This window comes from Lycorma delicatula, chromosome 10 (assembly GCF_047948215.1).
Source record: "Lycorma delicatula isolate Av1 chromosome 10, ASM4794821v1, whole genome shotgun sequence".
NCBI classification, from domain to species: domain Eukaryota; kingdom Metazoa; phylum Arthropoda; class Insecta; order Hemiptera; family Fulgoridae; genus Lycorma; species Lycorma delicatula.
This window is the reverse complement of record NC_134464.1, coordinates 27,645,549-27,789,727: the sequence shown is the minus strand read 5'-3', so window position 1 is coordinate 27,789,727 and position 144,179 is coordinate 27,645,549. Positions and strand designations below refer to the sequence as shown.

The 144,179-nt window shown below is 30.9% G+C and overlaps 3 protein-coding genes across 3 annotated transcripts; 1 reads left to right on the top strand and 2 right to left on the bottom strand.

Moving 5' to 3' along the window:
• Nucleotides 1-6,000: 6,000 nt before the first annotated feature.
• LOC142330827 (uncharacterized) lies at nucleotides 6,001-20,616 on the bottom strand. The gene is made up of 3 exons (XM_075376263.1): nucleotides 20,556-20,616; nucleotides 14,316-14,545; nucleotides 6,001-6,274 (listed from the first exon to the last, which is right to left on the bottom strand). Exons 1-3 carry the CDS (start codon nucleotides 20,571-20,573, stop codon nucleotides 6,007-6,009), a joined length of 516 nt encoding a protein of 171 aa, XP_075232378.1. The 5' UTR covers nucleotides 20,574-20,616; the 3' UTR covers nucleotides 6,001-6,006.
• Nucleotides 20,617-33,652: 13,036 nt separating this feature from the next.
• On the bottom strand, nucleotides 33,653-51,506 carry LOC142331695 (uncharacterized). The gene is made up of 3 exons (XM_075377727.1): nucleotides 51,432-51,506; nucleotides 41,561-41,825; nucleotides 33,653-34,068 (listed from the first exon to the last, which is right to left on the bottom strand). The coding sequence occupies exons 1-3, from the start codon at nucleotides 51,438-51,440 to the stop codon at nucleotides 33,653-33,655; spliced, it is 690 nt and encodes a 229-aa protein (XP_075233842.1). The 5' UTR covers nucleotides 51,441-51,506.
• Nucleotides 38,242-91,443, top strand: LOC142331724 (uncharacterized). The gene is made up of 3 exons (XM_075377771.1): nucleotides 38,242-38,310; nucleotides 76,388-76,594; nucleotides 91,266-91,443. The coding sequence occupies exons 2-3, from the start codon at nucleotides 76,435-76,437 to the stop codon at nucleotides 91,430-91,432; spliced, it is 327 nt and encodes a 108-aa protein (XP_075233886.1). The 5' UTR covers nucleotides 38,242-38,310; nucleotides 76,388-76,434; the 3' UTR covers nucleotides 91,433-91,443.
• The last annotated feature ends 52,736 nt before the right edge of the window (nucleotides 91,444-144,179 follow it).

The window sequence follows — 144,179 nt, the reverse complement described above, 5'->3', positions numbered from 1 at the left end:
TTTGATAGCTGTCACTTTTATCTTACTTTAAAAGGAAATTACGTGTAATTTTTTTTTGCAATTGTTAGTCTGTGGTCAGTTTAATACAGAATGCAAAAACGAACGTTTTCAACGTACTTTACTGTTTTATTTTTGTAAAGATAAGAATGTTGGTGAGGCTCAGAAAGATATATGTGAAATTTATGGTTTTGATCGCTTATAAAATGCACTGTCATAATCTGTTTAAAAATCCGTTCTGGAGATTTTTCACTCAAAGATGACCGACGTTCTCGTCAACCTACTGAAGTCAATGAAGACTAAATCAAAGCCATAATTAAATTGGATCGTCGTATAATGTGGGAGAGATTGAAGATTAAATGTATCACATGGTACGACTAAAAATCACATAAAATTTCTTGAAGTCATTAAAAAGCTGAATATTTGGGTTTCATATGAACTTTTTCTTTCTGTTTCCTGTTAAGCCTCCGGTAACTACCGTTTAGATAATTCTTCAGAGGATGAATGAGGATGATATGTATGAGTGTAAATGAAGTGTAGTCTTGTACATTTTCAGTTCGACCATTCCTGAGATGTGTGGTTAATTGAAACCCAACCACCAAAGAACACCGGTATCCACGATCTAGTATTCAAATCCATGTAAAAATAACTGGCTTTACTAGGACTTGAACGCTGGAACTCTCGACTTCCAAATCAGATGATTTGGGAAGACGCGTTCACCACTAGACCAACCCGGTGAGTGGGTTTCATATGAACTGAAAGAGATTAACTGAACACAAGGAACCAGCATTTGCGATTTGGATCTCAAACGCAATGAAGTTGACCTTTTTTTTGAAATGAATCATCATCGGTAATGAAAAATGGATCATCTTCTAAAACATCAATTGAAAACGATCGTAGTCCAAGCGTGATGAACCGGAGGCCGAATCGCATCAAAAAAAGATCATACTGTCAAGTTGGTGGGATTACAAAAGTGTTGCATATTTTTAGCTGCTTTCAAGGAACCAAACAATTAATTCAGATTTTTACTGTCAACGACTAATGAAACTGGAGGAGCAATCAAAGAAAAACGGCCAGATTTGGCAAATCGCAAAGGTGTCATATTCCACCAAGACGATGCAAGGCCTGACGAATTTTTGGTAACTCGAAGAAAATTATTGGAGCTTGGTCGGGAAGTGATATCTTATCCTCCATATAGCCAAGGATCTTGCACCATCGATTTATCGTTTATTTCAGCTTTGCAAAACTCTTTGAATGGTAAAACTTTTACTAATGATATTAACCTGAAATCTTACTTGGTTCAGCGTTTGGCTGACAAAATTTCTATTAGCCCGGAGTCATGAAGTTGCCAGGACGATCGCAAAAGGTTATCGGAGAAAATGAAAAATATATAATTGATTAAAGTTCATTCTTTATATAAAAAAATTAGTTGTACTTCACACTAAAAGACCGAAATTACTTTCTTATCTACCAATACTAGAAACATTTTTCTAGAAAAATTAAAAATATTTTAACGAAATTTGATTTTCTTAAATTTTCTCCCTCAATATTTTTTTGTAAACGTTTTTACGAAGATATCACAAAATATTCACTCGCAGTTGGGCAACAGTATCATACACCTTCCAGTATTTTAATAAATGCCTCACACAAACGTTGCTTTAATTTTCTAAAAACAACTTAAAATCTATGTTTTATTGTTTTTTTAATAAATCCTGAGCAATTTATTTATAATAAACCATTTTCCTTTTATAATTTAACCGTTTTTGGGGTAGAACTCTTAAATCGAGTTCCTTCGTTCTCTCCTGATTGACTATGGAAATTTCGTTTTCCTTTACAAGTATTAAAAGATTTTTAAAATTAGTTTTTAAACACAGAAATAAATAATTATTTATAGTAAGAAAATATTTTGAAACGTTATTAACTGTGTTGCTAATAACTAAATGATAATAATAGTAATTTAATAATTGCACCATTTAACTTAAATGAACCGAAGAGAAGTAATTTTGTACTCTAAATTACAGAAATGACAACTAGAAATAGAATCCGCGGTGAGAATATCCGCAATGTGAAACTTATATATGTTACATATCTACTATTAGCTATAAGCTATCATGGTATGCTAGCATGAGATACAGGTAGACCGTTAAAACAGATTTACTGAAATAAAAATGCAGTTTTTAAAAACAGCAAAAATAACCCTCTCGTTACTTTTTCAATCTCCTCTACAGTCAGAATTGGAACTACATCAAAATAAATATTTTTATTAGTCATGTTTCATATAGACCACAACGTTCTGATAATGTTACCGTAAAAAGATTTACAAATGTTCTACACATACATACACAAACAAGTTGATAGGATTTTAACGTACTTCTTCTTTGAAAAAACAATGTTTACTTCTACTTTACGCAAGATTTCGTTCGCGTCTCCTTTTATTTGTCATTTAATTTTAATTCTTTTTACTTTGAAAATGTCACTTCTTTTTGACATTTCTATTTTCTTTATACAAGATCAAAAGAATTTGTTTTTTACCATACCAATGGTACATGCAATTTTATTTTTTAATTATATTCAAACATTTTTTTCAGCAGGCTTTGTTCGGGTACATCTGATAATTATTCTTAATTTGTGAGCCATCATCTAACTGTCTCTTCCGTAGCCAAATCTTTTTTTTTTTTTTTTAAATATATATATATTATAGTATGTGTCATATAAAATTAAAAAAAGTTATCTTTGAAGGTACATCATAGGAATGACTGGATGGATAGAAAAAAGCTAATTTTATACCATATTAAAAGTTGTTTTTAGAAAATCTGTAATAATTATGGTAAATTACTCGTAAAAATTATCTTGAAACTCCTTCTTTTAACGCTAAGGCAAATTTTATGTTGTTTAATATTGTTAAGAGATTTTTTTTTTTTTTTTGTCTTCAGTCATTTAACTGGTTTGATGAAGCTCTCCAAGATTCTCTATCTAGTGCTAGTCATTTCGTTTCAGTATATCCACTACATCCTACATCACTAACAATTTGTTTTACATATTCCAAACGTTGCCTGCCTGCACAATTTTTCCCTTCTAACTGTCCTTTCAGTATTAAACCGACTATTTCAGGATGGGTGCCTTAATATGTGGCCTATAAGTCTGTCTCTTCTTTTAACTATATTTTTTCAAATACTTCTTTAATCATCGATTTACCACAACACCTCTTCATTTGTCATTTTATCCACCCGTCTGATTTTTAACATTCTCCTATAGCACCACATTTTAAAACCTTCTAATCTTTTCTTCTGAAGTACTCTGATCGTCCAAGTTTCACTTCCATATAAAGCTACGCTTCAAAGATATACTTCCAAAAATGTTTTCCTGACGTTTAAATTAATTTTTGATGTAAAAAAATTATATTTCTGATTGAAGGCTCGTTTCGTCTGTGCAATTGAAATTTTATATTGATCTTGCTTTGTCCGTCTTTGGTAATTCTACTTCCTAAATAACAAAATTCATTACCTCCGTAATCGTTTCTCTTCTTATTTTTACATTCAGTGGTCCATCTTCATTATTTCTATTACATTTCATTACTCCCGTTTTTTTCTTGTTTATTTTCATGCGGTAGTTCTTGCGTAGGATTTCATCCATGCCGTTCATTGTTTCTTCTAAATCTTTTTTACTCTCGGCTAGAATTCCTATATCATCACGAAATCGTAGCATCTCTGTCTTTTCACTTTGTACTGTTACTCCGGATCTAAATTGTTCTTTAACATCATTAACTGCTAGTTCTATGTAAAGATTAATAAGTAACGGGGATAGGGAACATCCTTGTCGGAAGCCCTTTTTTATTACGGATTCTTTCTTATGTTCTTCTTATGAGATTTTATATCCATTTATAAAATATTCTTTAAAAAAATATTTTATACCGATTTCAACATATAATGTGTATTAATATCTCTCTACATTAATTATATTTTTATGTAGTTGTGTATTATAAAACAAAAGCAAAATATCTGGAAAAGTATTGCGTGATTTTCCTGGGTATTAATAATAAACTTGAAAAAAAGCAAATATTGCATCGTTTATGTTTCATTACGTATGATTTTGTTAAATGTTCTTGCCTACTGTAACTAAATAACGTTCATGAATTTAAATGTATTAACAACTACAAAAACCTTTACAACGAAAAGCTTCAAAATTCTGAAAATTGTTAGCTGTTTCTTGAGGTGTGATTTTTTAACACAGTTCTAACCCTAAAATACAAATATAATTTTAGATAAATCGTTCATAAAAGTAATATAAATCGTACGAAAGAATGAATCGTTCGAGAAGTATAAATTGTTCGAATGAATGAATCGTTCGTGCGCTGCGCGCAGCTTCCCGGCGCACCACGTAGTCCATTTTGCGCCAATAGCAGTTAAAATCTAAATGTGAGCACATACAACAAACAAAAAAAGCCCACGAATGAACCTTTTTTATATGAAAGAAATTAAAAGTTACAACCAAAAAAAAAAAAAATTTTTTTTGAGTTGGGGAATAAATTTTAAGAAATATTTTTCTAAAAATATTCATATCTAGGTTAAACTTAACAGATTTGCTTAAGTAAAATTTTCTATAAACCAAATACCTCTTTCGATAAAGGCTAAAAAAATAAAAATAAAATCTTTCAAAGATTTTCTTTATTTTAGGTCCCCGGGGTGGATAATTAAAAAAAATCTGAAATGGACAACACATGACTTCCTTGTACGTTTATTAAGTAACATATACATTTTTTTTTTTAATGAAAAGTACATAAAATTTTGTTTCATCAATAACTCGTTAAACCCCATTTGTCTTTCCCTTACTTCCTTTCAACATTCCTCTTTCCCCGCTTTCCCCTTTCCCCTTTCCATTTATTTCCCCTGTTTTCTATTTTTTTTTCCATTTTTCCCTTCTTCCCTTTTTATCTTCTTCTCTTTTACCTTTTTCGATTTTTCCTATTTCTGATTTTTCCTTTTCTCCCTTTTTCCCTGCGCGTAAATCGGTCTAGTAGTTCTTATATACGGACACATATATCGGAAACATTGAAATTGAATCGAAAAATACTTAATACAGCGTGTGTTGCTTTTACGTCCAACAGATAGCGCTGTTTTTAAAAAAGAGCATTTCTTTACCTGTTACAGGTCTGCCATCTTAGGTATATAAATAATAGGTTTATAAAAACACGCGCGTATTTGAATGCAACGTTGTGTCAAACTTTCTAAGCAATCGGTGAAAAACTTTCGGAGATTTAAGATTTTGAACAAACGAACATTTACATTTTTATTTATATAGATGAAATATTCATTTTACATCGTTATTATGGTAATACGGTTGATCTCTGCTGTACGTTCCTTTACGTAACTGTTAAACAGTACATATCTTTAACAGTTTTTTTTTATTTTTTTTTTATGAAGTTGTTTTGATGTAGTGCATACTAATAGAACATTGGATTTGCATTATCTGGAAAATATTAAAAACTTGTTGTACTTTTTTTTATGAATAAGTTAAAACTCCCATGTAATTTAAGAAATGCATTATTTTTCTTAATTTATTTTGTTACTGACCTTGCACGTCGGTCACTGTCCAAAACATACAATTTATTTACAATTACGTATCACATTTCGAGATTTTCTTAAAATTTAATGAAATAAGCTTCTCGATTATAGCCGGACCATACAATACGTATAAATTAGATGAAATATTTTATGTCACATTACTTTGGCAAGAGTTAAGTAAAATAATAAAACTGATGGAAATAATGAATTAAAAATAATTTGTGTAATGTAGTACTTTTCCTGATGTTTCGTTACGTTGTGTCATAAATTCTGAAAAGTTATTTTCACTTGTATCAATCTTACAGACAGAGTTAATTTATGTATGCTATTAGTAAGGATATTTTTTACTATTATTAAAAATCACATAAAAAATTACAAATATGGATATATTTCAATAAAACAAATTTAAATACTTAAATTACATAATTATTTTTTAACTGGGGTTACATCACTGGTTTTTCCCATTATAAGAACTTTCAAATGATTCGCCTTTCGGTGCCGAAATTTTTTCTGTGTTCCTGCTAAATATAAATGGTTGTGAATCGTAAGATCCAACGAATCCTGGCCAGTGAACTTCAGATCCAGCTTGTACATCTAAATACCTTGGATCGAACTCGTAAAGATGTTGGTGATGATAAGCTGGGTAACCTACAAATGGAGATTGTATCACTGGTTGATTGAAATGTACTGGATATATTGGTCTGTGATGTCCTAACCTGTTAAAATAAATTTTAATTTTATAAATTTTAACTTTTTCATCTACATATATATATTTCTCATATATACAGAGTGTTTCTAAAATGGTGGTCTAGGTATACTTTTTCGGATTCTGCTTGTAAAACTAAACAAAAAATATCATTAGGAAAAATGGAAATTCTGCTTCGTTCTCTCCCTATCGGCCACTTTGTTATTTTTATATAAAAATTTATATCTCAAGTTCGGATATATGAATCACATTAATATTTGTTAAGCGTCTTGGTAAAACGTTTCAAAATCAGCAGAAAATCAGGATTTAAATACTCGTACCTTCGCAAATTCCAAAATGGCGGTGATTTTTATTTTTCAATCCGTTATATCTCCATAAATATTAGTTTTATCAAAATTTATATTATTTGATAAAATTTTAAGCCTTTTATTTTTAACAAAATGACGTTTTATTTTTTAAAATCGGTTAACAAGTAGCCGAACGTGGCAGAAAATTGATGTTGTATTATTGTGTCATAATTATTATATCTATTATGGTGAGAAAATTATTACTTAATTTGATACTAATTTACATTAAAATACTAGAATTAACAATAAATAAAATAATTAATATTTTATGGAATTGAAGGTAAAGTATAGGACATGAAAACAGACACAAAATTACAACATCAATTTTTTGCCATAACTCGGCTATTTTGAACTTTTATGAAAGTACACCCAACCCATGGAAACAGATTTAATTTTTGCATTCAAAGTCAGTGACGTTAAAGTCTTCACCGACACAGTGCATTTGAGAAGTTAATAAGCAAACCGTAATCTGTAGGGTTTAGAGCTAATAACAGATGTAAACGATATGTACGCACTTGTAAGAGTTTCCTTAAAATCCTCCAAACAGAACTCACTGGAATTGCTAATTCGCGGCTAGCCTTCTTAACGGATTTCCTAGGACTACGCACAAAAGACATTCTTAAACGTTCAAAACTGTCTTCGCACATACTCGGTCGCCTTTATAAATACAGACAGTGTTTCAAATTGTTTATACCATCTACGAATGTTATTGCTAATCGGGGGGATCACAACGAAACGCACGTTGAATGATAATTACTGATTCACAGTTTAGAAATTTCAAAACACAGAACGCTTTCTGCTGGGAGATCGCCATCTTTGCTACTAGCGCTTTCAAGCGGAAGGTACAGGAAACTGTTTATAAGTTTGCGCACACCTAAAACTGATAAAGTTACTCTTTCATTTCACGTAAAATTAATCAATGTATGTGAAACTTAAGAAATAACTTTAAAATCCCGATATTCATTTTGAAACACGCGAATTATTAGGTTTGTTATTTATACTGATAATTTCTTGAATGAAGACAGCTAGTTTGTATAGGAAATAACAAGATTTTTATGTTGTGAATCTATCTTTCCAACCTTCTGGACAATAAAAGATATATTCACTAAAAACATCATAATTTTCATCTTGAAAATTGGCCAAGTTTTAATATTTATATGCATAAATCGAGTTGTCCAATTACGTTTAAAATATGACTCATAACAGCAATGAAATACGTTGCATAAATGAGTCAGTTGGTTGCTTGTTTGAGATATACTTTAATTATACATATTATATCATGTAAGAATTATAATCGACCTACCGAACACAAATCATTATCTCTAATGTATACAGTGTACTATTAATATTCGTTAACTTAAAACTATAGTTTAATTTGTATTAATAATAATACCAATATTGTTTGGGAAGCCTTACAAATGAATGCGATGTCCCTATCCTTTGGTATTCAATTTATTTTATCCACCAATCCATCAATTATCGGTAGTTTATCTTACAAATAAGAACATGAAATCCTTGAAATGTCATATATTTTATATTAAAAATTTTTATTTAAATTATATTTTAACATCCTTCTTAGCTTATTATAAATTATATTTAAATAATTATATTATTAACAATAGAATTATAGAATCGTCACAAAAGTAAATACGGTTCAGCGAAATAATAAATAACAATAGATCAAGTTAATGACGTTAGGTCATATTATTTAAATTATATATTTATTTTTAGTTATTCTTATTGTATTATTATTTTTTTATTTTTAATTTGTAATTACTTAAATGATAATTTCCAATATCATTAAATTAGTTTCTTTTTTTCAGTTAGCTTTAATATGATAAAAATATGCCAGGTTGGGTGTTAACGTGAAATTAAAAAAAATTAAATAAATAAATAAAATTGAATATAGGATGAAAATTTATGATAATAAGAATAATTTTAAAATTACATCATCAGATATTTCTATATATATATATATATATATATATATATATATATATATATATATCCAGTACATATAATAATAAATTACACTTTATGTGGGCTTAAAAGAAAATGTTTAACTCATAACAGTATATTGTGCATGTTTATTGTTTATTATTTTTTTGCAGGTAATTTTTTTCTAACCTGTTAAAATTATGTCATTTTTATTAATGAGATATAAAGCTTCACAGGAAATTTTCACGGGATGGAGAAAATTTCTATTATCGATTTTTTAATTATGAAAAATAATACCTACATTTGAAATTTATTTTTTCGAAAAATTACATTTTTTATGTAAAATTAATTTTTGAATTTATTTATACGAAAATTATAAATAAAATCATATTTTTCATTTTATTTTCTTTTTGGAAAATTTTGGAAATATTTTTCCAAAGAAATCAGTATGGCCTGATACAACCTTTTAAAATAAAATAATGAAGCTTCTACTGGTTATTAGAAAGCAGCAAAATAAGGTTTGGAATTCCTGCCGAAATTCGGATTATTTTGGAAGTTGGACAGCGGCCGTTCTTATGAGGAATATTTGTCGATTGTATTGTTAGATATAAATCAAGAGTGTTTGAACTGCTACATTAAAATTATTGTACGTAAAATCTAGAAATCTAGCATAACTCAAAAACAATTACTGTGGAATGTTGAAATTTTGGATTTAGGACTGTTGTTACATCTAGTTGTGCACCTCCCTTTTGATTGGAATCGAACGCACCAAAAGTCTCCAAAAAAGCCCAAAATAAATAAAAAAATAGAATTTTAAAAACTACAATAGAGCGGCCCATTTTTTTGTTACAATCAACGCAGTGAACAACATTATTGATTTAAAATGCGCATAATTTTTTTTAAATGGTGGTTTTTATTTAAATAAATGTATTTAGATTACTTTGGAAAATTTATTTTTTAATTATTATAAATAGTAAATAATTTTATTAATATATTTGATTTTTATTGTATAATTTAAAAATGGATTTAAAGTTTAAAAAAAAAATGTAATGCTATGAATTTCGTTAGTTGAATTTTGTTTTTGGAAAGTTTCGGTAAATAAATAGGTCTATTGTTAATGATTTACATACCAAAATTATAATTATATGATTGTATACATATTTAATTATGTATGTAAAATCTATGAATTCAACCAAAAATTTCTTCTATTTTCATTTTTTTTTCATTTTGCTAAATCTATGAAGTAAGAATCATTTATATAAGTAAATTAATTTTATCATTTGTACCTTTATGCGACAACTAATTTTATAATAAATAAAAAGTTAATTATGATTATTAACAAAGCTTTTGGCATTTTAACTACTACACGTTTCAAAATGATCTTTAACGAAATTACTTATTCAAAAAAAGCATTGTTATTTTGTTTGTGTTCATTTATGGTGAAAAGATTAGAATCATTCGACTAAATTATCATTCATCCTATTTGGGATAACAGATTAAAAATAATGAGAATGTTTAAATGCCCCGGCACGAATATGTTTTACATATTACCTAGTTAATCTTGTCCTAATTTTCTTTTCACGCTTAGTATGGAGAAAATTAAAACTAAATTCTTTCATTAAAATTAAATCTTACAGTGATTACGCAAGAAAAAATTAAATACGATTCGTGTAACACCAAGTGTCTAACAAAGAAACAGACAGAATTTCAGGACACGTTTTAAGAGAAAAAGAAAAAAATAGTTCATAAAAAGATGGGTCCAGAAGCCCTTTGTTTTTGAATTTTAGTTTGCAAAATAATTAGGCCACAATTTCTATCCCAAAGTAATATAAAGTCATACTGGGATTCTTAGAAATTAAATTAATGGGTAACATTTTATTTTATCATATGGTTTCTGACCTGAAAAAATGAGTAAATATTTCTAGAACTGTATTTTTAGAATTTTTTTTTTAGAAAATTACTGTTAAACACAAAACGTTTTTGCGTAAAACTACATTTTTTTAGGTTTGATATACAAACCCACCGGGTTGGTCTAGTGGTTAACGCGTCTTCCCAAATCAGCTGATTTGGAAGTCGAGAGTTACAGCGTTCAAGTCCTAGTAAAGCCAGATAATTTTACACGGATTTGAATACTAGATCGTGGATACCGGTGTTCTTTGGTGGTTGGGTTTCAATTAACCACACATCTCAGTTATGGTCGAACTGAGAATGTACAAGACTACACTTCATTCACACTCATACATATCATCCTCATTCATCCTCTGAAGAATTATCTTAACGGTAGTTACCGGAGGCTAAACAGGAAAAAGAAAGAAAGGTTTGATATACAATAAATTGCCAGTAAACAAAGTATTATACTATCTTTCTGTTTGAATAAAAAGTGTATTTTTTTCTCCGAATAGTTTACCTTGGAACATGTTATATCATTTATTTATTTGCGGTTGTTTTTTCTTCATTCTTTCTGATATCTCTTTCTTTCATTCTTCAGAAAATTTAGCTCTATTGTTCTTGTGTTTTGGCGCTTCTTGGAACCTTTTTTTTCATTTTTTAATATTATCTTAAAAAAAATTATTTTTCTCTTATAATTTCTTCAGTTATCTTCAGTCCTTCCTTGGTCTTCTTAGACTTGTGTGAACCATTTGCCTTTAGTTTTTTTTACTTCGGAAGAAATCAAAAATTTTTTAGTCAATCTACTGTTATTCGTTTTAAATAAAAGTACGGAGGTCGCCTTTTAAGTTTTTACAAACGACCACTAGATGACGCTATTAAAATATGACGTTGCTATTGTGAAATTTGACTTTTTTATTGTTACAATAGTGGCAGCTCAGAAATAGGCCGAGTAGTTTGTTTAGAAAGAGCGTTTAAAAAAATAAACAGTTTTGTGAAAAGGTAAAAATTTCACGTTAAGGTTTTCGTTGGACGATTTTTTAAGATTTTTGTAAGGATCAACTCAACAACAATGCCTTTAATCGCTTTATTCAGTATTTGGTAATAAATCACCATGAAACAGATTAAGTACGAAGTGTGTGAGAAAAGTAATGAGATTGGTAACACTGCGAACGATCTGGCAACGTTGTGTCTACCGGTATGTGTTAGACCGGTTTGTTCATCCCTTCCACATGCTCAGTACGAGTTTCAACTCCGTTCAGCCAACACATTATTTTTTACAGCGCCATCAGTGAAGTTGTATTTTTCTTGTGTGATACGAAAATGGAGCATCGGAATTTAGAGCAACGTTGTGCAATCAAGTTTTGTGTTAAACTTGGGGAATCCGCGAGTGTGACCTTTCAAAAGTTGAAACAGGACTACGGGGAACATTGCTTATCAAGAGCACAAGTTTTCCGCTGGTACAAATCATTTTTGGAAGGCCGAGAACACGTTGAAGATCAACCTCGCTCGGGGAGACCTTCAACTTCAAAATCTGACGAAAACGTTGAGCGTGTGAGGAGGGTTCTTGTGAGATCAGACCCTCGTTTAACAATAAGAATGATGAGTGAACAGTTAAATTTAAACACTTTCACCGTACATCATATTTTTACAGACGATTTGGACATGCGAAAGGTTTGTGCGAAATTGGTGCCGAAAAACTGCACAACGGAACAGAAGGGACAATTGAAGAAACGTGTGCGTTAATCTTCTTGAGAGGACTGACAATGACCAAGAATTCTTTAATCGAGTGATCACAGGTGATGAATTCTGGATATTTGAGTACGATTCTGAAACAAAGCGGCAAAGCGAAGAGTGACACACTCCGTCATCTTCTCGGCCGAAATAATGTCGAATAAGCAAATCAAAGATCAAAACCGTGCTGATTTGCTTTTGTGACAGTAGGTGTATCGTGCATAAAGAATTTTTTCCTCCAGGACAAACTGTCAACCAAGTGTTTTACAAAGGTGTCCTTGAAAGGTTCAGGAAAAGAGTGATTCGCGTGAGATCAGACATTGCATACAAGTGGATGCTTTTTCATGACAATGCCCCGTGTCACACGGCCATTTCCATCAGGGAATATTTGTTCTCAAAACGCATCCTACGGTTTCTCAATCCCCCTATTCACCTGATTTGAGTCTTTGTGAACTTTTTTCCTTTTCCCGAAATTGAAACATCTCTTAAAAGGACGTCATTTTGGAACTCTGGAGAACATTCAAAAGACTGTGACCGACCAGTTAAAAGACCTATTAGTGAAACCTATTAGTGACCTATTAGTGAAATTCTTCAAACCTCGTACAATTGTACGAGGTTTGAAGAATTTCACGTGATCGTGCTTTCTTCAGCGATGAATTTCGTGAAGGTCGATAAAAATCGGTTGTTATTCCAAAAAACATCGATGCTGTGTTCAACGTAACTGAAGAAGATCTACATGTGACTTACCGTGAGATAGAGGCATCCTTAAGCATATCGAAAATTACAGTAAATTCGATTTTGCATAAACATTTAACTGTGAAAAAGATCTGTTCCCGAAGGATATCACATAATTTCACCGAAGCTCTAAAACAGGCTCATGTCAACTCGTGTAAGGAAATACTCAAAATATTTGACCGAGGAAATGCAAAATTCTATACAAGATCGTAATAGAAGTCGAAACTTGGATATATTTGTACGAGCCGGAAAGTAAGCAACAATCAACTGAGTGTTGGTGTTCCAAGGTGTACCGAATCCAACAAAAATGGTTCGTTCGCGAAGCACTTCCAAGAAAATTATCGCTTGTCTCTTCTGTTATGCTGGACCACTGCTTCAGAGGATTGAATAAAGGTTAATGCCGAATGATATACAGCAATTTTTCCACCATAAGTCATCAATAAAGTCAGGAAGACAACCGAAAATGTCGCATTAGTTTTCGTCATGAAAATGCCAGCTCTCGTTCAGCACGTCAAACAGTTGATTATTTGGCGGGAAAAAAAATTGAATTAATGTCTCATTGCCTGTACTCTTCTGATTTATCGCCTTCCGACTTCTTTTTGTTCCCTTATGTCAAGCAAGAAATGCGTGGTCAGCGATTTTCAAGAAGCTGTTGAATCCTTCCAAAGCAATATTTTTGAGGTACCAACTTCAGACTGGAAAAATTGTTTTGAGAACTGGTACGAACGCATGCAAGTGTGCATAAATCTAAAAAGCTAATATTTTTAAAAACAATAAAACTATTTATTCGAAAAATCTTTCTTCTTTCATTGTTTTTGTAAAAACTTTAAAGGCGGCCCTCGTAAAACCCATCTTCTTCTTTTCTTTATAGTTACTATTCGTTTTTCAATTTTAGTATAAAATTATATTTAAGAATTAATTTTACCCGATTATTTTGAAATTTAAAACCTAAAATGTTTCTTATAATTTTCCTTTCTTTTTTTTCTAGATTTTCTAGTAGACATTTGTTGCACAGTCTTAGGGTATAGAGTTCTTCCGGCTGTATCACAGTATTATAGTGTCGAAATTCCATGGTAAGGACTGTTATATCTGTTTTTCGTAAGCTGGAATGCTAATTCCATTTTATTAGGTCTAAATGTTAACGCTTTTTTATTTAAAGAATTCTAACTGATCCATTCACCCAGATATTTGAAATTATCCGCTTTCTCTATTTTTTAAAATTATTTATACTAAGGAAATTCGGGCAGTTTTTATCATTAATCAAAATTTTCTTTTCTCAAACGCGATATTAGTGTATTTATTGTACGTAAAATAAGTTTTTATTTTTTATTCATTCTTTTAAATAGCTAATTTAAAGTTATTGTATTTTTTTATATTTTTGTTTGTTTATTTATTTATTTATTTACTTACCCGGAAATTAAATAGCCGATGTAATTTCCAGCATAATAACTTCCCGTGTGTAATCCTTGTAGGAACGAATTTAGCAGCGATCGGCCCCCACCTTGTACTACTACATGATTTAGCGATCTTCCGTCAGCCTTCTCGTCTTGATTTTCTATATTATCAATTAGATTTTGTTGTTGAGCCGTTACTTTAAATCCAATGGAAATAAAACATAATATTGTCACTAAAATGATGTTCTGTAACATAGAAATAAGTGTAGTATTATTAATGGATTGATTATATAAATTTATAATTTTATTACAGACAAAAGAATATTCTCATAACGATTTGCGTCGTCTTAACTACAGTCATGGTTGCATCTGTAATATCACAACAGTTAAGGTCCAGGAATCGGTTGAAAAATGTGACATAAATATCGACAACGACTTTTTTTACTGTATTTATCTTTGTATTAATCATTTAACACCTGACATCCTTTGCAGAATTTAATAGTATGATAATCGTTTTTAAAATCTATATTATTATATAAAGAGGGTTTTTGTTTGTTCGGGATAAACAAAAATACTACTCGATCAATCACAACCGAATTTTTACCTGTATTTGTTGTCATAACTGAGATAATTTTATATATATTTCATATCGAAAAAAAAAATATCTATACGTCGTCGTAGTAGAAATTTGCCGGTTGAAGCACAAACTTTAATGAATTTAATTAATGACTGTGTGAACTAGGTTTGAACTGAATAATTCGCATCAATTGAATGACTAATATTACAGAAATAATTGAATTAAATTTACGTTAAATAAAATAATATTAAATAAATTTAAAACATTTCTGTTTAACAATAATGGGCTTCCTGTGCGGGGGACAGTGTGTAAGACTAGAGCAGTAGGGTATGCGAGCACTTTATAGGAAGCTAGACCGATCATCACCATCAGCTGGTAACAAATGGTGCGCTGTTTTAGGAGGTGCAATGGGGTGCTCTTATAAAATCTCTGCAAACATTCGTGCGATTTTCAAAATTCAAACGTGTGGTTATTTGTTAGTAAGTTGAAGGTTAAATTTTTCATTCATCAGGTATACTCTCGATTTAACAGATCACGGTTATTCGGAAATATATATATATATATATAAAGTGTGTTTGTTTGTTATCGTATCACGCGATGATTATTTTCAAATTTACAGGATATTTGTTGTTATCCCAGGGAAGATTTTAAGCCATCGACTGAGGCTCTCCCTCAGGCCCCAGCTCCCCAGCCAAGGCCCCAGCTCCCTTGAAGGTTATTATATTCAAAATATTCATTTTTTTTTTTGCCACCAAGGAGGGTGAAGTTGTGAATTAAAGATATTCATTAAGGAAGAAACAGATTAATCATTTTTCTTCGTTATTATATTTCTGCCACCACGGCAAAGAAATAAGTTATGAATTTTTTGCCGTCAAAGGGGTGTGTATTTTACTTATCATAATTACTATTGTTCTATTTTTATAATCTACTTTCTTTTTCAGGTTTCTATAAGCCAGAATACTATAATTATTATTTATCAGTATTATTCTCACAACCATGAGAATAATACAGTGCGGGGGTCCAGGGGGTGGATCCTTCTGGATAGATGGGAATGGCAACCGACGCAAGCTCTGCGGTGCCCAGGGCACCGATCTCCCTGACAAATTGGGAATGGCAAGTGAAGCGAGCTCTGCGGCTATAGGGTAGGCTTCTTGGCCCCGAGGAGCCTCTTAACTGGCTCCGGGTTTAGCCTGGGCTATTCTGAGCTCCTAGGCTTCAGGTTCTGGTTAGACGGACCGGCTAGTTGTTTATATATTTTAAGTTTATTATTCTGTTAACATTTTTTTTTTAAATTACTTCTTCCAGGGTAATTAACAGAATTTTTAAATTAGGGCATGAATAATAATAGGGTTTAATTGATATAAAAATAAGAAGGTGTTAATTTTTATTCAGATCCAATTATTTTTTTAAAGTTTTCACAAATTTTTGAAAATTTAAAAATATCTTCGAATGATTTTTTTAATGTTATTTCTATAAAAACAGCTTTAAAAAAATTCCGCTCTGCATCTAAGGTAGATACAATTTCCATTTGAAATTAACTGAGTTACGATTTGCATTTTAAATATACTATATTATATTTTTTTCTTCTCTTTTTGAAAAGTACAAATTAGTAATTATGTAAAAATGAAGATTTATGTATAATATATTTAGTTTTACGTAGCAATGATACATTAATATGCTCCTCCAACCGTCATGCCAGATTTATAGCGTTTTTATACATAACTCCAGCTGTGCTGCATAATGTTGTTGGTGATACATTCCTTGAGATGACTTATGTTTCGTATATTTTCCCGATACACCATGTCCTTCATAAAGAATGTCTTATTTTTCCTATTTATGGTAATTTATGGGGTTACTTGTTCTTCTTCAGTAGTGAAGGACACACATCGAAATGTGTTTTCATAACAATGGTAGTTATGTAGAACATATTTTATAAATTAAAACGGTTTCATAAAAATATTTTTATTTTTCTGTATATGGAAATTTATGGGACACTGTATAATAAGTTTCAAGTTGGTAAGTGAAAGCGTCGTATGTAAATTTGAATGAGTTTCGTAAAATACATTATTATTGTTACGTATATTTTGTTTGAATGAAATCTTTAAAATTTATTTGTTTGACATAAAATTACAACATAACTACGATGTGTCAAGTTGTCATTTTCCTTTAATGGAATTAGTTTATAAAATAGGTATTATTAAAAGACGTTTTATATTCAATTAAAAAACAAAAATAGACAAAGCATATTTTAATGAAAATTTTAATTTAATTAATTCTTTAAGAAATAAAGTCGTTAAAGATTATATTTATTTAAAAATAACTATTACATTATATTTATGCAAAAATAAAATTAAGATTTTTTTTATCTTAATTTAAAAATTTTTCGTTTAAAATAAAAAATTCTTTCAAAACCTTATCATTTTCCATTTTGTAGTTAAAAATATAAAAAAAAGTAATCATGCTTGTTAAATTCTGCTACAGTATTTTTTTGTAGTTTGTTTTTAATTTCCTGGTTGTTGTAATTTCGGGATGGGATTATTTTGTAGACAACAAAAGTAGCTTATATTGCCCGTATGTTTGTAATTCTTGATTTTTGAGATCTCCCTTAAATAAAAATATTATAATTGTTAAAAATTTATGCTAGGCTTACTAGAAAAAAAGAAGTGGTTTTTCGTTTTATTCGATACAGAATCGAATATACTATTGTATGACATGATAATATGCATTAAAAAATGGTGGTAATATACAGAATTACAAATGACAATTTCAAATTATTCATCACAGGAACTAACTGTGTATTGAACAACATTACTCCTAGAGAAAGTAACTTTGGCTAGGATCGTTTTTGCCTGTGATATTTTTCATGAATCATAAGCATATTAAAAAGTTGGGGTAAGTTAAAATTTGAGTTGTATTAAACTTGTGAGCGACAAATTGATAAAAATCCTTTTTGTTTTTGTTAAATAATGCATTACATTGCATTATTCGCGTAAACAGTCTCTTATCAATTGAAAATAGTTATGAATAAACACAAAATTGATATAACCACAAATAGTTTTCAACCTTTATCACTAAGGTTGAGAGTAATTTTTGAATTGAAAATATATATATATATACATAAAATTTTAATTATGGCAACCCTAAATAACTTTTCAACCGTAAAACATAGAAACCTGAATTTACCAGATGTCTTACCTTGAAACGATATATATTTATTCTCTATAACTCAGACCACTACACTCTAAACTCTCAGGGAGCAACCCAATTGGAGGGAGAAACTCATCTAGTTTAATGAAAGCGGTAGGGTAATCACAATCCATTTTATAGGGCATTGGAAATATAAATATTTTGGCATAAAAACTGTGGGCTACTTCAACTAAAGGGGCAGCCACTTATAATTTTTAATGGTATTTTTAAAGTGATCTTTCAATACCTCTCTCTCTCTCTCTTTTCTGTTTAGCGTCCGGAACCTTCGTAAGGTATTACTTCAGAGGATGGAAAGAGCATGATATGTACTAATATAAATGAAGTGGTCTCTTGTGTAGTCTCAGGTCGACCATTACTGAGATATGTGGTTAATTAAAACCCAACCACCAAAGAACACCGATATCCACGATCTAGTATTCAAATCCGTGTAAAAATAACTGACTTTACTAGGACTTGAAAGCCGGAAATTTTGACTTCTAAATCAGCTGATTTGGGAAGACGCGTTCACCACTAGCCAACCCGGTGGGTGTTCCATTTATCTGCTTAAGTTGATTCGCAGACGAGATATTAGATGAGTTAAAATCCTCACCGGATATTTGTGCATCTACTTGTGATGAGAAAATCGGTGTATAGTGTTCTGTTTTGTGGTAATCGAATAGCGAGCCAATATTTCTTAATTGAATTGTCAATATAGAAGTATACTGTAAAATTTTAGTAGAATTCTTCTCTCAGTTAACAGATCGTAAAAAAAGAGTTCGGCTTTTTCCTAGAAGATGGGAAGCAACGTTTCACAAATCAAACGATTTACTAGCACGCGTTCATTTTGGCTTTTATAGAAGAAGGAATTGTTAGCAGAAGTCGGTAACCTCCGCATTCTCCAGATTTGTTTAGTTGCGATTCTTTCTGCTGGGGTTTTTTGAATTATAGAGATAATGAATCAAATTCACATAATATTGATGACAAGAAATCGATGATATTGAAAACAACGTATAACATTAGATAACTCAATATGATCAAGCGAGTACAAAAGTACATCGATGCGTAGGGCGATTATTTCTAACATCTTTTGGAAAAGATATGGTAAATACGTAACATGTTGTTAATATAAATACGAAATTTAATTTAATTTACGTATTAATGTGTTCATTTCATTCATAAAATGTAAATGTCTAAACTGTGTTTAATCTATATCGGTTGGTTTCAAATTCCTTACCGGGTATAACCCATTCAAGTGAAAAACTGACCGTCCCAGTAAAGGTTAGGTTAGGTTAGTGAAATTATCCCTATTGACGAACTAACTACCTCATCAGTAAACAGTTTGATATTTAAATATAATTTTTTTTTTTTTTTTCAATCATTTGACTGGTTTGATACAGCTCTCCAAGATTCCCTATTTGGTGCCAGTCGTTTCATCTTGGTATACTCCTTACATCCTCTACATCCCTAAAAAAAATATTTTATATATTTCAAACGTTGCCTGCCTGCACGATTTTTCCCGCCTACCTGTCCCTCCAATATCAAAGCGACTATTCCAGGGTGCCTTAGGATGTGGCCTATAAATTTATCTTTTTTTTACTATATCTTTCCAAATGCTTCTTCCTTCATCTATTTGCCGCAGTTCCTCTTCATTTGTCATTTTATCCACCCACCTGATTTTTAACATTCTCCTGTTGTTATACAACAGATTTCAAAAGCTTCTAATCTTTTTCTCAGGTACTCCGATCGTCCAAGTTTCACTTCCATATAAAGCTACGCTCCAGAGATGTACTTTCAAAAATACTTTCCTGAGGTTTAAATTAATTTTTGATTTAAGCAAATTATATTTCTGATTGAAAGCTCTTTTTACCTGTGCTATTCAGCATTTTATATAACTCCTGATTTGTTCATCTTTAGTAATTCTACTTCCCAAATAACAAACCTACCTCCATAGTCTACCTCTACAGTCTTTTCTCGTCTTTTATATTCAGTGGTCCATTTACTTTATTTCTACTACATTTCATTACTTTCGTTTTGTTCTTGTTTATTTAAATATAATATAGAAAAAAATATTTATATTAACATTTTTAACAATGGTATTATTATAATAAATGTATAATTAAATAACACTGGGATTCTTGTACTAATCATTTCACATGAGCTCGAGGACAGCCAGTTATCATGAAAATAATTTTAATTATTTGCATCAAACATAAGTAATAGTATTTAGGTCTACTCGTTCAGTTTTAATTCAATGCATTGTTTTGTATTTCAAATCCTATTGAATATTGATTATTGAGTATTGCATGAGATTATTTTTATTTTATCCCTACATGACCTTCCTATCAATTCATTGTAATAAATCTGCGTAGGAATCCTAATAATGTATTCATTTCGCATAATTTCAATTATACATTCCAAAAAATTAACGCATAACAAATATGAAAAATAAAATTAAAAATGTTTTAAAAAACGCTTACATATTAATCTTCTTACCTGTAAGTTTAATTTCATGATGTTATTTCCGTAGTAAAGCTTTTATGAGCTGTTAAAGAAGTAATTAATATTTATCTTAATTGTCTCCGTATTTATATTTGTGTCCTACCACCTTATCGTATTAAATTCTATTTCTGTTAAATTATGTGCTTATATTCATAATAGTTTAATAGTATTTTCTATGTAAATTTCCGATAAATATTGCATTAATTTCAATACTTCTTGAACAATATTAATTTGTTTATTTTGTAATTATTTTTAGCTATTTATAGTATATTATTTATATAACTTTCTAATATAGTGCAATTATAACTCAATGGTTTTCCCGTAAGATGTAAATAAAATTCCAGTTTGTCAGTAAACCATTTTTGTTTAGTCGGTAAATTTCAGATTACAATACCATATCTTTTACATCATTACTAAAATAGGAATTATCTATGCTATAAGCATCGTAGGAATTTTTAAATTGAAGAATTGATATTGCTCTAAAATGTATCCTTTCGGATTTTTTGTATTTCTCAACGTTTTTAGGTCCTCCGATCTCTCTCTTTTTCTGTTTAGCCTCTGGAACCACGGGACGGTGTTACTTCAGAGGACAAATGAGGATGATATGTATGAATGTGAATGGAGTGTAGTTTTCTACAGTTCAGGTCGACCACTCCTGAGAGGTGTGGTTAATTGACCCAGCCACCAAAGAACACCAAAGATCCACGATCTAGATTCAAATCCGTATAAAAATAACTACATTTACTAGGATTTGAGCTCTCGACTTTGAAATCAGCTGATTTGCGATTACGAGTTAACCACTAGACCAGCCCACGTGGGCTTTTAGTCTAACCACCGAGTTGATCTAGTGGTCAACTCGTCATCGCAAATCAGCTGATTTCGAAGTTGAGAGTTCTAAGATTCAAATCCTAGTAAATGCAGTTACTTTTATACGTAAATACACACACATTTATGTGTATATATACGTATAAGTCTTTATATATATATTTCTATTAAATTACTTTTATTTGAAAGGTAACAGAAATTTAAACGAAAAAACTAAGTAAAGAAAAAATACGGAATTGCGTGATATGAATCGACTGATGAATTAAGTTTGAAAATAATAAGTTAGGACTGAAAAACAAGTAAATAAAATGTGACTTAAACAAAGATAATAATTGATCTAACTAAAGCGCGCGCGCATACCGTATTTAATTCGCGCTGGTGAGGCAGTACTAGCGGCGATCGTCGGTACTAACTAAACTAATGTAATTTTACAAATTACATAGAATAAATTTCGGTTGTATGGTCGGCAGACTAGTGTAGCCACAAGGCTTAACGCACCAGTTACCGAGTCAATCGGGTAATCGAGTTCGACACCTAGCCAGACCGAGTTACATTTTTTTACTTTAAATATTATTTTGTTATTTAATTCTACCGTTCTCCTGTGGCGTCACAACATAGCAGACTAAAACAGAAGTTTTTGGGGTAGGAGTACTATTTTGAATTTTTTTTGTTGCAAATATGGTTATCTTTAATTGTTAACAAATGTGCCTAAGAAAAATATGACCTTAATTAAACGAAATTTCGAGGGGAGTGTGTCCTTGCTCTACAGCCACATCCTCTTGACCTTTTAAGTTGAAAAAAATAATGGCATCAATGTCCCATATATAGAAGTAATGTGACCAAGTCTGGTCAAAATCGATTCAGTAATTTTGGAAATATAAGGTGATTTAAAGGCCAGCACCGAACACACGTAATACGAATATTCACATTCGAAAGTTTCCATCCGGTTTTTTGATTTTTTGGGTTCCTTAGATGTTAAAACGTCAAGATCCGATGAAAATCGCATATGCCCAAATTGTACCGATTACAGTACTTTCTGTTCTAAAACTATAACTCTTCTACAGCGCTATCTGGACGGGAAAACGAAAGAAATAAAGGATATGCCGTTTTTATTAGACGGAACAGTAATTGGTATAGTTCTTTATTCACTTGGTCTTCCTTCTCGTATGAATATAGTACAAATCCTTATCCGTGTAAAATATTTGATACAAGTGAATACCTCTATTTTTATATTCAGAACTGTTATATTTTAACTCAAATTAATTGTCCACTTTATGGGAAACGGTTCAATTATACCTCCATTTTTTATTATTAATATATCAATGAACCATTTAAAAAACCTTCCGACCAATTTATTTAAAATACAGTTAATTAAAATATTTTAATTATGAACCCGGGAAATACTAATTACGAATATAGAAGGTCTCGGGTTCGACTCTATTAGGCACGGCATCTTTTCATACGCTACCAATCTCCACCGGGCTATTGACCATAGCTGTGGATGCTCTCTTTTTCAAAACAAAAAAAGATTCTATATTGATTAATTTTTAAATATTACTAATTAAAGATTTTGTTCTAAAATTTATTATTTATACAATAATTACTTAATTGATTATAAAGAAACTGTTTAATAAATTAATTCTAAACATAATTGATAACTACTATAGTAGCCATTTTGTGTATTTTTTAATAACTTGAAAACTTAGTAATTTTCTTATAATACAAAACATGCAAATTTTTTTTACACGACTGCTCAAAATGGAGTATAATGTATTTAGGATGTGTGTATGTATGTTCCACCGTAGCATCTCAATGACTGAACCAATTTAGATGTATGAACCCACTTTGGAATTCTTACGTTACCGGGCGTGTTATAGGCTATATATATATATATATATATATATATATATATATATATATATGTTTAAATAAATTTAAAAAATTTGAAAAAAAAAGTTATACTATATACAAACTTGTCACCCGCTGGCTCTTTAATTATCGTATATTAAAAAGCAAAGTTTTTTTTTTGGCAGTCATGTTTTTTAATCTTTAATAATTATTTCATTTGGACAGTCGTGTAAAAAAATAGTGACTCAATTAAATTTTAGAAAACAATTTCGGATGGAGAGAAAAGGGTAATTTGTTTTGATAGGAAGTGAAATTTATTAAAATTTATTTTTTATGCAGATTTTTATTTTGTTCTTTCCCACAAAAAATTATAGTGCGTGGGTTTGTTTCTTTGTTTGATGTATGTGCTCATATTTTTATTTTAGCTGCTATTGGTCCAGAGCGAATCACGTGCTTCACCGGGTAGCTGCGCGCAGGACACGAACGTTTTATACTTCTAGAACAATTTATATTTCTTGATACGAACGATTTATCTAAAATTATATTTGTGTTTTAGGAATAAAAATGGAAACCATTGGGGTTAGAGCTGTATTAAAAAAATCATAACTCAGGAAACAGCTAAAAATGTTCAGGATTTTGAAGCTTTTCGTTGTATAAGTTTTTGTTGTTGTTAGTACGCTAAATTCATGAAAGTTATTTAGTTACAGTTAGCAAACAATTAAACAAAATCATGTGTAATGAAACATAAACTACATAGCATTTTTGTGGTGGGCCTTAGGCTCGCCTATTTTCTATTAAAAAAATTTTTGGTAATAATTTCATTGAAAAAGTTTTGAAACAATTCATACTTTCCTTCAACTCATACATTTTTATTTATTAAATATTCTTATTTGGCACGGATTTTAACCGTCAAGTGCCATTTTTCCCCATAGAGATATTAACAGATGGAAAATATTTTCATTCCTTTTTTCAAGAATAATTATAATATATTTACCAGCCTTCACTAAAAAAAAAAAATAATAATTTTTCTAACATTACTGCTCCAACACGTTGTTGTGAAATATATTTTAGTTTTATTTTTTCAAAATAAATTTTTTTTAGCATTCAATCACTATCGGATGGTAGAGGATAATAATATTACGGTCCTAAAAAAAAATTATTTTTCATGAATTTCAGTAAAGTTTCACACTATTTTTAAGATGATTTCCTTTTCTGAATGAAGTGTTATTAATGAAATTACTTCATTTATTACCTCAGAAAAAATATCATTTTTAATTTAATTTTTTTTGTTCGAATAATTCAAATAATTTTCATTTCTACTTCCTACTATAGATGTTAAAGGGATCAGGATAAGTGAAAGAATTGAATATTAAAAAAAAAATTACCTGTTCAAACAAATAAATCTACCCAAAAAAGTACTTCATTTTCTTTCACTACGCAAATTCACTTCACAGCTCTCTTCTTAACTCACCTAAGCTCTCTTTTTTCTTTCACAGCTCTCTCACTTAGTATTCTCCGGAAATTGGAGCATCGTTACTTAAAATATTTTTCATGAAATGTTTATCAATAATTTTGCGGTTTTGACAGGATTGTTGTTTATTTTACAAGAACTGATTTTCCACTGGTTATTAAATATAGACTCAAGTTTGCTTGAAGATATCTCCATCGCTCTACAGAATTGTTTATCTATAGATTTATCTACTTAAATTATAAATTGTATAATCCAAATCCGGATTGTGGAATTCTTTATAGTTAATGTAAAACCGAAACGTTTATGTCTTTACAGAAATTAAGTAGTGTATATATTTGAGAGTTACAGGTAAAAAAATGTGTGGAAATTCAGTAAATTAGGAAATATGAAAAAACTTAATATAGTCTTTACTTAATTTTCTTTACTTTATTATTTTAATCTTAAATGCATTTTACTTTTAATTGTCATATTCAAATTTACATACTGAATTAAAAATAAAATCATATCACTGAAATTGTTTAAACTGTTTAAGAGATTAAATAAATATATATTTCATTTTATTATTTTAATCTTAAATCCATTTTATTTTTTCAGTATGTAAATTTATTTATTTTTTTTGTCATCAGTCATTTGGCTGGTTTGATGCAGCTCTCCAAGATTCCCTATCTAGTGCTAGTCGTTTCATTTCGGTATACCCCCTACATCCTACATCCCTAACAATTTGTTTTACATATTCCAAACGTTGCCTGCCTACACAATTTTTTCATCCTACCTGTCCCTCCAATATTAAAGCGACTATTCCAGGGTGCCTTAGGATGTGGCCTATAAATTTATCTTTTTTTAACTATATTTTTCCAAATGCTTCTTTCTTCATCTATTTGCCGCAATTCCTCTTCATTTGTCATTTTATCCACCCATCTGATTTTTAACATTCTCCTGTTGTTATACAACAGATTTCAAAAGCTTCTAATCTTTTCTGCTCGGATACTCCGATCGTCCAAGTTTCAGTTCCATATATATGGAGCGACGCTCCAAAGATATACTTTCAAAAATGTTTTCCTGACGTTTAAATTAATTTTTGATGTAAACAAATTATATTTCTGACTTAAGGCTCGTTTCGCCTGTGCTATTCGGCATTTTATATTGCTCCTACTTCGTTCATCTTTAGTAATTCTACTTCCCAAATAACAAAATTCTTCTACCTTCATAATCTTTTCTCCTATTTTCACATTCAGTGATCCATCTTTGTTATTTCTACTACATTTTATTACTTTCGTTTTGTTCTTCATTAATCTCAGTTATCTTAGTTCTTGCGTAGGACGTCATCCATGCCATCCATGCCAAATTTGAATATGACAGATAAAAATAAAGTGGATTTAAGATTAAAATAATATAGTAAAATATATTTATTTAATATCTTAAACAGTTTAAACAATTTCAGTGATATGATTTTTATTTCTAATTTAATATATAAATTTGAATATGACAAATAAAAATAAAATGGATTTCAGATTAAATAATTAAGTAGAGTTTATTAAGCTTTCCATATTTTCTAATTTACTGGATTTCCACACACTTTTTTACCTATAACTCTCAAATATATGGACTATTTAATTCTGTAAAGGCAGAAAATTTCGATTGTAAATTGACTATAAAAGAATATCACAATTTATGGATAATAGATAATAGAATTTTGAATAATAAAAGCGATATGGATTTGTATTTGTTTTATGGGAAAAAATTTAGAAAAACGTGTTTAGAGCCTGGAGAGTAGGAGATAATAATGTTTTACAAAAGCAATAGAATTTTTAGCATAAAAACCGTTTGGTAGAAGTATAAAAAAGTGTTTAAAATTATAAGTACATTTTAAGTATTTTTTATCGTACAATTATACACGCGCGCACAGAGAGAGAAAAAAGTGAGACGGACGCACTGTTTTTTAATCGAACATTTATTTAATTTGTAATATTCAAGTGGATTAATATAAATTATAATTTAGCAAGGTAAAACGCAAAAATGATAAATACTTATTATTAATGGACGACTGGTAAACGCTTTATGATATAAGCATGTGTATACATAAATGAGCAAGAATAAAAGACACTTAAAGATAAGTGTAAAATGCATAGTTGGCTGGCATCAATGCTTGCTTTATTTGCCATCTTTTACTAATGTCAAGGTCACAACAAAAACACACAACTGTATGAATTAAAATCCTGGTTTTTAATTAATTGCTTTCTATTTCATTTTTATACGGTTCTGAGTATTTTTGTTTTATTTTTTCTTAATCATACTATACTTGTCTTGAATTTTCTTTGTCAATGATGTTGATAAATAAAGAAGGGTTGAGGTTAATGGTAAAAAATGACGGTTTATTTTGTTTTACTCCCCCGTGTTCTTTTCTATTAATCTAAACAATTTCATTTAATTACACTAGTCAACAAAAAAATAATTTCGTGAATCTGGAATCGTACAAGTTGATTTTAAGTCATTTTGTGGTGGTGAATTCAAACGGTTATCAATATTTGTGTAATACGTCACGTTTGTTTTTTAGATACGTACGATTTATTTACCAATAAATGCATAATCACTAAATTTTTATTTACACAAACACAGATAAATTGAAATACATTAATACAATTTTAAAATAACAGTTTCTAAAAGTCTCTATTACTGGTAATGTCTTTAAAATAACATGTCTTTTTTAAAGTTTAAATCATTGAAATTTTCTTACCTTTAATTTTTAAAATACGTTGACAAACCTTTTCTCTTGTATGATGTTTGATCAGTTTCTCTAAATAAAAACCAACAATACTCACCAATCTTGCTCGGTACCGATGCTTCACGTTCAAAATATCCTGATGGAAACGCTCTCCTTCCTCATTTCTGATAAATTTTCGGGGAAAAAGTCTAAGTAGGAGTTGTAGGAAATTAATTTTTAATGATATCCTCGATCCTAAACGTATTTAGTTTTCCAACAGTTTATTAACAAATAAACATAGTTTTCATATTTTCTTTTGCCTAAAAAAATCCACCAAAAACGTCTTTGAAGGACTTCCATGCAGCTATTTCACATTCGCTAAGTTTATCGATAAAAGTTAAATCCTTAAGCAGTTTCTTTATTTACGGACCGATAAATACATACCCTCCTTGTGCTTACCATGACACAATTTAGGAAAAATTATTTTTAAATGATTAAATCCTGATCAATTGTTGTCTAGTGACTTTACAAAATTTTTCATGAGTCCGAGTTTTATGTGAAATGGTGGCAGTATGATTTTACCACTCTCAATTCATGATAAATCACCGACCACAAAATTTTGTGTCACGTATTCCAAAGACAAAGAAAATAACAATATTTTGTAAACCCACCTTGTAAACCAAGAAGTAATGCAACCAATCTTCAGATCACTACAGATTTGTCACATATTTTATTGTTTCTAATATTGATGCCGTAGTTTTAAACGTTTTTTTTATGTCGACTGTTTGAGCTAATAGAATGAACGGCTATTTGTTAGTATTACATGATAAACTGCTTTCATGCTAACTTTAGAAGAGCCAATAAAAAGACGCCATTTTTCAGGAACACTCTGAGTTTGAAGCTCTTTCAACAGGCTATCGGCATTAGTACAAACGCACAATGAATTTTTCATAGTAAAATAAGTTGAAAGAGTTTTATTTTGTGTTCTAAACGTATTAATTTTTGTTTTTTCCCTTAAAAAGAATCCACTGTTGCCGTCTAGACACTAGAAGTTCAGCTTGCTGCCTTGATAACTTTAAATCGCAAATTAAACCATTAAGTTCATGTTGTTGAATTAAATGAGGATATTTCTCATCAGATACAGGAAGAAATTCTTCAATAACCTCTACATCATCTGCTTCATTTTCAAATTGTTCTTATAGCAAGGTCAGATTAGATGGTGGTACAGGTGTTGCTTTAGAGCTGAGGATACATCTGCATGTTCTATGAACTTTCTATTTTTGAATTAAAATCCACATATATTTTCATGTAAAAGTAGCAGTCGGTGAAGTGGTCCTTAATGTTCACGCCAAATGTTCACAGCAAATGGCATGGCTCGTCCTTTCCCCTTCAACAATTCAGTTAGAGATATGAGCATAATATGCAAATAACACGAGGCGCCCAGATTTTATTTTGAACCTCGAGTATACAAGCAAAATAAAACTTATTAGCTGTTTTATCAAATCAGAAATAATCTTTCTTTGAGATTTAGGCGTAAATTTACCAAAGACATAATAAAAATTGTCTGGATGATTTGAGCACCCACGAACTTTTTCAGAAGCCATGTTGTAGCAAATAAAAACGAGAAAAATCATTACTATAAAGAATTGATGAAAATGTAGGAAAACACTAATAACTTTGTGAAACAAAACCCACATTAGGGATAAGTGAAGCTAGTTGAATAAGATTTTAAGCTCTGTAGTAGGCAACCACAGATGTCTGTATGATGTCATCATACAGACATATTATGTGTCGACTTCTCGTGATACACTTTTTATTTTTTATTTTTCTGTTTAGCCTCCGGAACCACCGTAAGGTATTACTATAGAGAGGATGATATGTATGAGTATAAATGAAGTGTAGTTTTGTACAGTCTCAGGTCGACCATTCCTGAGATGTATGGTTAATGATACACTTCTCATAATGCAGTGTACATTTTTTTTCTTTCTTTATTAAGCATGTATGCATATTGTATAAAAGTAAAAATACAGAAACTATTCTTAATTGTCACCGGTAGTTGATCAAAATGAGTTATTATAAAAACCTTTTACATATTTACGATTTACGTAAAACCTTTACGTGATAAAATAATTTCAATATTATGTTTGAAATCAGCACCCAAATTACAGTGAAAACTTTGCGTATCATGATACAAATTTTGTATTGACTATTGTTATTAAAATCTCATTTCTTAATACAAAAATAAATATAAAGAAAAGTAGTCCTAGTCCTAATCTTTCCAATTTTCCTTGAAGTCTTTTTAATTTTAGTTGAATTTATATGTGAGTAAAACGCACAATAATGTTGTGAACTGTGAATAATAATGAAAAATTCTAATCCTTTATCATTGACATCATCCAATTTAGGAATTTTTTGATCAGCAGTTTTATTTTTATGGTTATTCTTTTAAGGAAATATGTAATTAGGAATGGTTACTTTTAAATGTTAAAAATTGATTTATAGAAATCAGGGAAAAAGGGATTTTTTTTTTGTAAAAAGATTTACAGGTTTTCTTCTAACGTTAACATTTTCATGAATAATGTAAAGATATGTAATTTATATGTGTTTTTTAATATTGTTTAAAACTCAATTTTTTCATGACTTTTTTCATGGCTCGTAAGATAAAACAAAGGCAATATTTTTAATTCCAGATGAATATTTTAGGTGTATATTGCCTTAAAAATTGCTAAAAGTATATGAAAAAAATATAATTCATAAAAATTTTCCAAAATTAGTTTTCAATTAGATAGAAATAGAATTTAATGACAAAAAACAAATCTATTAAAATAAATCATTTGACGTTCAATCGAGAGACGTCGCTAGCACCCCCTCTGGCAAGTAACTTGACAGAGAGGCAGCGAGGCTACCTCTATAATCTTTACAATAACGTTTTTCGACACATTTCTACATTCAAATTCGTTTTATTAAATTTATAAGAATGATTTTCGGTATATGAGTTGTATTTAAGAATACTGAATAAGAATCTTACCTTATGCGCAAACCAGTTTGTCGATTATCATTCTTGTTATTTTATTGGAGCGCATCAGAATCCCACAGTAACTACACTAAAATATTCAGACTTCAGAAGTGGTCTGACCGAGATCAGCTGATCCCGATCGGTCAAGAACGACTCAACCAATTTTCATCAAATTTTAACTTTTTTTTTTTTTTTGTCTTCAGTCATTTGACTGGTTTGATGCAGCTCTCCAAGATTCCTTATCTAGTGCTAGTCGTTTCATTTCAGTATATCCTCTACATCCTACATCCCTAACAATTTGTTTTACATATTCCAAACGTGGCCTGCCTACACAAATTTTTCCTTCTACCTGTCCTTCCAATATTAAAGCGACTATTCCAGGATGCCTTAGTATGTGGCCTATAAGTCTGTCTCTTCTTTTAACTATATTTTTCCAAATGCTTCTTTCTTCATCTATTTGTCGCAATACCTCTTCATTTGTCACTTTATCCACCCATCTGATTTTTAACATTCTCCTATAGCACCACATTTCAAAAGTTTCTAACCTTTTCTTCTCAGATACTCCGATTTATATGGAAGTTTCATTTCCATATAAAGCGACACTCCAAACATACACTTTCAAAAATCTTTTCCTGACATTTAAATTAATTTTTGATGTAAACAAGTTATATTTCTTACTGAAGGCTCGTTTAGCTTGTGCTATTCGGCATTTTATATCGCTCCTGCTTTCTCCATCTTCAGTAATTCTACTTCCCAAATAACAAAATTCTTCTACCTCCATAATCTTTTCTCCTCCTATTTTCACATTCAGTGGTCCATCTTTGTTATTTCTACTACATTTCATTACTTTTGTTTTGTTCTTGTTTATTTTCATGCGATAGTTCTTGCGTAGGACTTCATCTATGCCGTTCATTGTTTCTTCTAAATCCTTTTTACTCTCGGCTAGAATTACTTTATCATCAGCAAATCGTAGCATCTTTATCTTTTCACCTTGTACTGTTACTCCGAATCTAAATTGTTCTTTAACATCATTAACTGCTAGTTCCATGTAAAGATTAAAAAGTAACGGAGACAGGGAACACCCTTGTCGGACTCCCTTTCTTATTACGGCTTCTTTCTTATGTTCTTCAATTGTTATTGTTGCTGTTTGGTTCCTGTACATGTTAGCAATTGTTCTTCTATCTCTGTATTTGAACCCTAATTTTTTTAAAATGCTGAACATTTTATTCCAGTCTACGTTATCGAATGCCTTTTCTGGGTTTATAAACGCCAAGTATGTTGGTTTGTTTTTCTTTAATCTTCCTTCTACTATTAATCTGAGGCCTAAAATTGCTTCCCTTGTCCCTATACTTTTCCTGAAACCAAATTGGTCTTCTCCTAACACTTCCTCCACTCTCCTCTCAATTCTTCTGTATAGAATTCTAGTTAAGATTGTTAATTTTAACTTGCATATCTAAATTTCAATGAAACTGGTGTAGTAGTTAGTTTGGAGATTTTTGAGCCTCAAAATTTTATACATAGGCATATATATATAAATATTATATTATTACATCGCTTCAGTACCATTTTTAACTTCAAGAAGATTAAGGATCTTTATTAAAAATGCACTCACGGAAAAAATGCTTTTTATTCAGGTAATTTAGGTTGCTCGGCATCCTGTATATTGTAAATGGAGTTGGAGTGACCTGAAGTTAAAGAAAAGACAAATATTGGTTCAAGCGAGTATACACAAACTTTCATGCAATCTGAAGTTAGCAGAGGTGAGATAATTGATGTCATCTCGAAATAGATGCCGTATGTTAGAATTATTTGAATCTAATTTTCCCGCGTTTATAAGATACATTGTTAAATGAAAATATAAATATATACAAGAATTCTAAAGACATGCTATAATATCAAAACTTTACATGTCGAAGGAACCCAATTATTTCTAAATAAGATTATAACTTACTCAAAAATCTCTTTCGGTGGATCAGTAATTTTATATTAATAAATAGAAAAGAGGCCGGTTTACGGCACACCGCGAAAATATTACATGGTTTACACATGATTTTGCTAAATTTTTTTGGCCAGTCAGAACTAAATAACGTTCTTGAATTTAGCGTACTAACAATGACATAAACGTTTACAACGAAAGCTTCTAAATCTTAAACATTTTTAGCTGTTTCTTGAGTTTTGATTTTTTAATACAGCTCAAGAACGCAAATGTTTTCCTTTTTTTATCCCAAAACACAAATATAATTTTAGATAAATCATTCGTATCAAGAAGTATAAATCGTTCAAAGGTATAAAATGTTCGTGCACTGCGGCCAGCCGCCCGGCGCACCAATATTATTCCAATAGCAGCTAAAATAAAAATTTAAACATATACTGTACAAAAAACAAATGAACGCCGCCATCAACAAGCTAACAAACAAGCTTACCGCTAACATCATACGGCAAAAGGTGGTAGAACTTCGAGAATGGGGTGCGGATTAATGTCGATGTACCATCCAGGATGGAAGACCTACGTTTGAGTATAGATACTTGGAATAAAACCTCCAAGACTGAGGTATAGAAATCGACCTGAGGATGAAGGGATGGAGGACAGCTCCCTCTGTGAAGCCGTCGTTGGTCCGCGTTGCGTGGATCGGCGACGGTGATGAGGAACGGAGAGCCCCCTGAGCCCGATGGCACATCCCGGGACTGAGTATGCTTAATTGCGGGTCCGGCCCCAGGAGGGGAGGATCTGTGAGATTGGAGGTTTAATCGGTAAGGCGCAGGCTTATATACGCACTTCTAATAACATTTGGCGGAACCTGTTAGCACGCCCGACAATTCGTCCGTAAGTGGGCTCCTCCGACTCGAATTAATTGTTATTGCAGTTAATAATTTTAATATTGATTTTATAATTAATATTTACATTTTTTATTAAAAATCTAGTTTACCAACTTCAGTCAGCAATAATTATTTTATTTATTATATAAATTCCTTTTTTGGAGATAAAAATTTTTAATCACTTCAAAAAAAATTATAAGTCATCTTCCTTATCATACATATTTCTACTTATTCTAAATAAGATTAAAATCGATTGGTTAGAAGCCTGTTGAAACTTTGCTCAATTCAGATTCATTGTATTTAAAAAATAAAAAAGGAACTTTATGAAATAAAATACAAAATTATGGTAATTAAAATACTATTTAATTTTAAAATAAATAATTAATTACTATTTCAGTATTTATTTAGTATTTTTAATTTAATTCTTTGGTTTGTCTTTCTCGTCTCACAATGACATCATCAAAATGAAGTCCATAAGATGGTGTATCTAATATTCGTAGTTCAGTTGTTTTATCACTATTTGATTCATTTGATAATTCTTGAATTGATTTTATTTTTATTGTTCCAATATACTGTTTAGTTAATGATTTTTTCAATTCTAAATTAGGAAATGATGATGTTGATGAAGATGGTGGTGATTTCACTGAAGGTGATGTTTCTGATTGAGAAAACTGGAGTGAAGAAGGAAGCTGTGTGTTTGGTTTGTCGTTATTATTATTATTATCTGCTGTTGGATTTGTTAAAAATAAGTATGGTCCTGGAGAATTAGGCATTTCTATTAAATATGCATCATAGTTGTACGATTTCGTTCCGTTTAAGGCACTTGTTCCTGTAAGAAAAAAAATGTATTGTACATAGAAACACATTAATATATACTTTTTTATATATATATAAAACACATACACCGGAAAATGTTGGCCAAACTTAAAGGACAAATTTAGGACATCGACATAAACAAATATATTATGTGGATGAAGTGGATACCTATCTCACTTCATTTTTCTCCTGTACGCCATTTTGTTTTTTCAATAAAATTTTATATCTTACAAACAGATTGAAATAATAATTTTAATGAAATTAGGTGAATATTCACCCAAAAAAAATTTCGTATAAAAATAAATAAATTTGAAAATTTTGTTACTTTGAAAATTCTAAACTAGTGGCCATTTAAATTCTTTATTAATTAATAATATCGTAAATGTTTTGTTAAATTATATTTTAAATAAAATGTTAAACCCAACATTTAGATTTACCTAAATTTTCTTGTATTAACTAAATTATAACATATATTTTCTTGTATTTTGAATAAGATAACACTTTATTTATATAAATCAAAGCTGAAATATGTTTGAAAATATTAGTCAATCACAAAAATTATGTAGTCTTGACAATTTTTTGCCTGTTTTCAATTCCTTCAATTATTAATTAGAATAGGTCTAAAATTGTCACAACAAATTTTATAAAAATATCAAAATCTGTTCCTAAAATATGAACATCGGACCTGGAATTCCCTTAATAAAACATGATTAGTGGCAACCACTATTTTGGTATAACCGAAGAGTGTACTTTAATTATAAAAGTTATGGGTAGTTGCTTAAAAATAATTTTAAAAATGGTTTTTAATTTTTTTTTTTATAAAAAAAGGGGCCTCTTTTTCAGGATAACGAAATTTAGTGAGCGATAAAGTAACTATGCAGAGTTAAAGCATTTCAGTTAAAAATCATATATAAATATGATTAAAATAACGTAAAAATAGAGTGACTGACTGACAGTAACAGAAATATATAATTTGTAACTGACGGATTTCTTATTTACGTGTGGAAGAATCCGTAAAAAACATAAAACTAGTATGTCTAACAGATGGACATTTAAAGAAAAAGTACAAAAATATGTTATTTCAAGAAATGTAACGGAATATTGCTTATAAATCTAAAAATGTTTATGTATTTTTTTTAATATTATTTAAATAAAAAATAAAGAATTTAGGTAAAATTTATGAAACATTTCCAGTCGTTTTTAAATTAAGGCGTAACATAAATTTTAACTACGGTTTTACCCTAAAAGTTAGATAGAAATGCTTCAGTGGTTAATTGAAAAGTCGATAAAGAAAAAATTGTTTTCATTGAGAAAATTAAAAAACACATCAGAAACGTAAACAGATGCAGATCCTGAAAAACGTAAAAGATGACGTGTTGATCAGGGTGGAGAGAGATAAAGAACATTATAGTTAAAAACGAACGCTTTTATAATTTAAATTAAAATTAAGAATATTCAAACAAAAATTAATTCGAAATACTAAAATAATTTAAAAAGTAAATTTAAATATAAATATTAAATATAAATATAAATATAAATTTAAATAAAAAGTAATTTTTTTTGTGGCAAACACGATTTCTGAATTCCCAATAGTCACTTAGTTTATAAAGATAAATAATTACTCTTGGAATGCCAGATCTCATTAAGATACATTTTTATAATAAGTTAATAATTTTTTACAAATAAATTTTAAAAAAGCTGACAACTTAGTTGTAGGACTTTCCCGCCACGCGGCTTTTTTCTGATGCACGGCTTACACACACAGCTTAATTAAAAATATTTATCATTATATTTAAATATAACGTTTTTGTATATTTAATTCAATGATTCTAACTAAAGCGTGCGCGCATACAGTATTTCATTCACGGTTTGTGGCGGTACTAGCAGCCACTTTAAATACATTTTTACACTTTAAATGTTATTCATTTATTTAATTCTACCGTTCACCTGTGACGTCACAACATAACAGACGACTAAAGCTGCCAGCCCCCGTGGCGCTAATGGTAGCATCTTGGCTTTTTATCCGGAGATCCCGGGTTCGAATGCCGGTCAGGCATGGCATTTTAACACGCTACAAAAATTTAATTCATCTCATCCTCTGAAGTAATACTTAATGGTGGTACCGGAAGTAAAAAAAGACAACTAAAGCTACGCACTGGGTTGTTCTAGTTGTTAACTCGTCATCGCAAATCAGCTGATTTCGAAGTCGATAGTTCTAAGGTTCTAGTAAAGGCCTTTATACGGATTTGAATTCTAGATCATGGATACCGGTGTTCTTTGGTGGTTGGGTTTCAATTAACCACACATCTTAGGAATGGTCGATCTGAGATTGTACATGACTACAATTCATTTACATTCACGTCTATCATCCACTGTGGTTGGTGGTTTCAGAGGCTAAACAGAAAAAGAAGGAAGAAGACGAATACAGGCGCTTGTGGTGAGAGGAGATAATAATGAAGTAGTATACTTACTTAGGTACTAGTTTATTAGAGCATTTTTTGGAGTGGGTGTGCGATTTTACAAAAAAAAGGTTTTTTTGGAAAATTATTTTTTAGTTGTTAACAAATGTGCCTAAGAAAAATAAAACTTAAATTAGGCAAAATATTGAGATACTGAGGGTACCTTGCTCTACAGCCTCGCCCCCTTGACCTTTTAAGTTGAAAATTAAAGGCATCAATGCCCCATATATAGAAGCAATCTGACCAAGTTTCGTCAAAATCGGTCGGGTAGTTCTGGAGATATGAGGAGATTTAGGATGAGACACCTAACACCGAAAAACACACGTACTTACGAACATCCGAAACATTTCCATCCGGTTTTTTGGGGTTCCTTAGATGTGTAAACTTCAAGATCCGGTTAAAACCGCATATGCTCAAATCGGATCGATTTCAATACTTCCCTTTCTATAGATATTACTCTGCTATAGCGATTGGCGGGAAATTAAAAATTAAATCTTGGGATTGGGCCACCATATGATGTAAACTAAATTGCTTCATTTTAACTAATTGTTACTAATTGGTTTTAACTAAAGTTATTAAAATGGTTAATACATATTTATATAATTACTGAACCCTAACGCTTGCACACATGAATATAATATATATGAAATTTTAAGATGAAGTTATCTTCTCAAGAAAAAAATTAACCGTAAAAAATTATTTATAGCTGATAAAATATTTCAACGCAAAAAGTTCGTTATTGGATTCAAGATGTATGTATGTATATGAACACTTTTTTCTCGGATTTTGATTTTGGATTCGGATTAATCATTGTTAGATGATTACAAAAATACATGAACGGCCGCGATTGTTTGTCGGATTCTCTTCAAGATGGTTGCCAAAATTAAAATTTTGTGTTAATCATTACAGAGTAACGGTGTAAAATATCAAGTTGGTTCAACCGCATAAAACATTTGTGCGGTTACTATTTTGCATCAAATATATAAATATCAATTTCGTGAATCAAATGTAAGACCCAAAAATTGCGGAAAAATTAACTTTTTAATAATTGAAAAAAAATATCGCGTAAAACCGCCAAAACACGAGATAAATGAATTATATTAACTTAGGGTATGTAGCGTAAGTAAAATTTATGCATAATAACTTTGTTAGAAATGAATTAATAATTGAAAGAACAGTTTTAATAATAAAAATATTCATCAGGGAAAGTCGTATTAGACTTTTCATTGAAAAATAGTTGATGTATGAATTTATTATTAATTTAACAAGATGGGAAAAATTTATAGGATTATTTTTGTTATTTTCATATAATTTAAAATTAATTAATTAAAAAAATTATTGGGTAAAAGAAAAATAAACATAAATTGTTCAAGGTTATGCATTAATAAATTTTGTTTTCACGTTAACTATTTAATAAAAGATTTGATGGAATACTTAAAAATAAAATGAACATTTTGACACATTAATGTTTATTTCAATATGATAATTAAAATGCCAGCAGATATGTAACAAAATTGCTACTTGCACGTTGCGTTGGTTAATCAACATGTTTGTAGAGCGCTTTAGTAACTATGACAGAATGACTCATGTCATTGTGTTACAGTGGGCTAACTGTTTGCTCAGTTACGAAACACTACGGTGTACCGATTACACACGGAAATTCCCGATTACTGTCTACGTACCTGGAGGTAGACAGATACGTCGTATTTCCTTATTGCTCTGTGCGTGTTAAATGTTAAATAAATTAATCTGAATAACAATATGAAACGAGTTAAATAACGATCGGCTTTGTAAAGGTAATATATATATTTACTTCATTAATATACATTTAGAATTAGTAATGTATATTTTTTTTTTTATTTATAACTGCAAGAAAAAAATTTTTTTTTCATATAATTTCCATCTGTCATAAATAACAATTATTTTTTATACAATAAAACAAATAATTTTTATAGATTGTTCTTTATTCTTCTACTGATTTCTCTTTTGATTTTTTCTTAATTTTTGTATAACATGATTTTAATAGTATGTACTTTTAATAAACAGTTTTATACCGTTGGTCTAACATAATGCAGTAAATCATCATAACTCATCTGATACATATTTCTTGTGTATTATACATACAAAATAGAACCGGAATTTTAATATACATATGTACATATAATATTTCAATGTTGATGCACTATTTAAAAATTTTCATTAATTAAGAGTAAAAGGTAATAATTTAAATATTGAATATAATGCTATTATTATAATTTACACATAATTTATGATTCTAATAAATATTCATATCCGTATAAAACGATTTACTAGGATTTGAACATTTAGAACTTTCGAATTTTTTTCTCTGGTTATCTTAAGTCACAAGTCTATAGCAACACCCACTAACAATTATTACTGCAATTAAAAAAAAGTCCAAAATAAAAAAAAAAATTGGATTTTGGGCTTTTTTGGACATTTGAGTCAGTCAATAGCAATCGAAAGGGGAGATGCCCAACTAGATATTACAACAGTCATAAATATAAAATTTCAACATCTTACGACTAATCATTTTATTTTAATCGTTTTTGTATCACGTACGTGATACATACGTCTCGCCGAAACTAGTCAAAATGAATATTTCCGTTGAAATCTGAAAACCTCATTTTTCGCGATCACAATACTTTCTTTACTTCGTACAAGGAAATAATAACTGCCTTTACCAGGATTTGAACCTAAGAACTCTCGACTTCGAAATCATCTGATTTGCGATGACTAGCTCATTACTATGCTAACCGGGTGGGTTTTACAAACTCCATTTAAGTTATTACATGCAGACCGTGCGAAAATTTCGCAAATTGCTTTTAGTTTGTGTAAATTGAAGTTTGATGGGTTAAAGATTTTATAAAAATAAAAACAAAACAAGTAAACTGCAGTAATAATTTATTTCTAAACTGAGGAAAAGTAAGTAAAATAATTGAAATGTTGAAGTAAAAGAAATGTACAAAAAACATGAAAAGTACAGCTGCTACAAAACAGATGATTCTGGTTGTATCACAGCGACCGGACGGTAGGGCGTCGGTAACAATTGACAGCATCAATGGGCTAGTGAAACAAATTTGATTTTTAACTAGATTTTTGCACTTTCATAACTTTTTCACTAATTTTTCGTCTTATATCAGTTTGATGCTCGCCCGGACGGTTAATTCCTAATCCAAAAATACCACATTTATGAGGGTTTTTGTTGATGGCGTCTTATAAATGTTACACAACCAACGTCTTTCCTTAGCATATTATATATAGTGAGATACAAGTCTGTTGCCTCTATTTCGGTAGGTTAAGAGAAACGTAACTGAAGATGATTACGTGATAACCATGCAATCCCGTAGTATATGTTTGTATTGTATTTATGAAATGAGTTATTAAGTTTTAAACTTATTAGCAAAGATATAATGTGACTGGTATAATTGTGCAAATTTCGAAATACAAAAATGAATTCTGGAATTTTTGTAGCACTTGTAATCCCACCTTAACACTGGCTCATTGTATGTATATATTCTACCTTACTAAAAGGTATTTTTGTGTGTGTCTGTGTGCATGTACCCTCTTAGCTTAGCACCGAAATGTACCGATCATTAGCGGAAAATCCCGATTTGTTAGTACATGTCTCGTGGTGGACAGGTGTATACTTGTTATATTATTATATATCGGTATATCTCATATATATGGATACATATGATATATATATATATATATATATATATATTGATAATATTTTTTATTTATTTATGTGATTTTTTTTCTTTATAAAATAATGAACTACATAACTGTAAAACCAAAAACTAGGCACCGGAATGTACCGATCACTGGCGGAAAATCCCGATTCGTTAGTATCAATTTCTAATTTAACTTTAGTTACATCAATTTTCATCTTTCAAAAAAAAATATTTTTACAAACGAGGTAATCAATTTTGGTCACCTAATAATACCATTCCGAGACGCAATCCGCTATGGCAACCCGCCCGGAGGGTCTAGCTGCGGAGAGTGTAATACATATATATATTATGTTTTATATCGAAACTTCTGTATTTTATTCATATTTGGGAAAGAATATTCCGGAATTAAGTGTTAAAATATAGGCATTTATAAAAAAGTTATAAAAATATGATTCGGTACCGCTTTGTTTCCTGAATTTATGAAACGGTTTATGAAAAATTTAGGCTTGATTTCTATTTCATCGTAAATTGAAGCTATACTTAAGATCTTGGGACACAAATTATAAGGTTAAATTAATTGTTTGATATATATATATAGAAGATATATTCTATATATATATATTTATATATATATATATATATATATATATATCTTCTTATTTGAAAAATGTTCAAAAAATCGGTCCCAGAACTTGACCTCCATTCTATATCCGAAAAAGTTTTTGTATTCGCTAAAAAGGCTGGTCTTGAAAACTGCAGGTTTTATAAAGTTTTTAATTTATTATTAAATTAATCCTAAAAGAAAATAAAAATTTGATTAAAACGATTTAAGAAATTTTATTTTTATTTAAACACAACAGACAAATGTGTAGTAGGGAAATTGTTATACTTTTAATTCAATACATTTTTTTTTTTATATATTGAAAGAAGAAATTATATAAAATGGTCTGCTATTATTAATTTTTTTATTAAATGAAAATTTAATTTCTAAAATTTTGACTTTTTTTCAGTTTTCAGTAATCCAATTTTTTTCAAAATTAAATGCTCTATAAATCTTGTCGTGTTTTATTAGTTTACTGGCTGTACCAAAAAAAATAATTATTTTTTCAACTTTCTTTTTTGACTATATATATATACATACATACACATATACAGAAAAAGATAAGAGAGAGAGAGAGAGAGAGGTTGTGGGGGAAAGAGAAATCAGCAATTACTGACTAATATTGAAATGAATGAACAGAATTTCATTTGATGTAAATTAATTATTTTATCTGACATTAATAATTTTCATTATTATTATATAATTTATATAATAAATTTCATTATGTTATTTAATGTAAATCATAAATACCTGGAAGTTTTCCACTTATAGCGTTGGTAATAGCGGAAGCCAATTGTGAAATTAAAGGTGCGAATAAAGTGCCAATGATGGGGGCTAGAGCTGATCCGACAGTCGTTAAGAACGCATTTTGTCTAGCTTGTTGAATTCCTCTGTTACGGTATTCTTCCGTATCGTAATTTTCTGTAATTGGTGACAGTGATGAATATACATCCTGTGAAGGATGTGCCAAACACAAACAAATCGTACTAATAAATAGGTAAAACGATATCCTTAACTGAAATTAAACCGAACAAATTATTAGAATTAAAATATATTTATTATTTATTCTTTTATTAATAAATTAAATATAATAGTACTAAGTATATTTAAAAGTTAATTAAAATTGATTGAAATACTCAAAAATTTCATGTATGTACGAGTAGAACAATATTCATTTTCAGATTCTACTAATCGAAATGAAATATATATAAAATAACATAAAGAAATAGTGTTTTTCCTTTACTTTCCTTCTATTTACCATTTTTATTTTTTTGTAAGAAAAATATATATCTCAGGATCGGATAGAAAAATTATTATATTTGGTAGCACATATAATATTTGGTACCAACTTTAATAAATGAAAAAAAAACCCTTCCGACACGCCGGAAGGCGGAGGTAGATTTCACCGGTGCTAAGTAAGGTACAAAAAAGATTTCCACCTTAACGTTTAAGATAAACTTCAAATTTAGTCAATACGCCAATGGTTGCATGTGAAAAAAAGTTTCTCATGTTAGCATACGACAAGCTCCAACTTACAATTTCAGCAACATTTTGATCAACCCTTGCTGTAAGGGTTGCTCATATCAAAAATTGTTTCAGACAAAAGTTATAGATAATGTTTAGTGGACTAATAACCACTCTAAATCGATTAGATACTGTGCCTATTAAGGGAATTATGATATTTTGTCTTCAAAACCCCATTTTTTTCACCTCCTTGGCCATTGGTTGGTGATATCAAAAAACTCTACTTGGTACGTTTTAGGCCCTTATCCAAAGAATAGTAAGAAATTTAAACGAATTTAATATTTTACTTAATAAGAAACATCTAATAATTCCAGTAACATTTTTGGTCATCCCAAAATGTCATATAAAAAATTATTTCAGACAAAAGATTTTAGGTAATGTTTAGAAGACCACTTAAAAGTGATTCAATACTGTGCCTTTTAAAGAAGGTATGATTATTTTGTCTTCAAAACCCCATTTTTTTCACCCCCTGGGTCAATAGTTGGTGATATCAAAAAACTTTACATAAATACGTTTAGGCCGTAATCCAAAGAATAGTAGGAACTTTAAACGTATTCGATATTTTACTTAATGGGAAAGTTATAGCGATGTTTTGCTTTTTCGAAAAAGCTCTCCCATTTCCACGCCCATAATCCAATTTTGCCCAATAACGAACTCGATTGAGATGATTGGTCGTTATATTTTATGTATTCATTTGAAAGTGATTAGCAAAAAATTACGGCAGTTATCGTGTCTACAAGAAAGTGAAATACGTCAATTTAAAAATCATTATTCCATTTAGTACAGTGAGATTATTTTATAGTGCTCCTCATGATACTATAATTTCATTATGGACTATAATGCAGAGATACTCGCATTTGATTTGATTCATAGAATGTGGTTATGCACAACTGGTAATGTCTTAAAGCAAGTGTTGGAAATGGACACTTGTTTTCTGAAGATAGGTCCCAACCCTTCGCACCATATTTTTTGAGATAAAAAAAATATGGTGCGAAGAAAGAAATTAAAAAATTTATTCTTAATTTTATTAGTCCTGATGTCCTAATATGTGTGTCAAAAAATATGGTGCGGTTTGGACCTGCCTTCAGGAAAATGGTGGACATTTACAACACTTTAAATATTACCAGTTGTGCGTAACTACATTTCATGAATGTAGTTACATTTTTTTTATAACTACATACCATGAATCAAATGAAACGTGAATATCTCTGTATTGTAGTCTGTAGTGTAATTACGGTATATCAATATGTATACGATAAAATGATCTCACTATATAGCGGTAGTAAATAGCTTATCTGATTGGTGGTCATTATTTAGTAAAGTGGTAATATAGTACATTAACGCTCGATTGGTGATCATTGTAAGCTATTACTATTTGTAGAAGTGGTAAATATTATTATTATTACCACTAGTCAAATTTTATATACTCTTACAAAAATAAAAATTTAAATGTTTAATTTTTTTTATTTCGTACTAAAAACTAATAAATAATTTATTTTTAATTCTTTTTCAAACTTTTACTAAATCAAGAAACCAAATTAAAAATAATTACCATCAATTTCCTGTTTAAAAATATTTCTTAAATTTAATAATAACGCTTAACTTAAGTTTTTATTTTTTAATTGTAATTTATAGTGCAGATGGTTGACAAAAAAACGCTATCCATTTGAAAAACGTTGTTCCTTGGAAACGTTAAATGGGAGAAACTGCGTCTTGATATAAATAAGAAAAAAAAAATACGTGGTGATGATGTAAAAAGAATATTTATTATTAGTAGTGGCCCCTTACTGTTCTTCAGCATTAATGTTATACGTTTTAAAAACTCGGCTAAAACATAGTGGACCCGTGCTGATTCACAACATTATTAAAAAATATTATATATTTTTATATAATTATTTTTATATACCCAAAAACTTATTCCATTTATAAACGTCTCACTCCTAACCCCACCCCTTTTTGTTTTCTTTCTTTTCCAACTACATTTAAAATGGCGTGTCCATGACCTATTTCGAGTCCGTCAAGACGTTCTACTGGACGGATTGGACTGATTTTTTGTCATTTCGAACAGAATAATTAAGATCAGCCCAATCCATCCAGTAGAACGCCTATAAGACAGGAAGTAGATTTTCAGCCCATTTTTGCTTTTACGTGTAAAGATTCGGCAGCTGATTTCTGCTGGTACCTGTTTTTTTTAATGAAATTCGATTTAAATAAATGATTAATGATAATTTAATACATTATTGCCGAGTTGCTTAGCAAAAATTATCCGCAATTACCTTTAATTAAATATATTGTAATTAATTTATTTTAACGATTTTCAACTATATTTTTTAAGTGAATTAAACATCATTTGAAAGAAAATGATGTGAAGAATGTAAAAAAGAAAAAAAAATTGTTGCCAGCTCTCAATCAGCTGCAACCTCCAAGTTGCCAATTGTAAACGGGTATGTTATTGTTAATTATTTATACTCATCATGTTTTTCAAAAAATTTGTATAATAAATTGAAGTTTCTGTACTGGAAGTCGCGCTGCGTTCTTGTTTACAACATGTAGCAGGGCATGCATTTCTTCTCTCACGTTCACATTAATGAAGACTGAAAGTAATTAGTTCAAATAATAGTAATCACTTCTTGCGGCCATTTTTTTTACAGACAACCATGTGTTATCGTGTACAGAAAAAAATTCAACTTCAATTTAGTATATAATTTTTTTGAAAAACATGATCGTAAATAATTAACAATAACATACATATTTACACGTGGAAACTTGGAGCATTGCGACTGACTGAGAACTGCCAATCATTTTTTCATTTTCCACATCATTTTCTTTTAAATGACGTTAAATTCACTTTAAAAAATACAGTCGCAATTCGTTAGAATAAATTAATTACAATATATTTAATTAAAGGTAATTGCGGCAAATTTTTGCTAGGCAACTCGGCAAAAATGTAAATAAATTATCATCATTAATAAATCGAATTTCATTAAAAAAATAGATACCTGCAGAAATCAGCTGCCGGATTTTGTCAAAGCTATTACTTTATAAAGAAAAATTTTATAATCGGTCCAATTTGGGCATATGCGATTTTCACCAGATCTTGACGTTTTGATACCTAAGGAACCAAAAAAACCGGATGGAAATTTTCCGGATTTTAATGTTCGTATGTTTGTGTGTGTGTGTGTGAGCGCGCGCGCGCGTGTTCGGTCTTGCATTCCTTATAATTCCTGAGGTATTGGACCGTTTTTGACCAAACTTAATCAGATTACCTCTATATATGGGAAATTAAAACCATTACATTTTCAACTGAAGGACGTCAGGCTGTACAGGCCACCCTCAGTATCTCCAGATTTTACCTAATTAAGATCAAATTTTTCTTATACGCATTTGTTAAAAATTAAAAAATAATATTTGCAAAAAACCTTTTTTGCATAATCGCACCCCTACTCAAAAAAATTCTCTAAACAAACTTGTGACTAAGTGGGTATACTACATCTACAGTACTTTCTCTTACCACAAAGAGCACTAGTGTAGCACTGACTTGCAGCTTTTTTAGTCTTCTGATATGTTGTGATGTCACAGGTGGACGGTAGAATACTTATATTAATGAATAATATTTAAAGTGTAAAAAAATATTTCAATGTGGCCGATAATACCACACCCGCGCGAATGAAATACGGTATGCGCGCACGCTTTAATTAGAATCATTGAATTAAATAAAAAAATATTATATTTAAATAAAATGATAAATATTTTGAATTAAGTTGTGTTCGTAAGTTTTGCATTGGAAAAAAGCCGCGTGGCGGAAAATTTTACAACTGATTGTCACTTGTTTAATGCATAAGATTTTAACCTACGTTTTCAAACTAATTTTCTTGAACTTGCTCGCAAAAATACTGTAAATTTTATAATTATGTCACGCTTATATAAGTACGATATAAAAAAAGGTCAGAGATTTAACAATAGTAATAATGAGAAAATATATTTAGACAAAATCGTCTACGTGTATGATATTCTTTGTAAAAAAATCTATCACTTAAGTTATTACATGGCCATCAGAGAAATTCCCTTTCCCTTTAACAATTTTTTTTTTAAATAAAAGAACAAGAATCCATATCTGCCGATCTCCGTAGCAGAGTGTTCCAATTTCGAATCCCACTAAGACAGTGGTTCCCAAACTTTTTCGAGTCGCGGCGTCCTTTTTCAATTAAAATTTTTCCATGGTGCTCTACCCTAAGTAAAAGTACGATTACTCGTAAGTAAGAAATAAAAGTAAACTCGTGTGTCTTCATTATTTTTTTTTACTTTATTAAAATTAAATTAATAATTATAATTGTCTTGGTTGAATTAATTATGAAGCCTTTAAAATATTTCGTGGCGTCTCTGTGAAGAGGCCGCGGCTCACCATGACGCCGCAGGACACAGCTTGGGAATCACTGCACTGACGTTAAATTTTTCATACGCTAAAAAATTTCTATAAAATTTTCTACGCACGCACAAGAAGATTCAAAATTATGTTAATATTAATCAATCATAAATTAAAAAAAAAAATTATTTGGTAAAAAGTTAGGCTGGATTACAGTGTCCCGTAAGTTTCTTTACATAGAAAAATAAATATTTTATTAATGAAAACCATTTTTATTTATATAGTATGCTCTGCGCTTAAGCTCAGTTGGAATATTTTCGTAATGGCGTTATTGATTCATTCCTTGAGATGATTTATATTTTGTATTTTTTCCTGATACATCAGAGTCTTCATAAAAAAAAAAAAAAATGTTTATTTTGCCTACGTAAGGAAACTTATGGGACACTCTGTATAAAAGTTTACGTACGGTTAGAATTGAAACCTTCCTTTTTAAAAATTCATTAGAAAAGGATAAATACATTCGTTTAATTTTATTCAATGATTAGGTTAATTAATCAGGAATTCATCCGAATTAGTATTCTTCAAGCACCCATATTTTCTTAACTGCTAACCGAAAGGAAACCGGCATGAAAAAATTCGAGTTTTCTAAGATAATTTCTTCAATTATTTTCTTTAGTTCTTATCCATAAAAAATAAATAATAAAAAGCTCAAGAGAAAGGTCAAAACCCATAAATTTAAAATTTCGAAATTTTTTTTATAAAAAGTTATATAAATTTTTTCCAATTTTTTCTTTAATAATTAAAATTAATTTTTCCAAAACCGACGTAGTTTTTCCTACGTGGTCTAAGTGAACAATTCATATACAAATTATGTAAAATTGCTGAAACGCACAATTTATACTCTTTTGTTATAATATAAAAATTAATTTTAATTATGATAATAGATTATAACATTCTTCATTTATATAGATAAATAATTGAATTTTGCATTATGTAGTTTACATTTTTTTTATGTGTGTATTAAAATTTGAATAAACCTCTACTCGCTTCGCTTACTGAGGCAATTAAAATTAATTAATGTGAAAACTAATTCATAAATAATGAAACAGTTGTCTACGCGTATTTTTCTATAAACAATTAATTAGATGTTTATACAGATATTTATAAAATTCTTGTACTATTTCTACAAAACATTGTTGCGTTCCAAATCCTAATACTTTGTGTGTCTTACAAATAAGTAATAACAATCAATTGAAATTGTAATTAAAATATATATATATATTAATAAAATAAAATATTATTTTTATGCTTCAACAATATATATAGTAGAATAAAAATCACGTTTATAAAACAATACGAATACCTCTACTGTATTCTTCGATCAAACGTGTCTTAGTCAAGATAATATATCTTGCCAAGACACATTTGAAATATTTTCTCTAAGAAATTCGTTATTTCATTTATTACTTTAATGTATTTTTTGAATAATGTTGTAAATTAAACAATTCTCACTTATGTGCCAAGATAAAGTAATGAAACCCACATTTAAGAAAAAAGTCTGAACAGAAAATGTTATTACAAACCATGAAAATAAACATATTTTTTTCGTTTTGTTTTATTTATCAGATTTTTTTTCAAGATTGCATAATTAATTATTACTGAAAATTAATACTACTAATAATAATTACTGAAAAATAATGATTACTGCAATAATAAATCTCTAAGTACCGTTTTTTATATTTCCATTTCTAATAATATTTACACCCTAGCTATTTAAATGTTTTTATTAACTCGTTTGTTGATATTAATAACAACCGAAATTACTTTTCACTATAAGATGTGAACATAAGTTACAAATTATCAAGAAATTTACTACTTTACACAGTCTGGGTTGTCGAATAATGAAGAGAAATTGCTATTAAAATTATCTTTTTCTATGAGAAGCCGTGAGTAACTGAATATTAAGAAAAAAAATGTTCTTGGCATACAATCGTTTACCCTGCTCATAAATAAGAGATCTTTCAAAATTAGCGCAAAAAATTGACAGACTGTGATGGCGACTTGATTTTTGTTTAAATTTTTCAAGTCATTTGTTTTCAGTAATTTATGACAAATCATCATTGAACGCTACACGCATTAAGAATGTTTATAAATCATACAAATTTATTATCAGAATATGGAATCGACTACATTTACTTATCATGCACTTCGCGATATGTATGGTGTCCATAATAAGCTAAAAAAAAGTACAATTCATGGTTTGGTTAAAAATTCAAAGAAAATCTTCTCTTTGTGATGGTGAAACACCAGCACAAGATAATATTATTAATGCAAGTTCAAATGTTTGTGAAAATCAAAATTTATCAATTTCACATAGTTCAGTACTGGGCCTTTCATCAACAACAACACGGCAAATTTTGCGTGAAGATTGGTCTACTATACCCATATAAAATTCTACTAAGAAAAGTATTAAAACACGTTCTTTGCAACAACATTTGCTGAATGGACTATAGTGCTGCTCGAAGTTAATAAAAATTGTCATTAAAAAAATCATATTTTCTGATTAGGTTCATTTTTGGCTTGCTGACTTGTAAATAGGTAAAATTTCCGTATATGGGATGATTCGAATCCGGAAATGATTCAACAGCAAACAGTGTATGTGGAAAAAAAATCATTTTTTTGTGTGGATTATGAGCTGATTCCTTCATCACACCATTTTTTTCGAAAATGAGCAAGCAAATGCTGTTACGGTAAGTGGTAAAGCTACTGAGTTGTGATTCGTGGTTTTTTTGAAAAATTTTTATGAAATGAAATATGGTTTGAACAAACTGGTGAAACATGCCACACAGCTGCTGAAACAACTCAGTTATTGCGTCAGAAGTTTGATGATTCGATAATTTTATAAAATGGTAATGTCAGTTGGCCACAAAGATCATGTGATTTATCTGGGGTTATAAGTTACAGTTCTAACAAATTTTCGATGCGTTATTAGTAGAGTCTAAGCTGATTTGTGCGAAATAGTCGCGTAAAATTTTATTGATATACATGGCTATTTAAAGGTAAAGTCATGGTGGCCATATGAGTGATGATTTTCAAACGTAATATAATGTTAAAAGTTTGAAAAAAAATGTCGGTAGGTATTACACATACCTTTCGTTTTAATGCAATTTTATTTATGCGCTAAAAATGAAAGATCCTTTAGTTAAACATTGGACGATTTATATTAAAATTATTTTAGAAATAAACACACCTTATATCAGCCATACATAATTTAAATTGAAAAAATATTGTTTTGCTTTAATTTGTTCGCCTTATTTGTAGTTAAATTGAATTTTAGTCATTTTATGATCGAAAATTTTTGGGATTTCTGGAAAATGTTCGTTATAGTAAATAGTATACACAAATGTAATTAAGAGAAATGTTCAAATATTATTTTGATTTTTGTTCCGTTACTGTTGGTCCACTCGATAGGAGATAATGTAGATTGAAACTGTACCGTGAGAATTCTTTATATTAATTACTAAGCCCGTTTTTTAAACCACCTCCACTCTAATCCAACTTCCAGGGAAGTTTTTTTTGAAAATTTTCAAGTTTTCTTGGGTTATAAAGGCCATTTACTTCCCTGAAACAAATTAACAAGTTTCAAGGGTTCCTAAAAACATTTTTAAAATTGCTCAGCACTTTTATCTGTCGATTTTTCATGACGCTTTTTTAGAATATTTTTTCAAATAATATCAAATATTTTTCAAATATATTTTATGTAAAAAACAAAAAAAAAACTTATATAAATACTGAAAATTGAATGTATATTTTTACGAATCTTTCAAACGAAACTAAAACTGGATAGAAAATACTGATAACATTTTTTCTTATAGAGATAGACAGAACCCTAATCTGTGATTTCAAAAGATATTTTTAGATATAAATTTATACAAATTTTATAGACTTTAATTTCTATTACTATCAACTTAAAAATAAGACAAGTAACATAAACTACAGAATAAAAGAAACCCTATTTTACAGTGATGAAGGAGAGAACTCTTGTTTGAGTTTTATTAAAATCTTTACATAGATTTTAGGCCTTAAACAATTCATTTTTTTTTTGTGGGCGAAAAACGCCTGGGCGTCATCATCGCCCGGTAGTTATTATTAAAAGGGTTAAATAACTCCAAAATAATAAACCATATTAGGTGTAAACGTATTATTAATCATATAATAAAAATTTACTAAAACAAGCCAAGAAGGCAAAATAAAACCCAAAACTAATATCACAAAGTTGATAAAATATAAAAGATAAAATAATAGACTAAAGAAAGTATAAAAGCTTACCTAACTCCGATGGGTTGTGCAAAAATCCCCTCCCCGGATAGTAAAATTAAACACATAGAACTAAAAAAATCAAATCGAAAATAAAGGTTAAAATTATTAAAAAATAATGAATTAAACAATTCATAAGAGGAGAGAGAGAGATTTTTTAATAAATTGAAGCTCCTTCCAGTACATATCTTTGAAAAAATAATAGTAGTACTTCTGATAATCAAATTTATGAAAGGTTAAGATTTCATCTAATTGGACCAGTGGTTCTGAAAGGATCACAGCATAACAAACAATCGATTAGATTGCGGTATAAAAATTGAAAATATGAAGAAACCCATGTGTATATATTGCAAAAACTCAACAAAAAAAAATTAATTTTTAAACATAGATTATGAATTATTTCTATCATTTACTTACCGATAACATATTGTTTACTCTCCGCACTTCTACCTTCTCTTGACCACTGACGACGAATTATTGCTTTATATATTGATATTGGTCTATTTAAATATATGTTTCATTAATGAACTGCTATTTATAACAATACTATTATTATAAAACGATTTTAAATCACTTATATTATTACGGTTCATTAGCGTTAGAGCTTGATTAAAATAACACGGAATTTTGATTACATTAATGTAAATGTTACTAATACATTTTGTATGTTAACATGATTTAAAATTTACTAACATTTACGTATTATTCTATTAATTACAGTTATAATAAATAGCACTAATATTGTGATTTTAATTAGCATCCTAGTTTTAATTCCATTATAAATAAATTATCACGTATAATTTAAAATATGTAAAATTTTTGGTAGGTCCCACGTTGTATTTTGTTTTTAATTCTTATATTACAGATAATTTTCTCTCTCTCTCTCTCTCTCTCTCTATATATATATATATATATATATATATATTGTGTAAGATTTCAGTTAATATGTTTTCTAGTGGACATTTTTCGTTTTCGTTTTCATTTTACGTTTTTAGAGGATTTTCGAAGAATTTGGACGCTGCTGCGCCTCGGTCATGATTATATACATACTAGCTGGCCCATCTAGCGAGAACCTGGACCCTCAGAGCTCAGGTCAGGCTGGACGAATGCCGGAGCCAACTCAGGGGCTCCTTGGAGCCTTTCGTAAGTCAAGGAACCTACCCATGCACGCAGAGCACGCTTGGCTCGCCATTCCCAATTTGCCAGGGGGACCGGCGCCCTAGACATCCGCAGAGCTTGCTTCGGTCGCTATTCCCATTTACCCAAGGGGCTTCATCCCCTAGACCCTCCACACTGTACGTTATCCTCGTTGTTGCGAGAATAGTATTGATAAATAATAGTTATGGTATTCAGGCTTTATAGAAACCTGAAAAAGAAAAAAAAATTGTTAATCTCCGGAGCCTTCGTTAGGTATTGCTTTAGAGGATGAAATGAATGACAATTTTGCGTGTGAAGATGCCATATCTAACCGGGATTTGAACCCGAGATCTCCGAATTAAAGGCCAAGACGCTTCCACTCGCGCCACGGAAAAAAATTACAAAAGATAGAATAATAGTAATTGTGGTAACTACAGTACACACACCTTTGACGACGAAAAATTCATAACTTTTTTCTTTGCCATGAAAACAAAAATATAATATTGAAGTAAAAGGATTAATTAATTTTTTTCCTTGATGAATATCTTAAATTCACAACTTCACCCACCTTGGGGGCGAATAAATAATGAATATTTTTAATATTTTATCCTTCAAGGGAGCTAGGGCTCCGGTCGATGGTTTAAAATCTTCCCTAGGATAACATGAATGTACCTAATTTGAAAGTAATCGATCGGTTGATTCTCGCGTGATGCGATAACAAACAGACAGACAAAGTGTATATATATATTTTTTTTCCCGAACCGTGTTCTATTAGATCGAGAGTGTACTTGATGCGTGCAAAATTTAGCTATCAATCTACTAATAAATACCTCGTTTGAATTTTGAAAATTTGACGATTTTTTGAAGAGTAATTATAAATTGCACTTCCCAAGACAGCGCCCCAGGAGCACCCTGTTTGTTACCAGTTCATGGTGATGATCAGTCTAGTCTCCTACAAGGTGCTCCTCCCGTACCTCACTACTCTACCTCCCACGAAGTCACCAGGGGAAGTCCGTTTTTTCAAACGGCAATTTTTTAAATCTATTTAATATTATTTTATTTAACGTAAATTAAATTCTATTATTTCTGTAATATTATTGATTCGAATCATTCAGTTCAAACCCAGCTCATACAGTGATAAATGCTCACAGTTCCAGTTCATTATACCAATTCATTAAAGTTCGTGCTTCAACCGGAAAATTTCCACTACAACATAATTGCACTTATACTTTTTTCGAGATGAAACATACTTAAATCCTTCTCAAAAATGCCAAGAAACTTGGGTAAAAATTTGGTTGCAATTGATCGCGTAGTTTTTTTGTTTATCCCGAACAACAACTCTCTTCCTCTTTATATAATAATATAAATATATAAGTATATATAACATGTAATGGACACCATCTTTTCGTTTAAAAGTTAGAAAAATTCAAATTTTATTTAGAAACAGTACATTACTACACTATCAGAATAGTACTTATTTAATATAAATAAAAACAAAATACGTTACGGTGATGTGAAAAATTTGTAAAAATAGAATTTACATGGGAAAACCTGCAAACAGCTGCTTATTATGGTAACAGATCTACGAGTCTGTTTAATGGTAGTTTACCCACTTCTGAAACCAAATTGATGATCTGGTATAACCTCCTCTCGCTCTAAGGTTGGTCGAAGCCTTCGGAGAAACAGTTTTTTAAACAATTTCTTACTATCGGCAGAAGACTTATAGATATGTCGAAAGTACCATCATGAGGAAGTTTACCTGTCTCCGGGACCAGGGAGACCTTCCACTCAGATGGGAAAAATTTCTTCGGATGATCCCATTGAAAAGATGCGCACTGTACCGGATGGCCTTGTACGGAAGCAGTACTAACAACTTGTGAGTGATTAGATCAAAGCCTGGAGCCTTTTTTTAATCTCTTCCTTTCCTTGGTTACTCCTAGCACCTCCTGTGTTGAGAAAGACTTAATTAGTAGACTTAGAGAATTTTCATCAGGACCCTGTATGTCCAGCGGTAAAAAAAAACCTTGCTCAGATGTGAAGAAAATAGATCGACCTTTTGGAAGTCGCTCCTAGCCCACGTCCCAATCGAAACTTTCAAGAAGGTAATTAGGTGGAGCCCGCCAAAGACGTTCGGCGGCTTTCTATAAAGAATGCCTGCCACTATTCAAGGGGGAAAGCTCCTCAAGGTACTCCTTGAATGTTTCTTTGCTAATGGACTTCAGCGGTTCTTTTAGTCTAACCAACTGGTTTGGTCTAGTGGTGAACGCGTCTTCCCAAATCAACTGATTTGGAAGTCGAGAGTCCTTTTAGTTTATTTCTCAAAAAATTGATGAAAATAATCAATAAAAAAGTAGTGAAAGAAAATAATCTTTAGCAGAACAATATGTACCGATACGGAAAATTCTCAGTTAAAATGTTCAACCTTCTGTTATTGGATAAAAATGTAAAAAAAAACTTCTAAAACCAAATAAAATAGCATAAGTTACATTCTTAAATTACATCAGTTGTTCAAAAATGTCTGCCATCAAGCTGAAAACTGATTTCAACATGGCGAATTACAGATCAGATAGCATTTTCTAGCATACTTGGGTTGATTTTGGTTTCTTTAATATCCCAAGTGATCCTTTGTAAATGTTCATATATATATTTTTTATGATTTTTGTGTATGCGCTAACGCTTTCACATATCTCCATAAAAAGAAACCAAGGGTAATCTATCAAGGTGATATCAGGTGATCTAACTGGCAATAGTTGAGGCCCACCTTGACCAATCCAGTGGTTACGAAATGTTTCATTCAGATAATGAATAACATGACCATAAATTAAGGCTGGTGCACCATCGTATTGGAAATACATATTAGTTCTTCAACAAAGTGGAGCATATTCTAAAGGTATTGACAGCTCATTTTGAAGAAATTTTAAGTAACCATTACCCGTGAGTCTACCGTTGAAAAAGTGAAGTCTATCAGAACATTACCTATTGTCCCACACCAGACATTTAACAAAAAAATTGTGCTGGAACTTAGTTTCAGTGGTTTTATAAGGGTTGTCACGTTTCCAAATATGTTTGTTTCGCGTACTGTATCACATCCCATTTGTACTGAATCCCATTTGTTTAGTTGTTTGTATCCCATCTCGCGTAAATGTTGCTTCATTTGTAAATATCAGCAATGGAAGAATGTTTTTTTTTATAATAAACACTGGCAACTCAGCTGCACACTGTCACCTTCTTCAAGACATTGAACTGATTTAGAATGATATGGATAGAGACAATATTGTGCAATATCTGCCTTATACTATTCCGTGGAATCCCCAAACATGCAGATAATCTAAAAGTACTAGTAACTGGACTTTGCTCTATCATACATAAAATCTCTGGTTATTCACAGTTGTTTCTCGTAGAGATGTTCTTCTTTCCTGTAGGTGAATGTCTGCAAATACTAGCAAATTAGGAATGTTTCAATTGGGAAATCTCAGACTATATTTTTGAACGGCTCTTGTAGCATTGCCGTTATAAAAACCACAGAAGTAATAAATGTTTGCATATTCCTGATTTGTAAACTTAGACAGTCCTTTTAGTCTGAACCCACCGGCTTGGTCTAGTGGTGAACGTGTCTTCCCAAATCAGCTAATTTCGAAGTCGAGAGTTCTAAGATTCAAATCCTAGTAAAGGCAAGTTACTTTTATGCGGATTTGAAAACTAGTTTGTGGATACCAGTGTTCTTTGGTGGTTAGGTTTCAATTAACCACACACCTCAGGAATGGTCGACCTGAGACTGTTCAAGACTACACTTCATTTATATTCATACATATCATCCTTTGAAGTAATTCCATACGGGGGTTCCGCAGGCTAAACAGAAAAAGTAATTCCTTTTAGTCCGCATGCCGCTCTGTTGAAATAAGTCCTATCTTCAGGTCTCTTGAAACATTGCCACTTTCTCCTAAACCGTTATTTAGTATTAGTGTAATCCATCACATCCCTTGGATACTCCGTATCTTTCCTTCCTTCATATTTTTCCTTCGGTGTCGAATACTAGGCTCTTTCTTGCATTGAGATTAAATTACTGTGTTTTACATTCAACTGTACCACTAGCCAAATGACGATAAATCCGTGATATTTATTTTGAATTAATTACTTTTATTCATCTCTACTGACCGGATTAAAAACCTGTTTTGGTAGTATTGATTTATTTGTAACTTACTGTAAATCAAGTTTAAAAAAAAAAAGTTTTATAAAAGTGTAATAATTAGAATAAGTTTTCTTTAAAGATACTAAACTTTTTTTCAAATAGCGCTTACTGTAAGATATTATTGGACATTATAGTGACTCTGCATTTTATTAAAAGATATATTTGGTACAAAATTCATTTTTTTCATAAATTTGTTTATGAAATATAACTCTTCAAAGACAAGTTTTCCTTCGAATCAATATACCTTTTGTAAGTCTAAAGTGCATTTTCTACAGTTAACGTTTCTTCTTGTTATACGAGGTCGGTTCAGAAAATAACCTTACGTTTTTAATTACGCCCCAAGGGAGATATTTAGTGGCCTCTGGTTGGCAGCATTGTGTTCCGCATAACTCCATATGTACACACATATTCTTGGATTGTTGATATATCGTTTATTTTTCTTTTTAATTTTATTTGAGTGAAACTTATGAAAGTGCTAGTAGCAGTTTTAATAATGTGCGATTTTTGGGAGCAACGATACAATGTAAACATTTGTGTGGAACTGGGGAAAACTTTCAGAGAAATTTTCACCTTTTGAAACCTCGAAACCCTCGATCAGTAAGGCCTTTTCGACTTCAACTGATGACACCCATGTTCAGAAAATCAATGATCTAATGCATGCAAATCGCTGATTGAGTGTCAGAGAACTTGCAAAAGAGGTTAGCACATCAATCGGATCATATCATGACATCTTAACTGAAAAATTGAACATGCATCGAGTTGCAGCAAAGATTCCTTCTTCGTTTGATGATCGAACAGCATAAAGAACATCGAGTGGACGTTTGTCGGTAACTTCTTAAACAAGCCAATGACCATGACAAATTTATGGAAAGGATCATAGCGGGAGCGGGAGACTAAATATGGGTTTACGGACGACATTGAGACAAAAGTTCATTCATCACAATGGATTGGCAAAGGATCTCCACGCCCCAAGAAAGCATGTCAGTCTCGATCCAATGTCAAAGTGATGGTCTCTGTTTATTCGATTTTATTGGAATTGTGCATTTTGAATTGTTGCTTTAAGGTGAATAGTTTACCGTTCGTGCTATCAAAGCATTTTACAACAGTTACGTTAAAAAAATCCGCAAAAAGAGACAAGAGTTCTAGTCAGACAACTCATGGTTCTTTCACCACCTCCATGCACCCACACATTCAGCTTTTTCAATTCGTCAGTTTTGTGCCAAAAATTAGATGACTGTCTTCCCTACTCACCAGACCTTAATCTTTGCAATTTTTTCTTGTTTAAAAATTAAAATCACTGATAAATGGACGCCGTTTTGAGACTGTTGATGACATTAAAGCAAATTCGTCACGTTTCTTAAAGGCCATTTTAAATGAAGCTACCCAGGACTGCTTCGCAAAGTGGAAAGACCGCTGACATAGTTCGGTTATTTTCTGAACAGACCTTATGTTGGATTTAGTCCACAGACATTTATATTCGGATAATAAGGTTTATGTCCTTGTTTTAATAACTCTGTCGACAATGGGAGAAATTACTATACTGTTTACATAAAACTTTGACATTTATCTTATTAAGTTTTATGTATATAATTAATTTAATTTCTCCCTACCACTTTTTATAAGAGTTAAATATAAATTGATTTAAAGTCAAAATTAGTTTCGTAAATATTACCAAAAATATACTTGTAATTTTTGATAAGTGTTCAGTAATAAAAACTGTTTTTATGTTTTGTTTTTATTATTTTATAATAGGTTTTCGTTAATTACGATAATTTATTAAGACGGGTATCTGTTTATAAATTTTTACTTTAAAAAGAAAAATTGTATTAACTTTTTCTACTGACCAGATTAAAAACCTATATTGTTATTATCGATTTATTTAAATTACTGGCATACTATCGATACCTCGTATCAGTTATCGCCTTCTATTTCAAGAAATGAGATTGTAAATACTGTGTAGTGTATTTTCCTTGAATGCCGATTGATCAAGATCATTTTTTATTTTATTTTAAGAGAAGTGAACCTTATGTTAAATCTTATTATTTGGCTGCATATTGGTTTCTGCATTCTTCAACAGATTTATTTACAAACATTAAGTATCTTTACTAAACTGAGACATAAAGAACTGTAGACAATTGAGGCTTGTAAAATTATTTAAAATTATACATTTGTAATAAAATATATTGATCAGTGTTATTTGTACTTATTCAGTTTAAAAAAAAAAAAAATAAAGATAATTAAAGATTAAAAAAAGATTAAAGATTTTTAAAACGAAAACTGTAAAATTGGATCCATAAAATTAAAATAAAATACGTTTTAAGATTCAATCCAAAACCCGAAATTTTAGTTAAAAAATCTTTTAGCTATTCTGTAAGAACAGAAGCATGGTAATCATTAAAAAAAAAGGATTTTTTTACATTTCTTGAATTTTCATGTCCCAAGGACCCCAAAAACAAAAAAGAAGGATACTGTTCGTTCGTACATAAATACGTGTTTAAGCGTGTTTGAAGCTTAATAATTTGTAACTGGATAAACCGATTTTAATGAAATTTTTAACAGTGATGTGTATGTGAGGAAATTTGTTGGTAAATGTATGAGGTTTGGCGCGAGTGGTAGCGTTTCGGCCTTTCACCCGGAGGTCCCGGGTTCGAATCCCGGTCAGGCATGGCATTTTTCACACACGCTACAAATCATTCATCTCATCCTCTGTACAGTAATGCTTAACTGCGGCCCCGGATGTATGAGGTCATTACATCTAGGAGGTAAATAGTTTATTGGGATCATTTTTTTAAATTTTGCAAAGAAAATTCCATATCATATTAAGCATAATACATGCGTGCATATTTATTTTACCATTTAAAAAAATATTTTCCTGAAAATTCCCCTTCATCAAAATTCAAAAAAGTTTATTTTTCTTTATTGCATATTTAAAAAAAATTTTTACATCTTCCTAGGCATAGTAGTAGTGTAAATGACCCAAAAAGAAAATACTTTGGGGCAATATTAGGGGTTAGGAAGTCGATAAAATTGTTAAAATATCGATTTTTTTTTTAATTTTCAGTTTATTTTAATATAAATATATAATATATTTCAGTTAATAATTTTAAAATAATGTTTAATTATTTGAAAAATGTGTAATATCTAAAAATTGGCGGTTTCAGATGTTATTTTTTCCTGCCTAGTTTACACTTAAATTATTTGTACTATATTATTATTGATAATTGAACTCTATGTAATTTTTATATAAATTTCATAGCATCTCCGTCACGACTTCGGCCGCAATATATGATTACTTACGTTTCCCGCCGCGGTCATTTTTTTTTTCTATTTTATGTTTTCACTTCCTTGTACGAAGTAAATGAAGTATTATGAACATGAAAATTTCGGTTTTCAGATTTCAACAAAAATATCCATTTTGACCATCCCGAAATACATTATGACTAGTTCCGGAGTGACGTCTGTACGTACGTATGTATTTGGCATAACTGAAAAACGATTAGCCGTAGAATGTTGAAATTTTGGATTTAGAACTGGTGTAACATCTAGTAATCCAAAATAAAAAAAAAAAGGATTTTGGAATTTTTCTTAACCGCAGTAATAAGCTCTTATTGAGAGCTTTTTAACGATATGTCGTAAGCGGCACTTTTTTTCATTGGTTCCAGAATTACAGCCAAATAAAAATTTAATGAATTATTTGGATCTTACAAAGGGAAGGCACATCGGTTCGAATTCAACTTCATGTACATATATTTTTTTTAACTTTTTTCTTTTTAATTTAAATATATTGATTTATTAATAATTAATTATTAATCTCGGATTGTAAAAAAAGAATTGCAATAAATAATAATTCAATAATAACAATAAAAAATAAGAAGTTATTAATGAAATAAAATTTGATGTACTTTCATTTTAATTCAAAATTTTACAGAGGTAACTAATAATTAATAAATCAATATATTTTAATTAAAAAAAAGGAAAAAATATATGTATAGGAAGTCAAATTCAAACCGATGTGTGCATGGTTACCAATTCGACACGTTCTCACTTATACCATGTAACTACTTCAGCGACTTAAGCAAAATTAATATATGAACTAATATAAAATGCTGATACGGACACAACAAGAAAACGTGATACAATGTGGTGTCCACCACAATACAATTGTGTAACTGTTTACTTTATTAAAGAATTGGATGATTGTATCTCACTTTCAAATGAAATAAGTTTAAATGAAGTGCGGCAAAAAATGTGTATATGTAATTTAATAAGCGTACAAGGAAGTCATTTGGTGTTCATATCAGCTTTTTCTATTAACAATTAGATTAAATTTACTGAACTTCAACTATGAAAAAACTGATATACTGAGTCTACATAGTTTATTTCAAGGAATGGACCTTTTGTAGCACACAAAAAATGCCATTGACCCGGATTCAAACCACTAAACTTGTGGTTTAAAGACTAAAATGCAGTCACTACACTACAAAGATTGATTATTTATATCATATAGAATATCTTAAATTAGACATATTTATTATTTGTTTTTTTGGGAGAGAAAAAGCCCGGCTTTATCAGTCGGCTAGGCTATTCAGTTGTAAATTCAGTTTTTGGACGTGAATTAGAGTCCTGTTTTGTCTTCAAGCAGCGCTCTAATCAAATTACATGAAGGGTACTGAGCCTGGTCTTGGAGTAATCCTCAGCATAGGTCTAGTCTACAGACATAGAGAGAGTAATAGAAAGGATATTCTACCCTTGGAGATGTACAGAAAAATATTTCTTAAGAAATTGAGCAGTTTTCCGAGAAAAGGTGGACGATTCCTCTAAATTAACATCATCCATCCATGGAATCGTATGGCACTTATATATATATATATATATATAAATGTTCTTGTTCTGTTCTTAAGAACAGAATTGCAACAGCATCACCCACTCTTAGAATTTTGTAGCTAAGTATGCAACTATCCATTTCAACCACAAATCTTCCAGTCAGCAAGCAGATCTTTGAATATAAGGGATGTTAAACCAGACCTCTATCTCTTATTATAATAAATATAAATATAACTTATTTATTTAGGATGTATTTTAGAGAAATGATTTCTAAAAGAGAATTTAAAGCTTATGTTTTATGAAGTGTTTCTTTTCAAAATAATGTTTTTATTTTTGATATTTTGCTCCACCGCTTGATAAAAATTCCAGTTTTTCTTGCAGGTATATTTAAAGCTTGGCCAAAGAGTTCATAAATTTTTAACTCTTAAAAGAGTTAACCACAAAGTTTACACAAAGGTCAATTTATATTCTTTATTTTAACTGCCTAACTTAGTATGAGTAAGTTTAAATAACTTCGTATCTGAGACTGTATCTTGATAGGAACGCTATGGTATCTTTGAGGGAGAGAGAGCCTCACTCGTGGGTGGTGGGAGGTTTCGGTCTTCAATTTACGATGATCGGTTGAGACTCCATTAAGATGCCATTGGGGGAAGAAAATAAGACCGTCCTCCCGGTGGGAGATCCCTCTGGGAGGGTTCCCCACAAGAGGCAAGGCATCAAGATCGGAGTTCCGGTGGGGATTTTCCTTTTGGGAACTCCTCACTTGAGGCATGGCAAGCAAAAAGACCGAGTCCCGGCTACCTGGGCGGGGCCTTGCATCCTTTCGAGGTAGTTTGTGGCGAGGGCACCCCCCCCCCCCCCCGGAGATGAATTTATGCTTAGTTGCGGGTCCGGCTCTGGGGGGCGAGGAAACAAAAGATGAGATAAGTATGAGTGACTTTAAATATTCACGTTTATAATTTGACATTTTCTAGCTCCTAATACTATTAAATGTCGTTTTGGTAGAAAAAAGACGTTATTAAAATGACTAAGATATTCAATGTATGCATTAAAATTTAACAGAATAAAAGTGATATTTTATTTCTTCTTATGTTTGAAACGGATGAACAAAGATTCGCCGGATCTAAATTCAAGTTAAATGTTTACTTATTTTTAATTTGATATGCATGCCTATATAATAATTTAGCTGTTTAATTATTGTCATATTAACAGCATTTTCGCAATAGTGGCCATTCTGTAACAGGGAGAAACAATTTCATAGGTATAATGAAACTTAAATTAAAAAAACAATTAATTTCGAAATAAAATCGATATTAATTTCCATGAATGAATAAATAAGTATAGTTAATTTGATATAATACCGCTTACACTAGCAAAAATGTAGCCATTTTCAAGAATAATTTCACGTTAGATTTTTATTGAAAACTAGCTCTACCCGCCACGCTTCGCTGTGACACATTGTGGTTGCACGGATGAGAAATGAGAAACAAAACAAAGCATACGTTACATAGAAGTTTAATTTTGCAATACTTGTGGATATATAATATTTTTTGTTTTTCCACTGTCTGCGTAGATATAAAGGCTATCTGGTTTGCCGACTCGGGAACACGCAACATACAGTTGCCCATGTGAGAAGCAATCCGCATCTAAATCTAAACCACACAATTCTAAAGATTCACCTTTAGCTTTATTGATTGTGATTGCAAATGCCAATCGAATTTGGAATTGCAATCTTTTAAATTAAAATGGTGTATCGGTCGGAATTATGGGTATTCGAGAAATGAGGACATCTTCACCTTTGAAAGTCCCCGTTAAAATCGTTGCTTCCACTACGTTATTCATCAATTTCTTAACTGCAAGTCGCGTGCCGTTGCAGAGTTTTGGCTGATTAATATTCCGCAACAGGATAATTGTCATTTTTTGATCGAACCGTTGCTAGAATCAATCTAATGAGCCTCCAAGAAGAAGGTTCCCTCAACTCCGTCATTTATCATTTGCATTATGCGATCATAAATGCCTTTCTGTTCACGCGTTAATTTGGGAATGTTTGATTGGACGTATGACTGAAGATCACCAATGTTGTAACTCTGTTCACGGCGTAAATCCACATCAAATGAAGCAATCGCAGCTCGGGTGGATGCTGGCATTCCCAATTGACTAAGAACTTTATTTGCAATAGCTAAGCACTTGTCTTCAATATTTATCAATGCTTCGTTGTAAATGCCTTCTGTAAAATCCATGGTCATATTGGTATTTTCTAGGCGTACTCTATGTAAAATATCCTCAGCCATATGCGATCGATATCTTTCCCATAACTCTGTGGGAGATGAAGGGAAGCAAGCGGTCAATATAATTGCGAATAATGCTTGGTTTGGATGTGCAGTGTTGCACGCGTCATTAATACATATAACCCACTGTTGGTCGTTTTCTAATAAATTCAGAGCATGGTGAAAGGCGCAGCTCAATCACGACACGATCACACAAAAGTACCTCGATTAAAGTGAATATTTAATTCAGATTGTATAATAATCTAAATCAGATGCAAGTGGATACGTTTTTTTTTTTTTGTTAATAAACAATGTAATTGGGAACAGGTATTGTTTCACATGTGACTGCGGTTGTCGTTAGATAGTATGGCGAGTGTTCCCCTCGCTTCCGGCAGATGGCGCGGTCACTGGTACACAGCTGACCGTTAAAAAAACTGTTTTCTCGCGGTCGCGGGTATGTGACTGATGCGAAAAATAGATAAAAACAATCTTTGATGCGGGATATATTGTGCTAAAATTTGAGCTCAATCGGTGCAGAATATTTTGAGTTTTTGAAGCGTACACAAACGAACTTAACATTTTTATAAATAAAGATTTGTGGGCTGCGAAAAATAGTCCTTAATTCGTGCGAAAAAAACACCTCATTTTAAATGCTTACAAAAGCAGAGTAATGCTTACAAATTACAGAATAATCAAACAGCGTTGATTTCAGATGTTATTAAACTGCTAACGTAAGTAGAAGGTGTGCTGCTTCAGTGTACAACGTGATTCTCGAGTATGAATCTACTAATGAATTACGGTCTCCAAAGAAAATTAAACACCGCAGGTCAATTGAGAATTAGGTGAGATTTTGATAAAAACGCGATTCGTAAAAAAATTACACGAAGTTGAATTATTTAGAAATAGTTTAGCGGTGTATTATGTCCTTTGGAAGAGAATTTGGTTATTGTCTTCGACAACGCTTCTCATCATTAAACGAAAAGAATTCCAGCCGTGTTATAGAAAAACAATGATATCAAAATGTGGTTAAGTTCAAAAGGAATAATTTTTGAAGAGGTTTAAGTTAATGTTCAATGTAAAGGGTTTCGCGTATTAAAAGTAATTTTTTTTTTTTTTTTTTTGTCTTCAGTCATTTGACTGGTTTGATGCAGCTCTCCAAGATTCCCTATCTAGTGCTAGTCGTTTCATTTCAGTATACCCTCTACATCCTACATCCCTAACAATTTGTTTTACATATTCCAAACGTGGCCTGCCTACACAATTTTTCCCTTCTACCTGTCCTTCCAAAATTAAAGCAACTATTCCAGGATGCCTTAGTATGTGGCCTATAAGTCTGTCTCTTCTTTTAACTATATTTTTCCAAATGCTTCTTTCTTCATCTATTTGCCGCAATACCTCCTCATTTGTCACTTTATCCACCCATCTGATTTTTAACATTCTCCTATAGCACCACATTTCAAAAGCTTCTAACCTTTTCTTATCAGATACTCCGATTGTCCAAGTTTCACTTCCATATAAAGCGACACTCCAAACATACACTTTCAAAAATCTTTTCCTGACATTTAAATTAATTTTTGATGTAAACAACTTATATTTCTTACTGAAGGCTCGTTTAGCTTGTGCTATTCGGCATTTTATATCGCTCCTGCTTCGTCCATCTTTAGTAATTCTACTTCCCAAATAACAAAATTCTTCTACCTCCATAATCTTTTCTCCTCCTATTTTCACATTCAGTGGTCCATCTTTGTTATTTCTACTACATTTCATTACTTTTGTTTTGTTCTTGTTTATTTTCATGCGATAGTTCTTGCGTAGGACTTCATCTATGCCGTTCATTGTTTCTTCTAAATCCTTTTTATTCTCGGCTAGAATTACTATATCATCAGCAAATCGTAGCATCTTTATCTTTTCACCTTGTACTGTTACTCCGAATCTAAATTGTTCTTTAACATCATTAACTGCTAGTTCCATGTAAAGATTAAAAAGTAACGGAGATAGAGAACATCCTTGTCGGACTCCCTTTCTTATTATGGCTTCTTTCTTATGTTCTTCAATTGCTACTGTTGCTGTTTGGTTCCTGTACATGTTAGCAATTGTTCTTCTATCTCTGTATTTGAACCCTAATTTTTTTAAAATGCTTAACATTTTATTCCAGTCTACGTTATCGAATGCCTTTTCTAGGTCTATAAACGCCACGTATGTTGGTTTGTTTTTCTTTAATCTTCCTTCTACTATTAATCTGAGGCCTAAAATTGCTTCCCTTGTCCCTATACTTTTCCTGAAACCAAATTGGTCTTCTCCTAACACTTTCTCCACTCTCCTCTCAATTCTTCTGTATAGAATTCTAGTTAAGATTTTTGATGCATGACTAGTTAAACTAATTGTTCTGTATTCTTCACATTTATGTGCCCCTGATTTCTTTGGTATCATTACTATAACACTTTTTTTGAAGTCTGACGGAAATTCCCCTTTTTCATAAATATTACACACCAGTTTGTATAATCTATCAATCGCCTCCTCCCCTGCACTGCGCAGTAATTCTACAGGTATTCCGTCTATTCCAGGAGCCTTTCTGCCATTTAAATCTTTTAATGCTCTCTTAAATTCAGATCTCAGTATTGTTTCTCCCATTTCATCCTCCTCAACTTCCTCTTCTTCCTCTATAAAACCATTTTCTAATTCATTTCCTCCGTATAACTCTTCAATATATTCCACCCATCTATCGACTTTACCTTTCGTATTATATATAGGTGTACCATCTTTGTTTAACACATTATTAGATTTTAATTTATGTTCCCCAAAATTTTCCTTAACTTTCCTGTATGCTCCGTCTATTTTACCAATGCTCATTTCTCTTTCCACTTCTGAACACTTTTCTTTAATCCACTCTTCTTTCGCCAGTTTGCACTTCCTGTTTATAGCATTTCTTAATTGCCGATAGTTCCTTTTACTTTCTTCATCACTAGCATTCTTATATTTTCTACGTTCATCCATCAGCTGCAATATATCGTCTGAAACCCAAGGTTTTCTACCAGTTCTCTTTATTCCGCCTAAGTTTGCTTCTGCTGATTTAAGAATTTCCTTTTTAACATTCTCCCATTCTTCTTCTACATTTTCTATCTTATCTTTTTTACTCAGACCTCTTGCGATGTCCTCCTCAAAAATCTTCTTTACCTCCTCTTCCTCAAGCTTCTCTAAATTCCACCGATTCATCTGACACCTTTTCTTCAGGTTTTTAAACCCCAATCTACATTTCATTATCACCAAATTATGGTCGCTATCAATGTCTGCTCCAGGGTAAGTTTTGCAGTCCACGAGTTGATTTCTAAATCTTTGCTTAACCATGATATAATCTATCTGATACCTTGCAGTATCGCCTGGCTTTTTCCAAGTGTATATTCTTCTATTATGATTTTTAAATTGGGTGTTGGCAATTACTAAATTATACTTCGTGCAAAACTCTATAAGTCGCTCCCCTCTTTCATTCCTTTTGCCCAGCCCGTATTCACCCACTATATTTCCTTCCTTGCCTTTTCCAATGCTTGCATTCCAATCTCCAACTATTATTAAATTTTCATCTCCTTTTACGTGTTTAATTGCTTCATCAATCTCTTCGTATACACATTCTACCTCATCATCATCATGGGCGCTTGTAGGCATATAGACGTTAACAATCGTTGTCGGTTTAGGTTTTGAATTTATCCTTATTACAATGACTCTATCGCTATGCGTCTTGAAATACTCCACTCTCCTCCCTATTTTCTTGTTCATCACGAAACCTACTCCTGCCTGCCCATTATTTGACGCTGAGTTAATTACTCTAAAGTCACCCGACCAAAAGTCGCCTTCCTCTTCCCACCGAACCTCACTAATTCCTACTATATCCACGTTTACCCTATCCATTTCCCTTTTTAAATTCTCTAGCCTACCAACCTTTTTTAAGCTTCTAACATTCCACGCTCCGACTCGTAGAATGTTATTTTTTACTTTTCTGGTGATCCCTTCCTTAGTAGTCCCCACCCGGAGATCCGAACGGGGGACTATTTTACCTCCGGAATATTTTACCAAGGAAGGCGCCTCCATTATTGCTTTTGAAAATGCAGAGCCACATTTTCTTGGAAAAAAAAAACAGCTGTAGTTTTCCATTGCTTTCAGCTGCGCAGTACTCAGAGGACTGAGTGATGTTGATATGGCCGTTTAAGTCATTGTGACTTACGCCCCTAACAACTACTGAAAGAGCTGCTGCCCTCTTTCAGGAATCATTCCTTAGTCTGGCTCTCAACAGATACCTCTCCGATATGGTTGCACCTTCGGTCCAGCTACTCTGTATCCCTGAGCACTCAAGCCCCCTCACCAACGGCAAGGTCTCATGATTCATAGAGGAGGTAAAAGTAATTATAGTCCGTATAAAATTGGTTTGACACACAAAGCCATATCGGTAAGTCGTCTTTTTATTCGGCTCCTAACGAATATGTTTGTCGGCCTCCGTGGCGCGAGTGGTAACGTCTCGGACTTTAATCCGGTGGTTCCGAGTTGGAATCCCGGTCAGGCATGGCATTTTCATACGCTATAAATCATTCATATCATCATCTGAAGCAATGCATAACGGTGTTTTCGGAGGTTAGAAAAAAAACCAAAAAAAAAACGAATACTTAGTTGTGTGGTTTCAGTGTTACTATTTGTGAATTTTGTTCTTTGCTTTTACATAGCAAAAAACGTTAAATGACAAAAAACGATTGTTTGGTCATATATATGTAAAAAAATAACCTAACAAAGGATTTTTTTATCATTATGTAGGGATATTATTTTCTGTGTATTTGGTTATTTCGACTTTTTTTTGGTTGCTTAGTCTTAAGTCTATCTGAGCTATAAGAAAGTTGGGTGTTTTAATTTATGTACTGTAAGTCATCCTTCTTGGTGGCTTTTCTTTTTGTTTTGGTGTGTTTTTTTTTTTTTTTAATAAAATACAGATGTTTTAGCTGTTAAATATAATTCAAAGAAATTTGTTACTTAATCAGTTGTAATTTTGTTTACATTGGCAACGGCCATAGGGCTCTTTGTGATTGGTCGTTGTGTTTGACAGCGGCCATCTTGCATTGATCTGATTGGTTTTCCTTTGTTTACATTTCCATCTGATTTATTAGCCTCTTATTTATTAAAAAAACTGTACAAATTAAAAAAAGATAGATAGATTTATTAAAAATAGATGAAAACAATCTTTGATGCGGGTTATATATCGTGCTAACATTTTTTTTATCGTGTTTTTAAAAAAAAATAAAATACAGATGTTTTAGTTGTTAAATATAATTCAAAGAAATTTGGTCGTTGTGTTTGACAGCGGCCATCTTGCATTGATCTGATTGGTTTTCCTTTGTTTACATTTTCAAATTAATATGTACAAATTAAAAATAGATAGATAGATTTATTAAAAATAGATGAAAACAATTGGGTTAGATGCGGGTTATATATCGAGCTAAAATTTGAGCTCAATCGGTGCAGAACATTTTGAGTTTTTGAAGCCGTACACAAACGAACTTAACATTTTTATATATATAGATTGAGGAGTGAAGTAGTTGTAACGAGCGATCACTTTTCTCTTGACGTTCCGTGCTAAGCCAACGGCTTAATGCTGATTCAAATGTAATTTCAAAGAAAATAACTAGAATAGTACAGTTCGTTCCTTAGCGATGTTCATGAATTAGAGTCATATGAAAGACGTTTACTTGTTAAGCCCTTTAAATCGATTCATAATGTAAAATTAACCACTTATATACTCCTTTCTGTGATAATATTGTATTAAATCTACTCAGTAGGTAGGGAAATAAAATAAAATAAATAAATACAACTTTTTATCTTAATAAATAATTTTTTATTTAATAAATAAATAAATAATTTTGTTGTATTTATGTGATTTTTTTAATTTTTTTTTTTTTTAATTATAACTAATATTTGTCTTAACCCAATCTTCTGTTTTCGAGAGTTGACTCCTTGTCACTACTACCTTGGTTGTTATTATACTTATTATCTGTTAATTGCAAATTAGAAGCGGCGCCATAATAGTGAAGATTTTCATTATTTTCTTCTCTGTTAACTGGATTAAGTAATAGGTAAGGTTTAGTATCATCATCATTATTTACCAAATACGCTTCGTAAGTATTCCCGAAGATTCCAGGATGATTATGGAGTGGTTCGTAACCTGTTTAATTGGAACAAAATTTAATTAATTAAAAATTTATTTATTTAAATTAATACCAGGGTGATAACAAATGAAATATACACTTTCGATAGCTTATTAATATTTTTTTTAAGAGTTGAGATAATTACTTACATGATTATACAGTAGAATTCTTTAAGTTTTTATTTATAGATGTTCAGATGTTACACGACATATATCACGTTTGTAACACGACAGACATCAACACGGTAGTCGAATTTGAACCAAATGCGTGCAAACACATGCCGGTCAATAGTCGAAAAATAATATAGAATTTGTGATGTGTTGTTTTAAGTCGTCGATGTCAACAGGAATAGGCGATAGAAAAACTTTGTCTATTACATTACCCCATAAAAAATAGTCGCAAGGCGTTAAAGGTCTGGATTACGTGATGGTTAACGCTTAAACACCATGTTTTTCTCACCTGCACGGCCGATCCATCGTCTGGGAAGGTGTACATCCAGATAATTTCTGACCTGTAAGTGCCAGTGAAGCGAAGCTCCATCTTATACAGAAACGAAGTTGCTCTTTTCCTCGAGTTGAGGCATTAGCCGTACACTTAAAATGTATAGATAAGTTACTCCGGTTACTGTCAATTCGTGAAAAAAGAACTGCCCGTTTACCCTTTCACGAGATACAGCACAAAACATGTTAATTTTAGGAAATCGTGTATACGCTGTAACCTTTCTCTTAGGTTTTCTGTATCCCATATTCTTACATTATGTCTATTAATTTTTCCACTAATGTGAAACGCACATTCATCACCGAAAATTAGGCGTTGAAAAAAGCCATCATCATTTTCAATACGTTTCTGCAAGTCTACATAAAAAAAATGTTTACGTAAGATATTATCGTCGACATTTAAACTTTGTACCTAACTGTAATTTATAAGGTTTCAAACGTTTCCGCAGAATTTCCAATAGTTGATTGAGGAATCTGCAATTCTAAACTTACTGATCTAGTCGATTTACCTGGGCTACGTTGATACACATCACGAAAACGATCGATTTGTTCTTCTAAAACAGGAGGTCTTCCAGTACTTTTCTTTTTAAACAGACACCCTGTCTTTTGAAATTGTTTATTCCAGACATAGATTAATTTTCTTGTTGGTGGTGATTTACCATATTTTTTTTTCTGAAACATCGTTGCACGATAGTGTTTTGGGCAATTCGAGCACACAAAAAGCTTTCTCTATTACAGTACCGGCCATCTTGCCAGACTGGTAACATAACCCATCAATAGTGAAATTCGTAACAGAACAGAGATATACCAACATAAACTTCAAAAAATTTCATATAAAACGATACCGTTTCCTATATTCACGTGCACTAGTATAAATTTTTATAAGCTATCGAAAGTGTCTATTTTATTTGTAATTACTCTGTATTAAACAAAATTATATTGATCTTAAGAATCCCTATTTTGGTGTATGAATTGGTAAGCTATATTTGGCGTATAGATTAAATTCTCACTTTTATAGCTCAGTTAGTTAAGTAAAGGCTGAAATAATAAAGGTTTCTGATTCTGTTAGCGGATTGAGATTATATCAGCCGCAAATCGAAGTAGAGAGATGACATCCTTTTAATAAGTAGTTCTTTTATTTCCAGAAAATATGGTATTGGCTAGTTAGTACTAATTTTTTATCCCGATAAATATTTACGGTACAAAATTAATATATATCGACAATTTTTTTTGTTTAAAATTATTAAAAATACCTTAATATCTAAACGGAAAGTCGCTGTTTAAAACAATAAGTTTCATTTAAGATTTTGGATATTGATTTATAGGCTACTCGAATAGTGTTACATAAATGATTCCTTACGATTATGTAACTATGTTATATAAAAAAATTGCCGTCTAATATTTCATAGTTCGGTTTGGATAAAATAGGGCTGAAGCGCCCACAAGAAATAAAATAACGCAGATTGGATCTCAAAAATGGATTTTCGAGGAATTGAATATGAGTACGAGGAGTTAAATTTTTTAAACTTTCTTCAGAATTTTTAAGCACCCATTTTTTAAATTGAGTTCTTCGCAAAATATTTGAACGAAATCGTAGATTAAATTCATATTTTTCTAAAAATTAAATAATAATTTTTCATAATTGCAGATTAATGAGATGAAAACTATAGGAAATAATTTACGATGAAAATTTTAATTTTTTTGGAATAAATCTTTTCATGAATGTTATTTTATACATGTAGAATCTACTTGATAAGAAAAATTAATTACATAAACGAAAATTAAAGCTCTAAAACCTGTCATTAGAAACAGGGGAAAACTAAATACTCCCGTCAGAATATCAAATACTCAGTTTAAATACTCCAGTCAGAATATCAAATACTCAGTTATTAGAATATCTTCAATTTTTATGAGTTATATAATGACTTTTAATAGCACATGAAGAAGGTTAAGGTACGATAAATAAACAAAACATCTAATATATCAATCTTAACCGAAGATGGAATCCGTTCAGTGTTACTTAACTTTAAATAAATGCATCACCTTTTTATGCAGAACTAACATTTAACTGATTGAATTATTTTTATATAAACCAATTGGAAACTTCCACTATTCCACCCACGGTTTAAATTTGAGAATGGGAAAAACAGATTCGTAATAATTTTTGACTTGTTCTCGGATGGCTCGGCAATTTTTGGCCGTATAAAGTAAATTCTGTTTTAGCATGTATTAAAATAGATTAACAAAAACTCATTGATCAGTAATGTCTATCTGAGTAAATATAAAAAATTTCACGGGGGGTCATGAACGGAACGAACAGTCGCTGCCTGGAGATGCCAAGAACTTTTTTCTGGGGTTATATTGTCTTGTTTAGCGGTATCTTTGTGGTGATATAACACACTCTTAAATTTTTAAAGTTTTTTCGTAGACCTTTAACTATTAAGACTTATTAATATAAGGTCATAAAGGATTTAATGACTACATGAGTAAAGATTATAGTACTGTATATAGATATGGCCGCGATGTGAATCGGCACTGACACAAGGAACGTGAGTGGCTCAGTAGAATCATGACGAACTCACTCACATAAATTAATTAACACACACGTTTGTTTATTCTTCACTCTATAAGTCTTTTTTTCTTTTTCTGTTTAGCCTCCGGAATTACCGTCAGGATTACTTCAGAGGATAATATGTATGAGTGTAAATGAAGTGTAGTCTTGTACAGTCTCAGATCGACCATTTCTGAGATATGTGGCTAATTGAAATTCAACCACCAAAGAATATCCACGATCTAGTATTCAAATGGGTACAAAGGTTTTAAAGCCTTTAGTAGGATTAGAACCTTAGAACTCTTGATCTCGAAATCAGTTGTTTTTAGACAATGTCCAATACATCCCGCGTTTAAAGCGATATCATGTTTTAATCAACTGCCGTGAGATATCGTATAATCGTCAATAATAAAAATGGACATTCAGAAAAGTATAAATACTGTAAAATTGTTTTTTGTTTATAATTGTAATAGTATATATTTATGGAAAGTTGGCCTCTGACTAATATTTGTACGAGTGTGAAAAATATTCATCGGTATTAAATAAAATTAAAAATTAAAATTCAATCTTTGGTATTTTTTTTTTTTTTTTTAAATAATGTTGTCATAAATTAGATTATTTTCTAAATAAATTGCAAACCCTTTCTTTTTAAATAATAAAAAAGATTCTGATGAGTAAATAAAAAAAAATTTATATAAATCAATTAGTGGAAAAAACGGAAAGTGTAGAAATTGTCTATCTATCTTATCTATAATCCGTTGACTGAGGATGCCCAATGTAAGGAATAACTTCAGACCCACCTAAATCAACCCTGCTTCGCCTTAAGAATAGTCGTGTTTCTTCCTGCATATTCCTTTTATAAAACTTGAAACCTAATAGGCTGAATACATAGTTACAATCATGAAATTAATTGTCATAAAACAGGATAAGTGGGAATGAATTCAAATAAGGGTACCAAAAGCTTTTTTTTATACCTGCAAATGTAGAATTAGATCCAAAAGTATTTCCTGACAATTATACTTAGCTCATGTACTTCCAGCTTTATTTAATACTATACATAAACCTAAAGAATTCTAAAAAAAAAAAAACGTTTACGTATCAGAAAATTAATGCTAGCCGTTTTTCCCGTGATTAATTAAAAATATATTCCAATTGTTGATTTCCTAATCGTTTTTTAATCACATAGTTATTTTGTGAAAATTTTAACAGAAACTTCTCTGAAAATCAAATTATGATCCCAGGATTATCCTTGCAAGTTATCTAAATTAGCATTATTCATATTTCATAATAAGTAATTGAATTTTCCATGACTTATTAATACCAATCTGGTATGGGTGTGTAATATTTACGAAAAAGGAAAAGTTCCATCAGACTTCAAAAAGAGTGTTATAGAGTATGATACCAAAGAAAGCAGGACCAGATAAACGTGAAGAATACAGAAAAATTAGCTTAACTAGTCATCCATCAAAAAACATAACTATAATTATGTACAGAAGAATTGAGGTGAAAGTGGAAGAAGTGTTAGGAGAAGATCAATTTGGTTTCAGGAAAATTATAGGGTCAAGGGAAGTAATTTTAGCGTTCATATTAATAGTAGAAGGAAGATTAAAGAAAAGAAACCAACATACTTTGTATTTATTGACCTAAAAAAGGCATTCGATAACGTAAACTGGAATAAAATATTCTGCATTTAAAAAAAAATAGGGTTCAAGTACAGAGATAGAAGAAAAATTGCTAACATTTACAAGAACCAAACAGCAACAGTAATAATTGAAGAACATAAGAAAGAAGCCGTAATAAAAAAGGAAGTCTGACAAGGATGTTCCCAATCCCCGTTACTTTTTAATATTTACATAGAACTAGCAGTTAATGATGTTAAACAACAATTTAGATCCGGAGTAACAGTACAAGATGAAAAGATGCTACGATTTTCTGATGGTATAGTAATTCTAGCTGAGAGTGAAAAACATTTAGAAGAAACAATGAACGACATGGATGAAGTCCTACGCAAAAACTACCGCATGAAAATAAACAAGAACAAAATGAAAGTAATGAAATGTAATAGAAATAATGTGGTAAACCACTGAATATAAAAATACGAAGAGAAAAGATTACGGATGTAGTAGAATTTTGTTATTTGGGAAGTAGAATTACTAAACATGGACGAAGCAGGAACGATATAAAATGCCAGATAGCACAGGCGAAACGAGCCTTCCTTCAGAAATATAATTTGTCTGCATCAAAAATTATTTTAAACGTCAGGAAAATATTTTTGAAAGTATATGTTTGGAGCGTAGCTTTATATGGAAGTGAAACTTGGAAGATCGGAGTATCCGAGAAGAAAAGATTAGAAGCTTTTGGAATGTAATATTATAGAAGAATGTTAAAAATCAGATGGGTGGATAAAGTAACAAACGAAGAAGTGTTGCGGCAAATTGATGAAGAAAGAAGCATTTGGAAAAATATAGTTAAAAGAAGAGACAGACTTGTAGGCCACATATTAAGGCATCCTGGAATATTCACTTTAACATTGGTGGGACGGATAGAAAGGAAACATTGTGCAGGCAGGCAACGTTTGGAATATGTAAAAAAAATTTTTAGGGATGTAGGGTATATACTGGAAATGAAACGACTGGCACTAGATAGGGAATGTTGTAGAGCTGCATCAAACCAGTCGAATGACTGAAGACAAAAAAAAATCTAGTGTGCAGAGTGGTGCAGCATATTCATTCATCTTTTAGAATCATCTACTAAATATACTGAATGAAATGAGTCCATGCGTATTACCTTTCGGGTAGGTAGGTGATTCCATTCCTTCGACGACTATAGTTTTCAGTCTTGCTTGAGACTAGAGATATGTTTTGTTATTTTTAGTAATAGTTACACCGATGGGAATGTTGCTTTCGGCATTCGCATCGGTGGCATCCCGGGCCGAAACGACTGAGAGATGTCATATGCCGAGATTTAAAAATGACCTTCGGTAAAGCCAATCACGGTTAGATACGGTCGTATGGAGGGTTGGTTGAAGGGTGTCTTCTGCTAGGGATCAGTTCATGAGTAGACCTACCAATAAGAAGAGTACTTCAATTTTGCTCCTATGCTTCCATTATTCTTCATTGTATAGTCCTATTAACGCCGTACTTACGTAGTATTAACCGTGTATCATCCGTTATGCTTTCTTCTTAAGTACGGTTATTGTAAGCGTATTTAATAAGGCGGCTCTTAAATAAAGAAGAGTATTTATTATTAACGTAGATAATTTTTAGATGTTGTTACATCTGTTGAATATTTACGTTATTTTGGTTTCCATTACACGCTAAATTACTTTAATCGATTAGAGTTTTATTTGTTATACAATCTATTATTGATAATAATTATTATTTTTCTATTAATGATGTTTATACCGTATGTTATGGTAAGGAAAAGTTGGAAAGCCTGAAAGCATAGATCTCTATAAAAACTATATAAATTCTCCCCTATATTACAAATCTCGTCAGTCCATTTGTAATCCTTTTTTACATATCAGGGTAATTCTGATAAATATCTTTTTCTTCGATATTTTAAGCTGCGATAGATACCTAAATTAGCCAACTTTAATAATTACGGATTTAATTACGTAAAATCCCATATCATGAGCCGATTAGTTGACCATATTATCGGCTGAGTGTTTTTATTTAATTAAATTGTTGAAAATAAAATGTTATTCTTTTTTTTAATTTATTTGTTTAGTACCAAGAGTAAGACTGGTGGTGATTCCGTTGGTAATTCCGTTAGCGATGTTGACCAATAATGGACCTACAACAGCGCCGACCACTGGAGCTAAAGCGGAACCAATTTTACTTAAAGCTGGGTTGATCCTAAGACCACCATTTTCAGTTGCGGCTAATAATGATGGAAACGTCTGCGGTTGTTCGTCATCGCTACGTGGTTGTACAGGTGACGATGAACTATAATTTAATAAAAGTAATAAACTCACTGTTTTTATGATCTGTAAAAAAAGAAAGACAATTCATTATTTAATCAACATTTTGGTGATTTTTTAAAAATCACCAAATTTAAAAATTATTTTCTATTGTAATTTTTGCTTTATAATTGAATTATTTGTATAATATTCTAGAAATCCCCCTATCCCCTATATCTTGTATAGCTGGATTACGTATTTGTGTTACAAGTACATTTCTTTAATTTGTTAATCTCCGGTTCGTCAGCTCAGGATAAGTTTTAATTTAAATCAAATAACAATTTCATGTGCTGGGAGAATGTATAGAGAAAAACTAACACTGCCTGATCTCAATTAGTTTACCTTCTGAATGAGTTTAGTAGTAGTAGTATAAGAATTAATTTTTTACAATATTGGTAAACACAAAACAAGGGTTTTTTTCTCTTAAATGCAATTTTATCCATTCGTCGATCTATCGTACATTTCTTTTTGGGTAATTAGTACATAATATTTAGAGTATTCGCCTTGAAGCAAAATGGAACGTACTAAATATTATGAGATTAAAGATAGAAATAAAACAGAAACGAATGAAGAATTGTATAAAAATTAGTAACGTGATTGACGGCAATATATCTAAGTTATTTTGTAATCATGAAATTAATTTTTATAGTTTGATATTGTTTGATCTACTCACAACAATTTATAGTAGTTGAAATGACAATGTAAAAACGTACTGATATAATTTTGATACATTAATACCGTTACTTATGGTGCGGTGTATGCAAATTAAAAAATCTGATGTGGACACCACATGACTTTCTTGTACACCAATTAAATTACATATACAAATTGTTAAAAGTACATAAAATTTTATTTCAGTAATAACTTCTGATTTTTTAATATCTTTTTTTATTATTGTTGTTATTGAATTATTATTTATTGTAATTTTTTTTTACAATCAGAAGTTAATAATTATTAATAAATTTAGAGGAAATGGAATCCGATTTTAACCGATATGCCTTCCCCTTGTAAGATCCAAATATTTTATTATTTAAAATTTTATTTGGCTATAACTCTGGAACCAATGAAAATAAGTAACACTTATGATATATCGATTGATATATTATATCATTGATATCGATTGATATATTATATCGATTGATTATAATATATTGATTGATATATCGTTGAAAAGCTCTCAATTAAGGCTTACTTTCAGAGGGCTTGCTCTTCTGAAGTCGGAACATCCCACAGCCTAATAAACAGATGAAAAGAAAAAGTATACAAGCAGGGTAACGTGCGGAATCTTATTAATGACTTTTATACAGATTTGAATACCGGTGTTCTTTGGTGGTTGAGCTTAAATCAACCACACATCTCAGGAACGGTCGACCTGAGACTGTACAAGACCGCATTTCATTTACACTCATACATATCATTCTCGTTTATCCTTCATATTTAATAACTTACGGTGGTTCCGGAGGCTAAACAGAGAAAAAAGAAAGGGTAACATGCGCGTTCAATAACACAAACTCATAAATCAATAAAAAAAAATTAAGGTGTTTATAATAATTTATTTCGTTATCGGAATTTTTCATCACAGGAGGTAACGAAAGGACAGTTGATTAATTGTGTATTGCCTAAATAATTTGTGCGTTATCTTCCTGTATACAATCTACGCTTTCTTGCGGGAGGGTGTCGAAATAGATATGATCTCATACGTAACATGTTATCTCAATTCCAGTGGACTTCATCCGGAAAAAATGCCTACATCATCCGTAATTCATCGGGATATTATCTGTTCATTATTTTGACCTAGTTCAAAAAAATATCCACATTTCGTTAAATGTTGATGTTAGAAAATGAAAACTACTAATTTATGAAAAAAGTGGGATCAAGATAGTACACAAGTACTATTTTTACCACAGAATGGTAGCGTCTCAACCTTTCATCGCGAGGTCTCCAGTTCGAATCCCGGTTAGGCATGGCATTTTTAGCAGGCTAAAAAAATTCATTATTATCCATCAGAAACCGTAAGTGAGTGTAATCCTGTTTTTTATTTTTTTACTAAATAAATAAATAATTATTTAAAATTTACTTTTATTCAGTCACTTACTTGTTCTTTTTAATTTTTAAAACTTAAGTACAATAAAGTTTTTTTAAAGAAAGGAACATTTTTTGAAAAATATTTAAGGTAAGTGCGATGATGTAGGAACATATCGCAAGATTTTAACGCGTGCCTATGAAAAAAAAATTGTGCAATAAGTATTTGTTTATTCCTATACTTTACATATAGCATGTATCATTTCGTATAGAATTTTCACCTTTAAACTTTAACGTTTATAGCCGACTGTTTAGTATAAAATATTTATTGCTCAGTAAGACTTATGAAATAAATATTAAAGAGCTACTATAAAGATTTTCTTATCTGTTGCTTGGTTATACTTCCTGTATAAATAGATAGAATTTTGTTTTTATTGTCTTACGAAAATAATTTTTACGTTTATCCTTCGTTTTTATTTTATCTTGGTAATCCTGTAGACAGGTTGTAACTAAATGTACTGTAAGTTTACAAATAAAGTGGTATTTCTTTTATGTTATACTAGAGTTACTTTGTTAAATACGTTAACATTGATATATTCTACATTGATTATACATATTTTACGTATAATACCTATAAGTAATACTTGTTCTTACTTATAAGTATATATTATACTTAATACAACTTGATGTAATATATTTTTTTAACGTTTTCTGGTAGGGTTTTTCATAAAATTGTTATTATTTTTTTTTTAATACAGGATACAATTTGATTACATTTACTTCTGCTGTTTTTTTTCTCTGTGCGCGCGGCTTTGTGTGAGAAACCGTGACAGTTTTAAGTGACTGCTTGAAGACTTGGTATTTGAAAGAATATTTTCTTTCAAATACCATCTACATTCCCAATCATAGTTTTACTTTTTTTGGTTTTAGTATACAAATTTTCTCATTTAGTTTTTAAAACAAAATATATGAATATCATTTTTCACCGACTCTTTGAAGAAAAGAACGGTATTACATTTGGTCGCATGGTAGAATTGAGGGATGAAATTGAATTTTCTTTTCGTTTTGAGGTATGAGGAGTACCACCAAAAAACCATACACTCAAAATATAATTTTCATATGTATATATAAGCCTATGTTTAAAATAAGTGTTTCGAAAATCCCAAAAATAATATTCATGTATAAAATTTTGTGGCTCGACAATTTTCATAACTTGATCAATTTCATTGAAATTTAGATATGTTGTTGTAGTATCTCTGACATTGTGCTTATGAGAATATGACGAATATTGGTTAAGTCGTTCTTTAGTTACGCTCAATTTAAGTCGACAACAGACAAAATAACCTCAATTTAAGCTTATGTTGATTTTTGTGTTGGTGAATTTCTCATACGCACTTATGCAGTGAATCACAGTGGTGAGTGAGTTTAAATTTGATGCTGAATGTCTAGGGTTTACTCCTTCATCGAACGTATGTTGTACTCTGAAAATCAGTGAGTGCGTTTTTGACTGCGAAATAATGAAGGCGTCGGAAACAAAAGGTCGGTGGTCTTCTTGAGCAAAATTGCGCAAGAGTTTTTCATTATTTCAGAAATAACCAATAGTTTCTTAGTTAACTGCTACTTGAAAAATTATTGGTAACCAGGGAGTGTTAATGTATTATATTCAATTTATATCAAGAACAGTAAAAACAACTTTTTTTAACTAGGTAGTTAAAAATAATCATTTTTAAAAATTGTTTCAAACTGACAACTCTAGTTAGTATAATATAGTATAGTAGTTAATAATATATATTACAGTTAAAATAACTAGTTTTCTTTTCCCATTTTGGAAAGGATCTCAGTTATGAAATAATATTTAACAGGTCAACAAAAAAATAAAGATATTAATAAAGATCCCCCTCAGTTTTTATCATTATTATGAAGCGATTTTATTTTCATACTCATCGGCAATATATGATTCTAATGTAATATATTGAAAGTGGGAAAACTTACAAGTTATGTTTTCCGTTTTCTTTTCATTGATTAAAATGAGCTGTTGCCAGCCAACTTACCAATTCAACCTTTATTTAGCAACCTTTATTTACAATTGATACTGGTACTTTAATATAATAGGTTTTAATTATTAAAATCCCGTCGTTCCTTCTCATAATACAGGATACATTTACCTAAATGTGTTCTAAACTAAATTATCTGGATTACCCTTCCCCAGTCAGTTCTCTAAATCCACCCCCTGTTTACTTTGACGTGCAATATAAATTTGTTACAATACATACATATATATATATATATATATATATATATATATATATATATATATATACTAGCCAGCCCGTCTAGTCAGAATCTGGATCCTTGGGGCTCAGGTCAACCCAGGGAAATCCCGGAGCTAGCTCAGGGGCTCCTCGGATGGCCGCAGAGCTCGCTGCTTCAGTCGCCATTCCCATCTACCCAGAGGGGTCTACACTCTGAACCCTCGCACTGTTTGATATGCTCATGGTTTTGATAATAATACTGATAAATAATAATTATAGTATTCAGGTTTTATAGAAACCTGAAAAAAAAACTAAATTACAAACGATAGATTATGGTAAGTCAAGTACACACACCTTTGACGAAGAAAAATTCATAACTTATTTCTTTGCCATGATGGCAGAAATATAATAAAGTAAAACGATTATTCTATTTTTTTCCTTAATGAATATCTTTAATTGACAACTTCACTCTCCTTGGGGGTGAAGAAATAATGATTATTTTTAATATTTTAACCTTCAAGGGAGCTATGGCCTCGGTCTGCGGCTTAAAACCTTCCATGGTATAATACAAATGTATCCTAAGGATTTTAAAGAAATCGATCGATTCATTCTTCGAGATTTATCGAGAAGAAATATGTCTAAAATCATTCTCAGTTATGCCAAGAGGCATGGATAAATATTTAGTTGCCATTGATCGAGTAGGTTTTTTTTTTTTTATCCTGAACAAATAAAACCTCTCCTCCTCTTTTTTATATAATGGTATATATATCCTGACAGTTAAATTAAAATGGGGGGGGGGAGGAATAAGCATGAAAGCATTATATTTTGGTTCATTTAGATTAGTAAATACTTTCAAAAAATACTTCAAATTTTGTTAGACAACATTTTTTTTTCCATTTGATGAACCACGGGACTCGAATATGTCATTTTATTCATTTTTTAATGTAACTTTACGAATCGCGTCTCTAGATAGCAGTACTTGATAGTATAAGGTAGCGTACAAAAACTTGATAATGTACTTGAAATAATAAAATCTAAAAGAAAATATACTACAGTTTGTTTTAATAGTAAATGCTGTTATGTAAATGAAAGTACTGAAGATGAAATTTTTTTTTGTACTTCCCATCACGTCTTTAAAAAAAATAAAAGTATTAGTTTACAAAAGATTATATTAGTTTTATTAAAAAAGGAATAAAAAATAAAAAATAAATAAATTTGATTGGTAAAATTGAGTTTAACGATACAAATTGAGGGTTACACTTACAAAGTACTAAGTACAATATTACATAACGGATTTTCGATTCGTAAAGATCATTATACTAGTTTTATTAAAAAAGGAAAAATGTGATATGAAGTGAATGATATGACTATCAACAAAAAAAATTGGTGTAAAATAAAATTAGTTTGTTCTAAGGCAATAAATTTAATAATAAATCCATAAGATAACAATCAGTAATTTATAAAAAAAAAATCAAATAATAATCTAACAAAATTCAGTGATACCCAAAAAAAGTACAATGAAATTGTAAACCGTATGGCAAGATTCTCGCAGATATCATTTCTTTCACTCTAAAAACAAAAATTTGTCTAATATAAATAAAACTGTTTTTAACAAAACGATACTGATATCAAAAAAGGAAGACACTACATATCTGTTATCAAAGTTTGTTATTAATTTAGAATTATGTTTAAAAAAAATACATGTTAAATATATGTAATAGACAATAGATATACATTAATAGATAATAAACAATATTTAACCGTTCCATATAAGAAAAAAAAAAGTTTGTCATAAAACTCTAACCGGGCCGATTTCATTTATATGTAATACATATCACAGTTACAGAAATACATTTCTTATTCGTTCTTTAATAAGTAAAATCGGGCCGGTAAGAGTTTTGTAACAAATTTTTCTTTCTTTTGCTTATTATACGGAATGCTTAAACATTGTTTATTATCTATTTTTGTATATCTATTTTCTATTACATATATTTAACATGTATTTTTTTTTAAAGAAAATTCTAAATTAATAACAGATTTTGATAATAGAAATGGAGTGTCTTACTTTTTTTGATATCAGTATCGGTTTATTAAAAACAGTTTTATTTATATTACACAAATTTTTGTTTTTTGAACAGAAGAAATGATATCTGTAAGACTCTTATCGTACGGTTTACAATTTCATTGTAATTTTTTTTTATTATTTTTATATTATATTACAATAAAAGGTGTTGCATCAACATATCTTATAGTATTTTTTAATAAACCATAATAATAAATATTAAATAATTATTATATCTTAAAAGATGAAACAGAAATTAATTGTATTTCTTGCTTGAATAAATACAAATTTTAGATATTTGTTCTCATTTGATTAAATACATTATTATGTACTGGTTTGTTTGAGTATTTTAAGTAGGTTACGGTACTTCCAGTAGTTGATAAATCACGTTCAAAATTATCCTGTATAATAAAGCTAAATGTCAAGATAGTGTTTATGAATTACTCTGTGTCTATATGTTTGTGTGTGTGTGTGTGTTTGCAATGGAAAGTTAACAGCATTACATTAAATTTATATTATGTTTGGTATTTCTATGTGTTCTGTTATGAGATGAGTACAACTGAGGAGTATTTTATCTTTCACTTAATACATTGGCTATTTTGTGCTTGCATAGATTTAACGAATTCCTTCCGTCATATTACTGTCTAAGACAAAAGAGTTATTATGTTCATATTAAGATCCGTAATGTTAGAATATTTTTAAAGTGGCGATTATTTTGTTACGTTAAAAAACAAGTTAATGTTATTTTAATAAAAAAAATTTAAAAAATGCAATTCAAAATCCATTAAATAAATAATAGATTTACTCAAATTTTTGTTTTTCAATTTAAAAAAATTGAGAGTTATTATTTTTTTTTTAGTATGACAGAGAGAAGTTGGGGGGAGGATAAATGTTGTAAAATACATAAAGTACATATCTGTGTATTTCGAGAATTTCTGCAGACGGGTCAATTTATTCCAGATTTTTGATGCTATATTTATTGATTATTAAATCATTGCGGCGTTTCAATTTCCTATTAAAAAAAAAAATCGGGTACGTATAAGTTTAATAAAATTGTGTGCAAAACAATTTGAAGAAATAAATGTGAAACTCCAGGACGATGATTTTTTTTCTTTGAGAGTAATGATGAATGAAAGTGTGCAGTCCTGAATTCCACTTGGTTTTCTGTGGGCTTAGCTTGTTTAAATCTAACAGTTTACTTGACTGATGGAAACAGGAAATCGCTTTATTTAAATCTTTGTCTACTAATCTTGGCTTGGGATGATTTTCATTTTTACAGACGACATGAGTCACTTTTTGGAGCTACTTTGACATATATTATGTACCCTGCTACTGTTACTGTTATAGAATTTAATAAAGTTTTTGTGTGCATGTGTGTGTATATATATATATACTAGATGATCCGTCCGTCACCGCTTTGCCTGCGCTATAAGGTTACTTGCGTTTCCCGTCGCGGTCAGGAAATATTTAGCCGATCAGGGGGCTAGCCTTTCCCGTCCATCCAGGAGGCTCGACCCCCTGAACCCTCTATGCTCAATAAACTCATACTTGTGAGAATAATAATAATAATAAAAATAAATCCAAATTAAAGCCTTTTCATTTATAAAAAAAAAAAATATCTGTGTAATGTATTTCTTCAGAGCAACAGTTTGGTCAGTACAGGACCCCGAAACTTTGAGTAGTTTATGAATATGAGTTTGAAAATAGCCTGCGTCCACCTTAAAAATATTATAACTGGTTAACCGTACTTTGGACGGGTAAAAATGTATTTTTCTCGGTTCTTAGCGTTACCCGACAAACACTACTAGGAAGTTACGTACTTCATTTCTTTTTTTTTTAAATTAAAATTTCTATTTTGTTTTATGTTTTTTAGTCTAGTAACTGGAGGCAGGGGCAGAGCCAGTCGCATCGCACATAGAGTAACAGTGGGTGTTTTGGTTGAATCGTCGCGCCGTACACCATCACATTCCTTAAAAAATCGAAATTCAAAAAAACCTGAAAATATTTCTTTGATATTTATTTGAAGAGTATTTGCAAGCCTCAATCTACTCGATATCTCGTTTTAGTATATTCGAAAAAGGGAAAAATTTATAATAATTTTTCAATTTTTTTTTACCTTTCTTTACCCTTTCAAGATTAAAATTTTAAAAAACTAGAAATTGATTTTTAGATATTTAAAAAATTTAGAAATTGCTTTTTAGATATTGAAAAAATCTAGAAATTGCTTTTTATATATTAAAGATTTCACACACCAAAACTCAAGTTGATATCTTCATTTTTTACCCAGAAATTCAAAGAATTGTAAATTTCATTGTTACTCCATATTAGCCATTAAATCTTGTAGTTTCAAAAAAGTCCTTTCTTAGTATGCTCTTTCGCCCTAAGCAAAACATGTAAACAAATTTTCATCAATTTATCTTTAGTAGTTTTTGCTGGGCATTGATGAACCTGTCAGTAAATGTTCTTTTATATACATAGATACTTACATACAGAAAAATTAAACGAGTATGTTCAATTTTTTAGCTAAAAATATTTCCTCATTATGAAAGGTAAATGTGAGATTTAGATTTAATATTATTTAATATTTAATGTAATATTTCGTTTTAATTTAAAGTATATTTTATCATTATTTTTAAAAAAATAAAAATTTAAGTAAAATATTTTATGAAATTTAAAAACATTTTACTATGATAATTTTTGATAGAAATTAATGAAAATGAGATTTTATTAAAAATGTGTTTGTTCAATATTATGTTTATCACATGGCTGTTTAATGAACAAAAATAATATGTAAATATGGCTAGGTCTCATATACACTATGTAGTTCTATTTCTTTTATATTAAAATTTCAGTTCCGATATTGTTTTTTTACTTCCTTGTACGAAGGAAAAGAAGTATTGTGATTACGAAAATTTCGGTTTTCAGATTTCAATGGAAATTTCCATTTTGACCTCCCTGAATCCATTTTGACTAGTTTCGGCGTGACGTCTGTACGTACGTATGTGTTTATGTATCTCGCGTAACTCGAAAACGATTAGCCGTAGGAGGTTAAGATTTTGGATTTAGGACTGCTGTAGGATATAATTATGCACCTCTTCTTTCAGTTATAATCGACTGAATCAAAAGTGTTAAAAAACCCAAAATCCCCAAAAATTTGGATTTTGGAATTTTTCTTAGCAGTAATAAGCTTTCAACAATATATCGTAAATGTACTTATTTTCATTGGTTCCAGAGTTATAACCAAATAAAACTTTAATTAATGAAATATTTGGATCTTACAAGGGAAGGCAAATCGATTCGAATCCGACTTCATTTCCTTTTTTATTAATTTAAATATATCGATTTATTAATAATTATTAACCTCCGATTGTAAAAAAAATGATGATAAATATTATTTCAATAATAACAATTAAAAAAAAACAATATGAAAAAATATCAGAAGTTATTAATGAAATAAAATATTATGTACTATTCATTTAAAAAAATAGTGTATATGTAATTTCACAAGCGTAAAGAAAGTCATATGGTGTCCACATCAGATTTTTTTAAAATTATTAATTCAATACATTAGCTATAAAAAACTTAATCTTCGGAATACGGCACGAAAAATGTTGAAACATATATAGAAAATTCCAAGCAAATCTGGTTTCAAACCCGGAACCTTGCTGATAATAAATGACTATTGCTCTTATTCTGCTGAATATGATATGTTCAATATTATTTGTGCTAACATTCGATCATATAGAAGAAATCGTTTTTTAATTGATTTTAATTTTTACTTATCATTTTATTAGAAATTATGTCACGTTTTACTGTTTAATAAAATTAATTAATAAATAATTCACATAGGAGTTAAAAATCTTAGTGGCTACAGTAATTATTTTCATGAAATCATTACTGTTAATTATCAAGAAATATTTTGGCCGTATAGTTGTTGTGTAACTACCTTAAATGAAATAAACATAGGTATTTGGAAACTTTATATTTTTCAAGATAAAATGATTCAATACATCTCTCACTAAAGTAAGATTTGAAAATGATATATTAAATAAATGAGCTGTTCTCCTGACTTATGTTTATGACACCACCTGGTAGATGCAACTGTACTTTCGAATTTTAAAGTATTTAAACATGGTTTAGACATTATTAAAGTAAAAGGCATGACTTAGAATGAATTGACAATGCTTCAAAAAGATTGCATCCTGGAAAATTAGAACAAAAATTTGGTATGTATTAAAAGATGGAGTATTTTCACATAATTTTATAAAGTCAACTAAGAAATTTTAAAAAGAACAACCTTTAATATTTCTGAAATTTTTGCAGTAATGACCTTCATTGATCTAAAGCCAGGCTTCATCATACATTGTACCAAGGCTATTTTATACACTTATACATAATAATATGTATAATATTTCACCGTTCATTTCAATCCATGTAACGTGCCAAATAATTCACGGAACGGACAATGTTATTCCTTTAGGAAATATTTATTTGTTTTCTAGTGACTGTGTCTTCAGGAAAGTCATTCACATAAGAGGAAATTTTCCCTACAGGAAATCATATATTTTTATTGGAGCATATATTTAAGCTGTAAACCAATGTTATACTCGTACACAGTATGCTGATTCTATATGGGTAAACATGCCTGATTTCCTGAGAGCTTTACTAGGGTTGGGTGCTATTTTATTTTCACTTTTAAATTTATACTATTTTTTTTTCTGTTTAGCCTCCGGGAATCACCGTCAGGTATTACTTCAGAGGATGATATTTATGAATGTGAGTGAAGTATAGTCTTGTACAGTCTCAAGGCTTAGGTCCTAGTTGCCTGGAAAGGCTTTTCACGGTGGAAATATTAATTTTCTCACTGATCAAGCTTTTCCTTTATTTATAATCCCTTTTTATAATCGAAATCTCCTAATCATTTTAAAGTATTAATAAAAGGCTATAAACATTCCTACGACTACATAAAAAATCTTTAAACGTTGACACGTAATGCATTCTCTATTCCTGACTGTCTATTCCCTTCTATGAAAAATGCAACGATCTCATGAAGGATTGTGGCTGAAAAGATGTCTATATAGGTTGATAGTTTAATGTTTTTCTTTGGATGGTATTTAGTGAATTTGCATATGAATATTATGGATCTTGATGAAAATGATGAGTGTGCAATCTTTAAAAAATGCCTAAAGCGATCTAAATCAAATTTAATTGGGAAGATTTAATGATATTTTTTCGTGATTAATTTTCATCATTAAATAAAAAACAAAAAAAAACATTTTTACACAAAAGGTTTGGACACCTAATAATAACATTACGAGACACCTCCTTCCAGGGCACCCCCCCCCCACCCCTCATCCAACATGAGAGCCTAGCTATGGAGACATGCGCTGGAGCTAGTATAAATATTAAAAGATATAAAAATTTTTACTCGGATTTCTTGTTGAAGCTTTTGTCATTGTTGTACTATTCTAAATACATTCCGTTGTATTAAGTAAAAGTTGTAATTTTAATACAAGTAAGTAATATATTTTCCTAATAGTTTTGTTTTCCCTAATTAATATTACTTTACATTATTATAGGTCCAAAGCTAATTAAAAAGCCTAATTAAAAAACTAATTAAGGTCTTTCTTACTCAAAAGCGTAGTGAATAAAAATTGGTACTTACGTATTAACGCCACCGCAGCTACAGCTTTATTTAAAAACAAAGTAGTCAATCGGATTTCGGTGGAAAATGAACTGTCTCTTTATTAATTTTAATAAATGGTTATTTATATTTATTTATTTTATAAATATAATTTATCCAAACTTAACTTACGCTCGCTTCGCTCACTAACCTTGACTAATTAACACCGTAATTTTTTGAGTATTTATTTAATAAATTCAATAATTGTTGCAATTATTTATTATTTAAATAATCAAAACACTCCTGTTAATTAGTCAAGGTTAGCCAGCGTAGGTTAAATTTGGTTAAATTATATTTATAAAATATATAAATATAAATAACCATTTATTAAAATTAATAAAGAGACTATTTTGAATCTATGTTAAACTCTATATCAGCCCATTTTCCACCGAAATCCGATTGACTACTTTGTTTTTAAATAAAGTTGTAGCTGCGGTGGCGTTAGATACGTAAGTACCCAAAAATTTATAAATTAACCAAACAATCCGTTACGGCACGTAAAAAGGCGGGGGTAGATTTCATCGGTGCTAAGTAGGAGATAAAAAATATATCCACCTTGAAGTTAAGAAAAACTTCAAATTTACTCAATACGACAATGGTTGATATGAAATAAAGTTTCACATGTTTAGCATACGACAAGCCTCATCTTCTTACAATTCCAGCAACATTTTGGCCATCCCTTGCCATAAGGGTTGATCATATCAAAAATTTTTTCAAACAAAAGTTTTAGTTAATGTTTAGAGGACTAAGGAACATTTTAAACCGATTCGACACTGTGCCTAATAAGGGAGATATGATTTTTTTTTGTCTTCGGAACCCCATTTTTCCCATCCTCTGGGCCAATGGTTGGTGATATCAAAAATCTTTACTTAAATAAGTTTTAGGCCCTTATCCAAAGAATAGTAGGAACTTTAAAATAATTCGATATTTTACTTAATAGGAAAGTTAGTGATAGTTTGGTTTTTCGAAAAATCTCCATGGTCCGATTTTGCCCATTAACGAACTCGACTGAGATTTTGGGTCGTTATATTTTATGTATCAATTTGAAAGTGATTGGCGCAAAATTACAACAGTTATCGTGTTCGCAAGAAAGTGAAATATAAACATATATATATATATATATATATATATATATAAACTTTTGAACTGACGGGACGGTGGTTGTGGTGTCTTAGAGTTGTAAACGTGAAATTTTCCGGAAGTCGAAATATGATACCCATTACATTAGGTAACTTTCTTATGAAATCTACCTAAAAAGCCAAGTTTACCGTAAAAATTATAGTTTTTAATGTGATTTTTAGATACTAATTAAATATCTTTAATTAATATATGTGTTTATAATATTAAACTTATTAAATTATTCGAGTACTTACCACAGTCATTGTTGAGTTCCTGGAAATTATTGTTATATTGAATTACTGTAGTAAATTAAAGTAATAAGTATTGTTTATATAGTAAATGTGTGAATCAAATATTTATTTAAACGATGTATATTTAAATATTAGATTCACTTTATCGATTTAAAAGTAATAATGTGGAATATAATAGTCATTATTATTTACCGTTGATTCCGTTAGACGTTTATTAAAATTAATAGCCCATTACCACTATAACTGAATATATGCTATTATAAGACGTTTACCTTTTCATAAATTGCTATTTATGACAAAATTATTGTATATACATACATAATAATAACAATAATTGTAATTAATTATTAGGTTATTTAATTATATAATAACTTAATAATCTAATTATAATCGATAACAGTCTAAATTTTATCATGCATTGATGTAATCGATTCTGGGCTATAATTTAAAATCCATTCACCTTTTATTATACTATAATAATAATTACTATACCGGTAAAATATCCCGTTTCGAGTAATGAATCTACTGACAACTTAAATTTACTGTAATTGAACGAAATTTATGTATTATTTACATAATTTTTGTCAATAATTTTATTGTTATTTTTATTATAATTATTCTTTTACAATTTATCGGCTCTATTAAAATTTGATTTTAAGGGAACTGCTTTTAAATTTTGTTTTGATTGAAATGGAAAATTGAAATTGCAGTATTATTTTAAGTAAGTATCGTTGAAAAAAATAAATAAGGGAGCTTCGCAATTTTGATTTTCAGGGACTTACTTTAGTTAAAGGGATATGATATGGAATAAAGAAATTCTTAGAAGATTAAATAAGGTATTTAAACTTAAATGGTAATGGAAAATATACTTTTACAGTGGTTCTATTCACTTAATCTACCACTGATATTTCTTTCGATAATTATTTTCTAATCTAAAACTGTTGATAAATTTTAAAAGATTTATAAATTTTTATTAAACCGTAGATATATATGTTCTGTCCTTGTTGCATGATAAATGTGTAATTAGTTACGTGTTCCAAAAAATGAAAATAAAATATCCTCCAAAAGTAGCTGAATTCCTATTTCCATTTCTCTTCACTGATCAGTAAAGAAATCATACGATCTTACGTAATATATACCCACGGAAGAAAGTAACCAATTTGGCTACCCAAAAGAAAGAAACGTATGTTAAATGCGATCTTTTTTTAGTTTATGTTAATATTTAAATATTAATTGTACATACTTCACCTGTTTTAGGTAGATCTCATAAGAAAACTATCTATTGTATTGGGTACCGTGATTCGACTTCCGGAAAATTTCGACATATCTTCCCGTTTAACATCTCCCCACACACCAAAACAACCGTCAGTTATGAATGTCATCTTGATTTCCGCAGAGCTTCATTTGATATTGTGCAACAGTAAACTTAGCCCAGAGAGCAACCACTTCACTCCTCATTTCCTTACTAATCCTGACTTTATATGATAATTATTCTTGTGAATGTCATTTTTGGGTAAATAAATTTGCCATCTTGAAATACTAAATAGCTCTTATTTTATTTTATTTTGTGATCTTTATTTCTGAAAAACATTAAAAAAACTTATTTTATTACGTAGCAATCAAGTTGACTTTGATTCCGGTAATCTGGGATATATTGTATTGTTTTAAACATTCTGTCAACTATATTCTCCAGAAGGCAGGATAAAGACTTATCTTTATCCATCAATAACACCCTTATAAATCAGATTGAAAAAAGGAGTTTTTTCTTAAATTTATAATACGAGTAAAATAACAAGAAAAATTATAACTATCAAAATCACCAGTAGAACATTAATGCCAAAAATTATCTTTCTATTTTTTTAGTTTATTTGAAAATAGATTTTTATTAAACGCCGAAAAATGAAACAAGTATGAATAAATTATATTCTCGGGCCACAACAGCAATCAGATCGGCAGCCAAATTGTTAAAAATGTTTTAAAAATCATTTTCTTAGAAGGACATAATATTTTCGTTACTTTTATTAATTACAAAAAAAATTCTAGTCAAATTAAATCTATTTTCTTTCATATTATAAAGTAAATAAAACTTTAAGAGTAAATAACATTTAAAATTTTATCATTAGGATAAAGGTTAAATTTTAACCATTATAGTAATACTATGAAAGTTCCGTAACATCGTTTTTAACCTAATTACAATATTTTTAAATAATTATATTAAATATGCTTTAAAAATTATGTACATTTAAAAAAAATGTAAGAGTTATAACTAATAAAATATATATTTCTTATGACGATTGCATTAATTTATATTTTTTTGAAGATGTACCGCTAAGACGAAAGGGCATTGCGTAATTATATTAATGGTCCGACTGGTTTTTCATCTACACTTTAATTAATTCGTCTTTGGTTACGTATTATTAATTTGGCAATAGGTACTATTTAACACGGCCTTGGATGTAACATTTCAAATTATGAACTATGGCCATCAAACTAATAATTATACAAATAAAAAGTGAATGATCGGTGACCATCGGGTATATTTATGTGTACGTTATGAAATAATTTAAATTTAAGTTAATTTTAGTTATTGTTTTGTTCTGGATAAAAGTTCTCAGTGCAGTATAAATGTCATCGGATGCCAGTAATACCCTAAGGGAAATCATATCTATGCTCACGTATTCACGTACATTACTGATAGGTTATACGTAGAGTTTATTATTTATTACTAATGAAAAAAGCACGTCAACTTGAAATATTATTTTACTTTCCATTAAAACAGAATAGTCAGATAATTATTGGAATTAATACCATTTAACCTTATACAATAGTCGAACTTTACAAATCCGTTTTTAAATTTATCCTTTAATCATATTATAATCTTTTGTCAGGTGGTGTAGATGTGCATGAATAGATAAAAAATAATTATGTTTGTCGCGATAATTGCTTCTTTCTACATTTTTTCTGCGAGCGCCCTGTGCTTATTTTTTTATAACGCAAGACACTAATTGAAAAAAGAGAATGGTGGAAGACTAAAATTAGTTATTGGTATCACTTGAAAGTTTAAATCTTTTCTTGACTGAATAAATTCTCATGCTTAAAGAAACGTTCAGCATAATTTAATTAAAATTCTGTCTATCTTCAAGTTAACACGCGCGCGCGCACGCGCGAACACACAGAGAGAGAGAGAGTAATTTCTTTTATAAAGGAATTAGACAGTCCAACTTTTCCTGTTAGTCCTTTCAACCTGTATATTCCAGAGGTTAAATAATATCTTTAGGCAAATTGAGAGGTTAGAAGTAACCTCTTCAAAATCATTTTAAGGATGGACTTACCTTTTTTTTTGTTAAAGAGATGGGGAATCTCATTTACGGACACCTAAGCAGTGTCGGGCTCGCTCACAGGTGCCGCAAGATGTTATTATGTGTATGTAAATCTGCGCACTACCGACTAAACGCCACCCTGGCTACCACCCTTTCTGGAACCGCTAACGAAGCATTCCTTTTGGAAGGGGGGTTACACGCCCACTCACACACTCATACGTCATACTGTAATCGCATCATAATAGGAAAATCAACAGAAACACATCAGTTACAGCAAACAACATACATCAAAATACAGAAAACAGATTATGAAACTACATACAAAGAAAAAAGTCACACAACATATACAAATACAAGAGAAGAAAACAAGTCTTACAACAATATAAACATAGAAAAATCAGCAACAAAAAAACAGTAAGAACATAAAAAAAAAATGCCTGAAAAGAAACATTCATTAATATTACACCAGTGCAGCAACACAACACTAAAAAAAAAATCTGCACCGAACAGCAAAACCTCACAGAATGCAGAAGATACAAAATACTACGTAATACAATAAGGCCCCAAGAAAAGGGTTAGGCCCAAGGGTAAAGTTGCAATATTTATAGACTAATCTAAATCTAATTTAAATCCATAAAACTCAAAATAAAGAGGAATAAATTGAAAATGAACAAAAGAGTAGATGGTGAAAAAGTATCTATCTATGGAGTCACTGAAGCTTTTTTTTTTTGTTTAACCCCCAGGACCACCGTTAGATATTGCTTCAGAGGATGAGATAAATGATTTGTAGCGTGTGAAAATGCCATGCCTGACCGGAATTCGAACCCGGATCTCCCGATTAAAGGCCGAGTCGCTACCACACGCGCCACGGCGGCCAGCAAAAAAAATAAAAAAAATTCAACCATAGAAATTCTTCAAGACACCGACAAATAATGAATTTCGATTCTGCCCATTAATCACTGAGGGCTTTTTTTTAATAAAGAATGGAAATAAAAATTACTAAAATTTTTTTGTAGTTTAAATCTGCATTTTTTAATTTTTTTCTTCTGTACGGTAAATACAATGTAATAATGTCATACTTAGCTTCTCAGAAACGACCGGTTTGAGTTTGTGGTTGTTTAATTTGTAATATTAGCCTTGTGTTTGTAGTTTAGCTATTTAATCATGTCTCACCTTAAATTATGCCTTGTTTCTGCTGGGAAAAAAATTCTACGTGATTTTCGCAGAATTGCTCGGAAGGTTTGCAATGACCTTGTCTCTGTGAAAATAAACAGATGACGTCGAAAAAAAAAGAATGCTTATGGAAATTTTAATACTTGAATCGGCTTGGTTAGAACAGTTTAGATTACCATCCTTATATATGTTTTAATTAAGAAGTATGCCATAAAATAATTTCATTTGGAAGAATTTGATACGTTCTCAATTTTACGGTAACCGACTGGAAGAATTATATTCATCTGGTATATGCCAGTACATTAATTAAGGGCCATAGTTCTTTCTAAACTGACCAAATGTACCCGCAACCATAGGTTTCCGGCTCCAAAGAACAGGATGTTAATTTAAGCTTTCATTTGGCTTCGGACAACAGCCATTTCTGGAGTGTCGAGGTTTTTTGGTATTCCACACACAAATTACTGAATCGTTGTGGTTGCCTATTAGGTCAGTGGCAATAGTTTTGAAGGAGGAATAAACCGTAAATTATCTGATTAATATTTTTGGCAATTTACATGGTGACATTGCCATATAAGAATATTTACAGCAGATTTGGTGTGGTATATGTTTTGATTATCTGAAGTGTGTAAACATTTTGTTAGATATTCTGCTTTGACCTACCGGGTTGGTCTAGTGGTGAACGTGTCTTTGCAAATCAGCTGATTTGGAAATCGAGAGTTCCAGCTTTTTATACGTTTTTCAATACTAGTTCTTAGATACCGGTGTTCTTTGGTTGTTGGGTTTCAATTAACCATACATCTCAGGAATGGTCGAACTGAGACTGTACAAGGCTACACTTCATTTAACCTCATACATATCATTCACATTCATCCTCTGAAGTAATACCTGACTGTAATTTCTAGAGGCTAAACAGGTAAAAGGAAGATATCTGCTTTACGCAGAAATTAGAATAGGTTAGGGTAAACTGCTTTGGGCTTTTAGTTTAAAACAATTAAAAATAACTATTAAAATAAAAGTTTTCTGTTTTTTTTTTGTTTTTTAATGGTTTAAGATAAGTGCACTTCACTGTTCTGTTCTATTTTTTTGTTTTTTTTTTTTAATCTGTAGTAATTTATAAAATGTACCGTAATGTAACAGTTAATCTGAATTGACCAGCTCAAATATACAGTGAACAAAATTGTTTTTTCTCTAAATAAAATCTTAAATTTTACTAAGAAAAACTGTTATGGCAATTTTTTGGCTTGTTATGCAGAAGTAATCAATTGGATTGAACTACAAACCTTTCTCTCTGTCTCACTCACACTCAAAACACACACAGTTTCACACACGCACACACACACACACACACACACACACACACACACACACACACACACACACACACACACACATACACTTTCTCACACTCACTCTCTGTCGCACATGCGCAACACATTACTGAAAGAGCAAGATTAAAACTTTCTAGATTACTGTAAGAATTCCTGTAAAATACGTTAAGTACTCATAGGTTACCAAGTTGCTGGTATACTGGACAGATTAAAACACAGTCTTATTCCAAGGCAACTAGTGTACTATCTTTAAATAGAAACAATTTTTTTTCACACTTTACCAAAAATAAGGTTTTTTTTTATTGACACCCAAACATATACAAGAACATAAAAATAGGATTACGTAAAATTTATTGCGCTGGTTATCAAAATGTGTTGCTTATACATTTCAGAACAACAGAAAAATGTATAAATGTTTAAGTTGTACTAATGAATAATACGTATAGTTCATCATTATGTAATTTGTAGAAAAAAAGAATTTAATATAATTTTGTTATAAATCACTGAATAACTTTTAAGGCATTGTTTATATATATGTTAGAATGTAAATAATCCAGTATATAATGTAAACCGGTATTACTAAATATGGAATAAATAAATAAATTAACGAGAAGTTATTTCTAAATTCAAAATAAAAATGTCTGCATTAAAACATTATTATTATTATTTTGCCCAACACAAACGAATTCTATTTTAATACAATAAAAATATATTAAATTTATTGCATCATATACGCTGATAAAATTTGTATGCTGTAATAATTTTCCTTATGTTTTGTAATTCATTTTTAATTTTACATTGAGTGTACTGTTTACTCTAGGGGTACAAACGTTTGGTATAATATAGATCAGTGCTTCTGGAGCAGATCAGACATTCTATATTTTAGGCAAGTTGTATTACTTCTAAAATTTCTCGTCTATTATTCCTACCTTCCCGGAAGACTATCTATATAACATTGCCTTATAATTCATTCATTATTTAATTTTTAAATAGTTTTTAATTATCACTTGATTTAATTATTACGAAAATTTTATGATCATATTAATAGTCTGCAGTTGAGGTTGTAGGACATGAGAGTTACGTATAGCTCAGTAGAATTCCGAATAATTATGGTATTATATCATTCGGAAATTAAAAAAAAAAAAATAGTAAATTGAAAAAGAAAAAAACATAATTCGATTCTAAAACCAGAAAATTAGTTTAAGAAATCTGGACCGATACCTTTTCCAAAATTTAGTTCATAAGTGAAATTTCAGAACCATTTCTGATCAGCAAATTTCTGAGTCAGAGAAGGAGACAGACAGCAATTTTTTTCAACACGGTTTTAGGAAAAAATAATTAGGTTTGCAATCTCTAATTAGAAGAATTAGAAATCCATCTTCTAATTCTAAGAATAAAAACAAAAGGACTCAAATTAACTATTTAGCTTTCACAGATCATTAGGCATTTCTAACCGAAAGCCTCGAATTGGCAGAAATTTAATTTAACTTTCTCAAAGAAATACCAAAAAACCGGGTTATAAATCTTCATCGAATAAACCAACTCGTAACAAATTTAAAAAAATGTACTGAAATCGTTATTTAGGAAAACTTCAAATCAAAATATCAATTCAAATCAAATCAATATATTTAAATTAAAAAAAAAAGTTAAAAAAAAGGAGATGAAGTCGGATTCGAACCGATGTGCCTTTCCCTTGTAAGATCCAAATATTTCATTAATACAAATTTTATTTGGCTATAACTGTAAATAATGAATATAAGTACCAGTTATTATATATCGTTGAAAAGCTCTCTTAATTAGGGCAATTAAAAAAAAAGTTCAAAATCCAATCTTTTTGGATTTTGTGCTTTTTTTGGACACTTTTGATTCAGTCAATCGCAGTCAAAAGGGGAGGTGCAAAACTAGATGTAACAACAGTCCTAATCCAAAATTTCAACATGCTACGGCTAATCGTTTTTTGAGTTATGCAAGATATATACGTACGTACAGACGTTATGTTGAAACTAGTCAAAATGGATACAGGGATAGTCAAAATGGATATTTCTGTTGAAATCTGAAAACATAAATTTTTCGCGATCACAATACTTCCTTTACTTCATTCAAGGAAGTTAAAATATAGAAACACGCGAAAGGGGATTCGTGTTTTTATTCTTATTTTTGTTACGAAAAAGCAAGCAACAGCTATGTTCGCTAGCCCGGTGGAAATTGATAGCATGTGAAAAGATGACATGCCTGACAGGGATTCGATCGGGAACTCCGCGCGAAACGTCCATCTCTACTCAGCCAAGGGATTTGTGTTCCTACGACGATTATTATTAAACCTTCAAACGCTACCACGTTTTACATTTTAACGAAAGAAATTTTTAACAACAGTTTTCTACAGCCCATTGTATTTTTTCGTGGAACAAAATTTATTTCTAGTCTTACAAAATGGTTCTTTTGTTGTTACGGCCGTATCAGTGGCCTAGTTGATACTGATCCAGTGTAAATAAAAGAAAGTATTTTTTATGTGCCTTTTATATTTAATATATTTCTGATGATATGAGTAAATCACAAAAAAAGATTATTTTTTTTTATAAGCAGCTCTTACAAAAAATAAGTACTTATATTTCATACCACCCACCAATAATCCCTATAAGAAAGTGTTATTCTGAGAAAAACGGAATTTTTATCATTCTGAATTAAATAAAACATAACACAATTACGACTGTTATTTTTATTATTTATTAAACGGGAAAACTACAATAAAAATCTACTGAATTTTAATAATTAATTATTTTATCCAATGTTTCTCGACATTTTTTAAGTGCAACATAAGATACTAAGGGTTGGGTAGGTACCATTTAACTGTTGTCTGTTGTTTTATAAAATAGATCAAATAAGAATCCAGGAAATGAGTTCTTTTTTTACTACTCTATTTAACCAATCCCGATAGTCATTCGTGCACATTGGAATAAGGTCAGATCCCTAATCTTTAGGTTGACCTGGTAGTGTACGAATTCGTATCCACAGATATGGTGGTGATATGATTTACGAGTAGCAGCATTATTATTACGTGATATAATTTCAAATAATAGTCGGGGATAATTTTTTCCTTAATTGATTGGTATTGGATTACTATACTTCGATTCGTAACCAATTTTTTTTTTTCCATAAAATCTTTCTTCAATTTCAATGTACCATATATACAAAAAAATATACCGGGGTTTTAGTTTGTTATAATATATCTTGAATGGAAAAAAGGACAAACTTGAAAGAGCAAAAAAACAGCTTTAGTTGTGCACAAGGATTGATTCCCTGTCTTTCCGCTTGACAGCATCGCTAGCGTAGATGACAATTCCTGAACAACAAAATACAGAAAGGCTTCTGTATTTCTCAGTTTACTAAATGTAAATCTGTAGTTACAGTTAAACGTGCGTTCCGTAGAAAGTTTAATTGTGATTCTTTAAGTAATTTAAGAGGGTCTGAGAATCAGAGTTTATGTAGCGTTTTTAGAGCAGGAATAAGGCCAGGGTCTGATAAGGCCACTCAGACACTCAGAATGATCAGGCTGATGATATAATTAGGAAATTGGAGGAGGGCATTGGTGACGACGTTTCCTATACTTGTTGCCAAGCACTGTGGTGAGGAAATTCTCAAGATGATGAAAATGGCTAATACTTTATTCACAGACAAGAAAGGACGAGACATTGTGTTAATACATGATTTGCGACCTACTGCAGCTAAATAGACTAGTACAGCTTATCGAATAGCGCCAAGTGTCAGGAAATTAGAAGATAAGTCTGAGATTAAGAGTGGAGTATTATTGGTTGACAGTCGTGCACCCAAGGATGTATTCGGTGGTGAGGAAATAGATGTGGGAGGTACTATCTATATGATAGTAGTGAACTCAGAGGATGTAGACGGCATGATAGTCGACTGCTTCAGGAGCGCCAGGTAACTAGGAAATATGGGAGTGGAAGTTCCTTGTGTTCCCGGCTGTAGAACTGGAGCCATCTTGAAAAGATTACTAGAGTGCAGTGGTAGACGGCCAGGTAAGGAGCGGATAACCGGGTTGATCTAGTGGTGAACGCGTCTTTCCAAATCAGCTGATTTGGAAGCCGAGAGTTCCAGCGTTCAAGTCCTAGTAAAGCCAGTTATTTTTACACGGACTTGAATACTAGATCGTGGATATTGGTGTTCTTTGGTGGTTGGGTTTCAATTAACCACACATCTCAGGAATGGTCGAACTGAGAATGTACAAGACTACACTTCATTTACACTCATACACATCATCCTCATTCATCCTCTGAAGAATTATCTAAACGGTAGTTACCGGAGGCTAAACAGGAAAAAAGAGAGAGGTAAGGAGCGGATGTTATACATTGATGAGTCTACTGGAGAGCGAAAGGCGACCCGACAGGGTGAGCCGTCACGTACAATGTCGATTAGAGCCGAGGAGCGGAGCTTCGCTGAACTGTTAAACCCGTAAAGGAAGGAGTGGATAATAGTATGGCTGAAGTGATATCAGTTAGGAAAGGGAACGCTGATGAAATACAAATGCGTGTCAAGGCAAAGCAAGCGAGTGAGTTACAGCAGTCTATCAGGTGATTAAGGTCAAAGAGCTCCGTCAACGAGCTCGTCCTATGTACTGCTATATAAAAGCTTTAGAACATGACGCGACAGTTGCTGAGGTGGTCAAGTTGGTGTCGACGTATGCTGACTGCATGGAGGCGGATTTGAGAGTTACATCCTTGCGACCGGCTTACGGAGGGTTGCAGAATGCCACGATAATGATGCTTGGGTTTGTGGGGCGTAAGTTATCCTAGGTTAAGAGGGTACAGATAGGCTGGATTAATTTCAGAATGTACCGGAGGGAGGAAACATTGAGCTGTTTCAAATGCGGGGAGAATGGCCGTATGACTGCGAATTGCGGAGGGTGAGACCGGTCTAGACTATGTTTTAGATGTAATGGAGAGGACCAAAAGAGTAATGTGTCAGCAGCGGCCAGTTAATACAGAGACCAAAGGGAAACCACGTGTCGGAGGGGCTGATGAGGGCTGCAATGATGAAAAATTCACCTGTTAATGCGAGTTTTTCAATTTAATGAGAATGGGAGTGGCAGAGCTATGGATACCTATTGGGAAATAGCTGTCCAACGCGGTTCTGAGATTATATTATTGAGCGAGCCGGATCGAAGAACAATCGCTGATGATAGATGGGTGGTGTCGGCTGATTTCTGGTGCGGCGTTATTAGCCTCCTGTGGTACAGCGGCAGTACATAATAAGGGGGCAGGGCCCGTATATGTATGGGTGAAAAAGGCGGATGTATATCCGCCTGGATATATGGGTGGAAAAGGATGTTTAGTGTATATCTATCGCCTAACATCGACCTTGTAGTTTATGTGGGATTTGGTAGAAGAGATTGCCAGATGGAGGTCGAAAATTGTCGTGGTAGGCGAACATTTTAACGTTAAGGCAAGAAATTGGGGGGGGGGTCAATCATCGATGATCATAGAGGCAGAGTTCTTGAGGACGCTATGCCTTCAGTGGACCTTAAGTGCGTCAATCGAAAAGGCGAAATGACGTTTGAGTTAGAGGGGATCTGTCGCGGATCTGACATTTTTCAGCATGAGAGGCTTGCAGAGATTGATGGGATGGGAGGTGTGTGGGAGGAGACCCTCAGTGACCACTAACTAATCACTTTTGAAATTGCCGACATTATCCAGGAAGAACAGGCAGACACCAAGAGAGTGAGATTTCATCCAGGCAGTGTCATACAATTCCACCCACGGGGTTGGTCAAGTGGTGAACGCGTCTTCCCAAATCAGCTGATTTGGCAGTCAAGTGTTTCAGCGTTGAAGTCTTAATAAAGTCAGTTATTTTTACACGGATTTGAATACTAGATCGTGGATACAGGTGTTCTTTGAAGGTTGGGTTTCAATTAACCACACATCTCAGGAATGGTCAAACCGAGACTGTACAAGACTACACTTCATTTACACTCAAATACATCATCCTCATTCATCCTCCGTAGTATTATCTGAAAGGTAATTACCGGAGGCAAAACATGAAAAAGAAAAAGTGTCACACAATTCATAGTTGCTATTGAAGTTGAACGTGGCTATAACGAAGACACGGACTTGAATGAGCTAACAGATACAGTATTCAGGGAGGAGTTGGAACAAGTGTCATTAAGGAAGTAACTGCAGGTCGTGTAGGAGTATATTAGTGGACCCCCTAACTCGCCGAACTGAGAAGTGTGACGAGTAGGCGCTGCTTCAAAGAGAACGCAGAGCCTTCCGGTCATCCAGATTCGGATAGTAGAATGTCTGGGTGATCATGCAGGGCATGTACATACCATATGATTTATATCCGGCCCCTGCATGATAAGAGGGGAGATTTTTTAGCGGGTGAGAGCCCCGTACTGCCGTCAGTGCGAGTCTGACGGCGGTTGGCACAGCTTTTTCCTCCCCCCTACGGAAACCAAAAAGAAAAAAAAGGTAATATCTTTTGATGGGGATGTATCAGTCTGAAACGACCGGCTGTCTGTAAGGGGAAGAGTATGGGACTACTGAGAGTGAACAAAGAAAATGTTCAACATATAACCGGGTTTTTCCTGTGTAGTCCTAAAAAATCTGTTAAGAAGATACGCCACGAACTATCAATCCCGGTGATATAGTGTTTATGGAAGTGCTTACATATATGTCCATATCATCTACACCAGTAACGGGCTTTGAAGCCTACCGACTTCGCACTGCTTGCCGACTTCGTGATCGAAATATTGCAGCATGAAGTTGTCTTTCTTGATATTATTGTTTTAGTGATGAGTCAACATTTCATCTTGGGAAAAAGTTAAGGGTCAGAAAATCCTCATGAAATCTTAAAACGGGAAAGGAACTCCCAAAAATTAAAAATGAATTTTGTCTTTCTGATAGTCTACTTTACACTGGACATATTTGAACTTTTGGTGCCAGTTTTGAATTTTTTTTTTCCAATAACTAGATAATTTACCTTTATTCATATTTGCATATTTAAATGTTACAAACTTTTTAATTTTTATGAAAATTTCAAATAAATGATATATTCTCAAAATATATTATTTGAGGAAAGAACCACATACACATCATATCCAAGTAAGGAACTTCTATTATTTTGCTTTAACGAAAAAGAACGACAAGTAAAGTTGAACTCGGGATATCCTACAGAAGTCAGAATACATTTAAATATGTAAAGATTTGTGGTAATTTTTTTCCAGATTCTTGATCCCTTTCTCCCAATCTCAGGATAGTGTCACGATGTGCTCCATTCTAAGAAATCAGAAACGATCCCTCAGAATCCTTCATAATTTAGAATATCACAATGGAGTTTACACCAGGCTTGTAAAGCCAGCATAAACATGGTATTATCTGACAAACAGTAGCTTCCTATAAATCATTTCAGGAACTTAAATGTCCTGTGATGACTGACAATTAGTATGATAACTTAAGTGCCTCTCCACTAAAAACCAATCCTTATTAGAAGATTAATATGATAATATTGGAAGTGGCTTGAAACAAAACTGCAGGGAGGTTTAATTTTGCTTTAATTGTAAAATTACTATAATAAAATTCGTTTTTAAATAAAACTACAAAAAAAATTCAGAAGCTTTATGAACGATTTTAGAACAGAAATTTTTCATAATGATGTTGAGACTGTACAGATTATATATGTAAATTATAAATAAACAAAAAGTAATGTTTCACATTTACCCAATTAATAATAAAAAAATAAAATAAAATGAATATTTATTATTAATGTGTCAATAATGTCAATAAAAAAGATAAAGTTCATTTTCATAGCAACCATATAAAAATTACGAATTAAACATTTATTTAAATTTATTATCAAAAAGAATAGAATAGTGACTTGACATACTTAATTAAAGCTGATAGGAAATGTTGAATACTGCAATCTGGAATAAGTCTACTATTATAATATTTTTATTTAGGTGAGCAAGCAGATTTATTTTTATCACTCTTATATTAACTCGCTTTTGGACTATGTAAATAAGATTCATGGTACAGAACCTTTCAGTTGAATTTTGAAGCGCTTCTGCTTATCCATTCGCTCTGAAATTTTGCATACAGGTTTGCTCCTGATAACACATTTTAGCAACATTTTCAAAAGTTACTAAGATGCACATAAATTGCTAAGTGAAAAAAAGTTGAATTTATGCAACCTCGTTTATGTGCATATTTTCTTAGTCATGGAATTATCCATGTTTGTGATATTGTCGTTTCAGTTCATTAAATTGAACTTAAGTATTTTTTTCTATGGCTGAGGCGGAATTTATTTCTGATTTTTCTTCATTTATTTTTATTAGCTTCCAAATTATTGTAATATCACCGTCTTCATTTCTGTCCACTTGACATAATTTACCAATCGTTCCATTAGTCAAGCCATCTGAAACATGTATATTTGCAGTTAATATGTAGTATTTATCAATAACAAATATTATTTCATACGGTAATCCTCCAGTGTCGATAGTAGTCATTTTATGAAATTTTTGTCTAACAAAATTTTGTTGTTCTGAGTTTTGACATCCAATATATACATCTTTAGCTACTGAAACAATTTTATTTTCTGCAGCACTTAAAATACGATTGTTTAATTCCTCTTCTGCCGCATTAGATAAGAAAAATACAATAAAATTTAGCAAATTAAATAAGTAAATTATTAGGAATTGTAAATGAAAAAAAAATGTTTATTCTTTTGAATATCCCGAATGGCGTATAAAAATATGCTTTATCTACTGCATTGCGTGTACTATGCCTATATATATATATTTATAGAAGTATAATTTATTGCATTCTTTTTAGAATGTACTAATGCACATTAATATTCTATTAAAGGTTCATTTATATTATAAAGTAATTAGAATTATTTTAATTTTTTTTTCAGATGTTATGTTAAAATGTATCTTTCCAGTACTAATTACAAAAAAAGAGTTAGTCAATATGAAATTATTGTTAAAAATAATTATGAAAAGCTTCTTAAATGGTGTTGATTATGAAAGTAATAAAAAATATAAAATCGTAAAGCTATAAAAAAAGGATAAAAGTCCACTTGTATATATCACAAAGGGTGAGCGTCAACTTATGTTTATTGTTTAACATAATTAATTTTTTTCAGTAAATTAACAATTTTTTTCAGGCACACGTGAAATGAGTGTAATATAAAAACAAATTATTCAATGAAATTACTGTTTAAAAGTAATTGTGAAAGAATGAAAGGGTAAGTGTCAACATATATAATAAGTTTTTGTTTAATAAAATTTCTTTTTTTCAGGATATTAACAATTTTCTTTCAGGTACATGTGGAATGACTGCAATATAAATCAAATTAAGATTATAATTCAAAAGTGATTGTGAATGATTAAATACATTAATTATGAATGAAATGAAAAAGAAAGTGAATAAGTTTTTTATTCAGGTTACTAAGTTTTTTCAGATAAATCTGAAATTAATATAAGATAAAAAAAAATTGTTTTTCAAAATTAAATGTAATGATTTTTTTTTGTCTTCAGTCATTTGACTGGTTTGATGCAGCTCTCCAAGATTCCCTATCTAGTGCTAGTCGTTTCATTTCAGTGTACCCTCTACATCCTACATCCCTAACAATTTGTTTTACATATTCCAAACGTGGCCTGCCTACACAATATTTCCCTTCTACCTGTCCTTCCAATATCAAAGCGACTAATCCAGGATGCCTTAGTATGTGGCCTATAAGTCTGTCTCTTGTTTTAACTATATTTTTCCAAATGCTTCTTTCTTCATCTATCTGCCGCAATACTTCTTCATTTGTCACTTTATCCACCCGTCTGATTTTTAACATTCTCCTATAGCACCACATTTCAAAAGCTTCTAATCTTTTCTTCTCAGCTACTCCGATCGTCCAACTTTCACTTCCATATAAAGCGACACTCAAAAGATATACTTTCAAAAATCTTTTCCTGACATTTAAATTAATTTTTGATCTAAACAAATTATATTTCTTACTGAAGGCACGTTTAGCTTGTGCTATTCGGCATTTTATATCGCTCCTGCTTCGTCCATCTTTAGTAATTCTACTTCCCAAATAACAAAATTCTTCTACCTCCATAATCTTTTCTCCTCCTATTTTCACATTCAGTGGTCCATCTTTGTTATTTCTACTACATTTCATTACTTTTGTTTTGTTCTTGTTTATTTTCATGCGATAGTTCTTGCATAGGACTTCATCTATGCCGTTCATTGTTTCTGCTAAATCCTTTTTACTTTCGGCTAGAATTACTATTTCATCAGCAAATCGTAGCATCTTTATCTTTTCACATTGTACTGTTACTCCGAATCTAAATTGTTCATTAACATCATTAACTGCTAGTTCCATGTAAAGATTAAAAAGTAACGGAGATAGGGAACATCCTTGTCGGACTCCCTTTCTTATTACGGCTTCTTTCTTTTGTTCTTCAATTCTTACTGTTGCTGTTTGGTTCCTGTACATGTTAGCAATTGTTCTTCTATCTCTGTATTTGAACCCTAATTTTTTTTAAATGCTGAACATTTTATGCCAGTCTACGTTATCGAATGCCTTTTCTAGGTCTATAAACGCCAAGTATGTCGGTTTGTTTTTCTTTAATTTTCCTTCTACTATTAATCTGAGGCCTAAAATTGCTTCCCTTGTCCCTATACTTTTCCTGAAACCAAATTGGTCTTCTCCTAACACTTCCTCCACTCTCCTCTCAATTCTTCTGTATAGAATTCTAGTTAAGATTTTTGATGCATGACTAGTTAAACTAATTTTTCTGTATTCTTCACATTTATCTGCCCCTGCTTTCTTTCCTATCATTACTATAACACTTTTTTTGAAGTCTGATGGAAATTTCCCTTTTTCATAAATATTACACACCAGTTTGTATAATCTATCAATCGCTTCCTCACCTGCACTGCGCAGTAATTCTACAGGTATTCCGTCTATTCCAGGAGCCTTTCTGCCATTTAAATCTTTTAATGCTCTCTTAAATTCAGATCTCAGTATTGTTTCTCCCATTTCATCCTCCTCAAATTCCTCTTCTTCCTCTATAACACCATTTTCTAATTCATTTCCTCCATATAACTCTTCAATATATTCCACCCATCTATCGACTTTAGCTTTCGTATTATATATTGGTGTACCATCTTTGTTTAACACATTATTAGATTTTAATTTATGTACCCCAAAATTTTCCTTAACTTTCCTGTATGGTCCGTCTATTTTACCAATGTGCATTTCTCTTTCCACTTCTGAACACTTTTCTTTAATCCACTCTTCTTTCGCCAGTTTGCAGTTCCTGTTTATAGCATTTCTTAATTGTCGATAGTTCCTTTTACTTTCTTCATCACTAGCATTCTTATATTTTCTACGTTCATCCATCAGCTGCAATATATCATCTAAAACCCAAGGTTTTCTACCGGTTCTCTTTATTCCGCCTAGGTTTGCTTCTGCTGATTTAAGAATTTCCTTTTTAACGTTCTCCCATTCTTCTTCTATATTTTCTACCTTATTTTTTTTACTCAGACCTCTTGCGATGTCCTCCTCAAAAATCTTCTTTACCTCCTCTTCCTCAAGCTTCTCTAAATTCCACCAATTCATCTGACACCTTTTCTTCAGGTTTTTAAACCCCAATCTACGTTTCATTATCACCAAATTATGGTCGCTATCAATGTCTGCTCCAGGGTAAGTTTTGCAGTCAACGAGTTGATTTCTAAATCTTTGCTTAACCATGATATAATCTATCTGATACCTTGCAGTATCGCCTGGCTTATTCCAAGTGTATATTCTTCTATTATGATTTTTAAATTGGGTGTTGGCAATTACTAAATTATACTTCGTGCAAAACTCAGTCCCCTCTTTCATTCCTTTTGTCCAGCCCGTATTCACCCAATATATTTCCTTCCTTGCCTTTTCCAATGCTTGCATTCCAATCTCCAACTATTATTAAATATTCATCTCCTTTTACGTGTTTAATTGCTTCATCAATCTATTCGTATACATACTCTACCTCATCATCATAGGCGCTTGTAGGCATATAGACGTTAACAATCGTTGTCGGTTTAGGTTTTGATTTTATCCTTATTACAATAATTCTATCGCTATGGGTTTTGAAATACTCTACTCTCTTCCCTCTCTTCTTGTTCATTATGAAACCTACACCTGCCTGCCCATTATTTGAAGCTGAGGTAATTACTCTAAAATCACCTGACCAAAAGTCGCCTTCCTCTTCCCACCGAACCTCACTAATTCCTACTACATTCACATTTATCCTATCCATTTCCCTTTTAAAATTTTCTAGCCTACAGACCGTGTTTAAACTTCTAACATTCCACGCTCCGACTCGTAGAATGTTATTTATTAATTTTCTGGTGACCCCTTCCTTAGTAGTCCCCACCTGGAGATCCAAACGGAGGACTAGTTCACCTCCGGAATATTTTACCAAGAAAGGCGTCTCCATCATTGCTATATGAAAATGCAGAGAGCCACATTTTCTTGGAAAAAAAGCAGCTGTAGTTTTCCATTGCTTTCGGCTGCCCAGAACTCAGAGGACTGAGTGATGTTGATCTGGCCGTTTAAGTCATTGTGACTCACGCCCCTAACAACTACAGAAAATGCTGATGCCCTCTTTCAGGAACCATTACTTATTTCTATGAATCATTCCTTAGTCTGGCTCTCAACAGATACCTCTCCGATATGGTTGCACCTTCGGTCCAGCTACTCTGTATCCCTGAGCACTCAAGCCCCCTCACCAACGGCAAGGTCTCATGATTCATAGAGAAGGATGTAATGATTAAATATGTTAATTTTGAGAACAGTAAAAGCAGTTATTATGTAATACATTATATGAGAGTTTTGAGGGAGAGAATGATAGCTATATACAAAGTTTTCTGCATTTGTTTCATTGACTGAGAGAAAGCTTTCAATAGGGTTAAAAGGGATAAAATAATGACAAATTTTAATAAAGAGAATTGGACAGTAGGAATAACTTTATTATGGAATTATACATAGAATAGGAACAGGTTCTAATAGAAGAAACAGAAGCAGTAAAGATGGGAAGAGCAATAGACAGTGATGTTGCATGTCACCAGTCCTTTTTAGTATTTATGAAAACTAACAAATTGTGGAAGCTTTGGAAGACTTACGGTAAAGTGATTATGAGGTAGGAGAAGAAATAGACAATTATATATGCTGACAACCAAGTAAGAATGGCTACAACTAAAGAGAAGCTGCCACAAATGAGGGGTAGAATAAATAAGATAGGAGAAAATATGGCATGAGAATAAACACTGATAAATCCAAAGTAATGAGAATATTGAGGGAATACATGGCAACAAATATTTCTATTCAGATTAAACAATCGGTATAGGTTGTTTTAAATACCTTGTAAGCACAATAGTTTGAGGGAAAAAACTGTGAAAATTAGAAATCTGCTTATAACAAAATGTATACATATTGGTCTGAGAGATTTGTAAGATGTGTGATATTATATGGTGCAGAAACATGGACAATAAAGAAAAGTAATTCGATATGTGAAAAGTTCTGAAATGTAGCTGTGGAAGAAATGCAAGAGAACTGTAAGAGAAAGACCTGATTAATAGTCACGTCTTGACAACTATAAACGTGGGTATGATGAAGGGAATACAAAGAATGCTAATGACCACAGCTTAAGTAATGATTGTATTCAAAAAGTACTAATTGAAGGAAAATTGCTGGAGTGGGGGGAAGAAGGATAGGAATGCTGGATGATTTTAATGAGTTACACTATAATTTAAAATAATAAGCTTGGAGAACTATCATCATTATAATATATATAATATATATATAAAAACTTTGTAACATTACATTTTATGTACGTCGTATTTCTTAAATTCATTGTTTACAAGTTGTATGTTAGTAATTCTAAAGTTAGATTTATGTGCAGGGACATCGCCGAAACGCCGTCCCCAAAATCAAAAATTGTACTCCCGGAGTTTCATCTCACGGAATATACAACGGGCGTGGTCCCGGATGCTGCCTTGATGATCGCAGCACCCGGTATCAGACCGGACTAGACCGGACTAGACCGGATAGGACAACCCATCCGAACACTCAAGAACAACAAAAGAATAAGCTTAGAACTATCATCATGGAAAATGCTGTTTCTTGATATTATATGTCGATAGCCAGTTTGAATGTAAATAAAAACAAAAATTTTAGTATAAAATTACCAATCAAAAGTTATTGTGAAAGATGCACTAAGAATGAAAAATACTACGGATAATTGTGGTGAGTGATAATGTCTATTAAAGTAACAATCTCTATAACATATAACTTGTAAACAATGAGAATTAAAGAAATACGTCGTACATAAAATGTAATTTCACAAAGTTTTCTCATATATATATATATATATGTATATATATATTAGCCATATGTTAGTTTTCATATTAATTTGTTTTTTACACAGGGTATTTTTTATTTAATTTAAATACCTGTTTTTCTTGAACGGCACGAATATATGAGAAAAACTGGTAGGTATTAATAAATGAAAAAATATATATAATATATATATAAAAACTTTGTAACACTACTGTTTATATACGTCGTATTTCTTAAATTCATTGTTTACAACTTGCATCTAAAGTTAGCTTTATGCGCCGGGACAGCGCCGACACCCCGTCACCAAACTCAAAAATTGAACACCCGGAGTTTTATCTCACGGAATATACAACGTGCGTGGTCCCGGATGCTGCCTTGATGGTCGCAGCACACGGTGATAGACTGGACGAGACCGGATAGGACGACCCATCCGAACACTAAAGAACAGAAATATTCTTTCAACCCTGAAAAAAATACATAACTTACATTTGAGAATTTACAATCTATGATTTTAAAATTATTAGATTATCAATAGATATTTAGCTAAAATATTAAACTGCTATTAAAAAATAAATGTTTAAATGTTTAAATGTCAAATATCATTAATTAATATTAATGATATTTGACATTTAAACTACTAAAATTAATTTCTGATTTCAGCTGCGCAGTACTCAGAGGACTGAGAGTGATGTTGATATGGCCGTTTAAGTCATTGTGACTCAGGCCCCAAACAACTACTGAAAGAGCTGCTGCCCTCTTTCAGGAATTAATCCTTAGTCTGGCTCTCAACAGATACCTCTCCGATATGGTTGCACCTTCGGTCCAGCTACTCTGTATCCCTGAGCACTCAAGCCCCCTCACCAACGGTAAGGTCTCATGATTCATAGAGGAGGTTGTAATGATTAAATATGTTAATTTTGAGAACAGTAAAAGCAGTTATTATGTAATACATTATATGAGAGTTTTGAGGGAAAGAATGATAGCTATAAACAAAGTTTTCTGCATTTGTTTCATTGACTGAGAGAAAGCCTTCAATAGGGTTAAAAGGGATAAAATAATGAAAAATTTGAATAAAGAGAATTGGCCAGTAGGAATAACTTTATTATGGAATTATACATAGAATAGGAACAGGTTCTAATAGAAGAAACAGAAGCAGTAAAGATGGGAAGAGCAATAGACAGTGATGTTGCATGTCACCAGTCCTTTTTAGTATTTATGAAGACTAACTAATTGTGGAAGCTTTGGAAGACTTACGGTAAAGTGATTATGAAGCAGGAGAAGAAATAGACAATTATATATGCTGACAACCAAGTAAGAATCGCTACAACTAAAGAGAAGCTGCCACAAATGAGGGGTAGAATAAATAAGATAGGAGAAAATATGGCATGAGAATAAACACTGATAAATCCAAAGTAATGAGAATATTGAGGGAATACATGGCAACAAATATTTCTATTCAGGTTAAACAATCGGTATAGGTTGTTTTAAATACCTTGTAAGCACAATAGTTTGAGGGAAAAAACTGTGAAAATTAGAAATCTGCTTATAACAAAATGTATACATATTGGTCTGAGAGATTTGTAAGATGTGTTATATTATATGGTGCAGAAACATGGACAATAAAGAAAAGTAATTCGATATGTGAAAAGTTCTGAAATGTAGCTGTGGAAGAAATGCAAGAGAACTGTAAGAGAAAGACCTGATTAATAGTCACGTCTTGACAACTATAAACGTGGGTATGATGAAGGGAATACAAAGAATGCTAATGACCACAGCTTAAGTAATGATTGTATTCAAAAAGTACTAATTGAAGGAAAATTGCTGGAGTGAGGGGAAGAAGGATAGGAATGCTGGATGATTTTAATGAGTTACACTATAATTTAAAATAATAAGCTTGGAGAACTATCATCATTATAATATATATAATATATATATATATATATATATATATATATATAAAAACTTTGTAACATTACATTTTATGTACGTCGTATTTCTTAAATTCATTGTTTACAAGTTGTATGTTAGTAATTCTAAAGTTAGATTTATGTGCAGGGACATCGCCGAAACGCCGTCCCCAAATTCAAAAATGTACTCCCGGAGTTTCATCTCACGGAATATACAACGGGCGTGGTCCCGGATGCTGCCATGATGACCGCAGCACCCGGTATCAGACCAGACTAGACCGGACTAGACCGGATAGGACAACCCATCCAAACACTCAAGAACAACAAAAGAATAAGCTTAGAACTATCATCATGGAAAATGCTGTTTCTTGATATTATATGTCGATAGCCAGTTTGAATGTAAATAAAAACAAATATTTTAGTATATAATTACCAATCAAAAGTTATTGTGAAAGATGCACTAAGGATGAAAAATACTACGGATAATTGTGGTGAGTGATAATGTCTATTAAAGTAACAATCTCTATAACATATAACTTGTAAACAATGAGAATTAAAGAAATACGTCGTACATAAAATGTAATTTCACAAAGTTTTCTTATATATATATATATGTATATATATATTAGCCATATGTTAGTTTTCATATTAATTTGTTTTTTACACAGGGTATTTTTTATTTAATTTAAATACCTGTTTTTCTTGAACGGCACGAATATATAAGAAAAACTGGTAGGTATTAATAAATGAAAAATATATATAATATATATATATAAAAACTTTGTAACACTACTGTTTATATACATCGTATTTCTTAAATTCATTGTTCACAACTTGTATGTTAGTAATTCTAAAGTTAGCTTTATGCGCAGGGACAGCGCCGACACGACGTCCCCAAACTCAAAAATTATACACCCGGAGTTTCATCTCACGGAATATACAACGTGCGTGGTCCTGCATGCTGCCTTGATGGTCGCAGCACCTGGTGGTAGACTGGACGAGACCGGATAGGACGACCCATCCGAACACTAAAGAACAGAAATATAATTTCAACCCTGAAAAAAATACATAACTTACATTTGAAAATTTACAATCTAAGATTTTAAAATTATTAGATTATCAATAAATATTTAGCTAAAATATTAAACTGCTATTAAAAAATATATTAATTAATGATATTTGACATTTAAACTACTAAAATTAAATAAATTTCTGATTTCAGCTGCGCAGTACTCAGAGGACTGAGTGATGTTGATATGGCCGTTTAAGTCATTGTGACTCAGGCCCCTAACAACTACTGAAAGATCTGCTGCCCTCTTTCAGGAATTATTCCTTAGTCTGGCTCTCAACATATACCTCTCCGATATGGTTGCACCTTCGGTCCAGCTACTCTGTATCCCTGAGCACTCAAGCCCCCTCACCAACGGTAAGGTCTCATGATTCATAGAGGAGGATGTAATGATTAAATATGTTAATTTTGAGAACAGTAAACGCAGTTATTATGTAATACATTATATGAGAGTTTTGAGGGAGAGAATGATAGCTATAAACAAAGTTTTCTGCATTTGTTTCATTGACTGAGAGAAAGCCTTCAATAGGGTTAAAAGGGATAAAATAAGGAAAAATTTGAATAAAGAGAATTGGACAGTAGGAATAACTTTATTATGGAATTATACATAGAATAGGAACAGGTTCTAATAGAAGAAACAGAAGCAGTAAAGATGGGAAGAGCAATTAGACAGTGATGTTGCATGTCACCAGTCCTTTTTAGTATTTATGAAGACTAACTAATTGTGGAAGCTTTGGAAGACTTACGGAAAAGTGATTATGAGGTAGGAGAAGAAATAGACAATTATATATGCTGACAACCAAGTAAGAATGCCTACAAATGAAGAAGAGAAGCTGCCACAAATGAGGGGTAGAATAAATAAGATAGGAGAAAATATGGCATGAGAATAAACACTGATAAATCCAAAGTAATGAAAATAATGAGGGAATACATGGAAACAAATATTTCTATTCAGGTTAAACAATCGGTATAGGTTGTTTTAAATACCTTGTAAGCACAATAGTTTCAGGGAAAAAACTGTGGAAATTAGAAATCTGCTTATAACAAAATGTATACATATTGGTCTGAGAGATTTGTAAGATGTGTGATTTTATATGGTGCAGAAACATGGACAATAAAGAAAAGTAATTCGATATGTGAAAAGTTCTGAAATGTAGCTGTGGAAGAAATGCAAGAGAACTGCAAGAGAAAGACCTGATTAATAGTCAGGTCTCGACAACTATAAATGTGGGTATGATGAAGGGAATACAAAGAATGCTAATGACCACAGCTTAAGTAATGATTGTATTCAAAAAGTACTAATTGAAGGAAAATTGCTGGAGTGAGGGGAAGAAGGATAGGAATGCTGGATGATTTGAATGAGTTACACTATGATTTAAAATAATAAGCTTGGAGAACTATCATTATATATATAATATATTATATATAATATATATATATATATATATATATATATATATATATATATATATATATATATATATAAAAACTTTGTAACATTACATTTTATGTACGTCGTATTTCTTAAATTCATTGTTTACAAGTTGTATGTTAGTAATTCTAAAGTTAGATTTATGTGCAGGGACATCGCCGAAACGCCGTCCCCAAACTCAAAAATTGTACTCTTGGAGTTTCATCTCACGGAATATACAACGGGCGTGGTCCCGGATGCTGCCTTGATGGTCGCAGCATACGGTGATAGACTGGACGAGACCGGATACGACGACCCATCCGAACACTAAAGAACAGAAATATTCTTTCAACCCTGAAAAAAATACATAACTTACATTTGAGAATTTACAATCTAAGATTTTAAAATTGTTAGATTATCAATAGATATTTAGCTAAAATATTAAACTGCTATTAAAAAATATATTAATTAATGATATTTGACATTTAAACTACTAAAATTAAATAAATTTCTGATTTCAGCTGCGCAGTACTCAGAGGACTGAGTGATGTTGATATGGCGGTTTAAGTCATTGTGACTCAGGCCCCTAACAACTACTGAAAGAGCTGCTGCCCTCATTCAGGAATTATTTCTTAGTCTGGCTCTCAACAGATACCTCTCCGATATAGTTGCACCTTCGGTCCAGCTACTCTGTATCCCTGAGCACTCAAGCCCCCTCACCAACGGTAAGGTCTCATGATTCATAGAGGAGGTTGTAATGATTAAATATGTTAATTTTGAGAACAGTAAAAGCAGTTATTATGTAATACATTATATGAGAGTTTTGAGGGAGAGAATGATAGCTATAAACAAAGTTTTCTGCATTTGTTTTATTGAATAAGAGAAAGCCTTCAATAGGGTTAAAAGGGATAAAATAATGAAAATTTTGAATAAAGAGAATTGGCCAGTAGGAATAACTTTATTATGGAATTATACATAGAATAGGAACAGGTTCTAATAGAAGAAACAGAAGCAGTAAAGATGGGAAGAGCAATAGACAGTGATGTTGCATGTCACCAGTCCTTTTTAGTATTTATGAAGACTAACTAATTGTGGAAGCTTTGGAAGACTTACGGTAAAGTGATTATGAGGTAGGAGAAGAAATAGACAATTATATATGCTGACAACCAAGTAAGAATGGCTACAACTAAAGAGAAGCTGCCACAAATGAGGGGTAGAATAAATAAGATAGGAGAAAATATGGCATGAGAATAAACACTGATAAATCCAAAGTAATGAGAATATTGAGGGAATACATGGCAACAAATATTTCTATTCAGGTTAAACAATCGGTATAGGTTGTTTTAAATACCTTGTAAGCACAATAGTTTCAGGGAAAAAACTGTGGAAATTAGAAATCTGCTTATAACAAAATGTATACATATTGGTCTGAGAGATTTGTAAGATGTGTGATTTTATATGGTGCAGAAACATGGACAATAAAGAAAAGTAATTCGATATGTGAAAAGTTCTGAAATGTAGCTGTGGAAGAAATGCAAGAGAACTGTAAGAGAAAGACCTGATTAATAGTCAGATCTTGACATCTAAAAATGTGGGTATGATGCAGGGAATACAAAGAATGCTAATGACCACAGCTTAAGTAATGATTGTATTCAAAAAGTACTAATTGAAGGAAAATTGCTGGAGTGAGGGGAAGAAGGATAGGAATGCTGGATGATTTGAATGAGTTACACTATGATTTAAAATAATAAGCTTGGAGAACTATCATCATTATATATATAATATATTATATATAATATATATATATATATATATATATATATATATAAAAACTTTGTATCATTACATTTTATGTACGTCGTATTTCTTAAATTCATTGTTTACAAGTTGTATGTTAGTAATTCTAAAGTTAGATTTATGTGCAGGGACATCGCCGAAACGCCGTCCCCAAAATCAAAAATTGTACTCCCGGAGTTTCATCTCACGGAATATACAACGGGCGTGGTCCCGGATGCTGCCTTGATGATCGCAGCACCCGGTATCAGACCGGACTAGACCGGACTAGACCGGATAGGACAACCCATCCGAACACTCAAGAACAACATAAGCTTAGAACTATCATCATGGAAAATGCTGTTTCTTGATATTATATGTCGATAGCCAGTTTGAATGTAAATAAAAACAAATATTTTAGTATAAAATTACCAATCCAAAGTTATTGTGAAAGATGCACTAAGGATGAAAAATACTACGGATAATTGTGGTGAGTGATAATGTCTATTAAAGTAACAATCTCTATAACATATAACTTGTAAACAATGAGAATTAAAGAAATACGTCGTACATAAAATGTAATTTCACAAAGTTTTCTTATATATATATATATGTATGTATATATATATATTAGTTTTCATATTAATTTGTTTTTTACACAGGGTATTTTTTATTTAATTTAAATACCTGTTTTTCTTGAACGGCACGAATAATATATAAGAAAAACTGGTAGGTATTAATAAATGAAAAAATATATATAATATATATATAAAAACTTTGTAAAACACTACTGTTTATGTACGTCGTATTTCTTAAATTCATTGTTTACAACTTGTATGTTAGTAATTCTAAAGTTAGCTTTATGCGCAGGGACAGCACCGACACGCCGTCCCCAAACTCAAAAATTCTACACCCAAAGTTTCATCTCACGGAATATACAACGTGCGTGGTCCCGGATGCTGCCTTGATGGTCGCAGCACCCGGTGATAGACTGGACAAGACCGGATAGGACGACCCATCCGAACAATAAAGAACAGAAATATTCTTTAAACCCTGAAAAAAATACATAACTTACATTTGAGAAGTTACAATCTAAGATTTTAAAATTATTAGATTATCAATAGATATTTAGCTAAAATATTAAACTGCTATTAAAAAATATATTAATTATTGATATTTGACATTTAAACTACAAAAATTAAATAAATTTCTGAGTTCAGACGCACAGTACTCCGAGGACTTAGTGATGTTGATATGGCCGTTTAAGACATTGTGACTCAGGCCCCTAACAACTACTGAAAGAGCTGCTGCCCTCTTTCAGGAATCATTCCTTAGTCTGGCTCTCAACAGATACCTCTCCGATATGGTTGCACCTTCGGTCCAGCTACTCTGTATCCCTGAGGACTCAAGCCCCCTCACCAACGGCAAGGTCTCATGATTCATAGAGAAGGAGTAATGATTAAATATGTTAATTTTGAGAACAGTAAAAGGCAATTATTATGTAATACATTATATGAGAGTTTTGAGGGAGAGAATGATAGCTATAAACAAAGTTTTGTGCATTTGTTTCATTGACTGAGAGATAGCCTTCTATTGAAGGCTATCTATTGGGTTAAAAGGGATAAAATAATGAAAAATTTGAATAAAGAGAATTGGACAGCAGGAATAACTTTAATATGGAATTATAAAGAACTGCAAGAGAAAGACCTGATTAATAGTCAGGTCTTGACAACTATATAAATGTGAGTATGATGAAGGGAATACAAAGAATGCTAATGGAGATAGAAGACCACAGCTTAAGTAATGATATTCAAAAAGTACTAATTGATGGAAAATTGCTTGAGTGAGGGGAAGAAGGATAGGAATGCTGGATGATTTGTATGAGAGACACTATAATTTAAAATAATAAGCTTAGAGAACTATCATCATTATATATATATATATAAAAACTTTGTAACATTACATTTTATGTACGTCGTATTTCTTAAATTCATTGTTTACATGTTGTATGTTAGTAATTCTAGCTTTATGTGCAGGGACAGCGCCGAAACGCCGTCCTCAAACTCAAAAATTGTACACCCGGAGTTTCATCTCACGGAATATACAACGGGCGTGGTCCCGGATGCTGCCTTGATGATCACAGCACCCGGTATCAGACCGGATTACACCGGACTAGACGGGATAGGACAACCCATCCGAACACTTAAGAACAACATTATTCTTTCAACTCTTGAAAAACTACTAAAATTAAATAAATTTACTAATATATGTTAAAATAATTTACTCCTGTAAGTAAAATGTAGTTGTGTTATTATTCGCCAAAGAAACGACAATACATAGTTTAACGACAGTACATTGTATGGACAAATCTGCCCAATCTTTTTTCAGTTTAAAACTTTTAAATTAATCAAGTCGTAATAATAATTTTGATGAAATAAAGCTACATATCATAGCAGAAAAAGATTTTCTTAATGAATACAGGTTTTTTGATAAATGTGTAATAAAGTTCGATGAATATTTGTAATTTCAAATGTTGATCCTCTAACCCGTTTACGAATCGCGTCGCTAGATAGCAGTTCTTGATAATGATATGTAGCGTTTACTTGAATTGTAAAATTTTAAAGAGATTATACTAGTTTTATTAAAAAAGGAATAAATTGGTAAAATTTTTATCCTACAGTTAGAACTATGTAGTGGCATTGGGGATCGTGATATTTCGAAAAATTGTATTTATGATTCGATTTAGTACATACTCGGAATAAATATGTTACGTAAAAATACATATTTCTGCAAAAAAAAAAATGAAGAAAAATTTATTCATTAAGATCGTGTGCTTTATTTGATGATAATTTTGAAGTTCTTTTTTTTTTCATAAAAATAAGAAGAATCTTTTATTATTAACAGATGAAATAGTTAGTTATTAAGACATGATTTCTGATTTAGTATATTCTTGCTGTGAACATTCTAAAAATTTAATTTCTCAAAACTTCATTGAAGATGAACTGACTTTTTTTCTGAAATATCTTAAATATTTGTTAGTCAAATAAAGTCGAATAAAAAGAATAATTTTTTTTTGATATTTCTAATATTTTAAAGAATAAAAATACTTTTGTGTCTAATTTAAAAATTAGAAAAGTGTTAATTTATAATTTTGAAAATTATATTTTTATTTCAATGCACTTTTTCATTTTTTTTTCAGCTCGCAGTATTAGCTACATTTTTGCTCCAAGTACGTCAACGTATTCTGCAAAGCGGTCTTAAAACTTATCGGTTTCATATACGAATTCTTGTTTAAGCATAATAATAATCAATGCACCGAGAGATTTTCAGCAGATTCTCGTTGAAGCATTGATATTTTGCTGCAGTATCTTCAAAATTGATTCTTGTTGAAGCATTCTAAGTTTATTTACCTGTTATTTTTATTTTTGATATATTGATAAGGAATTTTAAGTGAATAATTTGAAAATAGAGAACGATTTTCTCAACTATACATCATGATCACGTGAAGATATTCTCAATAATCTAGGACTAACGAAAACGTATATCAATCTGTTTTAGGTCTTTGAAGAAAAAAAAAAATTTTTTTTCAGTTTGATAAATTTAGTTTTTAATACTAATTTAGTATTAAAACGGATAGTTTAAAGAAAAATAACAAGTTAAGTCTCCAAGATTTAATTCATAATTTTAGTGAAAAAACTCATGTAGAAGGTAGATGTACTGTATGTGGAAACTCAGATTTCATACATAAAATGGAAATTCATTCTTTAGGAACTGTTGATTCAACAGTTCAATTCATTCAACTGTTGATCATACAAATAAACTTAACCGAAAACGACGCAGTATGTTTACGCAAAATAAATTAAACTAGAGGAATACAAAAGTGTCTAATGATGCTTGCAAACTAACGGAAAAAATATAAAGTTTGGATAAATTCTAAATTGCATAATGATATAATGGATATTCAATATATTCTATTTATAAAGATAATTTTATTGACCTTATCAAAATATCCCATTGTTATTTTAAAGTAAATAAATTAGTGTTTACATTTTTGATGATTTAATTCGTAATTCGTCAGTCTGTATTTCTTATGATTTTTTTTTTAAATGTTCCACAGTTGTAGCTTTACATAAATGTTATTACACATTACAGTAGATTCATTCTTTTATTTGTTTAATATGTTCTGTCGTCTACCGTTTAATATTCAGTTCTATTTGATTAAATTAAATTTTATTTTCGTCGTTTTCATTCTGTCATGGAAAAGAAAAGGAGGAGATTCTGGAACCTTTTTAGTGAAGAATCGGAAAATAAGGCGAAGTGCGACTTGTGTTTCTCTCCATATTCTGTAAAAGGGATCCAACCAACTATTTAAAAAAAACAGTCTTCTGTAATAGAAGACTGTCTGCAACATGTTGCGTAAAAATTCGCTTATCGCCTTGATATTATTTGTACAGCTGATAGAGAGCATAGAACATTTAAAACTCGGTAGATATTTTAAATATTTTTGAAAAGTAGGTAATTTGTCTTGTAATGGTAACAAATTTTTTATTACCATATATTTATTTGAAATCGGGTCATATTTTGCTACAATATGTTTTATATTATCCGAAATTTATCTTTCTCTATCGGTTTTATTCTCTACATCACGCTGTTATCAAATTAATTTAAACTGGTCGTTTTCATTTTGGGCACGGAGCTTATAGAACTCTACAAGATCTGCTGTAAATTTCTCATCTTAAAACTTTTCATATCATCCTTTATTTACTTTGTGAATTTTCATCTCCGCGGTATTGCACCGCGGAGATGAAAATTTGATGAATTTCTTTCCTCTTTGCTTTTCTTACAGTCAAATGTTTTTCGAACTCAACGCGCTGACCCCGTTTACACAAATACTAAGAATTTCCTTTCTAATTTACATTTGGTTATTTACACATCAACAAATTTATTTTCTATTTGTATACTTTGCAATTTCAATACCTAAAAACAAACACACACATTTTATTAATTTTCATAAAAATTAGCTTATGCTTTTCTGTAACGTTTGAATAAAAAATTCTGAAACATTTTTTCTCTTTGTAGTAGTTTTATACATTCGTGCCGTTCAATATGACTTTTAAATAGATTAATATTTAAAAGTGACAGTGCTTCCAACAAAAATCACGTCCACACAAACACACACTGTCACTTTTAAATATTAATCTATTTAAAAGTCATATTGAACGGCACGAATGTATAAAACTACTACAAGAGAAAAAATGTTTCAGAATTTTTTATTCAAACGTTACAGAAAAGCATAAGCTAATGTGGACGTGATTTTTGTTGGAAGATTACATACATTACTACATAAAGGCAGATTTCTAAAGTTAGTTTTAGGCGCAGGGACAGCGCAGAAACGCCGTCCCCAAACTCAAAAATTGTACACCCGGAGTTTCATCTCACGGAATATACAACGGGCGTGATCCCGGATGCTGCCTTGATGATCGCAGCACCCGGTATCAGACCGGACTACAGACAGGAGTAGACGGGATAGGACAACCCATCCGAATACTCAAGAACAACATTATTCTTTCAACTCTTGAAAAAACTACCTAAGTTACATTTGAGAAGTTACAATCTAAGATTTAAAAATCATTAGATTATCAATACATATTTAGCTAAAATATTAAACTGCTATTAAAAAATATATTAATTAAAGAAATTTGACATTTAAACCACTAAAATTAAATAAATTTACTAATATATGTTAAAATAATTTACTCCTTTAAGTAAAATGTAGTTGTGTTATTATTCGCTAGAGAAACGACAATACATAGTTTAACGACAGTACATTGTATAGACAAATCTGCCCAACCTTTTTTCAGTTTAAAACTGTTTTAAATTAATCAAGTCGTAATAATAATTTTGATGAAATAAAGCTACATATCATCGCAGAAAAAGATTTTCTTAGTGAATACAGGTTTTTTGATAAATGTGAAATAAATTTCGATAAATATTTGTAATTTCAAATGTTGATCCTCTAACCCGTTTACGAATCGCGTCGCTAGATAGCAGTTCTTGATAATGATACGTAGCGTTTACTTGAAATGTGTACTAAATCGTGGATACCGGTGTTCTTTGGTGGTTGGGTTTCAATTAACCACACATCTCAGGTATGGTCGAACTCAGAATGTACAAGACTACACTTCATTCACACTCATACATATCATATCATCCTCATTCATCCTCTGAAGTATTATCTAAACGGTAGTTACCGGAGGCTAAACAGGAAAAAGAAAGAAATGTAAAATTTTAAAAAGATTATACTAGTTTTATTAAAAATGGAATAAATAAAACAGAAATAAACTGGTAAAATTTTTATTCTACAATTAGAACTATTTGGTGGCACTGGGGTCGTGATATTTCGAAAAATTGTATTTATGGTCCGATTTAGTTCATATTCGGAATATATATGTTACGTGAAAATATATATTTCTGCAAAAAATGAAAAAAAGATTTTTATTCATGAAGATAGTGATTTATTTGATGAGAATTTTGAAGTTGTTTTTTTATAAAAATAAGAAGAATCTTATTAACAGATGACATGGTTATTGACAAGATTGATGAATCGATTATTCAACCAATCGCATGATACAGATTTAGTATATTGTTGGCTGTAGTACTTGAGTGGAACGTTTTCTTTAATATGTTTTTCAGTGCGTTTTTTCAACTTGAACATCCGCTGCATAGTATTAGTTTCATAGGTAATTTTAATTATAAATTAAAGCTTTTAATTAGGTTATGTTGCACTGAAGCTTTATAATTAAAATTATATTTTATAATTTTATTATAATTTTAAAAATCATTTAGTGATACAAGACTAAACTAACATACATTCTTAAAATAACATAATTATAAAATGAAATACACTATTGCAAATACCATAATGTTAACATTTTTTTAGTCAATAGATATTATATATCGTGGTTTAAAATACGTCTAAATACGATTGTAAATTTTGCAATCCGGCAAGAGTTTTTGCATTTTCATTCAACATATTTGAGAAAATTTGACGAATATTTTATTATATGATTTGTGTTAAAAAAACTGTTACTCTGCGCCCAAGATCCAGCCGTGGATCTCAGGCGCTCTAAATCAGCTCTAAACCTAGATTACCAAAATCTAAATCTCAATGAGTCTAAACAATGTGAAGTAAGTGCATTTTTTTATTCAACCATACAGAAATGTCAAATACTACTTTACTTTCGAATCGAAGACATTTAGTATGTATGCAACTAGTTGTGTCGAACAGTAGTATGAAGGAGATGAACCGGTATAAACTTGGCTGAAGTTGATAGAGAGCATGCGCATTACAGAATACAGTACTGGTAGGGATGGGAAGGAGAAGAATCATTTATTCGGACGAACGATTCTTTTTTACGAATCCTTTCTGAGAATCGATTCCTGAAAATGAATAGTTTATATCCCATCGCTACTACACAATTTTACTCCAATTTATTGGTTTTCACCTCATATTTCTCAAAAACTACTGCGATACGGTTCTGGGACATTTTTTTTTTCAATTTTTCAGGTCAGAAATCATAAGAAATCACTAATTCTGCCCCTTAATTAGCGTCCTAAAAATGTTAGTACTTCTTTTCACCAGGGGAGCTAAAATCCATGCTAAATCTTTCACTTGTCATAACGAAGAGTTTTAGAACTTATATTTAGATGAACCTTTTCCATTATTTTCACGAGTAGAATAGGTTATAAAAGTCCCGGGAGAACTATATAGTAGTAATTGATAAGGTTTGAACAGTGATTAAGATTCCGGAGGTCATAAGAAAGCTACAGTTAAAAATTTCGTAATGGTTCACCAGTTTTCAAACGTAAATGACATCTTTTTATACAGTAATGAAATTAGGGCAAAGTACTTAATCGTAAATATAAAGTTTTCTTACCAATAATTTTGTTAAACGTTACCTATATGTATAAAATTTAATATTTCATACATCATTAAAAATATTAAAATTTATATGAAAATTGTTTAATATATTTTGTAAAATTACTTTTTTTTAATCTTAACACCTTTCAGAAGTTACCTGTCAGGAAATAATTATATTTTAATAGTTTTGTAAAATTTACTTGCGATATTTTGCAAAATTACTTGCAATGTAATATTTTATTTAATTACTTACCGTGTGATATAATATTAATACTTTCGTTCGAATGTAAACTCTATTTTTTTTTTTTAAGTTAAGTTTTTTATCGATTATTCTGCTTGAATGTAACTAGTTTTATTGGTTTTTTTTTTTTTTTTTTTTTTTTTTTACGTAAGATATTTCCTTCTATTTAAACAATATACCCTAATCTAAATAGCCATGTATTTAGATAAATAAAGCGGAACTTTTTTCTACGGGTGTTGTTTTATAAGTCTATCTATTTGTAAGAATCACTAACTATTTTTTTCTTTACTTTTTTTAACTGGGTTATTCGTTTACAATTATAGAAAAGTTTTTGAATAGAGTTGTATAGTAGTATAGCTCTTTCAAAATTTAAATCATATTTAACTGCACTGTCCATTTTTTATTATAATAAATAAATATTAAATTTTTTATGTACAGTAAAATTTCCTTATTCGCGGGGATTAGACTGTAAAAATGCTACGAATGTAGAACGGAACTAATCGCATTTAAGGAAGAATGGTTATGTTGTATGAAAAATGAAAAAAAATCATGCGTAATTTCTTAGGGCAATGTTATTGATGAAATACAGACGGCAACATTAATTATAAGCATCGATTTAGTACAGTACATAGGTAATCCACCGGGTTGTAGTGGTTAACGCGTCTTCCCAAATCAGCTGATTTGGAAGTCGAGAGTTACAGCGTTCAAGTCCGAGTAAAGCCAGTTATTTTTACACGGATTTGAATACTAGATCGTGTATATTGATGTTCTTTGGTGGTTGGGTTTTTCAATTAACCACACATCTCAGGAACGGTCGAACTGAGTATGTACAAGACTACTACACTTCATTTACACTCATACATATCATCCTCATTCATCCTCTGAAGAATTATCTAAACGGTAGTTACCGGAGGCTAAACAGGAAAAAGAAAGAAAAAGTACAGTACATAGGTACACTACACAAAAAATATTTAATAAAATACAGGATACCTACTAATTTACTCGTAAGCGCGTACCGAACTGTTTGATTTAAAAACTCACTACAGTACGTACTGTACTAGAAAACTGTATTACATGTTCAAATCGTACTGTAATCGCATTAATAAGTCAAGAAAACAGCACTGCAGTACTGCGTATGGTAAAACTAAAATTACTGTAATGGAAATTTACAAAACTAACCTACAGTATTTTGGATTTCATTTACAAAAAATTGTAAATTTTCCTTGTCTTGCTCTTCTAATAAATCCGTGTGAATTTCTGTGTAATCTTGCATGGCATTTCAATTTTGCGCTTAAAGATTAAGCTTCTATTCAAAAATGGATCGGCATCTACAAAAAAACTGGTAATATCATGGGATAGTTTAATGCCTTCGGTAAGCTTTATTTTTTCCAGGGATCTTCTACCTTTTCATGTTCATACTCTCTATCTCCGCAATTCAATCTTTTAATATTTTTATTTTTTAATATCATTACGTAATATAATGTATGCGAATACGAAAAATTTTAGCCGCGACTACAGAAGGAAATTTCACTGTATTAGCTAAATACTAAAACAATACTATTCTTATAAATAAATAAAGTTTCATATCAGAAGTGAAAAATAAGTTTCAAAGCACGGCTTTTTAACTAAACACAATTTGTGTTTAAAAAAAGAGCTAGTTTTCTCCGTAAAATGTTGTGTAGTTAGATTTTTTATTTATCTTCTTTTAATCTTCTAATTCCTGAACTACTTTGGTGGAAAAATTATTTTATTTTATAAAAAACATCATTTAAAAAGAAAATTAATACTGGATATATATACCGAATGTTTAATTTTTAAATCTCAATTAATTAACACGAGATAATTATTAAAAATGAAAAATCACGCCAAACAAAACATTGCTGTTTAATATAGAATAATTAAAGAGCGTTCGGGTGACAATTTTGTTTATATATATATATACACCCGGTAATGTAAGGATTCCAACGCAGTGTCATATATATAAATCAGTTCAGTCGTTGAGCTGTTACGATGGAACAAACATACATACACCCTAAATACATTACATTCCTTTTAGGGTAGTCGTGTAAACTTGATCCCATTATGTTACCAATCAAGATAACTAATTTATATTTTGAGTCTATTTTCGGGGTTATTTTTCATTTTGCCAATCTGAATTGTGGTTTTTTTTTGTTCAAATATTACAGAGGTGTTATATAATTCCTTTAGATAACTTATTTTAGAATGAAAGTTAAGCTATAAAAAAAGAAAAAAAAACAGGTAGATTTAAGCGGTTATTACACTTTCAAACATGATCACTGGCGCGCTCTCTTTTACTAAGGTATAGTAACACTACAAAGCTGTTATCAATAAACAGTACGGTTGTACACAAAATATGTGTTATTTATTTAATATATAATGCATAAAATAAGTAGAAATATAAATATTAATAGATCTTACAATTAAATAATTTAAATAAATTAATATATGATGATGAAAAATAACTTAAAATAATTTTCTGGATAATCTAATATTTGAATTTTAAGTGATACAGATGTGATAAACCGGCAAAATAAAAACTGTTATTTTTTAAAGTTTTTTTGTTAGGGTTTAATTTCAAAAAATTTTGGTAGCGTTGATGCATTTATCGGCAGAATTTAATCTCGTATTCTTATACAACGCTTACGAAGTTATGGTATTTTGTTAAACAGTGATCAAGATAAAATTTGGGGGAAGGAAAACAGCAAAACAAGATTTGGGCAAAAGGTAGAATTTCCTAAATATCGGAAATAATTTAAAAAGATTCCCAATAAATTTTTCAGTAAATTAAACTAATTTAGTAATTTCACTTAAACTAATACTTTCAGTAAATTTTAAAGAAAAAATCCTCACCCAGTTTCCATAAATAAAAAACATTTATCCCACTATAACACAATCCAGCATGGGCGTTGTGCCCATACTCTGGATTGCAGACCGTTACTTCCAAAATCATTATATAAATTTCTATTTTAACATGAAAATTTTTAAATTAAAATAATTTATATGTATATCTTTGTATTGGGGGTAGAGATATATCTTTGTATTGGGGGTAGAGATAGATTTAGAGAAGATTCTAAAAAAGATGACAACACAATTGTAAGACTTTCCCGTCAAGTGACTAAGCCGAATTCCGGGAAAGTCTTACAAATGTGGGTTATTTCTAATGCATGACATACACACATAACCTAATTTTAAATATTTTTAATTTTATTTTAATATATTACTTTTTCATTACGGTTTGCGCGCGCAAACCGTATTTAATTCGCGTGGGTGTGGCATTACTAGCGGCGATTACTAGGTCGGAACTAAATAATCTAGAGTAATTTCACAACTTATAAACAGAACAAATTTCGCGTATACGGTCGGAAGCTGGTGTAGCCGCGAGTCTTAACGCACCAGGTACTGCTGATTTAACCGGGGTGGAGGTTTAGTCGGTAGTGCGCAGGAATACATACACCTTTTTTACTATCTTGCGGAACCTATTGGCGAGTCCGACACTGCTTCGGCGCCCATAAATGGGGTTCCTCCACCTAAAAGTAATGATTCAACCGGACGATCAAGTTCGAGACCCAGCCAGACCGAGTTAATCTTTTACACTAAATATTATTTAATTATACCGCTCCCCCATGACGTCACAACATAGCGACTACAACAGTAATTTTTGGGGTTAGAGTGCAATTTTTCAAATTTTCTTTTGAAAATATTATTTTCTAATTGTTAACAAATGTGCCTAAGAAAAATGATCTTAATTTTGTGAGATACTGAGGATGACCTTGCTCTACAGTCTCACCCCCTTGACCTCTTAAGTTGTAAATTCATTGGCATCAATGCCCCGTATGTAGAAATAATCTGGCCAAGTTTGGGTCAAAATCGGTCTGGTAGTTCTGGAGATATAAGGTAATTTAGAAGACAACACTAAACACACGTACAGCCGAATATTAACATCCGGAAAATTTTGATTCGTTTTTTGGGATTTTTTGGGTTCCTTATGTGTCAAAATGTCAAGATCCGGTGAAAACCAGGTATGCCCAAACTGGACCAATTACAGTTTCCTTTCTAGAGTTATAGCTCTGCTATAGCGCTTTCTAGACGGTAAAGTAAAACGTACTCTATTTAACTGAAAGAAACTACCGGTAATTATGCAAAATGATGTTTTCACCAAAATGAAGCTATATCAAGAAAGAAAGGGGTAATTATAGCCTATAATTATAATATTTATTGTCCTTATTACATGAAAAAATAATGCACACATGAATATTTTGTATACATGATTCACAGTACCAGATTTTTTTTATTTTATTGTAAAATCATCCACTTTAGAATATGATCAAAATAGAAGCCAATAATGTTTATATTTTTAGAATTGAGCCATATTTTTTTTATATTTTACATTTATGGACTTATGAGACATTAAAATCTAAAGAAATCCCCAAAAAATGTTTAGTCTCAATTTTTAGCCACTCCACACTACTTTTCTTTGAAAAATTTAAACAGAATTAGCCTAGAAAATAATTAATCAAATACTACGTAAATATCTTCTTTTTTTTTAAATGTTAGTATTATTTAAATAAAAGCAATGTAAAAATAATGTAAATTAAGGAGAAAAGGTTATATAAATACGAGTATAAACTGCTAAATAAATCCTGTAAATGAGAGAGTAAGCCTGCCAAGAAACGATGGCTAGGCCTAGTAGAAAATTCAGCTGAACGGAATTGTCGCTATGCAGAATTGTTACTGTCCACAATTACCACGATAACAGTATTTTATTATAGGCCTATTCTTGTTGCCTTACTGGCACAAGGTCGTCGAATCAAAACGTACAGACAGCTCTTTTTCTTTCTTCCCCCACCACTCTGCGTCATAAAGAAAAAAATTTGTTTCTGCGCACCTTGGACTATTTCAAGATTAACTATACATACTGCTATGGGATAATTCGATTGTTTCTGGCATAGCGTTGTTTATGAATTACTATATCGATACCTGATTTTCACATTACTAAATTTCATTGATGATTATACTAATAGTTGAAGAGTTCATTTTAAGAGCTACTGATTACTTAAACGGTAATATTGGCTCCTTATTTAATAATTGTCAAGAATAGGGTTTCTTACACCATTCCCACGACTGGTAGATATTAAAAAAAATTTAAAGTTTAAATAGCTTAATGATCTATCGATTTAATGAATATAATAAAAAAATATAATAATAGAAATGGGTTATGTATATTTTTATGAGATAAAGATTGTAATTATTATTATTATTATTATTATTATTGTAATCATTAATCCTTAAATATATCATCATTACTACTCTATTACATTCGTTTTGAATGAAGTAATAATTGACTCAAGTAATGAAGTACAATGAAGTACAATTTTCTCAAGAAAAAAAAACTAAAAATTAGTCAATTTATTTTAAAGATTTTCAGTGATTTATATGGTGTGAAAAGAATATTTTATTCTACCAATTTCAAACATAACTTTATAATTTATTTTATGACTTGAAAATTGTCACCTCGTTGATTTATAGGTAGTTGTTTCTACAAAACACGAAACAGATCACTCTAAGATTCTGCACTACCTCCAAATCCCTGTATCTTCAGTATAGGCTTAGTAAGATCTGAAGTACATAAAAAAAAAACTGAATGAGAATAAAATTTATAAGAAAGAATAGATTTACACTTAGAAAGGTGGCAGCATGAGAATGGTCGACCTGGGACTATACAAGAATACACTTCATTTACATTCATACATAACATCCTCTGAAGTAATACATTACGGTCGTTTATGAGGCTAAAAGAAAAAGTAGCACGAGAAAAAAAATTCAATTTAAAGTTAAATGCATTTTCTTTTTTCTTTTTGAAAATTCAATTAGACCCGTTTCGTCCATAAACCTTTGAAAAATTCAGGCACATTTTTACTCCAACAGAGCAGCGTTTCTGATAACTTTTAGCAGAGCAGCGTTAACTTTTCCGTTAACTATTCTATTTAACAAAAATTTATTCCCTCTTAGATATTATTGAGCCAACCTAGATATCATAGAGTTTCAGGAATCCTAACCTAACGAAGTCACCCAATCCTGGAATTGTTTGATATTATGAAATATTCAGGTAGACATTATTAAAAGTGAATATTGACTATAGTAGATGAATAAAGATTATTTTTATAATTAAGACTTTTACTTTCCCATCTAGATAGCGCTATAACTTTAGAAGGGAAAGTATTGTAATCGGTCCAATTTGGACACATGCGGTTTTCACAGGATCTCGACGTTTTGACACTTAAGGAACCCAAAATACCGGATGGGAATTTTCCGGATGTTAATGTTCGTTAGTAAGTCTGTATGTTTGGTGTTGGCCTCTAAATCACCTTGTATCTCCAGAACTACTGGACTGATTTTGACCAAATCTAGTCAATTACTTCTATCTATATATATATAGGGGCATTGATGCCATTAAAATATCAACTAAGATCAAGGGGTGAGGCTGTAAAGCCCACTCTCATTATCTTGAGATTTCACCGAACTAATATCATATTTTTGTTAGGCATATTTGTTAAAAATTAAAAAATAACAATATTTTTAAAATAAATTTGCAAAATCGCACCCCCACCACAAAAAATGAAGTCATCTGCTTTGTTGTGACGTCATAGCTGAGCGGTAGAATTTCCAACTCGATCGCCCGGTTTACTCGGTACCTGGTGCGTTAAGCCCCGCGACTACACCAGTCTGCCGACCGTAGAAGCAAAATTTGTTCTATGCAAATTGTGGAATTACATTATTTTGATAAGGAGTGTCAACCGTCGCCGCTAGTACCCCCACATCAGTGCGAATTTAATACGGTATGCGCGCGCTCTTTATTTAGAATCATTGAATTAAATGAACGAAAAAATATATTATATTTAAATAAAATAATAAATTATTTAAATTAAGTTGTGAATGTATGTGTTGTAATCCGTTTATCAGAAACAACTCACAGTTATAGAACTTTAGAAGTACTACAACCCTGTTGTCAGCTTTTTTCTTTTTTTTTTTGTTTGTTCTTTATTTTATGATATCTTTATCTGAAACCTTCAAATCTGAATAGCTTCATTTATGGAAATCAATAAAAAGCTATACATTTTTTAAAAAAGATATGACTTGGGACGGCGCCATCTCTTAGTGATTAATTTATTTTATTTTATTAATTTATTTTATTAATTATTTATTTATTTATTATTTATTTATTTTATTTAATTTATTTTATTAATTTATTTATTTTTATGTTTCATTAAATTAGTATTGCAAAATAAAGGTAAAGATTTATCTGATAAAAAATTATTATTGAAAAATACCATTTCAAATCACGCTTTAGCTATTTATATATCATGTTAACATTGCCTAATAGGGAAGGGCATTAAAACAAATTTCTAATACATCCATATGAAGTCCTTCCGCAATAAAATTTAAAACATTTTTTTTTAATATGAGCGTTGTAAAAACTTAAATAAACCCTTTAAAGCTTTGCGGAGCCTGGATACCTTTCTTGTTTCTTTTTCTGTTTAGCCTCCGGAAAGTATAACTTAAAAGGATGAATGAGGATAATATGTATGAATATAAATGAAGTGCAGCCTTTTACAGTCTCAGGTCAACTATTCCTGAAATGTGTGGTTTCCACCAAAGAACACGATCTTTTTTTTTAACCTCCGGAACTACCGTTAGTTATTACTTCAGAGGATGAGATGAATGAACATTTTTTGTAGCGTGTGAAAATGCCATGCTGACCTCCGAATGAAAGACCGAGACGCTAGCACTCGCGTCAAGGAGGCTGCCAGAGCCTGGACTCGTGGAAGTATTTAACGTTTTATTTTAAATTTTTATGTTTGTCACACTACCTTACAATTTATTATTTTTTCCGTGGCGTCTCTTCAATGAAAACTATAAAAAAGGATTAAAAGTTTAAATTAAAATGTATATATATACTAAATTTACTTCGTAAATTTTCAAAAATGTCACTGAAAAATATTTTTAAAAAAATTATTTTTTTGTTGTAGATTTTCCAACTAAGCGTTGGAAAATCATACTTAAAAAACATAAAGGAGGAAAAATTCAGTTATTGTTTCATATACTATAATATATATATATATATATATATATATATATATATATATATATATATATATATATATGGAAATTCACGGTATAACCATTAAATTAAAGAGCATAAAAAAATAATTAAAAAAATTACATTTATTTTTTAAATAATAGTCCACTAATGCAGATAATTTACACCAAAACTTAGTCCGCCTAGATGTAGCCACATTTCAAAATATAAATGAATTAATGTAAAGTAGATGAAAAAAGAATTTAGTCAGAGTTTAGATTTTAGGTTAATTTCATAAGAAAGCTACCTATTGTAATGGGTACTATGATTAGACTTCCGGAATATTTCGACATATCTTCGCGTTTCACATCTCCCAGACCCTAAAACCACCGTCAGCACAAAAGTCTATATATAAATTTACATATATATCTATGTATACATATATATTTCACTTTCTTGTGGATACGATAACTGCCGTAATTTACTTTAAGTAACTGCCGTTACTTAATAATAACTCGTCCAAAATTCTTTTTCGACTTCGTTAACGGCCAAAATTGGACCATGGGGGTGGAAATGGGGGCTTTTTCGAAAAACAAATCGCTATAACTTTTTTATTAAGTAAAATATCGAATTCGTTTAAAATTCCTACTATTCTTTGGATAAGAGCCAAAAACTTATTTCAGTTACATTTTTTGATATCACCAACCATTGATCCAGGGGTTGGTAAAATGGGATTTTGAAGACAAAAAAAAAATCATACTTCCCTTAATAGGTACAGTGTCGAATCTGTTCAAAAGTCGTCGTTAGTCCTATAAACATTACCTAAAGCTTTTGTCTGTAATAATTTTTGATATGACCAACCCTTACGGCTAGAAATGACCAAAGTTTTGCTGGAATTGGAAGAAGATGGGGCTTGTCATATACTAAACACGTGAAACTATTTTCACACGCAACCATTGTCGTATTGTGTAAATTTTTTCTTAACTTTAAGGTGGAAATCTTTTTTATCCCCTACTTAGCACCGGTGAAATTTAACTCCGCCTTCCGGCATGCCGAAAGGGATTTTTTTTAACTCAATTCTCTCGGAATTTAAAATTTAGAAACGTTCTCAATTGTCTTAAAGGAGAAAATCCCAGCAGCAATTAATTTTATATGCACATTGTCTTCTTAGATTTCTTGATTTCTTAAAAGTTTTGTAGGATATAAACGTCAAGTATCGTTACTTTTTTCCAAAAGATTAATTTATAGAAAATTTAGATGGTTATTGAGTCTCAAATGACGCATTGAAGCAAACCTGTAGATCTATTTTGTGACTGTAGGTATGTTGAGATCTCGATGAATTTTATTTTTACTTGCTTTTCTTATAATGTGTTTTTTTCATGTTTGTCCTCAAATTTATATATATATATATATATATATATATATATATATATATATATATATATAGATTAAATGAACACAATTGAAAGTTAAATTCAATTGGCAAAACTATTGGCTTCTATTAATACAAATAATCTTTGGTGCAGACAACAAATTAAATCAGATTTGGTTTGTTGAAATTTGTTGAAATTTCTTTTTACTATGAAGTTATTTTCCATTTAATACAAATAGAGAAAACAATAAAAAAAAACCAAATGGAGATGTGTCACCATAACCAAAAAAACTTGTAGTAGAAAATCAATTTAAAAATTTTTAAGGCCATTTTGAAGATAGTAATGATTCCATATCAGTCTTATTAGAGAATAGTGAGATGTGGTCAGGCATGAGAAATGAGTTTTCTGTTTTTTTTACGACCTTTCGAAGAAACGTACGGTATTACTTTCGGTTGCATGGTGGTAGTGGTGAAGGGATGAAAATGAATTCTGTTTACGTTTTTAGGTATGAAGTGTATGAGGTATTTACTTTATTCGGTTTTTCTGGGTGAAAGTGATTTTCCTTATGTATACATATATATATATACATATATATATGCCTATGTAAAAAATGTTGAGGCTCAAAAATCTTCAAAGCTACTAGATCAATTTCATTGAAATTTAGATATGCTCTAGGAGTGCATCTGACGTTTCGCATGTGAAAATTTGATGACGGTTGGTTGAATCGTTGTTGAATTACGTACAACACTATTCTCAGAGAAAGGAATTTTGATTAATGAATAGAAAATCATTATTCATACTGAAAATGGCGACGACTCTGTTTTGAGAGATCAGAAAAAATCTTTTATATAAAAATTACCTCCAATATTTAGGATTTTATTTCATTTATTTAAATTTTTAAATGTGTGGGCAAAATACAAAATATTAAGAAAATTTTTTAATATTGTTTATGAATAGCAAAGCTCGTCATCTCCAAACATATTTTAAATTTCTGTATCCCTTACGTCATTCTTTTAGTTGTATTATTCTTTTAGTTCTTGTATCATTCTTTTAGTTGTCATTCTTTTAGTTGAAGGATCATGCACGCGTGCATGATCCTTCAACCAATTACACAAACAGTATGTGCGTTTAAAATGCCTTCATTCATTTACTTATTAAGGTTTTTTTTTGTTTTTATTGCGTAAGTAACGAAAAAAAAGCGAATAAACTTTTCACCTTAAGCATGATTCATGCATGAATGCAACTATAGTGTTTTTTTCTTTACTATTTGACTTTTACTATTTGACTTTATCGTGATGAAAAAGCAAAAGAAATGCATTTATTTTTGTTGTGTAATTTTTTTTTAACGAGTTAATTTTTAAAAACGAAATGAGATAATGAAAGTAAAGTATATTTTAAGATTTGATTTGTTCACACGAGAGAATTTACGAAGGTGTATACCTATAAATAATTCATACATAGTTTTAACTGTGGCGTACGTAATCTAACTTAACGGTATTTAATATTAAGCATATGTATACGTGGTGTTATGCGGTAAACTTGGATGTATGTGTGGTTGAAAGACATAAGTAGGTGTAGAGATGGTAAATACCGTATCATCAGTAACATCAAGTTTGTATCTAAATACAGTACTTATTATTTCCCCCTTGTTATTCACAGTTTATTGGTTTATTCAATCCGTGACATTATGATCACCTGAATAATTTAATATTTTTATCGATATATCAGCCGCCAATTGTCGACCTTTACTATCTCCTTCGTGAAATTTAACAGTTAATTTATTTATAATAATGCACTGATTTTTAACATTCCTTCGTGAAATAAAAAACAATTCATCTACTAGAGTAATTAAATGTAAGAATTTTAATAATATACATTTTTGAGTTCCATTCAACAGCATTTATAATTTTTTTTTTAATTTTATTTTTTTTGTTTAACCTCCGGGATCGTTACGTATTGATTCAGAGGATGAGATGAATGATTTGTTGCGTGTGTGAAAATGCATACCTGACCGGGATTCGAATCCGGTTTAATAATTTAAAAATTTTATAATGTAATATATATAGTAATAATAATTATATATAATAATAATAATTTAAATTTTTTTTAAATCTGATATGGACACCACATAACTTCCTTGTACGCCTATTAAATTACATATACACATTTTTTATTAAAATGAAAAGTACCTAAAATTTTATTTTATTTGATTAACAATTTCTGATATTTTTTCTTTTTCTTTTTTTTGTTATTACTGATATATTATTTATCGTAAATTTTTTTACGATGAGCGATGAATAACTAATATTAATAAATAAATATAAAATTTTAAAAAAAGTTAAAAAAAGGAATGAAGTCGGATTCGAATCGATGTGCCTTCCCCTAAGATCCAAATATTTCATTAATGAAAATTTTATTTCGTTATAACTTTATAACCAATGAAAATAAGTACCACTTATGATGATATATCGTTTAAAAGCTCTCAATGATAGCTTATTAATGCAGTTATGAAAAAGTCCGAAAACCAATTTTTTGGATTTTACGTTTTATGCGAGCGAGATACCTACGTACAGAAGTCATTCCGAAACTAGTCAAAATAGATTCAGGGATGGTCAAAATGGGTATTTCTGTTGAAATTTTTCCGAAATTTTTCGCGATTTTATACTTCCTTTTTTGGCGAAACCTATGGCATTTCCTGAACCGCTTTTAACCCAAGTTAAATAACATACATACTTTTCAATATAGTAAGTAAAATCAGTTGAAGCAAGACATAAAAGATGTGGAATTTATAAAGATTTAAAATGAAATTTTATTTTATTTTTGATCAATGTAAACTTTACATTAACTATTTTAAAACTATTAAAACCTTGATTTTAATTTTTTAGTTATGAAAAAAGTATATTTCCAAGCATAATTTATTTTTTAATGATATATTGAGCTTTTACATATTAGTAATAGAGATTTTTCTAAGCTATAAGAGACAAACCGAATAAAAATTAATCTGAAAATGAATTTATTTTAATAGCAAGTATAAAGGCATTTATCCGGAGATCCAGGATTCGTATCCCAGTCAGGCATGACATTTTACACGCTAAAAAAAAATTGTCATTCATCTCATCCTCTGAAGTAGTACTTAACGGTGGTCCCGGAGGTTAAAAAGAAAATGTATACAAGCATAAAATTTAACACAATAGCATTATAAAAAAGTTTAAAATTCAATTCTGCTTATCTATATAAAGAAAAAGTAGATAGGGTTTTTGTTTATGAAAAAGAAAGTATGAACAAGGCTGCATTAAAAGCGCTTAAACACTGTAAAGTAAAAGATTATGTAATTAAAAGTCAATTAAAACATATATTATTCTATAAAAAAACAAATTGCTTGATAACCAATTATTTTTTCGATGGAAAATTAGGTAAAAAAAAAACAATCTGGATTACTTCACTACTAAAGCAACAAAGATACACCTCTGAGTGTTAAAATTATTTTTGTTATTATCAAATATTAATATACTGTAGGAAATTGAAATTAAAAAAACAATAAAAAATTTTGTAGTATCGAGTTAATCAAAACCAGTAAACACTATGTAGCTCCTGTTTCATGCTAACAGGCCCAGGGGCGTCTTGGAAATCTGTTGGACGACGGGCTAGAGATAGGGGGTAGATGCGTTGTGGCGGCGAGTCACACGGATCCGACCACCGCAGAGGAGGAAGATCGGTGAGGTACGAGGTTTGGTCGGTAGGGCGCAGGCACACATACCCTCTTTTAACATATAGTGGAACCTGTTAGCGAATCCGACACTCCGCCCGTAAATGGGGTTCCTCAGACTTATCGGAAAAAATAAATAAAAACACTGTGTGGATAAAACATTAAAAAAAGTTTAATTCTCACATTTGATAAATTTTCATTACCATAATTTTTATTTGGATATTTATAACGAAATACAATCTTTTATTTCTGTAATTTTTCTTCATTAAATTTGAATTTACCTATTTTTATGGGGTGTTGTCTTTCGTGACGATTCAAAAGTCCTCTCACTTCACTATCGATTAGTTTCAGCAAAAGTACTTTATATTGTTCGCACTAATAATGAATTGCGTTGAAACAAACACCATTTCAATATTAGAATTTGTTTTTTCTCCATTCTTCTACATAAGAATACGCATAACAATTTTTTTTAGACTTAAGGCAATAATATTGAATGATTAAAAATATTTTTTTTAAAAACGAAAAAGCAAAGAATTAGAACCGATCCACATTTTTCAACATGTTTATTTATTACTTATCAAAGTTTAGAAAGTGTAAAAACATAGATGCGTAGTTGCTTTATCTGAGTTGTCTAAAATATTACTGGCACTACTAATAGAGACTGCAATGCAATATTAGCAGTGTGGTGGAGGAGGATAACATTGAAGCCATAATAATAAAATAATGAAAATATATTTAATAATTTTATCAAACTATAAAAAACAAAAAATTACCATTATAGATCGATTCAGATATCTGTTTTGTTATTAATATTTTTTAAAATAAAAGTAACGTCTTATACGTAAGTTCAAAACACATGTCGGTGAAGTATTTTTCATGATTTATTTATTATTATTAATATTGAACACTGTTCACGCATACAACCACGCTTTTTCACGCGATTTATTTTTGGTTGTTGTTAAAAGAATTATGAATACCATAATGATCATCAATATTTTAATAAGAGAATGCAGCAACAAAGAAGAGAAACTAGTAAAGTTAATTCGCTAAGTCAGTTCTTCGCCCTTTCTCTTACAAATATAGTTATTTTCCTTAATATCTCTCCCTTATTGGATTTTTAAAAAAATAATAAATTAAATATCAATTTTGGCAGTAAACAAGTTACTACATAATATTTTATGATTCTTAAGTTTAACGGTTACTTAGAAGATTAAATTGACACACATATACATTTAGTATTATCTAAACTAAACTTTAGTATTATCTAAAAAAAAAAAAAAAAAACAGACAGGGAAGACGTCAAAAAATTCTGGAATTTAGAGTCGAAGCGTGGCGACTTGTAGGTCCAGAGAAGACTCTCGAAGTGTTAGAGAGTCAGCAAAGGACATGAGCAACGCACGTCTAGAGCTTGTAAAGTAGGGCCGGGGAGGGTAGCTGTCCAGTGGAGGGGCGCATCGGCTGCCCAAAAGAGAAAGTGGGCGTGTTCTTATGAGGCTGGAAGGACCCCGATGGGAAAGCCCCTTTAAGAAGTAACTCAGGGAGGGCTGCCAGGATACCCTGAGGTGACTGTTGTGCCTAACGGCGGGGACTGGTTACACTAATTTCTTTGTATATTTGAATTTAAAGAACCATAGTTTGGTATGAATTACAAAAATTAGATGGGGATAATGTTAATTGATATCAAAAATGTACAATTAAAAAGTTGCTTCCTGAAAATATCTTCTTCAGTCTTCATAAACTTTCTTTGTTTCAACTTTCTTTGAGTATTAATTAACAAACAATTTGGTTATTTACTGGGTAATGAATCTGATATAAAAACCTACTTTATAGTAGTATATTTTAGTTCATAAAACTAGTTCAAATCTATTTGCAATGAGATTATAAATTTGAAGGAACTGTTGTTATTAAGCGGGTACCAGCATAATAATAAACTTTATATTTGGTAAACATATGGGGATAATATATTTATGAATATATTATGATAATATATTTATATCAATATATTTATGAAATTTACTAGTAAAAATACGATTATTAAGGTGTTTTCCGATGTATAGATATAAAACGTTTGATGATATTTAATATAAAAACTATATTCTAACCATCGAATTTAATGTAGATTGATTAATAACTATACAGAAAACATTAAGAAAAAATTAAATTTATGGTTCAAAAAATATAATTATGTAATTGAGTTCTAGAAGCAGAATAAAATTATTTATACAAAAAAAAAAATTATAATTATTTCTGCTTTATAATTTTTCCTGCTTTTTTCTTTTTCTCTAGGCTTTTGCACAAATCTCTGAGAAATTAAAATTATAGAGAGGTATAATTTACATCTCAATCATTTATATAAATAAAGATTGTACATATTATTTTTTTTAATGTGGGTTTAATCTAAATTTCCACGCATATATCCGAAACGGAGAAATTTCTTCGAGAGTCTTATTCGTGAGGAAAAGAAAAAATAATAAGTAATAATAAAAAAGAATCAATGTCAAAAGATCAGATAGACATCATAATATACATCAAAAGCAAAATACTCAAATACTTACATACATACCCCTTTACCTGTGGACGCCATCAGATACGGGAGCGGAGTGCCCGCGGCCTCTTCACGTCATGTCGATCTCCATATGCACGGGGGACCCCCTAGTCGCTTTCGCGAACCTGTCCGCCCCCACACCCCCCGACACCGACTATTGTTTCGTGTATCCTCCCATGCTTGGAGGTCTCTCATCATGCTTTTCACATATGTAGTGATCGCCTTCCGGTTTTCTATCATTATGTCCATCAACTCCTCAGGCTGGAACATCACTTCCCTGCCTAGTTAGCAAGTAGCTCTGTCCTTCATATTTTCGTCATATCTTCGGTCCTTCGTATCTCAGACAGTGGAAGAACACGTGGTATGGCGTTTCCTCTTCGTCGCATATCGAGCAGTTCTATTCGTCGTCGAGGCCGTACTTATGAAGGTATGCTCTGTATCCCCCATGGCCCGCTATAAACTGGATAAGGCAGTAACCTAGCAAACCATAAGCTCTCCCACGCCAGCGCCTTACATCTCTCACCAGGCGGTGTGTCCATCTGCTTTTTATGCTGACATCCCACCGTTTCTGCCACTTGTTCACCATCTCCTCCTTGTGTCCATCATCTTCTGTCTGCGGGAGAGAGGACCCCAACCTCACGTAATCTTATCCGTATTTCGATAATCAGCTCATACCTAGCGGTGCGTCAAAAAATCTGATTTGGACTACAAACTTGATGTTTTGGGGCCATTGTGAAACCATCTCACACTTGATGGCAAAATCTAATTTTGGCTTTCTAAAATGCAGCCTACATGAAAACCTTGAAAACAATCAAAAATGCAGTTTTTTACGTCTAACTCCGGTTCCCGTGAACCGATTTCCTTGAAAATCAATAGGATTCTATTTCCAATTGATTTACATCAATCTACCAAGTTCCGTAAAAATCAGTTAAAAATAAGTTATTTGCATCTAGCGGACTAGGTAATCTTATACATACATATCATATACAAACTTGCATAATCTACAGTGAAATCTCCATATTTGCGCTTCCCGTATTCGCGGTGCAATATTTTGCGATGTTTTTCTATATTCGTTTCCTTATTCGCCTATAGTGATGTTTAAAAAATAAAAATATTGAAAGATTTAATGTCGCAGGTAGAGTATGAACGTGAAGAGGAAGAAGATACGATCCCTGGAAAATATTTATAGTCAAAATGCTTACCGAAGGCATTAAACTATCCCTTGATCTTATCCAGTTTTTTATAGATGCTGATATATCTTTCAATAGAGGCTTAATCTTTAAGCGCAAAATTATAATATATGCAAGAATACACAGAACTTCACACGGGTTTAAAAACAAGAGCGAGATGGAAAATTACAAAATTTTGTAAATGCAATCCGAATACTGTAGGTTAGTTTTGTACATTTCCTTTACAGTAATTTTAGTTCTAGTGTATCTAGTACTGTAGTGCTGTTTTCTTAACTTTTAAGGCGATTACCAAGTACGAATTGAACGATTTTGTTTTCTAATACAGTACGTACTGTAGTGAGTTTTTAAATAAACAGTTTGGTTGGTAAGTGCTTACGAGTAAATTAGCAAATGTTTTAAAATATTTTTTGTATAGTGTCCTATGTACTGTACTAAACCAGTGCTTATAATTAATGTTGCCGTCAGTATTACATCAATAACATCGCCCTGAGTAAGTACGCATGACTTTTTTCATTTTAAATAGAATCTAATCATTCTTCCTTAAATAAGTATTAGTTCCGTTCCGTATTCGCGGCATTTTTACGGTCTAATCCCCGCGAATAAGGAGATTTTACTGTACATAAATATTATAGAGTCGTGTTCAGGAGACTCCAAAACGTAAAGAAAACTTGGTCACTTGGTCTTCTCGACAGCCCCTTAGAAAATCTGGCTGGGCACAGTAGCGAATTTTCCAAATTCTTTGGTAAACTGCTAACAAAGGAAAGCTTGGCCAATGCTAACTAGTGCTCTTATTATTTTATTATTATTTTAATTAAAGTTTATTATTTTATTGAATTTTTCTTTTAAAAGATTATACAAAAAGCAACATCTTCGTTGATGTAAGGGTGTCTTTTAATACGGTATTTTTTCTAATTTTCACTAGTTCCTTGTGATGACTTAAACGGTTAAAGGCTGGGCCCGCATTCAAATTATTTTTTTAAATATTCATAACCATTTGTAAATAATTCTTGCCTGAATTTTGGTATTCCCTAATCTCAAAAATGTTCTCCTTCATTTTCATTTTTTAAATTTTTTGACTGAATTTTTTTTTCTTAAACCTAGTGTTCGGTAGTGCATGTAATAGAATGTTTCTCTAATTAAAAATTATTGATTTTTAACTGGTTGTGTTTATTTGTGTCTGCAATTTCATGTTATTCTTATATTCTTTAATATAATTGTTATTTATATATTTTCTTGAAGACTAAATTTCATATAAAATTAGCATATCGTTTAAAATAAAAACAGTATCACCTTCCTCATGTAATTAACGTGATTGTAAGGTAGACCTATGGATTGATTCTCCCCATACTCGTCCCAGCATGTTCCGTCAAATTTATCCATCTTCTTTGTGCCGAGTGGGTCAGCTACCTTTATTCCACGTAATATTCCATGTATAAAAATACAAAGTTCAATATATAAAGTAAAGGTACGATGATACCTACTGGTAGCACGCAGTTAAATATTTGATTGTACTTAAAATAATTTGTAACTAAAAAAAAAAAAATATATAATTTGTGAACATAAAGTGCAAGTGGGTAACTATGGTTATATATAAAAGTTGCAGTTATCCATGGCAACAATATTTTTGTCTTATTAATTTTATTAATACTGTGACCAACAGTAAAAACGTATTGAGACCAATTAAACTATTATAAATAGTATCAATATAATATAATAACTAACAAAATGAAAGGCAAAATAATATTAGCGGCATCTCTCATTGCTGTATGTGTAGCAGCACAGTGGTGGCGGTATGTAAATATTTAACCAAAAAAAAAAGTAATTGTAATTTTAAAATTTTAATTTTATGACCATTTAATAAGATTCCGTAATTTCTTAGTAATAATTTTTTAATGACAAATGACTGTGAAGCAGCTAGTACAACTTTTCCAAAAGGAATTTAGTGAATATCTGTAAAATTACCTTATAGGGTTCATACAGTAGTTAACACCTTCAAGATGTAAATTCTGATTGCTGTTTTGCTTCTTTGTGCACTCGTGAAAAATGAAATCGCCCCATCCACTTGTTTGGAGTTAGAACGTAATATCAGCAAATGTAGTAAAGAACAATAGTAGCTGTCACACTAATTACTTCACTATTTGTTAATTTGTTTTTAACTCATTCTGCGAGTAAAAAAATGTGGTTTGGTTACCGACTCCAATGAAAGACTAGCAATATGAGAATCATAGTGTCAAAAGATCTCGCTGAGGTGTGTGTGTGTGCGCGCGTGAGCGTGTGCGCGCGTGAATATCCTTTGACATTCCTTCAGCTGATGAGCAAATTGTTATTTCATTGTAATTCCAGTATGATGATCACATGCCAGAGGTTGCATGAACTTTATAAGATCTCTATTTTGCCAAGCAGAAAACGTGGCCTTTCCCACGTACGACTTTATTGATAACAAATATATTAATGTTACACAAAATATAATTTATATTAAAAATATTAGTTGATTAAAATAATAGATATTTCTGTTATTTTAGATCTCGTCTATCTCAAAATGTATTTTTTAAATCATGTAATGTTACGATCAAATCTTTTTACCTGAATTCATGTGTATTATTTGCAGATCAAGACGTAGTCGTGCAACTCCTCCCACACGTCCACGTCGAGTAATATACCCAATTGGTATCTGTCCGTTATGTAAAAAAGTAAACTGTTTGGCTATAAAGGAGAAGATAATTTA

Bases quoted from the DNA above. Each gene is read 5' to 3' on its own strand.
- LOC142330827 (XM_075376263.1), bottom strand. The intron at 6,275-14,315 runs GTAAGTAAATAA...TTATTTTAACAG, and splicing joins ATCGGCTATTTAATTTCCGG to GTTAGGACATCACAGACCAA.
- LOC142331695 (XM_075377727.1), bottom strand. The intron at 34,069-41,560 runs GTATTTATGATT...TTTTTCTTACAG, and splicing joins TATAAGTGGAAAACTTCCAG to GAACAAGTGCCTTAAACGGA.
- LOC142331724 (XM_075377771.1), top strand. From the start codon at position 76,435: ATGTTGACCAATAATGGACCTACAACAGCGCCGACCACTGGAGCTAAA. The intron at 76,595-91,265 runs GTGACGATGAAC...CACCTGTTTTAG, and splicing joins ATCGCTACGTGGTTGTACAG to GTAGATCTCATAAGAAAACT.